We start from the raw sequence: 130,042 nt of genomic DNA, 5'->3' as shown, positions 1-130,042 counted from the left end.
AATGGCATTATATTGAACTCGTATGACCTACAAACATATGAAATAAACAAAGCCAGGACTTCAACAGTGGAGGTATTGTAAAGGCTTGGTGTCAAACAAACAGCCTAATAAAACTGCTGCAGACAGAACTAAACTTTTAATTTCAGCAATCAGCGGGTGGCTCAGAGTTTTGATTGGGCTCCAGCGTAAACAGTATCATACTCTGTGTAGGCAGAGCAAGAGGAGACATGCTGTATACTTTGTTTTGGCTGAGTCTTCCCTCACCTCCAAACAAAGACTGAAACATACTTGACATACATGACTTCACATGATTGACATATACTAGATGTGGTATCCAGTAACCAAACAAATTGAGGTTGCTTGCCATGTTGCTTTTAGGGGACTAATGCACTTCATTTAGGGATATGAAAAAACACAAAAATAAAAAAAACTCTCTGAAATTAAAGAATGTCAGTGGCCATTGAAATACATGTACATCTGGAAAAAAAATACAATAAATACATTTTTTTGTAAAAGCTGACCTATGGATATATGGATTTGTATACAGAGTAAAAACATAAATATAACAGATTTGATACCTTCTCCAATAAATAGTAGTGGTATTTATTTACAATATACACATATCACATAAGTCGACTAGATATTTATTTTTTAAGATATACGCCTTTCATCTGTTTCCACAGTTTTACGAGCAAATCATCCCATTTAACATACATTGCATGCATCAACAAATACAGTATTGGTTTCCTTTTGGAATAAAAATTGTTTCTTCCAGCAGGTTCTCCCACATCAAATGTATCGTCATTCTATGTACAGGTGGTAGAGATGGAGGGGATAGGTGATTGTAAAAAAAGATGTCAACATCAATCAGAGCTTGGGGAGTGAACAGCGGGACAACAACCTATCGAAGGTGACCTCTTGGAAATCTTCTTACCAGGTGGACTGTAGTACCAGGTGGACCACACCAGAACTGTCCCTCTAGAGTGAATTCTCCTCACTGCCCTCCAAATCCAGACTGTTCCTCGGAACACCTGAGAGAGAACCCAAGACAAAAATATCAAGCACAGCCAACACATGCCAAATCAATGCAAAGTACTAAATATCTAAAGTCACTAGAAAATTAATTGAGGTTGTTTATTCATTTCTATACTTAGGCTGTGTTGACAGATCAGGAAAGATAAGGGGACTTACTAGAGCAGTTGCCATAGTGACGCACTCCTATGGAGCGCCCCAGAAAGCAGGTGGCTCTGCGGAGGTGGCAGGCGCTGGGGTAGGTGATGTTGTCATTGCCACAGATAGGCAACTCGGACTTCAGCGGTATTGGGCAGGGGGTCATGCGGCACATGACACAGTGGGCACTGTTAGTCTGGTCCGTCACACAGGTGTGGGTACCCGGGCACACCACGTTGGAGCACGACTCTGGACAGAACATGGACACATATTTGTATCTGATATTGTGTGTAATATTGCTTCAGTAGCACAATGAGTACTTGAAATAACCAAACTGCTGACATATGCAAGATAACTTGTTCGAAGCACAGGTGTCCTCACTTTTGCATTCTCCCTGGTACATGACCTCCAGATCAGGGTGGCCCTTACAGCGGGCCATCAGCAGAGCACACTCATCACGGTAGGACTTCCCATCGCTCCCACACACAGCATGCTTTATGGAGATGTTAGTGCAGTCAGGAGAACACACACACTGAGGACGTCCAACCATCATCTTACACACCTTCCCTGGGCCGCATTTCACACCATCACAGGTCTCTGCCCAACATAGAGTAGAAAGTCAGTATTATTGTCAAAGCGTTAACTTGCATTCAATGTTCTGTCATCAAGTGATCCAGATCATCTGATGCTCAAGATTCATTCTCCACGGAACAGAATAAAATGGATGAAAAATGTTGCCTTCACCGCAGCATGATTCATCCAGCAAAACATTTGCAATAAACACATATTTTGTTTATGGTCATGCTCGAGGATGTCTAGTCTGTAGGAATGTGTCTGAGGTTGTGCCTGTTTCCATGACAGTGGAATGGATCCCTGTAATGGGCTAAGTCTCATAGATGGATGGAGGGGTGTTCGAGCAGACCGAGCCAGTTCAAAGGCCTGTCACTGGGTTTTACAGGCTGACAGATGTGGCAGGAGGAAACGCAGGCTAAACGGACACTAGTAGACTGTCCAAGGCCCAGCCAGGTCAATAGGAAGTCTCCTAGTACTGTAACCCTAAAACAACACAGATACCATCGTCACTTTTCAACAGGCTTCTCGGGACCTGTTTGATCCTGATACAGAGTGATGTTCGGCCCTGATCCCTGAGATCCTGTAAAAAAGCAGGACTTTATTTCCTTTCTCCGCGAGCACTTGCTTTAATATCCTGTTATTCTCCATCTCCAAAGAGGCCAATTCTGCTACCTCTGGGATTCTCACACAAGTATTAGATTTGTCCCCCTCCCTTCCAGGGAATCCAAGCAGTTCTCTTTTTCTGTTATGTTTTGGTCCGGCTTTATTGGCAGCCGGTTATGATTTTATACATTTTCACAAATCAATACAGATAGACAGATAGGCCAGTCATGGAGTTCTAGTCAACACCCAGGAATGCTTTGAACCACTGGAAATCAGTAGCCCCAAGAGGACCCACTGTGGAGGTTCAGTCTGAGTCTGACAGGGAGTGCTACAGTATGATAATAGAACAGCACTTCCCCACAGTATCACATGTTCATTGATGCTTTAGTTTTGTTCTTTCAGTTGGACTAATGATCCAAATAGTGCTCCACATTATGAGGAACAGACGTCTGGGCATGTGGCAGACATTTCTCCTGTGGTAAACAGGAATGTGTTTTTTTTTTCTCTGAGGGGAGGCAAACCAGGCCTGTGTCCCAGCCAGCATTGGGAAATAATTCATGCAGAGTGAATTAGAGGAGGGAGGAGGAGGAAGGTTATTTCCCATTTATTCAATTTTTTCAATGTCATTCACTTGCGCTGCGACTTTGAGGAGATATATTAGTGAACAATTCCATTGTGGTAGACCAGCCTCTCGATGGAGAGATACAAATGCAGCTAAATTATTGAATGTTATAGCTTGTCTTTTATAACTTGTCTGCTTCTCATTCTGGATCACTTGAGTTCATTCACTTATCATTGAAGCGTCATGTTATTAATGAGAACATTTCATTGTTTCCTTATGCTGACATGTCATTCTAATGCTGCTGTTGATTTGGCTCATACCGTTTTGGTAATAAACAGCATGCTGGAATAGACTTAATCTCCATTGAAAGAAAAAAACATGATCCATCATACACTAGTTGGCAGGGATGCTACTGCATTTTGAATCTACGATTCAATTGGTATTTGGTAGCAATTGGTATTTGGCTTCAGCTTTGCTGACACTAATCATCCTCACATGGCTTAAAATAATCATCTATACCCTGACCAGAGATCACATGCACATGTTCAGGTGCCTTAGTTCCTAAAAACAGGAATAAATATCCTTGAGTGAACCTGAATACCTGGCCAAGGCTTCCAATAGTGGGAGCGACTCAAGACAGCTGGACAGAGTTAGATGGAACGCCTGGCCCCGATCCACAGCTAAGTTTTCAAAAAACTTATAAGAGACCTCTGGAAATCAACTTAGCTTGGAAATTCCATTTGGATCAAAGTTATCCCAAGAAGAAGACAGGTGATCTGGTTATGGCCATATGAGCTTCAATTTGGAGCTATACTCAAATGTGGGCCCTAAACTTCTTTGCTTCATTCATTATCAGTTATGTTGCTATGAATTAAATATGATCTATTTCTTATTCATCCAAATAGGCTCCAAGACATCTAAATGAAATGTGGCAGTATGAAAAATGTTTTGAGAGGAACGCAAAGTTAAGGTTTTGGTGCTACATGTGAGCAGCTGTTTCTCATTTCAGATCGGCCACTGCTTCTCAGTGACTACGTTTTCCCCACAATGACAAATGAAGACCTGCACCCAATCTTACATTTCGCCACTTCTTTGTGCGAGGCTGACAACAAGGGGGGACCATATGAAGAAGCTTAAACCAAACCTAACTTGTCTGAAGTACCTTTAGGACACTGCCTGGGATGGTGGCTTGCAATAAAATGGTAAAGCGTCAAGGACTGTGATAGTAGGGAATCATAATCAAAATAAATCAGCATCTACTTTTAGGTCAAATAGTTTGAGAAAAAGCCAAACACCCTCATTGATGATAGGGTTGACTGATGTTGTCATTTTGACACAGTTGGTTCACAGTAGGTCATTGTGGGAACTGTAGTGTGCAGTTACCTTTGCAGAGTTTGCAGGACACGATTCCCAGGAAGCCCAGCAGGCTGACCTCATTGATGGGCAGACTGGTGTTGGACCAGGCCGTGTCTAGACGGCCCCCGGCGCAGCATTCCTCCCTGCTGACCCCACGCATCAGCACCATGTCACAGCGCTGCTCCTGGCTCTGCTGCAGCCAGCACATCCCCGCTGAACACACCACAACAAACACAAAAACACATCTAGTTGGATTTTTTCATACATACTTGACATACATGACATACATGACTTCACATGATTGACATACTTAAAGTAGACATACTTAAGCAATAAGGCCCAAGGAGGTGTGGAATATGGCCAATATACCATGGCTAAGGGCCGTTTTTCTGCACAACGCCGTGGTATATTGGCCATCACAAACCCCAGGCCTCCCAAGTGTGGTCTAAGTGGTCTAAGGCACTGCATCGCAGTGCTAGCTGTGCCACTAGAGATTCTGGGTTTGAGTCCAGGCTCTGTCGCAGCCGGCCATGACTGGGAGACCCATGGGGTGGTGCACAATTGGCCCAGGGTAGTCGGGGTTAGAGGAGGGTTTGGCCGCCAGGGATGTCCTTGTCCTATCGCACACTAGTGACTCCTGTGGTGGGCCGGGCGCAGTGCACGCTGACACGGTCGCCAGGTACACGGTGTTTCCTCCGACACATTGGTGCGGCTGAATTCTGGGTTAAGTGAGCATTGTGTCAAGAACCGTGTTTCGGAGGATGCACGGCTCTCGACATTTTCTCTCCCAATTTCGTACGGGAGTTGCAGCAATGAGACAAGACTGTAACTACCAACTGGATACCACGAAAATGGGGAGAAAAATGGGTGAAAGTAACAAACCCCAAAAATGTTAATATATATTTATCATAAACCCCAGAGGTGCCTTATTGCTATTATAAACTGGTTACCAATGTAATTAGAGCCTTAAAAATAAATGTTTTGTCATACCCATGGTATACGGTCTGATAGCCAATCAACATTCAGTGCTCGAATCAGCCAGTTTATAATTGAATGTATACAATGGCCTCCAGGAAATACAAATAGCCCACTTCAGTTGACTTCAGAGCCAGAGCCCACTTGTACAATATTCAGGACTCTGTCTACTCTACATCAAAGTGGGCTGAATGGACCAGACCAGTCATAGTCAGACCTGGCTGACCTCTCTCTCCACACACAATACAATTTACCAGCATTTAATACACCAATTCAGACAGGAGAATAGAGACCTGCTGTTGCACTGTCATAGAGTTTTGTTTATAGATTTTAGAACTCATCACTTATACATCTCTCATATTGTTTAAAAAATAATAGTAGCCAAAATGAGACATTAAAATTACTTTGGAATCCATAAATGCAGTTCTGTATACTAATTCCAACCAGTGATGAAGTACCTAACTGTATGTAATACATACATTATTATTAAGCTGTAGTAACACCATGTGCACCTGCACTCTGTAAATATAGAATTCTCAGTATCAAGCGAGCAAAACTATGGCTTTAGTTGGTTTGTTTTCATTATACATTGTTTTACTATCAATTTTGAATGATACAAAACTTTGAATAACGTTTAAACATAAACTAATAGTTAGACTATTATTTTTTTAGAAAAACGTTCATAATGAATCATAATGTATAAAACATAATTTATTAGAAAATACATTTGAAAAGCTTTTACTCACCATTTACATGGTAACTTCCAAAGATTTGACACAAAGCAACAAGTGTCACACCGAAAAGAGCAGTCAAAAAGCCCATGGTGACAAGAAAATATAAAGTTCTAAAATAAAAGTTGTGGCAAAACTTGCAAAAAAATGTTTGTCCTTTTGCAAATGGTTTCAAATGTTTTGAACTTGCCAATGGAGAAGTTAGCAGAGTTCTCTCTCTTAAGTGAATGAATGTGTTGTAAGTGATGCTGTTCCCCTCTTTATAGATATTTAGGCCTAACCCACTGAGTTATGCTGCTGGGATAGGCAATGGTCTCAGCCAGTTAAAATGCTGGAACGGACAGTTTTCTACGTGAGACGTCCCCTCACCAGAGTGCAACAGATGTAACTGCACCATGCATCTTCTGATAATGTTATTGTGATTGTAAAGTAGGCATACCACATTTCAAATTGGTTTTGCATCATTTTAAATGATTATATGGAAATAAGTAATACATAATTTTAAATGATTATATGGAAATAAGTAATACATCATTTTAAATGATTATATGGAAATAAGTAATACATCATTTTAAATTATTAAATGGAAATAAGTAATACATCATTTTAAATTATTAAATGGAAATAAGTAATACATCATTTTAAATGATTATATGGAAATAAGTAATACATCATTTAAAATTATTATATGGAAATAAGTAATACATCATTTAAAATTATTATATGGAAATAAGTAATACATCATTTTAAATGATTATATGGAAATAAGTAATACATCATTTTAAATGATTATATGGAAATAAGTAATACATCATTTTAAATTATTATATGGAAATAAGTAATACATCATTTTAAATGATTATATGGAAATAAGTAATACATCATTTTAAATGATTATATGGAAATAAGTAATACATCATTTTAAATTATTATATGGAAATAAGTAATACATCATTTTAAATTATTATATGGAAATAAGTAATACATCATTTTAAATTATTATATGGAAATAAGTAATACATCATTTTTTTCCATATAAATATTTCAAATAATGTAGAACCACTTTAGCACTTTTCAGCTTTCAATTGTGTTACATGGAGATAATTTGCTCTGTGGACAATGTTAGCTATAATCAATAAGAACAATATCACATTTCTGTCTTTTAAAAAATGGTATACCGATAACAGGATATACAGTTCCTTCGGGAAGTATTCAGACCCCTTGACTTTTTCCTAAATTGTTTACGTTACAGCCTTATTCTAAAATGGATTAAATCATGCTGTAGAGATGTTTTTCAGCAACAGGGACTGGGAGACTAGTCAGGATTGAGGCAAGAATGAATGGAGCAAAGTACAGAGAGATCCTTGATGAAAACCTGCTCCAGAGCACTCAGGACCACACAAGTCTCTCAATGTCCTTGAGTGGCCCAGCCACCCAATCGAACATCTCTGGAGAGACTTGAAAATAGCTGTGCAGCAACGCTCCCCATCCAACTTGACAGAGCTTGGGAGGATCTGGAGAGAATGGGAGAAACTCCCCAAATACAGGTGTGCCAAGCTTGTAGCGTCATACCAAAGAAGACTCAAGGCTGTAATCGCTGCCAAATGTGCTTCAACAAAGTGCTGATTAAAGGGTCTGAATATTTATGTAATATTTCAGTTTATATAATGTCATTGAGAAAACAGAAAGGCGTCATAATGTTTTTTTTTCTCTCTCAACGACATCCTTTCTGAATTGAAGGACTTATCAAGTTATTCAAAAGTATCTGTAATCTGCTTACAATATTTCTGCTGGTTAAGTAACTACAGTTAGATTATTTTTTTTGCAATCAAATGACATGTAACTGATTACTTGTGATACATGTAATCAGTTGATCCGTAACGCTGTCTGGCACTCACCGATAGAACCCCTAAGTGAGTATGGCAGAGTGAGCCCCATTTTAGCCACATGTATGCCTCTATCATTCTTCCTGCATCCCTGGATCCCTGGTTGTTTATCAGAGAGCCGTCCTTGTGGTCTACATGGACACATCTGGCTGCTAGTCAATTGATTTCTGTGGAAATGAAATACCTTTCAGCCTCCGCTCCCCCCCCCCCCCCCCCCCCTCCCCCCCGGCTCCTTTCTTTCTCCTGTCCCTTCTCACTGCCTCTGTCTTCTGTGGAGTATGATGTTGCTTGGGAGCCAAAGTTGTGTCAATCTTCCCATCTGTCTGTCTCTGGCATTAATGTAGTCCCTTTGATGGTGGAGAAAATTTAAGTAGCATATGCTGTTGCTGTAAGTTGTGATGAATGATGTTGCCTTCTGTTGCTGTACAGAGACCCTAGGGCACAGCAGGAATGCAGACCCGTCAGAGTGGTGCAGTGGGTGGGCTGGAGCACTGGGTCACTGCAGCAGCTCACATGGTTTGGATCATTGGGCCACACAGATAATGAGGCCAGTGCATGACAACCCAGACTAACCACTTCAAATCTCCATTATTTATGTACTCTATGGTAAAGCAATACTGATGGGACCTTTCAAGTTGGAGAAATGTTGTGAAACAGCATGAAATTAAAGTATGTGTGGAATCTAGGGTTTTCTCAAAGCTAAATAACTAAGGATATATGTTATATCAACCTATCAATCATATATTCTGTCTTCTGTTTGTCTTTTCTCTTTCCATCCATCTGTCTGTCTGTTTACTTGTAGGCTGTGTTGCAATGTGCCACTGTATCATTGGGACCACTTTGCATTTGGTCCAGAAAAATATAATCTACCAGTGCTGCCATCAACTGGTGAGTGTTAACATCACATCCACATAAGAGAAGGCTGAATAAAATCATCATTATAATTTATTAGCATAATCCAATAATGTATTCATGTGGCCTCACCAGCTGATATTGACATGATAGGGCCCTTTCACAGGGCCCTCAATCCTTTGCTCATAGACATGTTTTCATTGAAGTCAACTCACAGAAACAGTCCTGTTTCTACAGAAAAAACTACACATGGTAAAAACTGTTTTTTTTTGTTTTTTTTGTTTTGAGCATATAACCAACCTTAGTAGCAGATTACTGTATGACTTTCATATGGATAATTTAAACCCCTCGGAGGATCACGCCATGTATTCTTATACCACAATTCTTAGCGGTTGAAATATATTTCAGCATGGTGAATTTCTATGGTTTGGTCACAGCGTTTCTAAACCCAGAGGCCAACATCGCGAGGCTTCCGGGAACGCTTGCGAAACAGACCAAACAGACCAGACCGGGGTTTGGGGCTTGATAAGTTAATGAGAGAAAATAAAAAGTATTCCTTAGTTGTTAATTTTCTCGAAATCTGAATGCACAACCTAGATTCAAGACAAGTACTTAAGTAGCTGAACATGTTATTACTCCAACCTCGAGAAAGTGACAAACTGAAACATTTTTATTTTAGTATACAACAACTTTATATCGAAGGAGTGCCTTTGATTTGTTTGAGTTTAGCGCGAGACGACCATCAGACACGATGACGTTTTTATACGCATGCGCTTTGCTAGTCAACGTCGCCATGACATCGCCTACAACTGTGATCGGGGATTTCTATTGGAGAAGCAGTTTTACCCTATCTTCATATTGTACTGTCTTTGGTTTGGAGCATGGAGTGTGTAAACAAGATGGAGGCGTTTCTGACATCCAGCACTTCTACATGGGCAATCGATGATATCGGTCAAGTAGCATACAAGGTAAAGTTGACCTCTTTCAACATACAAAACATGTATGTAACTGCAAATGTTATGAAAAATGACGTGGCGTGAAATAAATGCGTTATTGACATAGCGTTCGTTACGTTATCTAGCAGGTTTGTCGTACATAGATAGCTAGCTAGCTAGTATGTATGCTTGCTAAGCTAGCTAGCTGAATGCTAATAACATTGCTTGATTTGTGGACGTGACTGCGAAGCGTTACAGTAGTGAATAGCTAGCTGGCAAACAGGCTAGCTAGTTATTGTTATTACACAAGAGTTGGCTGCTACAATGAATCGAATCTCAGAAATGTTATTGTGCCCCTGTGTGCCATAGCCTCGCTAGATCTGCTGGTTTGCACTATCCTATCTCACTGATTACTGTATATTACCCATGACCTGCTATTTTTGTTGAATAGATGTGATGTTCATAAGAATATTTAGCATTGCTTGTTGTAATTGGAGCTAGTATTCAAATGTAAATCGTTATGATAGCACATCCATATCATTGGTAGTGTGTATTTGTCATATTCCAAGCATTTGGAAGGTGCCATCTCATGATGTGAATTTCATCAAATTTCTTATGCGATTGTGCATTTGTAATGCAGATCTGAGGATCCCTGCAACGATTCATTGACGCTGGCAGACCAGTTTTGCAGTCTTGGCAAGTACCCCGGATTTATTCGGTACATGGGATGGAGGTAGAAAATTAGATCAGCTAAACATTGTAGAAGAACTCAATGAAAATCATATACCTGATTCACAATTAAGTTGCCCACAACATGACATTCACCAAGAACCAAAGAAAGCTGCAGACATCACAACACTGCAGGTCCCAGGTGTCACAAGGACATGGCTAAGGAGGGAAAAGGCCTATATCATCAGAGAACAAAGAACTAAACCATTCCCTCATACCATAGCCAGACATTGTAATATTGGACAGTACCCAAACCCAGTCCACTCACTTCTCTGCTCAAGCAGTGCTGCATGGTCAGCAGGTTAAGGAGAACATTCTGTAGCCTTTCTGCAGTTGCAGTATCCTGCATTTCAATATTCAGTATTGGAATATTTTTCTTGCAATTTCGTACAGTCCGACCCAGGGCATCCAGAAACAAACAGTACAGTAGTATTAAAGAACAGTCAAGTTGCTGAAGGGGCAACCATGAATGACGAGGACATCCATGAACACATGGACTATTTGGAGAATGACTTGACCATGTGCATGGAAACCTTCATCCACCGCATCGACTCCACTGAAGTCATCTACGAGCCGCGGAGGAAGAAGGCCAAGCTGATTGGGAAGTACCTGATGGGAGACCTGCTGGGGGAGGGCTCCTACGGGAAGGTGAAGGAGATGCTGGACTCTGAGACCCTCTGCAGGAGGGCAGTCAAGATCCTCAAGAAGAAGAAGCTGAGACGCATCCCCAATGGGGAGCAAAATGTAAAAAAGTATGTGGAATGCTTTGCATGGCTTTTCAGTGCTTTTAGTGTTGATCTACAGAATAAGCTAGCTGTGTTGATGGATTTGTTGTTTTGGTGTGTGAATATGCTTCTAATCAGATTATGTACTTCAGGATTTACTCTGAGGAATTACTGAATGTAAAATTAACCTCACTATTGATTGAAGTGGGATGTAAATTGAGCTTTTCAGGACACTAATGTTTATCTCAATAAATCTTGCCTTTGAAAGGCCAGAAGATAAAACAACATGAAGGCTGTTCAAATGATCTTTGCCCTGTGTCTTTTGTTGTGAGTGCTGATGAAAATGCAGTATTATTCCATAGTGCAATTACTCCAGTTTTCCTTTTACCATATATCTAAACACTTTTCTTTCTTTACAGAGAGATTCAGCTGCTACGAAGATTAAGGCACAAGAATATTATCCAGTTGGTTGAAGTTTTGTATAATGAGGAGAAGCAAAAGATATATCCTTTAAAAAAATGTTTTTATTCTTTAGCATGAGTATCTAAACCAAGGGGGGGGCAAAGTACGCCCCACGGTTCCTATCCGGCTCGCTGTGCACTTGAATCCGGCCAACTAGACATTAAATGTACTTTTTTTGTAGAAATGTATATATATATTATTATTTATTTTTATTGACAATTTTGTGGTATCCAATTGGTAGTTACAGACTTGTCCCATCGCTGCAACTCCCTTATGGACTACTCCCTTATGGACGTGTCATACAAGTCGCACTAACGAAGCCTTCAAGCACTGCATAAGATTTGCCCAAGCATAACGTGTGGATAGTGGGTTAGGCTCGTCTATTTTGGGGTGACTTTTTCCTCACATCTGGAGAATGATCTTGTCCCATGGAACAGTTGTCGAGTAAGCTATGCAGATCAACTGTAAAAACAATGCACTGTCCTTCAAAGCTCATGTTGCTGGAATTCAGCGGTATGACCACAAGGTGTCTCTGTTGGCCTCTTGGGGAGAAAAAGGCAAAGTTAAATCAGATGGACTAACTAACTTCACAAGTTTACCTTCTGCCCCCCCAACTCACTGTCTTTGATTGTAATGATCTCTGGCTTGTCCTTAGTCTGCTGCTCTACACCACATAAACACTCAGTAACCTTTATCTCTGACATTAAAACGGTCTCCCCAATACATTTTAGTACAGTTGACACTTAAGATGGCTTTAGCACTTGCTTTTTTAGGACCATGAAGGATTCTGCCAATGTAGGGTCAAGTAAATCCCAATTGGCATTTTAGTGTAATTGTTGAGGTGAGAACATTATTATAGGAACTAATGATCCCCTTTCACGCCTCTCTCCTTCCCACTCTGGCTGAGGATGCTGGCTAGATGAGTGCCTTCTATGCTGGCTAGATAAGTGACCCTGAGGAGTGTGAATACAGAAATGAGTATTGTTTAGACATTAATTTTCACGATTTGTACGCTTGTCATCTTCGGTCCATTCAGGAAGATTAATGTATTCTCAAGGACATTGCATGTTCCCAGACTTGGATCGATTTATATTTTGTGTATCTAGCTAGTTTCATGGATTAGTGACTAGTCAGTCAACCACATATTGATCAGTACTGTAGTAGACATTAGGATTCAAGGTTATTTGTGTAGAATTAATATAGATCCTTTGGTGATGAAGATGTATAGCACGTTTGTTTTGGCGCCTTGCTAAATTACCAGTATGAAACCATTGCCACCTTGTCTCTTTTCCTTGACTCTGCCTACGTATATGGTGATGGAATATTGTGTATGTGGAATGCAGGAGATGTTGGACAGTGTTGATGAGAAAAGGTTTCCAGTCTTTCAAGCTCATGGGTATCTTTCATCTCAATTCAATAGTTCTAGATATGTGGCCTAAAGATATCTGGCCAAACACGAACACCAAACAGTGACATTAATACAGATGTATTGCTATTTTTCCCCAGGTACTTTTGCCAGCTGCTAGATGGCTTGGAATATTTGCACAGCCAAGGAATAGTTCACAAAGATATTAAACCAGGGAATCTACTGCTGACGACGGATGGCGCACTAAGAATCTCCGACCTGGGTGTAGCAGAGGTGAGCCCCTAGTCCTCTGACTGTTTTCCGATATCCACTTTATATTGCAGTTTAATTGGGTTACCTTTATGGGGCCGAATTATTATCTGTGTATTCCTGTTCTCCCTCCCAAGGCGCTGCACCCATTTGCAGAGGACGACACATGTTGTACGAGCCAGGGCTCTCCGGCCTTCCAGCCCCCAGAGATTGCCAACGGCCTGGACACCTTCTCAGGGTTCAAAGTGGACATCTGGTCTGCTGGTGTCACACTGTGAGTGGCCACTCTGACATTAATTGTTTCAGCTGGCATATTTATTTTATGCCTCTTGGGTGAAAAATACAATTTATTGAATTGAACATGCTTTGCTGTCTAATAATGTGATTTGAATTGCAAATTATCAGGGGCGTAACTTTGGTTTTAGAAGTGTGGGTGATATGTGTGTGTATATATATGTTATCCAGTCGGATAAACACTCCAAACAGCCTTCATGACTGCTCGGAGGCGTCCGCATGGTCCTAAACCACACTGTTGCCTTGTTTTTGTGTAAAATTCCAATGATAATACTGGGGGGGACAAAAATGCAATTTTAGAATGTGGCGGGGGGGAAAGTTGCGCCCCTGCAGATTATTCTTCATTAAAGTACTCTTCTTGATTTTGGAATTGTATTTTTTTTTTCCAGTTATAACATAACAACCAGCCTGTACCCTTTCGAAGGTGACAACATCTATAAGCTGTTTGAGAACATTGGGAAGGGAGACTACAGTGTTCCAGAGGAGTGTGGCCCTCTGCTCTCTGGCCTGTTAAGAGGTAAGAGTCTAGACCAGGGCTCTCCAACCTTATTGCTGGAGAACTAACCCTACTCACTCCAACCCTACTCGAGGTCACCTGATTCTAATAATTAGCTGGTGGATAAGCTTAATCAGGTTAGTTAATAGCTGGGGTTGGACTGAACATACAGGAGGGTAACTCCAGGAACAGGGTTCAAGAGCCCTGGTCTAGACTGACTAACACTGCTGCTGGCACTCCCAATATTCTATTTCATGTTATTAAGCCTTATTAGAGATGAAAGCAGTAGTAAGAGTATTTGAGGGATGCCAACGTTGATAAATTATTTCTCAATTATGCTTTTAGATATATATGTCAACAATTATTCCTCCAAATGACCATTCAGTGGATAACATTTTGTGAAAATCCCCCAAATCATGGCGTCTTTTTGTCCCGGTTTCGTGAGGAATCACTCATTACAAGAAGGGTATGGCCACAGAATTATAAATGTTCCTCTTTATTGGAACGCTCAAATGTACTTAGCAGTTAGTAGTGATTCATTCTTGGAGGTTTGACTTTTGGTGATGGCTTTGTGGTGATTGTACCTTCGGTGTCACAACAGTTGTTGTTTTGATGTATCACGAATATGCAGTGTATTGAAAAAAAAAACTCAAATAAAGACGTGTTTGAAGGACAGCCACTCTGTTTTTCTCGATGGAAACGTTCATTATGGTCAAGTGTCTGTTTTCATCGTTGTCAAATAGCCCTGATTTAAACACCGCACAAAAATAAGGACATGATGAAAGGAATAAATGCATCATCAAATTATTACGTAGCTGTCAATAATTTTTATTTATTTTTTTTCTTACAGGAATGCTTGAGTATGACCCTGAGAAGAGGTTCTCAATACAAAACATTAGACAACACAAGTAAGTCATCGTGCTCCCTTTCTAGCTGAAGCAGCAGTTGAACTTACCTCCATACTTGCTGAAGAGAGTGCTCTTAATTGAAATGCAAATTCAATCTGAGATTGGGGGGGGCAGCAGCAGTCGGGTGATGAGCGATGTCCAATCTATTTCTATTCAACATAGGATGATGAATGTAAAGTGCTCGAGGAAACAAGCTGTCACTTTAGTGATTGATTTGTTGTCATTTGCATCTGTGCTCTGCGGAAGGCCAAATTGTATCACTTCGATAATGATGGGAGGAGAAAACAGAACCCACTGCCTCTTTCTTGTATCATGTGGAGGTCTAATGTGAGGCCCATTGTGTTGGAACAGGCTTTTATGGTAATGCAGCTCCTGTTTGTTTACAATACATAGCCTATATCATATAGGCTACTGAACATTACCCACCACAGAAAAACATAATGGCCCATGTGGCTTACAAAGTTACAAGTATGGGCTAGCAAATGTAATTTTAATTTTGAAATGTAATAGGGACTGTTTATGTAATCAGTAGGCTGATGCATATACAGTGCCTTGCGAAAGTATTCGGCCCCCTTGAACTTTGCAACCTTTTGCCACATTTCAGGCTTCAAACATAAAGATATAAAACTGTATTTTTTTGTGAAGAATCAACAACAAGTGGGACACTCATGAAGTGGAACGACATTTATTGGATATTTCAAATCAAAAACTGAAAAATTGGGCGTGCAAAATTATTCAGCCCCTTTACTTTCAGTGCAGCAAACTCTCTCCAGAAGTTCAGTGAGGATCTCTGAATGATCCAATGTTGACCTAAATGACTAATGATGATAAATACAATCCACCTGTGTGTAATCAAGTCTCCGTATAAATGCACCTGCACTGTGATAGTCTCAGAGGTCCGTTAAAAGCGCAGAGAGCATCATGAAGAACAAGGAACACACCAGGCTTAGTTTAAAGCCGGATTTGGATACAAAAAGATTTCCCAAGCTTTAAACATCCCAAGGAGCACTGTGCAAGCGATAATATTGAAATGGAAGGAGTATCAGACCACTGCAAATCTACCAAGACCTGGCCGTCCCTCTAAACTTTCAGCTCACTATCTGAGAATGGAGAAGCCTCAAATCTCGACACTGTCAATCAGAGATGCAGCCAAGAGACATTTCTGACATTGCCCAGTTGCGTGACAGAGGAGTTTTTGGCTTTACGTCCTATGCATGCACAACTACGGGGCCAAGATGTGTAAATGAGATGGAGAAAAACTCGTGGGTTTGACAACCGACGGAGCACCTGCGATGCAAGAGGAAAACGCGACAGGTGAGCTGACAGATCACTGTTGACATTACGAGTCATCTGAATGCAATAAACTTGCAGCAGGGTCGGGATCGTCTGGATGAACTACAGAGATCTACAGCTGAGGTGGGAGACTCTGTCCATAGGACAACAATCAGTTGTATATTGCACAAATCTGGCCTTTATGGAAGAGTGGCAAGAAGAAAGCCATTTCTTAAAGATCCATAAAAAGTGTTGGTTAAAGTTTGCCACAAGCCACCTGGGAGACACACCAAACATGTGGAAGAAGGTGCTCTGGTCAGATGAAACCAAAATTGAACTTTTTGGCAACAATGCAAAACGTTATGTTTGGCGTAAAAGCAACACAGCTGAACACACCATCCCCACTGTCAAACATGGTGGTGGCAGCATCATGGTTTGGGCCTGATTTTCTTCAGCAGGGACAGGGAAGATGGTTAAAATTGATGGGAAGATGGATGGAGCCAAATACAGGACCATTCTGGAAGAACCTGATGTAGTCTGCAAAAGACCTGAGACTGGGATGGAGATTTGTCTTCCAACAAGACAATGATCCAAAACATAAAGCAAAATCTACAATGGAATGGTTCAAAAATAAACATATCCAGGTGTTAGAATGGCCAAGTCAAAGTCCAGACCTGAATCCAATCGAGAATCTGTGGAAAGAACTGAAAACTGCTGTTCACAAATGCTCTCCATCCAACCTCACTGAGCTCGAGCTGTTTTGCAAGGAGGAATGGTAAAAAAATTCAGTCTCTCGATGTGCAAAACTGATAGAGACATACCCCAAGCGACTTACAGCTGTAATCGCAGCAAAAGGTGGCGCTACAAAGTATTAACTTAAGGGGGCTGAATAATTTTGCACGCCCAATTTTTCAGTTTTTGATTTGTTAAAAAAGTTTGAAATATCCAATAAATGTCGTTCCACTTCATGATTGTGTCCCACTTGTTGTTGATTCTTCACAAAAAAATACAGTTTTATATCTTTATGTTTGAAGCCTGAAATGTGGCAAAAGGTCGCAAAGTTCAAGGGGGCCGAATACTTTCGCAAGGCACTGTATATCATAAATATTTCCCCTAATGTTAGAGCCTACCTCTTTCTATTGTTGCTTCATTCCTTCCTCGCTTTCAACAGTTAAATGAAATATGTTTTGTTGTCCTTATCTTCATCATTCTAGTAACATCCTTGAATAACATAGGTTTAGAATTAGACGCAAAAGGCTTTAACTTCTCTTCACAAAGATTGAACGGTTCAGACCGTTAACTGCTACAGACCGCTATTGCGCGTTCGCTCTTCTTTCAAACTACCCATGAGTTCGATTGGCTGCTGTATTTAGCATTCAGGGAACAAGTCTATTGGTATAAGAAATCATGTCCAGCAAGCTATTCCAGTCTAGCTTTTCCTGCATGGGACTCCAACAGCTAAGGAACGTTATTTAAGGAGAGAGGCCAGTGGAACACAGGAGGTTCTGTATTGCGCAAGAGACTGTAAGGCTGTAAGTTAGAAGCTTATTATGCATAACCCATCATTAATTAGACTAATATAAAAGCTGATACTGCATTGAATTTATTATCTGAAAGAGGTAGACTAGGACATCTATATATAAATCTAGATCTGTTTTGGAAGCAATTTGAATGTAGTTGATGGAGAGCGAGGACATGGAGAGAGTGCTTGCGCGTGCAATGATTTAAAGTAAAGATAATCGAGTGATACGCCAGCTGGATGGGTAAATTAGGCACGCATGCTGTCTTTATATTATTGTAACAGGCTATGTTGTAGCAAGTGTAGGCCTACCTGTCACAGGAAGAAAATAAAAAAAGGTTACCGTGATGAGATCATAGATCATATGCCTCCATAGTGAGATGGGCTGTCTGTCCCCACCCTGAGGATTGATTCATCATGCAGAGTTCGTAGCGAAGCTAGATTTAGACATTGCATATCATTTAACAGTTCCATTTCACGCCATGCTTTTCATAAATAATTTACCGGGTTCTCACAGCTATTTTATCCTGGGAGAAGTGAGTGGTTTTGGGAAATAAATATCGATAACCGGGTTCCCGCCATTCAACCTTAGTTACAACCTATTATGCTTCCAACCTTTTGTATGCCTCTATCTAACATCACCAAGAAGTCATGTGGTAGTGAGATCCGTTGCCTTATTTGGTGCTACCTCAGGGCTTCTGATGAGCTGTAGTTAAAAAGGCATCAGTCAGACAGGCAGCATTTCCCTGCCCAGCCAATCTATCGCTCCCTCTCTCTCTCCTAACTTTCCAGTTTTTTTTCCCCCAAGCCCTTAAAAACTCTTGACTACATGGGCTGATGCTCTAGTGAATGCCGGCTGCAGTTACCATGGCAACAGATGACTGAAGCGTATCTGTGTGATGCTAGAGCTCGGGGAGGGAGGGAAAATCACGTATTGTATTCACCGTGGGCGTCTCAAAACTGCTTTAAAATCATATTTCATTTTGGCTCGCTGTATTGGGTGCAAAATGGAATGAGAGAAAAATGATGAAAACAGGTAGTGTAGATACATACACATGCTTGTAATGAACTATGTTGGCCTCCCGAGTGGCGCAGCGGTCTTCGGCACTGCATCGCATTAAATTAACTATGTTTGAGAGTTGGTTTAGATACCTCTAGCATATGCTTTTTCAATATTCAGTTTATTAACTTGGCTTATTCATAGTTTATTAATTTGATAGCAAATGTGTTTTAACTTCATGTTTATTTCACTTCCATGTATGGATTGCACATCATGATAGGATGTAGTGCGTCCCGTGTTGCCTAACCTACCTTAGTGCATGTTAATAGCAATTATTCAAGAGTATGTAATCAATCGCTCCTTCATATGTGGTCCTTCTATGTGTGGCCAAAATAAACCAAGGATAAGGAGACGTAAATAGGAGCTGGAGAAAAATGACAGTATAAATATTTAACCAGGCAAAAGGGCAGATGGGTCTTTAAAATGAATTACCCAGCTCTGTGCAAATATTAACATTAAGGAGAATTACAATGGGTAGCGATACCATGCTGGAGTCAATGCAACTTTAATGTCCCGGCTCCTTAGGGGCCCCCTTCTCGTTAAGTGAAGCAGTTTCACTAGGCTGCTTTATGGAGACTTGACACTTATTATCCTACCCTACACACACACACAACATTATTATCCTACCCTACACACACACACAACATTATTATCCTACCCTACACACACACAACTTATTATCCTACCCTACACACACACACACACACAACTTATTACCCTACCCTACACACACACAACTTATTATCCTACCCTACACACACACACACACACAACTTATTATCCTACCCTACACACACACACACACACAACTTATTATCCTACCCTACACACACACACACACACAACTTATTATCCTACCCTACACACACACACACACACACACAACTTATTATCCTACCCTACACACACACACACACACACACAACTTATTATCCTACCCTACACACACACACACACACACAACTTATTATCCTACACACACACACACACACACACACAACTTATTATCCTACCCTACACACACACACACACACACACACACAACTTATTATCCTACCCTACACACACACACACACACACAACTTATTATCCTACCCTACACACACACACAACTTATTATCCTACCCTACACACACACACACACACACAACTTATTATCCTACCCTACACACACACACACACACACACAACTTATTATCCTACCCTACACACACACACACACACAACTTATTATCCTACCCTACACACACACACACACACAACTTATTATCCTACCCTACACACACACACACACACAACTTATTATCCTACCCTACACACACACACACACACAACTTATTATCCTACCCTACACACACACACACACACACAACTTATTATCCACACCCTACACACACACACACACACAACTTATTATCCTACCCTACACACACACACACACACACAACTTATTATCCTACCCTACACACACACACACACACACACACACACACACACACACACACACACAACTTATTATCCTACCCTACACACACACACACACACACACACAACTTATTATCCTACCCTACACACACACACACACACACACAACTTATTATCCTACCCTACACACACACACACACACACACACAACTTATTATCCTACCCTACACACACACACACACACACACACACAACTTATTATCCTACCCTACACACACACACACACACAACTTATTATCCTACCCTACACACACACACACACACACACACACACACAACTTATTATCCTACCCTACACACACACACACACACACACACACACAACTTATTATCCTACCCTACACACACACACACAACTTATTATCCTACCCTACACACACACACACAACTTATTATCCTACCCTACACACACACACAACTTATTATCCTACCCCACACACACACACAACTTATTATCCTACCCTACACACACACACACACACACACACAACTTATTACACCCTACACACACACACACACACACACACACAACTTATTATCCTACCCTACACACACACACAACTTATTATCCTACCCTACCCACACACACACACACACACACAACTTATTATCCTACCCTACACACACACACACACACACACACACACAACTTATTATCCTACCCTACACACACACACACACACACACACACACACACAACTTATTATCCTACCCTACACACACACACACACACAACTTATTATCCTACCCTACACACACACACACACACACACACACACACAACTTATTATCCTACCCTACACACACACACACACACACACACACACATCCACACACACACACACACACACACAACTTATTATCCTACCCTACCCCACACACACACACACACACACACACACACACAACTTATTATCCTACCCTACACACACACACACACACACACACACACACAACTTATTATCCTACCCTACACACACACACACACACAACTTATTATCCTACCCTACACACACACACACACAACTTATTATCCTACCCTACACACACACACACACACACAACTTATTATCCTACCCTACACACACACACACACACACACAACTTATTATCCTACCCTACACACACACACACACACACAACTTATTATCCTACCCTATCCTACACACACACACACACACACACACACACACAACTTATTATCCTACCCACACACACACACACACACACACACACACACAACTTATTATCCTACCCTACACACACACACACACACACACAACTTATTATCCTACCCTACACACACACACACACACACACACAACTTATTATCCTACCACACACACACACACACACACACACACACACACAACTTATTATCCTACCCTACACACACACACACACACACACACACACAACTTATTATCCTACCCTACACACACACACACACACACACACAACTTATTATCCTACCCACACACACACACACACACACAACTTATTATCCTACCCTACACACACACACACACACACACACAACTTATTATCCTACACTACACACACACACACACACACACACACACACAACTTATTATCCTACCCTACACACACACACACACACACACACAACTTATTATCCTACCCTACACACACACACACACACACACACACACAACTTATTATCCTACACACACACACACACACACACACACACAACTTATTATCCTACCCTACACACACACACAACTTATTATCCTACCCACACACACACACACACACACACACACACAACTTATTATCCTACCCTACACACACACACACACACACACACACACACACAACTTATTATCCTACCCTACACACACACACACACACACACACACACACACAACTTATTATCCTACCCTACACACACACACACACACACACACACACACAACTTATTATCCTACCCTACACACACACACACACACACACACACACACACAACTTATTATCCTACCCACACACACACACACACACACACACACACAACTTATTATCCTACCCTACACACACACACACACACACACACACACAACTTATTATCCTACCCTACACACACACACACACACAACTTATTATCCTACCCTACACACACACACACACACACACACACACACACAACTTATTATCCTACCCTACACACACACACACACACACACACACAACTTATTATCCTACCCTACACACACACACACACACACACACACACAACTTATTATCCTACCCCCTACACACACACACACACACACACACACACAACTTATTATCCTACCCTACACACACACACACACACACACACACACAACTTATTATCCTACCCTACACACACACACACACACACACACACACAACTTATTATCCTACCCTACACACACACACACACACACACACACACAACTTATTATCCTACCCTACACACACACACACACACACACACACACAACTTATTATACCCTACCCACACACACACACACACACACAACTTATTATCCTACCCTACACACACACACACACACACACACACACACACAACTTATTATCCTACCCTACACACACACACACACACACACACACACACACAACTTATTATCCTACCCTACACACACACACACACACACACACACACACAACTTATTATCCTACCCTACACACACACACACACACACACACACACAACTTATTATCCTACCCTACACACACACACACACACACACACACACACACAACTTATTATCCTACCCTACACACACACACACACACACACACACACACAACTTATTATCCTACCCTACACACACACACACACACACACACACACACAACTTATTATCCTACCCTACACACACACACACACACACACACACACACACAACTTATTATCCTACCCTACACACACACACACACACACACACACACACAACTTATTATCCTACCCTACACACACACACACACACACACACACACACACAACTTATTATCCTACCCTACACACACACACACACACACACACACACAACTTATTATCCTACCCTACACACACACACACACACACACACACACAACTTATTATCCTACCCTACACACACACACACACACACACACACACAACTTATTATCCTACCCTACACACACACACACACACACACACACACACACACACACACACACACAACTTATTATCCTACCCTACACACACACACACACACACACACACACACACACACACACACACACACAACTTATTATCCTACCCTACACACACACACACACACACACACACACAACTTATTATCCTACCCTACACACACACACACACACACACACACACAACTTATTATCCTACCCTACACACACACACACACACACACACACACAACTTATTATCCTACCCTACACACACACACACACACACACACACACAACTTATTATCCTACCCTACACACACACACACACACACACACACACACAACTTATTATCCTACCCTACACACACACACAACTTATTATCCTACCCTACACACACACACAACTTATTATCCTACCCTACACACACACACACACACACACACACACAACTTATTATCCTACCCTACACACACACACACACACACACACACACAACTTATTATCCTACCCTACACACACACACACACACACACACACACAACTTATTATCCTACCCTACACACACACACACACACACACACACAACTTATTATCCTACCCTACACACACACACACACACACACAACTTATTATCCTACCCTACACACACACACACACACACACAACTTATTATCCTACCCTACACACACACACACACACACACACAACTTATTATCCTACCCTACACACACACACACACACACACAACTTATTATCCTACCCTACACACACACACACACACACACACACAACTTATTATCCTACCCTACACACACACACACACACACACAACTTATTATCCTACCCTACACACACACACACACACACACAACTTATTATCCTACCCTACACACACACACACACACACACAACTTATTATCCTACCCTACACACACACACACACACAACTTATTATCCTACCCCCACACACACACACACACACACACACACACAACTTATTATCCTACCCTACACACACACACACACACACACAACTTATTATCCTACCCTACACACACACACACACACACACACAACTTATTATCCTACCCTACACACACACACACACACACACACACAACTTATTATCCTACCCTACACACACACACACACACAACTTATTATCCTACCCTACACACACACACACACACACACACAACTTATTATCCTACCCTACACACACACACACACACACACACACACACACACACAACTTATTATCCTACCCCACACACACACACACACACACACACACACACAACTTATTATCCTACCCTACACACACACACACACACACACACACACAACATATTATCCAACCCTACACACACACACACACACACACACACACACAACTTATTATCCTACCCTACACACACACACACACACACACACACACACACACACACACACACACACAACTTTTTATCCTACCCTACACACACACACACACACACAACTTATTATCCTACCCTACACACACACACACACACACACACACACACACACACACACACACACACAACTTATTATCCTACCCTACACACACACACACACACACACACACACAACTTATTATCCTACCCTACACACACACACACACACAACTTATTATCCTACCCTACACACACACACACACACACACACACACAACTTATTATCCTACCCTACACACACACACACACACACAACTTATTATCCTACCCACACACACACACACACACACACACACACACACAACTTATTATCCTACCCTACACACACACACACACACACACACACACACACACACACACAACTTATTATCCTACCCTACACACACACACACACACACACACACACACACACACACAACTTATTATCCGACCCTACACACACACACACACACACACACACACACACACACACACACACACACACACACACACACACAACTTATTATCCTACCCTACACACACACACACACACACAACTTATTATCCTACCCTACACACACACACACACACACACACACACACACAACTTATTATCCTACCCTACACACACACACACACACACACACACACACAACTTATTATCCTACCCTACACACACACACACACACAACTTATTATCCTACCCTACACACACACACACACACACACACACACAACTTATTATCCTACCCTACACACACACACACACACACAACTGATAATCCTACCCAACACACACACACACACACACACACACACACACACACACACACAACTTATTATCCTACCCTACACACACACACACACACACACACACACACACACACACACAACTTATTATCCTACCCTACACACACACACACACACACACACAACTTATTATCCTACCCTACACACACACACACAACTTATTATCCTACCCTACACACACACACACACACACACACACAACTTATTATCCTACCCTACACACACACACACACACACACACAACTTATTATCCTACCCTACACACACACACACACACACACACAACTTATTATCCTACCCTACACACACACACACACACACACACACAACTTATTATCCTACCCTACACACACAACTTATTATCCTACCCTACACACACAACTTATTATCCTACCCTACACACACAACTTATTATCCTACCCTACACACACAACTTATTATCCTACCCTACACACACACACACACAACTTATTATCCTACCCTACACACACACACACACAACTTATTATCCTACCCTACACACACACACACACAACTTATTATCCTACCCTACACACACACACACACAACTTATTATCCTACCCTACACACACACACAACTTATTATCCTACCCTACACACACACACACAACTTATTATCCTACCCTACACACACACACACAACGTATTATCCTACCCTACACACGCCTCTTGCTGTGCTACACATTTCCTTCTCATAGAGTTGATCAGGCTGTTGATTGTGGCCTGTGGAATGTTGTATGGAACATTTCTGTGATCTTTTATTTCAGCTCATGACCCATGGGACCAACACTTTTGCATTTTATATTTTTGTTCAGTATACATATATCAGTTGCTTTAAGTAACTGCTTATTCCATTGGTTAGCCTTCTTTATATAACTAGTGAGCGGAGGTGGAGGAGAATGGCTGCAGCACTTGATCAGCAAATAGCAGTGAGTGGGAGTGTGTCCTGTTATAATCATGGAGAAGATTTTCGACGGAGGTGTAGATTGAACGTAAAAGTTGTACACACAACGTACAGAAAACACACAATCAATCCCACGTCACAATGTACAGAAAACGCATGCACCCACACAAGCACTCATACTGTGCGCACATACACCTACCTCTGTGGCCCCATGGCAAGGCTGTCGTCACTGATGCTCCATGTGTTACAAAACAAAAGGCCAAGGTCTCCACAGGCCTCTCTACCATTACTCACTCCTCTCAGAAAGGAAGCTGCCTGTTACATAGTGTGTTGCTTAGCTCTTCACTATTTCTAGCAATAGGACTAAGGGGACGTGGGACATTTCTGTCTCCTAAAATATGAGCCCTGTCAAGGTGATTCTGCTTCATGACATGCAGGAGATTTAGTGGTGACACATACTGCAGTGCAAATGACAAAGAAATACTTGGTCAGTTGTCATGACACATTGCTCTATTGTTGTGCATTGCGGCTCTGCTTCTGTTGTCCTCAATCCGCACTTATAGTCTTCCCACTTCGGAGAAAATCATGCCTGGCTGCAAAGACTACTTTGTTGTCCTGTATTTACTAGAGCTGGGAATTTCTAGGGACCTCGCCATACGATTGTGATTCGATATTGTGATTTTATTGCGATTTGGTGTTCCAAACATATTGCTCACCATATGTCTGCTGCAGAGAGACGAGGGAACCCCCCACATTACTAGTAGTTAGCCCAATGTGAGGACACTGGAGATTTGGCTTTGAAGCTGGCTTGGGAGTAGGCTTTTCACACTAACAAGTCTCTCTCTATCTCTGTACTGTACTTCAGTACAGTAGTTGAGTATTTGCATGTCAAATTACTGTGATAGTAATGGATGACAGGGAGTGTCTTTTAAAAAAATATATGAAACGCATGAAAGGCCTGTGCTCTTGGGAGAGACCAGCTGTTTCCACCATGCCCCCTAATTAGGAGACCCTAGTGTGTGTGTGTGTGTGTGTGTGTGTGCACGCTATTTGATGTGTAAATGAGTAAGAGAGAACCAGACCTGGCTTCAAATACATTATCGAAGTATTTGTTATTTAAATACTTACTCTATGTATTTGATTATTTTCCAGTAATGTGATGCTGAATCAACTCTGTATTATGAGTATTTTAAAACAATTCTATAAACGGCCTGCTATTTGAAACCATTTTCAAATACTTATTTCCCAATACTTTATTTCAAAACTCTAGGACCAAACCGACCTGGATTTTTATGCAAGGGAGTACACACAATACTCCATAATGACAAAGTGAAAACATGTTTTTTAATTTAAAAAAGACATTTCAAATGTAATGAAAATGAAATACGGAAATATCTAATTGACATAAATATTCACAACACTGAGGCAATGCATGTTAGAATCACCTTTGGCAGCGATTACAGGTGAGTCTTTCTGGGTAAGTCTCTAAGAGCTTTGCACACCTGGATTGTACAATATTTGCACATTCTTCTTTTTAAAATTCTTCAAGCTCTGTCAAGTTGGTTGTTGATCATTGCTAGACAGGCATTTTCAAGTGTGCCATAAAATCGGCTTGAAATTCTAAGTCAAAACTAGAACGTGGAACATTCAACAGTCATCTTGGTAAGCAATTCAAATGTGTAGGATTTGCCCCAAACATAACGCTTTGTATTCAGGATTTTTTTTTTTGCAGTTTTACTTTAGTACCTTATTGCAAACAGGATGCATGTTTTGGAATATCTTTATTCTGTACAGGCTTCCTTCTTTTCACTCTGTCATTTAGGTTAGCATTCTTGAGTAACTACAATGTTGTTGATCCATCCTCAGTTTTCTCCTATCACAGCCATTAAACTCGGTAACTGTTTTAAAGTCACCATTGGCCTCGTGAAATCCCTGGGTGGTTTCCTTCCTCTCCGGCAACTGAGTTAGGAAGGATGCCTGTATCTTTGTAGTGACTGGACGTATTGATACACCATCAATTGTATTTTATAACTTCACCATGCTCAAAGGGATATTCAATGTCTGCTTTTAAAAAGTTTACCCATCTACCAATCGGTGCCTTACTTTGCGAGCCATTTATTGATTTATTTCACCTTTATTTAATCAGGTAGGGTAGTTGAGAACAAGTTCTCATTTACGAGCATTGGAAAACCTCCCTGGTCTTACTGGTTGAAATTCACTGTTCAACTGCGGGACCTTACAATTATCTATATGTGTGGGGAAACGGATGTGGAAGTAATTCAAAAATCATGTTAAACACTATTCTTGCACATGCAACTTAAGCAAAGTTTTACTCCTGAACTTATTTAGGCTTGCCATAACAAAGGGGTTGAATACTTATTGACTTGAGACATTTCCACTTTTCATTTTTAGTTAATTTGTAAAAAAATAAAATAAAAAATAAAAAAACATAATTCCACTTTGACATTATGGGGTTGTGTGTGAGGCCAGTAACGCACAATCTCAATTGAATACATTTTAAATTCCGGTTGTAACACATTTGTTGGGAGAAAAAAGTAAAGGGTTGTTAATACTTTCTAAAGGCACTGTATTGTGATGTTTCCATAAGCAAATCCTCTTGTTTAAAGGGATACTTCGGGATTTTGACAATGAGGTGCTTGCTTTATCTACTTCCCCTGAGTCAGATGTTTGAAGGAAGTTGCTAACAAGCATTAGCGCAATGACTTGAAGCAGATACCCATAGACTTCCAGTCATTGTGCTAACTCTATTTAGCATTGTCTCGGGGAAACTACCTCTAACATACTAGACACAGAGATACACATTTTATCCACAAGTTAATCTGACTCTGGTTAAGTAGATAAAGGGTCTAATGGCTAAAATCCCAAAGTATCCCTTTAAGCAAATAAGGTGTCACTGAGTTTTTTTGCCTTGGGCATCTCGAGCATTATTAAGAATTGGTTCTCAACTGACTCACCTAGCTAAATAAACGGTAAATTAGCTGCACAAACAAAGAATAAGCTTGATGGGTCCAAAATGAAAGGCATATGTCGCCCCAAAAATGAGGTAGGGGCCCACAATCTTTATTTGATCTTATTTTAAGTTTCTGGAATGTTTTATTCTGTAACCAATGTTCTGTGGTTTCAGCTGGGTAAGGAAGAAACACCCTGCAACGGAGCCTCTGGTGCCCATGCCCCCTAGTGCTGATCGGAGGGACGCGTGGCGTAGCATGACCGTACTGCCCTACCTGGAGCACCTGCACGGCTACGCCGACCAGGACGACGAGGATGACGACGAACTCTTCTACGGAGACGGAGAGATCATCTACTCTCAGGGTTTCACTATGACAGGTGAGAGGCGGAGGGATAGAGATAGGTGGAGCGATAGAGAAATGGAGAAGAATCTTTGATTTCTGAACTTTACAGCTGGTAGGCAGATAAGGTACAAACGACATAAATACAGTATGGTATTGTTACAACAGCATTATGGTGGTGGAGGCTTCAAGTAAAGTGTTCCCTGGACAATAGTGTCAACTGTGCATTACATCCATGAGAATATTAAACATCTACAGTTGAAGTCGAGAAGTTTACATACACCAGTTTTTCACAATTCCTGACATCTAATCTTAGATTTTCCAGCTTTTATTTCTTTCATCACATTCCCAGTGGGTCAGAGGTTTACATGCACTCAATTAGTATTTGGTAGCATTGCCTTTAAATTGTTTAATTTGGGTCAAATGTTTTGGGTAGTCTTCCACAAGCTTCCCAAACTAAGTTGGGTGAATTTCCTCCTAACAGAGCTGGTGTAACTGAGTCAGGTTTGTAAGCCCCTTTGCTCGCACACGCTTTTTCAGTTCTGCCCACAAATTTTCTGTAGGACGAGGTCAGGGCTTTGTGATGGCCACTCCAATACCTTGACTAACTTGTCCTTAAGCCATTTTGACACAACTTTGGAAGTATGCTTGGGGTCATTGTCCATTTGGAGGACCCATTTGCAACCAAGCTTTAACTTCCTGACCGATGTCTTGAGATGTTGCTTCAATATATCCACATCATTTCCTTTCTCATGATGCCATCTATTTTGTAAAGAGCAACAGTCCCTCCTGCAGCAAAGCATCCCCACAACATGATGCTGCCACCCCCGTGCTTCACGGTTGGGATGGTGTTCTTCGGCTTGCAAGCCTCTCCCTTTTTCCTCCAAACATAAGGATGGTCATTATGGCCAAACAATTCTATTTTTGTTTCATCAGACCAGAGGACATTTCCCCAAAAAGTACGATCTTTGTCCCCATGTGCAGTTGCAAACCGTAGTCTGGCTTTTTTATGGCGGTTTTGGAGCAGTGGCTTCTTCCTTGCTGAGCAGCCTTTCAGGTTATGTTGATTTATAGGACTTGTTTTTACTGTGGATTTAGATACTTTTGTACCCGTTTCCTCCAGTATCTTCACAAGGTCCTTTGCTGTTGTTCTGGGATTGATTTGCACTTTTCACACCAAAGTACGTTCATCTCTAGGAGACAGAACGCGTCTCCTTCCTGAGCGGTATGATGGCTGCATGGTCCAATGGTGTTTATACTTGCGTACTATTGTTTGTACAGATGAACATGGTACCTTCAGGCATTTGGAAATTGCTCCCAAGGATGAACCAGACTTGTGGAGGTCTACAATGTTTTTTTCCTGAAGTCCTGCTTTCTTGTGATTTTTCCCATAATGTCAAGCAAAGAGGCACTGAGTTTGAAGGTAGGCCTTGAAATACATCCACAGGTACACCTGCAATTGACTCAAATGATGTCATGGCTTTAGAAGCTTCTGATATCCTAATTGACATCATTTTCTTGAATTTTTTTCTTGAAGTTTAAAGGCACAGTCAACTTAGTGTATGTAAATTTCTGACCCACTGGAATTGTAATACATTAAATTATAAGTGAAATAATCTGTCTGTAAACAATTGTTGGAAAAATGACCTGTGTCATGCACAAAGTAGATGTCCTAAGACGAGGGGGGGTGCATATTTGTAAACAACAGCTGGTGCATGAAATCTGAGGAAGTCTAGATTTTGCTCGCCTGAAATAGATTGCTGGCCACGCTACTTGCCTAGAGTTTTCAGTTATACTTTTCGTGGCTGTTTATTTACCACCACAGACAGATGCTGGCACTAAGACCGCACTCAGTCAGCTGTTTAAGGAAATAAGCAAACAGGAAACCACTCACCCAGAGGCGGCGATCCTAGTGGCCCGGAGACTTTAATGCAGGAAAACTTAAATCAGTTCTACCACATTTCTATCAACATGTTAAATGTGCAAGCAGAGGGAAAACAATTCTAGATCACCTGTACTCCACACACAGAGACTCGTACAAAGCTCTCCCTCACCCTCCATTTGGTAAATTCTACCACAACTCTATCCTCCTGGTTCCGGCTTACAAGCAAAAATTAAAGCAGGAAGCACCAGTGACTCGGTCTATAAAAAAGTGGTCAGATGAAGCAGATGCCAAACTACAGGACTGTTTTGTTATCACAGACTGGAACATGTTCTGGGTTTCTTCCGATGGCATTGATGAGTACACCACATCAGTCACTGGCTTTATCAATAAGTGCATCGAGGACGTCGTCCCCACAGTGACTGTATGTACATACCCCAACCAGAAGCCATGGATTACAGGCAACATTCGCACTGAGCTAAAGGGCAGAGCTGTCGCTTTCAAGGTGCGGGACTCTAACCCAGGAGCTTACAAGAAATTCTGCTATGTCCTGCGACGAACCATCAAACAGGCAAAGCGTCAATATAGAGCTAAGATTGAATTGTATTACACCGGCTCCGACACTTGTCTTATGAGGCAGGGCTTGCAAACTATTACAGACTACAAAGGGAAGCACAGCCGCAAGCTGCCTAGTGACATGAGCCTGCCAGACGAGCTAAATCACTAATATGCTCGTTTCAAGGCAAGCAACACTGAGGCATGCATGAGAGCATCAGCTGTTCCTGATGACTGTGTCCACGCTCTCCGTAGCCAACGTGAGTAAGACCTTTTAAACAGGTCAACATACACAAGGCTGCGGGGCCAGATGGATTACCAGGATGTGTGCTCCGGGCATGTGCTGACCAACTGGCAGGTGTCTTCACTGACATTTTAAACATGTCCCTGATTGAGTCTATAATACCAACATGTTTCAAGCAGACCACCATAGTCCCTGTTGTGCCCAAGAACACAAAGTAGCACTCATGTCCGTAGCCATAAAGTGCTTTGAAAGGCTGGTAATGGCTCACATCAACACCATTATCCCAGAAACCCTAGACCCACTCCAATTTGCATACCGCCCAAACAGATCCACAGACGATCTCTATTGCACTCCACACTGCCCTTTCCCACCTGGACAAAAGGAACACCTACATGAGAATGCTATTCATTGACTACAGCTCAGCGTTCAACACCATAGTGCCCTCAAAGCTCATCACTAAGCTAAGGATCCTGGGACTAAACACCTCCCTCTGCAACTGGATCCTGGACTTCCCGACGGGCCGTCCCCAGGTGGTGCGGGTAGGTAGCAACACATCTGCCACGCTGATCCTCAACACTGGAGCCCCCCAGGGGTGCGTGCTCAGTTCCCTCCTGTACTCCCTGTTCACCCACGACTGCATGGCCAGGCACGACTCCAACACCATCATTAAGTTTGCAGACGACACAACAGCCTGATCAACGACAAGACAGCCTATAGGGAGGAGGTCAGAAACCTGGCCGGGTGGTTCCAGAATAACAACCTATTCCTCAACATAACCAAGACTAAAGAGATGATTGTGGACTACAGAAAAAGGAGGACCTCTTTCTCTCTCTGCCACCTTTTGTTCTTGTCACAAATCCACAGACACACACACAGGGGAGGAAGTGGCTTCTCTCCAGCCTGATTTAGTAATTAGTCATCTCTGGGTAGACTAGATGGTAATGGGAGTTGATTGTCTGTGGATTTCGTTCTGTTCTGTCTCCATTTGTTTTTTCCTCGTCCTCCCATTTCTCTTTCATAATAATCTAATGTAACCAGTAGCCAGACGCTTATCTAGTGCAGGAGAGGAGACCGCCAGGTCTGGTGGAGCCAAGGGAATGCTGCTGACATTGTGCACTGCACTACGACCTACTAAGGACCCACACCATGACACAAATGTCAATGTTTTGTGGAGTTATGAAAAAAGTACTATGTAGGTAAGGGGTGAAAACCAAACGGCTACCCGGACTTTCTGCTTAACTGTTCAGCAGTCTTATGGCTTTGGGGTAGAAGCCTTTTTGTACCAGACTTGGCGCTCCGGTACCACTTGCTGTGCAGTAGCAGAGAGAACAGACTGACTTTGACCATTTTTTAGGGCTTCCTCTGACACTGCCTCCTATAGAGGTCCTGGATGGCAGGGAGTTCGGCCCCAGTGATGTACTGGGCCATACGCATTACCCTCTGTAGCACCTTGCGGTCGGATGCCGAGCAGTTGCCATACCAAGCGCTGATGCAGCCATTCAAGATGCTCTTAATGGTGCAGTTGTAGAACTTTTGAGGATTCGAGGGCCCATGACAAATCTTTTCAGCCTCCTGAGGGGGAAGAGGCATTGTCGTGCCCTCTGCGACTGTGTTGGTGTGTTTGGGCCATGATTGGTCCTTAGTGATGTGAACACGGGGGAACTTGAAGCTCTTGATTGTCTCCATTACTTGTCCTGTCGATGTAAATGGGGGTGTGCTTTGCCTTTTGTTTCCTGTAGTCCACAATAAGCAAATTTTGTCTTGCTGGTGTTGAGGGAGAGGTTGTTGTTCTGGCATCACACTGCCAGGTCTCTGACCTCCCTGTAGGCTGTCTCATCATCGTCAGTGATCAGTTCTACTCCCGTTGTGTTGTCAGCAAAGTTAATGATGGTGTTGGAGTCATGTGCGGCCACACAGTCGTGGGCGAACAGGGACTGCAGGAGGGGGCTAAGCACACGGCCCTGAGGTTAGGTGATTGATTGGGTTTGAGGGTCAGCGCTGCGAATGTGTTGTTGCCTAGCCTCAGCATCCTGTCAAATTCTATTATCCAATTGCAGAGGGAGTTTAATCCCAGGGTCCTTAGTAGTGAGCTTGGAGGGCACTATGGTGTTGAACGCTGAGCTGTAGTCAATGAACAGCATTCACATGTAGGTGTTATTTTTGTCCAGGTGGGAATGGGCAGTGTGGCGTACGATAGAGATGGCGTCATCTGTGGATCTGTTGGGTAGGTATGCGAATTCGAGTGGGTCCAGGGTGTCTGGGATGATGGTGTTGATATGGGCCATGACCATCCTTTCAAAGCATTTCATGACTGTAGATGGGATTGCTACAGGTGATTAGTAATTTAGACAGTGTTCTTGGGCACGGGGACTATGGTGGTCTGCTTGAAACATGTAGGTATTACAGACTAGGTCAGGGTTAGGTTGAAAATGTCAAGACACTTGCCAGTTGGTCAGCGCATGCTCGGAGTACACATCCTGGTAATCTGTCTGACCCTGCGGCCTTGTGAATGTTAACTTGTTTAAAGGACTTATTCACATCGGCTATGGAGAGCGTGATCACACAGTCATCCGGAACAGCTGGTGCTCTCATGCATGGTTCAGTGTTGGTTACCTTGAAGCAAGCATAGAAGGCATTTAGTTAGTCTGGTAGGCCTGTGTCACTGGGAAGCTCGCGGCTCTGTTTCCCTTTGTAATCTGGGATAGTTTGCAAGCCCTACCACATCTGACGAGTTTAGTAATCACTGTTTTGATGTCTAGAAGCTCTTTTCGGTCATTTGAAACAATGGGAGATTTTATTTTTTTATTTTATATATATTTTTTAAACCCATCAAAAAAAGAAACGTCCCTTTTTCAGTACCCTGTCCTTTCAAAGATAATTCTTAAAATCCAAGTAACTTCACAGATCTTTATTGTAAAGGGTTTAAACACTGCTTCCCATGCTTGAGAGAGGCTGGACTGAGGGCTTGTAAGCCTGTTGTAAGGCAGGTCCTCACCAGACATCACCGGCAACAACGTCGGTTATGGGCACAAACCCACCGCCACTGGACCAGACAGGACTGACAAAAAGTGCTCTTCACCGACGAGTTGCGGAATTGTCTCACCAGGGGTGATGGTCAGATTTGTGTATCATCGAAGGAATGAGCGTTACACCGAGGCCTGTACTCTGGAGTGGGATCGATTTGGAGGTGGAGGGTCCGTCATGGTCTGGGGCGGTGTGTCACAGCATCATCGGACTGAGCTTGTTGTCATTGCAGGCAATCTCAATGCTGTGTGTTACAGGGAAGACATCCTCCTCCCTCATGTGGTACCCTTCTCGCAGGCTCATCCTGACATGACTTTCCAGCATGACAATGCCACCAGCCATACTGCTTGTTCTGTGCGTGATTTCCTGCAAGACAGGAATGTCAGTGTTCTGCCATGGCCAGTGAAGAGCCTGGATCTCAGGTCTGGGACCTGTTGGATTGGAGGGCTTGGGCTTGGGCTTGGGCTTGGGCTTGGGCTTGGGCTTGAGCCACCCCCCCCCCCCCCCCCCCCCCCAGACATGTCTGTGAACTTGCAGGTGCCTTGGTGGAAGAGTGGGGTAACATATCACAGAAAGAACTGATGAATCTGGTGCAGTCCATGAGGAGGAGATGCACTGCAGTACTTAATGCAGCTGGTGGCCACACCAAATCTCAGCAAAAAAAAATAAACATCCTCTCACCGTCAACTGAATTTATTTTCAGCAAATTGAACATGTTATGTTCATACAAATATTTACACAAAAAAAATAATAAAAGCTCAGTCCGATGACGCTGTAACACACCGCCCCAGACCATGACGGACCCTCCACCTCCAAATCGATGCCACCCCCTCTGTCGCCGTTATTTGATTAGAACAGGGCTCTCCATCCCTGTTCATGGAGAGCAATCCACCTGTAGTTTTATTTTTTTGCTGTTTTAACTATCCCGATTCAGCTTGTCAACCAGGTAATTATTAGGTTCGGATGGGTAGATTAGGGTTTGATCGAAGACCTACAGGATGGTAGCTTTTCGGGTACAGGGTTGGAGAGCCCTGGATTAGATGATCATCCCAGATCTGTCCTCGGGAGGATATTGAATTGTCCCAGGTGTTATCTATATACTGTCGAGTGAGTGAGTCCGTCCATCTCTCCGGAAGAGCTGGTCAGTCTATCTGTAATTGCATCAGCCCAGTGAGTGTGGGCTGGCTGCTACTATGGACCAGTAAGTCACTTTGCCCCGGCTGAGATTAGTGATTGGACAAGGTCATCGCTGAGAGGAGTCTGGAAGAGGAGGGAGCAGATGAAGTTGAGTACCTCATGCTCTGAGAATGTCCATGGACTTGGTTGTTGGGTTCATTTCCACTGTCCTTAGTAGAACTCTTTTTCTCTCTGTCTGTAACTTTCTGTGATGTGCACATATTTTTATGGATTATTGATATATTTACCTTTTGCATTGAGGACATTGGTTTAGCATTGGTCATTTCTCACATTCTAACAGTTTGTCATAGTAATATAGTATAGCAGTAGCTAATGCCTGAAGGTAGACTTATATTTGCTGTCTTGTACAAATGTTGTAACATAAGGTGCTAGAATCGCTCAATAAGTCCTCGCCTACCTCTGCTAATTACTGCATGCTGTTGGTGTCGTGGGTCCGGTTAGAGACACGGTATAGTCATTCTTGGCCCACTGTTAAAGCCCTAGGCACCGGCTGTGATGTAGGATACATTACACACTCTGTATTTCAAGGCTATAGCAACTATGCGTTTCACTCAAAGCGACAGGGATCCAGTATTGAATTAATACAAAAAGGCATATTATATCAAAAGATAAGATGGGAACAGTGAAGATTAGATTGTATGGCATCTAGGAATCTAATCTGAAATCGGATTGTTCCTGATTGTCCCTGTGTTCTGATTTGTTAACTGATAGCAGTACATTTGATAGATGCCGTGATAAGACCACACAGCTATTTGCCTGTTTTTAATGACTCATTCTAGTATGGGTTAGTTTTGGGTTAATGTTTTACTTTTTCCTATTGACTGCAGTGATTCGCCTACCTGAGTCATAATATAGAAGATTGGCCAAATCGCCTCCTCTCTTATAACCACTGTGAAGTTCAAAACACTAAATCAGCCATTCCTAGCCATTCTGTCTTCTTAGAGATAAGAAGGGATGGAAATTGTTTTCATTAGCTTTTTTTTTATTATATTGGTTTTCAAGGAGATTACATTATTTATCTTTCCACAATAGACCTTTATGGGCTTGTTTGAACTGTGGAAATGTTTCCAATCGGTCCATACCCAATTACATGAGGACAGCATGCAGAGAGAGTATCCATCATTCTTTTAATTTTTTTCCTTTCAATTCACTATTTCCTGGCAGTCTTTTATTAAGTGATTTGTCTGCCTTGGCTTCTTGTGCATTGTGTGTTTCCAATTAAAGTTAAGTCAATTTAAACCGGAATTTTGTTTATGTTCAGAGTACATTTTATTCCCTACTCTCCTCTTCAAAGGGAAGCACAAAAATATTATTTGTATTTTTGATTTGATTCACCATTGCTTCCTCTTGGGTGTCCTGTGGAGGATATTTTGCGAAATTATACCCACTACCCTTAAGAGTCCGACCGATATATCGGTTCACCGACATAATCTGCCAATATTGGCCTTTTATTTCCTGTATCGGACGATAAATCCACCGATAACCAATATTTAATAAATAGGATGAAAAAAGGGAATCTTATGCTTATCTGAACACTTGCAGTCATTCTCATGTTATTAATTTCACAATGTAAGAAATCAACATTTGAAGAATATTTATTGGACAATTGCTAGTTTTGGATGGCAATTTATAAGAATTCCGTGTGGAAAACATACACTTTTTAATTTCTCTGACATAAAATAGAATATCAGCAGATATGTCAGTATCGGTAAGTTTGTCCCCCCAAAAATAGGTATCGGACCAGATTATTATTTTATTTTTTTCCCTCACTCATCGGAGTCTGTTGTTTGCTCTCTGCCATGCTGGAGCTGTTTAAATTTGGAAAATAGGGCTTTAAAATAACCAGAATCACAGCGTGGCAATGCCTGTTGGGAGGCTGATTTGCGAGAAAGGGGAACAACCGTGTGAGTGTGTAGGGGAACAACGGTGTCATACAAATTCTAATGAACATTTCTATCTGTCATATAGTAGTAGTCTGTTTTTTTTCTTGCCCCCAGTCTGAGCCTCCTATACTGCACACCACTCACTTCTGTATTTTCTCTCTCTCTCTTTCTCTCTCTATTCCTCTTACGGTTGAAGCATTCTTAAGCAATTTAGGAACTCCTAAAGGATTTGTATGTGTATAGGGATGCGCAGTACATGGTTGCTACTCATTTAGTGCATAGAAACCACCCCAGCAGCACCCACTCATACTGTGCAACAATGCAACCCATTATAGAGGGAGCACAGCTTGACTGCATTAGAGAGGTGAGGTGTTTTAGAGAAAGAGAGGGAGGTGTATGTATGGCCTGGGGTGTATTTGACGTCAAACGTCCTAGTTTGTGACCCCGGCGTCAGCCTTGTGCTCATTTTGTGCATACTCACACACACACACCACCACCACGTATTTCAATTATTTCCGGAAACATAAACACCCCCCTCTCTCCGCTCCCCGGCTCCATGAGCAGCAGTTCAAAATCGCCGATTAGAGAGTAGTGAGTGTTTTAAGTTGCCATGGCAACTAGGTGAGTCATCCTACTGCAGTTCGTTAAGTCACTTGCACTGTATATCCCCCCCCTTCCTCCGCCTCTTTCTCTCCTCCCTCTCTTTATGCTCTGACACTATGATTCTACCTGTTCTTTTGTCACCTTTGCTGTTGTCAGAAAGGGGGTGACAGGCACAGGTCTTCACAGGTTAGCCATTGTTGGAGTAAAGGGGAGGAGAGGTGCTGTGAGGGGGAGGTTAATGAGAGCGAGCCCGGTGTCGCTGTGCTGCCTTTGATTACATATTTATGGCCCAGGCTAATCAGTAAGCCCAGTGTCGACAGCTTCACAGGGGGTTTAGAGGGAGAGCGAGGGCCCAGTCAGACTTCATTTAGCTGGTGTTCAATTACTGAGAGTGCCGGAAGCACTTTGATTTCTGATTGAACAAGTCTAACAATGTGCAGATGTCAATTGTGGTTAATTATGGTGATGATTGTCGTTATGACCGGGGTTTTAGTCATCTTTTGCCTGGTGAACCTGTGTGCATAAATCAGGGTGACTTCATCACCCCATTCATGAAAGGTCATGATTAATGATTATTAATGTCATGTAGTTTGCTTTGAGACAATTTAGTTTTCTTTTCATTTTTCAACTTGTGTGTTTTACTAACCTGTTGCACACTTTATCTTGGTTCCTGGAGCAACATATCACTGAGAGATGTCATGTTCTGCTCTCTATAATGAAGCGAAACCAGTTCAGACAAGAAACTCAAGTATTTGCATCATCTGAGATGGCAGCAAACATTTCTTACCTTATGACAATCTATTTAAGTTGACAAGTTCTGTACAAACATCCTAACTAGGCAATCTGGGAAGAAGGGCCTTGGTCAGGGAGGTGACCAAAAACCGAATGGTCACTCTGACAGAGCTCTAGAGTTCCTCTGTGGAGATGGGAGAACCTTCCAGAAGGACAACCATCTCTGCAGCACTCCACCAATCAGGCCTTTATGGTAGAGTGGCCAGACGGAAGCCACTCTAGAGTAAAAAGAACATGACAGCCCGCTTGGAGTTTGCCAAAAGGCACCTCAAGGACACAGACCATGAGAAACAAGATTCTCTGGTCTGTTGAAATCAAGATTGAACTATTTGGCCTGAATGCCAAGTGTCACGTCTGGAGGAAACCTACGTTAAAGCATGGTGGTGGCAGCATCATGCTGTGGGGGTGTTTTCCAGCAGTAGGGACTGGTATACCAGTCAGGATCGAGAGAAAGATGAACGGAGCAAAGTACAGAGATCCTTGATGAAAACCTGCTCCAAAGCGCTCAGGACCTCAAACTGGGGTGAAGGTTCACCTTCCAACAGGACAACGACCCTAAGCACACAGCCTAGACAATGCAGGAGTGACTTTGGGACAAGTCTCTGAATGTCCTTGAGTGGCCCAGCCAGAGCCTGGACATGAACTCGATCTAATATCTCTGGAGAGACCTGAAAATAGCTGTGCAGCAACGCTCTCCAACCAACTTGACAGTGCTCGAAGAGGATCTGCAGACAAGATTGGGAGGAACTCCTCAAATACAGGTGTGCTAAGCTTGTAGCGTCATACCCAAGAGACTCTAGGCTGTAGTCGCTGCCAAAGTTGCATCAACAAAGTACTGAGTAAAGGGTCTGAATACTTATGTAAATGTGATCTTTCTATCTATACATACAGTTGAGGTTGGAGTCAATTTAAACTCATTTTTCAACCACTCCACCAATTTCTTAACAAACTATAGTTTTGGCAGTTTGGTTAGGACACTTACTTTGTGCATGACACAAGTCATTCTTCCAAAAATGTGTTTAGACAGATTATTTCACTTATAATTCACAGAAAAAAAATGTGTAGACCTTCACAAGTTTGGTTCATCCTTGGGAGCAATTTCCAAACGCCTGAAGGTACCACATTCATCTGTACAAACAATAGTATGCAAGTATAAACACCATGGGACCATGCAGCCGTCATACCGCTCAGGAAGGAGACGCGTTCTGCCTCCTAGAGATGAACGTACATTGGTGTGAAATGTGCCAACCCAGAACAACAGCAAAGGACCTTGTGAAGATGCTGGAGGAAACGGGTACAAAAGTATCTATATCCACAGTAAAACAAGTTCTATATCGACAACCTGAAAGGCCGCTCAGCAAGGAAGAAGCCACTGTGCCAAAACCGCCATAAAAAAGCCAGACTATTGTTTGCAACTGCACATGGGGACAAAGATTGCGCTTTTTGTAGAAATGTCCTCTGGTCTGTTTGGCCATAAGGATCATTGTTATGTTGGGAGGAAAATGGGTGAGGATTGTAAACTGAAGAACATGGGTGAAGCATGGGTGTGGCAGCACCATGTTGTTGGGGTGCTTTTCTGCAGAAGGGACTGGTGAACTTTACAAAATGGATGGCATCATGAGGCAGGAAAATTATGTGAATATATTTTAGACACGTCTCTACATCAACTGCGTGAATCAGGCCTTCATGGTCAAATTTCTGCAAAGAGGCCACTACAAAAAGATACCAATCAGAAGAAGAGGCTTGCGCCAAGAAACGAGCAATAGACGGTAGACCGCTGGAAGCCTTTTTTTTTTTTTTTTTTTTCTGAGTCCGAATTTGCGATTTTTGGTGCCAACCGCTGTCTTTGTGAGACGCAGAGTAGGTGAACGTATGTTCTCTGCATGTGTGGTTCCCACCGTGAAGCATGGAGGAGGTGTGGAGGCGCTTTGCTGGTGACACTCGGTCTGTGATTTTATTTAGAATTCAAGGCACACTTAACCAGCATGTCTACCACAGCATTCTGCAGCGATACGCATCCCTTCTGGTTTGCTCTTAGTGGGATTATCATTTGTTTTTCAATACAAAACCTAGGAGGCTCATGGTTCTCACCCACTTCCATAGATTTACACAATAATTATGACAACTTCTGGAGAAATTACGCCCACCTATCAGAGCACTTGCAGCATGAACTGAAATGTTGTCCACCCAATCAAAGGATCAGATAATTAATATAATACTGAAAGCATAAGCTACAGCTAGCTAGCAATGCAGTGTATAAAATGTGGTGAGTATTTGACTCAGAGAGGTAAAGACAATAGTTGAACAAATTGAATTCCTTACAAAAAATAAGGAAGAAGCAAGAGGGAAATAGAGATTTCATTTCTTTTTCAGTTTCACTTAACGTTACTTAGCTAGCAAATGCAGCTAGGTAGTTTAGCCTACTGAAGGAATCCCTCTGTTTGAGCAGGGTGTATGTTAGCTCACTGGCTTTGACTTTCCAACACAATGTAAGCTTTTTGGTATTACAAATATACTGCCACGAGGCCCGCTGGTGTAACCGCTTACTGACTGTACACTAACGTTGATGTAGGCTGTGTAGCTGTTCGGTTTGGAAAGGTGTTTATTTATTTTATTTATTTTTATGCCTGGTCACATACAGCTGATGTGTTGTCCACACATTAAGAGAAAAGGTGAGAGAAGAGTGCATAGAGTGAATACAACGTGGCTGCTATGATCAGGAGTGTATTCATCCACCGATTCTGTTGAAAAACGTTTCTTAAACGGAAGTAAACAAAACGGGATGAAAATGCCTAAATTTGTCCAATCGAAATTAATTTGCAAGCTAGATGCAGGCAAGATTGTGCAAGGCAGTATATAATGTGTAACTGTCTGTCACTGTGTGACCTCCATATTTCTCTTTCGACCTGGTGTGCGTGCTCCTACGTTGTAAACTTTCATTCATAGGCTCGGTTGTGGCAACCTCATGATGGGTATAGGGAGAATTTGAGTATCTTGTAGTAGCCTAAACCTATCGATGTTACATTGAACTGGGTGAATGGAATATAAATACCAGTCATCCAATATGCTGTAATAGAAATAAGGCCATGCTCATGAAAAAACATTTGTCCTCACTTATCTTAAACGACACTGACCGCCACTGCGTAACATGTGGTAGGCTATGTATTGTATAACAGCTCAATCATTTTTAATTCTGTTTTTTTCTTTCGGGCTTGGGCTCATATATAGGCATATGCATTAGCCCTGATATTCGTATGGGTGTTCTACATGCAATGTCTTAAAGGCCTGTTGAATGAATCATCACCTTAGAAAGCGCTGTCCATTTCATTGTGTTTGGCTTTGAAACAACATCTACAACAACATCTAAAACAACCATGTTTTCCATTCAGATCCAACCTGTTGTTGAACTTCTTTCTTCAAATTGATAATCACAGATGTAACAAAATGTAGCCTAGTGGTGAGTTTAAAAAAAATAAAAAATTTAAGCATGATACTGTTTTGATAAGTGTTTGATGTGATTTTAGATTGCATTTGCATTAACGTCAGAGTGGTTAGAGGGACAATAGAGCCCTGAGTGTCAGGCCATTAGTAACCTGACGTTCATTAGTGAATTGGATAGGCCTACTACCAACACATTCTTGAGTCACGTGGTTTTTGACTGCAGTCATGACTCCCGGTGTGGTGGCAATACTGTCACCGCAACAGCCCTAACTCTACAGAGGGTTTCTCGGACATAGAAGCATAGTCTTGGACTAAAAAACAGGACTGGTGAGAATACTGTTCGTGTCTGGAGGATTTGATTTGGCAAGCGGACCCAAATGTCACTACTTAAGCTAAAGCCCACCTCACCTTAGTTTTGCAAGACTTTTGCAACTTTAGAAGAACTGCATCTTAAATAAAGCAGGCTGTTTTGGGTTTGTGCTGAGTTTCACCCACAGAAGAAATGGCATGAAACGCTTTAGCATTAATTAGTAAATGTATTCTCTTTAGGTGAGATATTTGACATTTTCTGGGATATGTGCAAATGTGCTATTCTTGTCAATGTTTGAATGCAGTGTTTTATTTCTATGCTACATTTGCTAATAAAATTATATTGGGAGCGACCCTGAACAGTCTCTTTTGTAAAAATGCAAACCGCTGAAGAACACAGTAAAAATATGCTTACATTTTAATAAAGGTCTCCCAACAGTTTTTGCCCGTCAACAAACTTTCTTCAAGGCTGCTCAGTGCTCACCTCCCCCATTATCTCGGGTCACTCTGACCTGTTACTAACAGTGTGGAGGAAAAACGTCCTCCTAGACCTAGATACTTATCTGACAATGATTTAAGGGCATTTTTTCATTTCCGCCTAATGGTTTGGGGGGAGTAAGCTGATCCCAGATCTGTGCATAAAGCTGACTTCCACCACGAGTCTAACCTGATGGCTGACAGCGTATGTTTCCCTGAGTCAGCTTAGACCACTGACTTCAACCTCTCTGTGTTCTCTCCCCAGGTCGGGTGCATGAGGATGGGCTGGAGCAGAACGGGCACCAGGGGGGTTGTGTGGGGCCGGGGCTGGGGCTGGGGCTCAGGACCCTATGTGTGAACGGCACGGAGACAGACCAGGACCACTACCCAACCACCAGCAGGACCAGGTCCCGATCAGAACGCCTCTCCTCCTCCTCCTCCTCCAACCCCTCACGCAAAGGAGTGTCCACCTACAGCCGCATCCGCAAGCTGTCCAACTGCAAGCAGCAATGAGGGCAGCCCCTGGACCCCCAGCCCTGAACACATATACTGGACAGGTGAGTAGGAGGAGGCATTGGGGGAGTGTTTAACAGCTGTACAATATGGTGTAGTTTAGACATTGTGGCATCCCTGTGACCTTCAGATGATAATGCTACTAAATCCAAGTAAGATGACATTTTTATCAATTTAACTGAGATGACATACTCCTTTGATCTCCTCCTGAAACCTACAGCTAATTGTATACAAAAAAGCAAATGGAAGTAAGATTCTGGCTACACGTCTGCCTGGTGTAATTACGCATGTGTGCCTTGATTATCTTCCAAGCTGCTCTCAAGGTTAAAAAAAACACAGGCCTGAGGAGTCTAATTATGGAGCCGAACAGTAGAGTGGCGTCTCCAGGGAGGGAGAGGAAGGCTCGGTTATTGGAGAGGCAGGATTGGGCTGGTTGACGCAGCGTATGGTGCTAGGGACGGGGTTGGGTTGGAAGAGCCCTGACTGACGCTGATGCTCTCCTCTGTATGGATGGAGAGCAGGAGTGTGTGGGCGGACTGCGTGGGAGGGAGATGCAGCATAATCTGCTTTCTAGGCTTCTCTCTTCCCATTTTCCCCCCTCTCTCTGTGTTCCCCCCGAGGCAGCTGCTCATTCATGTGGGTTCCCCTCTTTCTCCCTCCGTCTCTCTCTCTCTCTCTCTCTCTCTCTCTCTCTCCCGATGAGTCATTGCTGAGTACGGGCTCTGACTCTTTAACAAACTCCCCCTGCCTCACATTCCTCTTTCTGAAGGAAAAATGAAGGATCCCATCATGCACTCCTTCCTGGTTAACAGGTTCATACAAATGCATTGCAACCGTCACACATCTCCTGAGCCAATAGGGGATTCTGATGCTAATTTGAAGAATATCCCTTCCTAACAAACATGTTTCGTGCTATATGCAACACATTTAACATATTTGTTAAAATATTTATATAATACAGTACCCCTGGGAAATGATTTTATTGGCATATTTAGTACTGTATGAAATTGAAGATGACATAATTTCCCACTCACTGCGAATGGCCACAGAGGCTTACAGCACCAACTGAGTGGAGAAGCAATGCAGAATACTATCCATACAATCTTGGTTCCATTGTTCTTTTAGACTGTAATACTATGTGAATCCTCCATTATTTAGACTAATACTATATGAATCCTCCATTATTTAGACTGTAATACTATGTGAGTCCTTCATTATTTAGACTGTAATGCTATGTGAGTCCTCCATTATTTAGACTGTAATACTATGCGAGTCCTCCATTATTTAGACTGTAATAATATGTGAGTCCTGCATTATTTAGACTGTAATACTATGTGAATCCTCCATTATTTAGACTGTAATACTATGTGAGTCCTCCATTATTTAGACTGTAATACTATGTGAGTCCTCCATTATTTAGACTGTAATACTATGTGAGTCCTCCATTATTTAGACTGTAATACTATGCGAGTCCTCCATTATTTAGACTGTAATACTATGCGAGTCCTCCATTATTTAGACTGTAATACTATGTGAGTCCTGCATTATTTAGACTGTAATAATATGCGAGTCCTCCATTATTTAGACTGTAATACTATGTGAGTCCTCCATTATTTAGACTGTAATACTATGTGAGTCCTCCATTATTTAGACTGTAATACTATGTGAGTCCTCCATTATTTAGACTGTAATACTATGTGCGTCCTCCATTATTTAGACTGTAATACTATGTGAGTCCTCCATTATTTAGACTAATACTATATGAATCCTCCATTATTTAGACTGTAATACTATGTGAATCCTCCATTATTTAGACTAATACTATATGAATCCTCCATTATTTAGACTGTAATACTATGTGAGTCCTGCATTATTTAGACTGTAATACTATATGAATCCTCTATTATTCAGTCATCTTTAACTGTATTGTGCAAATGTTTAATTGAGGGGTGCTGATAACTCATTGAGTAATACTGTAAATGATTGTAGCTAATTGTCGGTTTTTGATTCCCTCAGGTTTGTGTTCTCTATTTTCCGTCTCCCTGACGTTTGGGTGATGAATGTTTTGACAGCCTGGTCTGCAGCATGCAATAACAGGACATGATGCACTACAGTGGTTTATTTCACTAGTTATTTTCTGTCTGACAACGTGATGATGTAAGTGAAGCTCCGGAGAGAAATGGAGAAGAGGCTAGGACTTACCCCCTTCTGCAGATCATACTGGGAATCCCACCCCTCACTGTATGAATGTAGCTCGTTTTAGACTACTACACTGTTTCTCCTACAGTTACTCTGTATTAAAGCGCACATTGTGATGTGTATTGAATGACATGGGTCATTTCAATAAACTACAATATTTGTAACGGTAATAAGTATGATCATTTAATAAGAAATGCATTAACGGCATATGCAGGCTAAAGAAAAGGGAACTATAGACAAGCCAAGGATGCATAACTATTCGAGAATGTCTTTGCTTTAGATTTTTTTTTGCATCTTTAGTTTTGTTTTGGTGTTTTAGTCCCCAAAATGGGTTTTTAATTATTATTTATATAAAATGCACCCCAACCTCACCAGCTGTTTGTTCTGTGATTTTTCTCTTTATTTGTGGCTGTATTATAAATAAATGTATCTTGTCAATCAAACAATAGGCAGTGTGAAACTTTATGACCGACTCGTCCCCAGGCTCAATGGTTAGGTTCTGAGAGCGAGCCAGTTGATAAACTGACATTTCACTGAGATTTATCAGTTCTGTCACTAATTTTGTTCGGTTTTTCTAAGAAGCGGTAGATCTGTTCTATGTGTGCTATTCCTATGCTTCCCGTTAGTTTCCTTTCTGCGTCTTTTACTTTCGGTTTTGTACACCAGCTGAAAACACTATTTGGTACAATTATTGATTCTCTACGCTATACTTGCTTGTTTTGTCACATATCTCAAATTAGGCGAACTATTATAATTTTTGCAACCAGGAAATTACCATTTCTGCATAGTGTATCTTTGAAGGAACATCCTGTATTTGCTCATGCTAGTGTGCTGCTGCAGTCAAACCTGCAGGTTTCTCTGGCACTACAACGCTATACTGCAGATTGCTTCACCTTGACTTTGATGTATTATTCTGATTGGTGTATTGGCTGGTGGGAGGGTTGGCTGCAGCCTACTTTGATAAGATGATATGTGGCTCCTGCTGTGATGGGCTTGTTTTAGTGGAGCTGGCCTTGCCACTATTGATCTGGATTGTCAAACCTTGTACTGAACTGGACCATCCCTGAGAGTGATGTTCACACAGACCAAAAAGGCTACCCCTACCCCAACACTGCATCTTTTATAAATCCAAGGGCAAAAGCGAACAGAAGTCATAGCTTTGCTGCAGGTTGGTAAATAAATCCACAGGGTATTAGTGGGTGATCATAGCAATATTGGAGTAAAGCTATTGGGGAATGCTGGCATTTTTTATTCTGCCATATTTGCTGATGTAGTTCTTATGGAGGTTGAGACTGCTGTCCTACTTTCACTCTGCTTTGCAATCGATTGGGAACCCTAATCACTGTGAAGTCATTCATTGATGTGCATGGGTTCTGGTGCATTAACAGCTCCACACACTGTCAGACCCTCAACACCTGAAATGAACAACACATGGGATGGAGAAGAGGGAGGATAGTGTTGCAGTCCCCTTGTCTTCCTCTTCTTCCCACTCTTTTTGCTTTTGAGTACCATTAAAAGTAAAAATGAGACAACCATTAATGCCTTATTCATTTATTTACTTATTGGAAAATCCCCAAATAACGGTTTAATTGTTTGGTCCCTCAAGGCTCATATAGTTCTGGGTCAACAAATCAGTTATTTATAAAGCTCTACGTAACTAGTTTGAGAAATATAGCAGTTATAACAAGCAGGAATACAGAAATAGATTGTATATTTTTGTCTTTCATGGAAATAAAACTCAATTGTAGATTATCAGTTAGCATGGCATGACTCCTAAACAAAGGTAGATTCTAAGGAACATAAAACCTCTTAAGTACCAGTGCTGATTTAAATGTCTGTTCTGTCGACCGACGACCATGGAATCATTCATTTGGTGCAGTAGTTCTGAGAAATCATGAATATATGTACTAAAACGGTTAATTATCATGCAAACCTATGCACAGTAATGCGTCAATGCATTGGACAGGCTACTTGTGTACAAAACGTCTTTCACCACAGTGCCCCCAGTTACGTCTACGCCTAATAAATGAGACTACACTAGTTCCATTGTGCTTGTATACACAACAAAGTTACTCTTTGTACAAATGCACTAATTTATTTGCGCCTCTAGTCTTTTTCATTAAGTTGGTGTTGTCACCCCCTTGCTAAGTCCAGAAATGATGCACCATTCCTCTCATTACTGACAAGAATGCTGAGTAACCAGTAACCTCAAAGGCATCTGATCTTGTTTGTTCCCAAGGCGACTGGCGAAAGAATCCGTCTCATTCCTTGACGTTCTAAACGCCTCCATAAAGGCACCTGGTAATGACACAAAATGGTGCTGAGACATGTGAAGCCCCTGGGTTTCCTTCCCATGGTGACATAATGTGCACTGTCTAATGTCTGGGCTATGTGAAGTAGGTGAGGGAAAGGAAGGATATCACTAGCCTCCACGCTAGAAGACCAATTCAAGCCCTCTCACCAGCTTTGATCTTGGCCATTGTTCCCCTAATGAGTTAAGGTACCTTCTGCCTGTGAGTCCACTCAGCTATAACAAGGAGCTATCTGATGTCCCTATTAGAGGAAACACATCTGATTCACCGGGGCTGTGAAGTAGCACGGTCACACCCAAAAGGAGGGAAATGAAAGCTAGAAATATCTCCCTCTTTTCCATTTACGGCAATTTCTCTATCTTAATTGTGTTACACCCTCAGCAAGAGACCAGGCAGAGTGGACTTCAACTACGGGAGGGGGACTCCCCTTGTTTTTGATCAAATATTCCTGCTGATTGTGGGATGTAGGAGAAGCAGACTCCCAGCCACTACACAGTTAAGTGCAAAATAGTTTCCAAGGTAATTCTGGAACGGGCATGCCATTCCTTGCCTTCTTTTGGCACATAAGACATAATCTGATAATGGGGTTACACTTGAATGGCATTGGGTTGCAAAGTCCACACAGAGGATGTCAAAGGAGAAGGTGTGGAATTTGCTCCAAATAACGGACAAGAAGAGCAGTCCTTATAGCCCAGAGGGATGCGCTGCTGCGTTATCAACTTTCACAGGCGAAGGAGGGGAAAGAAAAGAAAGTGAGCAAACAAATAAAGCCTGTTTGGTAAACCCATGCACAAGAAAGTATGCCTTTATGAATAAATTCAATAAACGCAAATGTCTGCGAGGGCAACATCAGCCCCATTCAAAGCCTTCATTTAAACCTTTACAGCTATAGACCAGCACTAACCAACACTGTCGTGGAGGAGGCCAAGGGAGCCTTGCCTTTGATGTGTGATTCTAACAGCAGGGGTTGGAACAAAGGAACAACATTTTTCAAGGAACAGAAACGGAACCTGGAATGAAAGTGATCCTTACTGTTCCAGAACAGACCAGTTATTTTTCAAAGCTTTGGAACCGATTAATAACGTTATGTTACATTCCAGGCATTTGTTTTTAGTCCCACAACAAAACGCCTATGCAAAGCCCTCACTCAAACTTATTCCAGTGTCTGCCTGCAAGCTGAACATCTTTGTGTGTGTGTGAGAGAGAGAGAGACACCTGCTCCTTTCCAAAGCATAGGCTCCTGTACTGAGGTTACAAGCTTGATTCAGAAGTCAGGAGCCCTTTTTAATTAGCTAGAAAATAATGGATTAACTTTTTCAATGCTAGTTACGGATACTATAGGCTTAGTTATCATGTTTCATGTCGAATTTATTAACTACAAAATATGTTTTTAATTATGGTGTGACTCTGCACACACTAACTAGCTGGCTTGCTCGAAGGACATTCAACGTTCCTCCATAGAAGCCGCTCCGTAGGTATAATTCTGTGGACCGAATTCAGATAATGCATGTCGTCATAAGATGCCCATCACTTCAACCCTCTCGCTCTCTCCAACCGCAAAATTTCTGTTGCATCTTGCACCATAGGCTACACTTGCCTGTCCATCACGCATGTAAACAACTAGTTTGCCTGCTCTGTCTGCGCTCATTTAATGAGCTAAATGTAAAGAAATGTAATACATAATTTGACAGGTTAAAAAAGGAACAATATAAACCAGTTCTTTTTTGGGGGTTCTAAACTCTTGCTGGTCGGAACAGTGGAACAAAATGAAAGATTTGCGGTTCTGTTCAAAACTAAACGATTGGACAAAATGTTTTAGTTCCAACCCCTGGTTCAGTAACACTTGAGATGCCTCCATTAGCTAACAAGGTATTTTTGGCACAGAAATGACCTGTCATTTAAGTTGTTCTAACCCTGGCCTCCAATATGCCAGTTACTACAGTCACAACCAGCTGTGAAATGTAAAACAAGCATAGACAAACAACAAATACAAAGAACAACATGTCCTAACAACCATCACTTTTCTGGAAAGCAGTAAGACATTTTTTTTTATGGAAACATGAGGCCAGACATTAAGCAACAAGGATACTTGATGAAGAATATTCTCTGATCCAGTGTGGATATGACGAGGCGGTCCTAATATGGATACTGCAATTTATTTGGTGTCCAAATTAGGACAGCATCTTCATACCCATTTAATGATCGTTTATGAGAAGAAAAAAAATGAATTTTCAAATTCCTCTGTTTCTGTTCCTAGTACCATAGATTCAGATTAAATTACATCACATTACAATTAAACAGTCTTGGCTGGCCTATCAGTCAAGACTGGCCTATTACGCCCAGATAAACTTTGTATCCAGATCTTGAGATGATTTCAAGGCTAATAGCACCTAGTTTCACAGTGGATAGACTAGTGCAGAGAGCATACTGGCTCTTTACATCATCACTTCTCTAAGAGGAGAAAGGAATCACAGCAGTAAGAGACACTATGGTACTGTAAATACTATCTAGGGGTGTATTCTTTAAATAGCCTACATGATACTGTATAGTGTAGCCTGTTTTCTTGTTACTGGTCTGGGACCAGCTAATTCAGACAGACAGAGAAATTATAGTTACCCGGCGTAGACTGAAATCAAATGAAACGCAAAAGATCAGGGAGGAGTGGAGGAGGACTGGAGACATGCTACTACACTGGGCTGTGGTCGGGGGAGGTGTGAACGACCTTCACCATACACTCTGTCACCACCACTGTGTCCTTGGTCCGTTGCAGGCCTGTGTACAGCCGCTCATCCAGAGTGGCGCACAGCTTGTCCGTCAGCTCGGCTGTGATGGTCTGTCGGCTGTTGCCCGTGTCAGGAGGCTGGGGGGGCTCGTAAGGGGCCTCAGGGGGGTGTACCGCCTGCCTAGTGTTTTCCTGGGGGTTGGGCTGCTCCCCTAGCAGGCCCTCTCCAACCGGAACAGTGGGAGGGGAACAGGATGCCCTCCCTTCCAGGTCTCTAATGGTCACGGTGCTGCTGCCACAGCTACTGCTGGGACTCGCTCTCCTCCTGTCTCCTTCCTCCACCTCTCCTGCCCCGCCTGCCACCACCTCGGCCTTTGGCATCTGGGGGGTACTGGGGGCCCCCTCGCTGCCCTCCTCATCAGGCGCACTGACGATGCGTGGCAGTGTGCTGTGGAAGCCTGTGTCCAGAGGGTAGTTGACGCTATCGCCTCGTCGCAGGGGGGTCCGCTGCCTCTCAAAGGAGTGGTACTGGTAGCGAACGCCCGGGTCACTGTACTGCTTGTTGCGCTGCCACTGTTTGCGGAGGTGGATGCGCGAGCGATGTTTCCTCGGTGACTCCTGCTGGTCGAACTGGGGGTCGTGGCGGAGGAACTCATGGAAAAGTGCGTCAGTTTTCTTGTCGATGCTGTAGTCGCGGCGGTGTAATGATAAGGGTGGGTGGGAGTGCGGCTGTGCCTCTCGTGGAGTGAACATCTGCCCATACGGAGACCAGCCCAGGGGAGACCTGGACGTTTCTATTGCGATGCCGCCCGTCGCCCCCACCAGCATCTCCTCGCCTGGCTCTTCCTCAAAGATGCGGGCTTCGAAGCTCTCGCCAACTGTGCCAGTGTGCCCTGCACTGGTGAAGTAGTGCCTCTTCTCCAGGGCCGTCCTGTCTATACTGCCACTACTGCCAAACAGTCTTAGCTCCTCTGGCGCCCGTGATGGAGCCTCTATAGACGTATAGCCACTGTCCATCTGCATGAGCTTACGATTGCCTGACTCCCCGTCACTGACCCTCTCTGACTCCACACTGTCCTGCTTCCCCCCTTTCTTCTTCTCTTCCTTCTCCTCTCCCATCCCATCATCCACGGGCAGCTCTACATCCCCTTCGGGTTCATCCCCGATGTCCTGGGAGGGGTTACTGGGCAGTTCACCCCTCTCGGTCCGGCCCCCCAGGGAACTGACACTGTCGGCGTCGCTGCGAACAGAGTCCCTGTCGTTGTTGATCTGGTCTGAGGAGCCGTACTGCTCTAGAGAGGCCCGGAGCGTCCAGATGTCTCTGTACAAGGCCTGGTGGTCTGAGGCCAAGCTCTCCTGTCTACAGTCCCCCAGGCTCGCTGCCTCGTCCTGGGACTCCGGGGACAGGCCGATCAACCCCGCTACTTGGCCCCTGCTGCAGCTGGGCTCCACCACCACCTCCACCTCTAACCTGCATTGACACACACGTACAAAGACGCACACACACACGTACACACACAGTATAACAGTCAGTCACAGAGCGCCCATGCACAGATCTGATGTCTGATGTTTGAGTATGTTTGCAGCCACTGTGATTACAAGTGATCACCATGACTTCTTAAGGTTGTAGGATGTTTTCCACAAACCACTGAACTGCAATGCACAAATGTCATGTATTAGAGAGAAGAATTTCCCTACATTGTGATTTTACTGGTCCCAGTTAGTTATCCATTAGAAGCATGACTTATGGCTTGCATAATGTTAGCAACTATGCATGTTCAGGAATCAACATGAATACTTTCAGCTTCCAGCACTGTAGAAGAAACAAATATGGATTGGCTTTGATTATTACTTATTTTTATTCAGTATATTTTTATTCAGAATATAAATACATATTTGTATTCCTTAAAATCCATCACAGCTCTGCGTCCACAGTAACTTCAAGTAAGGGGGTCACTAATGGAAAATCTTAATTGCATACTGCTTGGGTCCCCTCGCGAGGAGAGGAGAGAGGATGCGAGGAGTTGGCAGTTGAGATTCTCCCATTGACCCCAAAAACTATTCCTGTCCATGACATCATCACTCTGCATCAGCGATGGAATGGGCTGGCTTGTTAAGCAGCTGTGGGTAAAAGTTCCCTGTAGGCACAGATCTAGGATCAGCTTACTCTCCTCAAATCCTAACCGTGACAGGTAAAACATACACAAAACTATCCATAATACTGTTAGTTACCGTATTGATGACTGAGGCAAAGCGGTGAGGTGGAAGGATGGCGAGGGAATTAAAGATACCTGCCGAGGGAGGGTGGTGGCTTGGGGGAGAGGAGGCGGGCGGAGGGGCTGGGGTGGTAGGTGACGTCTTGGGTGCGGGCGATGTACTGGATGAGGTCCATGTGGTGGGCGTCGTTATCCTCCTGGTCCATGCTCTCGCTGGCGGCGCGCTGGCGCTGGAACTGCCTCCTCTTAGGGGACCCTGACACGCAGGACGAAGCAGGTCAAACATTAGTCCAAGGCCACAGAGAGACATGGGATGTCGGTACCAACATTCACCATGGTATATCAAGTTTCACGTTGTATTAGGTGTATGAACGGGATACACATGGTAAACACCATCCAACGAAATGCTTACTTGCAGGTTCCTTCAATAATAAGAAATAATAAAAGATAAGAATGCGAACATAATGTAAATGGCTCAGTAGAATAGAAAACATTTTAGCATAAGTATAATACAGGAAGGCACAAGTTATAGTCCAATATTTACATGCGTTTTGGGGGACTGGGGGGGGGGGGGGCAAGTGTTTAAATTGTGCAGTATTTAGCAATCATAATAAGAGTCTGGTAGCAACAGTTGTGCTGTGTGTAGCATGAATACATTGCCTTCAGAACATACTCATACCCCCGGACTTATTCCACATTTTCTTATGTTACAACCTGAATTCAAAATGGATTAAATATATTTTTTTTACTCATCTACACACAAACCCGATAATGACAAAGTGAAAACTTGTTTTTGACATTCTTGCACATTTATTGACAATGAAATACAGAAATATCTTTATGGGTAAGTCTCTCAGAGCTTTGCACACCTGGATTGTACAAAATTTGCCCATTATTCTTTTCAAAATTCTTCAAACTGTCAAATTGACCACTCAGGAACATTCACTGTCTTCTTGGTAAGCAACTCTAGTGTAGATTTGGCCTTGTGTTTGAGGTTATTGTTCTGCTGAAAGGTGAAATAATCTCCCAGTGCAAGGTGGAAAGCCAACTGAACAAGGTTTTCCTCTAGGATTTTGCCTGTGTTAAGCTACGTGTATCCTGAAAAACTCCCCAGTCCTTAAAGATTACAAGCATACCCATAACATGATGAAGCCACTAGTATCCTTGAAAATATGGAGAGTGGGACTAAGTAATGTGTTGTATTGAATTTGCCCCAAACATATACAGTGGGGCAAAAAAGTATTTAGTCAGCCACCAATTGTGCAAGTTCTCCCACTTAAAAAGATGAGAGAGGCCTGTAATTTTTATCATAGGTACACTTCAACTATGACAGACAAAATGAGAGAAAAAAAATCCAGAAAATCACATTGTAGGATTTTTTAATGAATTTATTTGCAAGTTATGGTGGAAAATAAGTATTTGGTCAATAACAAAAGTTTATCTCAATACTTTGTTATATACCCTTTGTTGGCAATGACAGAGGTCAAACGTTTTCTGTAAGTCTTCACAAGGTTTTCACACTCTGTTGCTGGTATTTTGGCCCATTCCTCCATGCAGATCTCTTCTAGAGCAGTGATGTTTTGGGGCTGTTGCTGGGCAACACGGACTTTCAACTCCCTCCAAAGATTTTCTATGGGGTTGAGATCTGGAGACTGGCTAGGCCACTCCAGAACCTTGAAATGCTTCATACGAAGCCACTCCTTCATTGCCCGAGCGGTGTGTTTGGGATCATTGTCATGCTGAAAGACCCAGCCACGTTTCATCTTCAATGCCTATGCTGATGGAAGGAGGTTTTCACTCAAAATCTCACGATACATGGCCCCATTCATTCTTTCCTTTACACGGATCAGTCGTCCTGGTCCCTTTGCAGAAAAACAGCCCCAAAGCATGATGTTTCCACCCCCATGCTTCACAGTAGGTATGGTGTTCTTTGGATGCAACTCAGCATTCTTTGTCCTCCAAACACAACGAGTTGAGTTTTTACCAAAAAGTTATATTTTGGTTTCATCTGAACATATGACATTCTCCCAATCTTCTTCTGGACCATCCAAATGCTCTTTAGCAAACTTCAGACGGGCCCGGACATGTACTGGCTTAAGCAGGGGGACACGTCTGGCACTGCAGGATTTGAGTCCCTGGCGGCGTAGTGTGTTACTGATGGTAGGCTTTGTTACTTTGGTCCCAGCTCTCTGCAGGTCATTCACTCGATCCCCCCGTGTGGTTCTGGGATTTTTGCTCACCGTTCTTGTGATCATTTTGACCCCACGGGGTGAGATCTTACGTGGAGCCCCAGATCGAGGGAGATTATCAGTGGTCTTGTATGTCTTCCATTTCCTAATAATTGCTCCCACAGTTGATTTCTTCAAACCAAGCTGCTTACCTATTGCAGATTCAGTCTTCCCAGCCTGGTGCAGGTCTACTATTTTTTTTCTTGTGTCCTTTGACATCTCTTCGGCCTCTCTCATCTTTTTAAGTGGGAGAACTTGCACAATTGGTGGCTGACTAAATACTTTTTTGCCCCACTATAGGTGAGCTACAAATGTATTGGGGACAGTGACACATTTGTTGTTTTGGTTCTCTACTCCAGCACTTTGGATTTGATATGATACAATGACTAGAGGTTAAAGTGCAGACTGACAGCTTTAATTTAAGGGTATTTTCATCCATATTGGGTGAACCGTTTAAAAATGATAGCACTGTTTGTACATAGACCCCATATTTTAGAGGACCAAAATGTTTTTTTATTTTTATTAACTTATGTGTATTTAAAGTAGTCAAAATCGTAGTATTTGGTACCATATTCCTAGCATTCAATGATTACATTAAGCTTGTAACTCTAAAAACTTGTTGGATGCAATAGAAATTAAAATGGTAAATAATGTAGTGTCAATTTTATTGTAAATGAGAATAGAATATCTTTCTAAACACTTCCACATTAATGTGGATGCTACCATGATTACGCATAGTCCTGAATGAATCGTGAATAATGATGAGTGACAAAGTTAGATGCACAAATATCCTACCCCCCCAGAGATGCTAACCTCCCCTATTATTGTAATGGTGAGAGGTTAGCATCTCTTATCTGCTTATGTACTGTACCAGTCAGCTGAAGAGATAGCAGCAGGCATTGAGATACACTACATGACCCAAAGTATGTGGACACCTGCTCGTCAAACATCTCATTCCAAAATCATGGGCATTAGTAGGAAGTTGGGAAGGCTTTCCACTAGATGTTGGAACATTGCTGCAAGGATTTGCTTCCCTTCAGCCACAAGAGCATTAGTGATGTTGGGCAATTAGGCCTGGCTCGCAGTCGGCGTTCTAATTCAGCCCAAAGGTGTTTGATTGTGTTAAGGTCAGGGCTCTGTGCAGGCCAGTCAAATTCTTCCACACCGATCTTGACAAACCATTTCTGTATGGACCTCACTTTGTGCACTGGGGCATTGTCATGCTGAAACAGGAAAGGGCCTTCCCCAAACTGTTGCCACAAAGTTGGAAGCACAGAATCATCGACAATGTCATTGTATGCTGTAGCGTTAAGATTTCCCTTCACTGGAACTTAAGGGCCTAGTCCAAAACATGAAAAACAGCCTCAGACTATTATTCCTCCTCCACCATACTCTACAGTTGGCACTATGCATTGGGGCAGGTAGCAGTTCATTCGTTAGACTGCCAGATGGTGAAGCGTGATTTATCACTCCAGAGAAAGCGTATCCACTGCTCCAGAGTACAATGGTGGTGAGCTTAACACCACTCCAGCTGGCATTGCGCATGGTGATCTTAGGCTTGTGTGCGGTTGATTGGCCATGGAAAACAATTTCACAAAGCTCCCGCTAAACGCTTCAACGGCCCCGTTCTGGGAGCTTGTGTGGCCTACAACTTTGCGGCTGAGCCGTTGTTGCTCCTAGATGTTTCCACTTCACAATAATAGCACTTACAGTTGATTGGGGCAGCACTAGCAGTGCAGAAATTTGACAAACTGACATGTTGGAAAGGTGGCATCCTATAACAGTGCTAAGTTGGAAGTCACTGATCTCTTCAGTAAAGCCATTCTACTGCCAATGTTTGTCTATGAAGATTGCATGGCTTTGTGCACATTTTTATATACCTGTCAGCAACGGGTGTGATTGAAATAGCCAAATCCACTAATTTGAAGGAGTGTCCACACACTTTTGTATATATAGTCTATTTGGGGGGTGTTAGTCCTGTGTGCTCTGTTAGCTGTGTGTAGGGGGAGCAGGAGAGGGAGCAGCATTTGTGTGTTTGTGAGGAAAGCTGTGGGGAGGCTTCAGTTAGGCTCACAATGCCTTGGAAGAGAAGAGTCCTGCGTCATAAAGCCATCTGTCAGAGGGTGTGTATGTGTGTGTGTGTATGTGTGTGTGTGGTGTACACAACGCGCCTTGGCAGTTAAGTGAAGCCTCTTGCAGTTGAACCTCATTCTTAAGAAGCATTGTCTTTAAAATAGAATTTGTACACTAAATTTGAGTACAAATAATAATTTTAATGAGGCCGATGCTCCATCCATCATTCTGTACATACAGTAAGCCTGAAACATACTATACATAAATATTAATAAGTCTGTTCTACCTCTGGTGTCCAGACTAGAAGCCCGCTGGCTGCTGTCCAGCTTCCACTTCTTGATCTTGAAGTATGGGCTGGCCCCCTCTAGGCTGGCATGGCGCCTCAGCTTGGTGAAGAACTGCAGGACCGGGCCCTGCCCCACTCCCGCGCTAGGGGACGCACCCGTCACAGACGTCACCGAAGCCCCATCACTCAAAGACGGACTGCCCCCATTCCTGGAGCCAGAAACCATCACCTCAATCTGTGGGAGAGAGAGGGAAAGGGGAAACCTAGTCAGTTGCACAACTGAATGTATTCAACCCAACCCCTCTGAATCAGAGAGGTGCGGGGGGCTGCCTTAAATCGACATCCACGTCAAGGAAGGGATGAACAGCCAGGAGCGATGAAGAGATGTGGGGAGCAGTGGTGTCTGTAATCTTCCCCGAACAAGGCCTTTCCAGAGCCTCTCCCTTGTTTACCCATCATCCTCCACCACTGTGGATGCACATGCTTTACTCCTCCTCTATTGGTTCAGAGGCTTCATGATGACCTCTAGGCTCCAACGTTTCCAGACCAATTAATACTTGTGATTAGCGGCTAACTGTCTTCCATAGTTAAATTAGGATTTTAATTTAAACGTAATCCAACCCAATAATACGGTCATTCAATATTCGGCCCTACCATACGTACAGTGTCTTCAGAAAGTATTCATACCCCTTGACTTATTCCACATTTTGGTGTGTTACAGCCTTGAATTCAAATGGATTAAATTTGATTTTTTTGTACCCCTCTACACACTATAATGACAAAGTGAAAACATATTTTAGGAATTGTTTGCAAATGTATTTAAAATTCATTAAGTAATACTAATTTACGTAAGTATTCACACCCGAGTCAATACTTTGAAGAAGCACCTATGGCAGCGATTAGAGATGTGAGTCTTTCTGGGTAAGTCTCTAAGAGCTATCCACACCTGGATTGTGTAACATTGTTCAAAATTCTGAAGGTCTATGAAATTGGTTGTTGATCATTGCTTGACAACCATTTTCAGGTCTTGCCATAGATTTTCAAGTAGATTTATTTTTGACAAAACTGTGACTTTGCCACTCAGGAACCTTCACTGTCTTCTTGGTATGCAACTCCAGGGTAGATTTGGCCTTGTGTTTTAGGTTATTGTCCTAAAAGGTGAATTCATCTCCCAGTGTCTGGTGCAAAGCAGACTGAAGCAGGTTTTCCTCCGTAATTTTGCCTGTGCTTAGTTCCATTCCATTGATTTTTTTATCCTGAAAAACCCCCCAGTTTTTAACGAATACAAGCATACCCATAACATGATAACACTGCTATGCTTGAAAATATGGAGAGTTTTACGAAGTAATGTGTTGTATTGGATTAGCCCCAAACTTAACACTGTATTCAGGCCAAGAAGTGAATTGCTTTGCTACATTTTTTGCAGTAATACTTTAGTGCCTTGTTGCAAACAGGATGTATGTTTTGGAATATTTTTATTCTGTACAGGCTTCCTTCTTTCTTTAAGTCAGACCCTTTTCCAGTACATGACACACTGACCTCACACACAGATGTGCGCAACTCTTTGCGGCAGTAAGAAAGCCATAGCCATCTGCGCCCATAGCCTAGATTTACGTATTTTTAATTCTGAACAATATAACTTTTTTAGGGTTCTCATAAACTTACAATTATGTTTTTATTCCAGCTTGTACAGTCACTAAGATTATGCACTACCGGTCAAAAGTTTTGAACTACTCATTCAAGGGTTTTTCTTTATTTTTACGATTTTCTTCATTGTAGAATAATAGTGAAGACATCAAAACTACGAAAAAAAAACACATATGGAATCATGTAGTAACCAAAAAAAGTGTTAAACAAATCCAAATATCCTCCATTTGCCTTGATGACAGCTCTGCACACTCTTGCCATTCTCTCAACCAGCTTCACCTGGAATGCTTTTCCAACAGTCTTGAAGGAGTTCCCACATATGCTGAGCACTTGTTGTTTGCTTTTCCTTCACTCTGCGGTCCGACTCATCCCAAACCATCTCAATTGGGTTGAGGTCGGGGATTGTGGAGGCCAGGTCATCTGATGCAGCACTCCATCACTCTCCTTCTTTGTAAAATAGCCCTTACACAGCCTGGAGGTGTTTTGGGTCATTGTCCTGAAAAACAAATGATCGTCCCACTAAGCGCAAACCAGATGGGATGGTGTATTTATGCAGAATGCTGTGGTAGCCATGCAGGTTAAATGTGCCTTGAATTCTAAATAAATCACATACAATATTACCAGCAAAGCACCCCCACACCATAACATCTGCTCCATGCTTTACGGTGGGAAAAACACATGCGGAGACCATCCTTTCACACATACCGTGTCTCACGAAGACACGACGGTTGGAACCAAAAATCTCCAAATTGGACTCATCCGACCAAGGACAGATTTCCTCCGGTCTAATATCCATTTCTCGTGTATCTTGGCTCAAGCAAGTCTTTTCTTATTATTGGTGTCCTTCAGTAGTGTTTTTTTGCAGCAATTTGAAGGACAGATTCACACAGTCTACTCTGAACCGTTTATGTTGAGATGTGTCTGTTACTTGAACTCTGTGAAGCATTTACTTGGGCTGCAATTTCTGAGGCTAGTAACTCTAATGAACTTATCTTCTGCAGCAGAGGTAACTCTGGGTCTTCCATTCCTGTGGCGGTCCTCATGAGAGCCAGTTTCGTCATAGCGCTTGATTTAAATTTTCCGTACTGACTGACCTTCATGTCTTAAAGTAATGATGCTGTCGTTTCTCTTTGCTTATTTGAGCTGCTCTTACCATAATATAGACTTGGTCTTTTGCCAAATAGGGCTATCTTCTGTATACCATCCCTACCTTGTCACAAGACAACTGATTGGCTCAAACGCATTAAGAAGGAAAGAAATTTGACAAATTAACTTTTAAGAAGGCACCCACCCCTGTTAATTGAAATGCATTCCAGGTGATTACCTCATGAAGCTGGTTGAGAGAATGCCAAGAGTGTGCAAACCTGTCATCAAGGAAAAGGGTGGTTATTGGAAGAATCTCAAATAGAAAATATATTTGGATTTTTTTTTGAACACTTTTTTGGTTACTACAGGATTCCATATGTGTTATTTCATAGTTTTGATGTCTTCACTATTATTCTACAATGTAGAAAATAGTAAAAATAAGAAACTTTGAATGAGTAGGTGTTCTAAAACTTTTGACCAGCAGTGTATTTGATTGTGATCTTTGCAAAATAACTATTTTGGATGCAGCTGTTGTTAGCTAGAATGCTAACTCTCATTGATATAGGATGTAGCAAAAGCTAGGCAAAGAGACATTTTACTGGTTGAAGTTGATGTGTTTTTAAGAATAATGCAGTTGACTTGATGATGACAAACATTATATGAAGCAGAACATTCATACCAGCCTTACAATCCAATTATAATCCAAAAGTTGTTGCTTATGACTGCACATCACACATGTAAATAGAGACCTATAATGAACTCCCTCTTGTTCTGCCATCAACTTAAGCGCATCACCCTCGTGTGGCAATGTTTACAAACACAGAAAGGGTCTATTAGGTTAGTATTGTGGGGTAACTACAATGTTGTTGATTCATTCTCAGTTTTCTCCTATCACAGCCATTCCACTTTGTAACTGTTTAAAGTCACCATTGGCCCCATGGTGAAATCCCTGAGCAGTTTCCTTCCTCTTCGGTAACTGAGTTAGGAAGGACGACTGTATCTTTGTAGTGACTGGGTGTATTGATACACCATCCAAAGTGTAATTAATAACTTCAATGTTCAAAGGGATATTCAATGTTGGCTTTATTTATATTTACCCAAACACCAATAGGTGCCCTTCTTAGCGAGGCATTGGAAAACCTCCCTGGTCTTTGTGGTTGAATCTGTGTTTGAATTCACTGATAAACTGAGGGACCTCACAGATAATTGTAGGTTTGGCGTACATAGATGAGGTAGTCATTAAACACTATTACACTAAGTCAGTCCAAGCAACTTATTATGTGACTTTTTACTCCTGAACTTATTTAGGCGTTGAATAGTTTTTTTTATTTATTTTTTTAAATCAATAAATCAAATTCCACTGACATTATGGGGTATTGTGTGTAGGCCGGTGATAAAAAATATATTTTTAATACATTTCAAATTTAGGCTGTAACACAACAAAATGTGTCAAGGGGGTGAACACTTTCTGAAGGCACTGTAGATATACCCTGTGATACCCTGTGACCCTATGTGATGATGAGGGAATAACTGATTCGCTTAACGTAGTGTTTAATAGTGTAGATAACATTTGATTGATTGGTTCGGTGGGATGACTGATTGATAGATAGATAGATAGGGGGAAAGTGACTCACGCTGCTGCTGCAGAGCTCCTTGGGTCCCGGGACCAGGTAACTCTCACTGAAGCTGGAGTCCACCACCGAGTTGAGGGTGTCCCCAGGGAGGGCTGAGCTGGGGCTGACACTCAGACTGGTCAACGCTGTCTGGGGTAGGGGCTGCAGGGCACACAGTGCCGGCTATGCACATAATGATTGAGAAACCTCAGTTAAAGGCAAAATCAATGTATATGTCTCATTGGAAAGAGGAGGCAGAATGATCCATAGGCTGTATCTGATAGAGCTGAAACACACTGTGGGACCCACATTGATGGATGGCCTAATTGGTCAAGTCATGACTAATGATGTATCAATGCTAATAGCAGCACGGCTGTCACCTGGAAGATGGAAAGGCTGGACTTGGCGGCGGGGCGAGTCGTCATGGCGATGCTGATCTCTGATGACTCACACTCGTGGATGGTGACGATCTTGAGGGCCAGGGGCGGGATGTGGAGGTGTGTGAGTCGCGCATTCTTCAGGTGGTGGAAGTCACCCTCAGTCAACGTGTACCTGAGGTGGAACACAGTTGAGAAACAGTTCAGAGAGTTCAAGGCTGATGCAATATAAATGCTACTGTGCAATCCCCTGCAAGGAATCTTCTTCTATCCTCGTCCTCGGGAGCCACAAGGAGTGAAGTATTTTGTTCTCAGCTATCACTACACCTGATGAGATCGTTTCCTTTGTTGGAAGTTTTTAGTACTGGGCTGGAAAAAAAGCTTGCACACACTGTAGGTTCCTGGGACCAGAATCTCTAAACTTAATTTGCATATCAGAATGAGGTGGGGCTCATGCAAAGAACCCAGACAGTCAGAAAGAGAGAGCACACAGAGCTTAGTTACCATTTCAGAGCATCAGTCCCTATAATTATCCTGTAATAAAACCATCCATAAAAACACTTTTAAAACTGCCTTTATAATGTATTACACAGTTGTCTCCATAATGTCTTCCAATGTAACAAACTATGCGGCAATCTTCTCACAGATTTTTAAAACAAACACTTTATTGCCAAGGCAGTCATTGTCTTGTAGCGCAGAATATGAGCATATTCAGCGTGGTCTAGTGCGGGGGAGTGAGTGGGCGTCTGGATCTGTCTGACCTGCGGCCTTTATCCAGGGCCTTCCTGCCGTGGTTGAAGAGCGCCGCCTCGTTGAAGGAGACCCGGCGGCCGCCCTGGGTGCCCGTGGACAGGAAGCGCTCCGTCTCCATGTCCATGTGGGAGCTGGCGGCCGACAGGCAGTCTGACTCGTCGACCCGGATGGTGATCTCTGCTGGGGGAGAGTGGGGTGTATAAAGGGAGAGGTAAAGGTCTGGTGGAAGAACAGCACCACAGCCTCATTTACTACTTGTCTTGTCATGCAAATGTGTCTATGTCTAGTATTTTATGTATTCTAAATGGAGCTGTGCTTGTTCTAATATATTCAGAGATATAACAGATCTGATAGTGTAGTAAATGTATTTTTTATTAGGGACAGTGCCTTCAGAAAGTATTCACACCCCTTGACTTTTTCTTCAATTTGTTGTTACAGCCTGAATTTAAAATGGTTTTAATTTAGATGTTTTGTGTCACTGGCTTATACACAATACTCCATAACGTCAAAGTGGAGTTATGTTTTTAGAAATGTTTACAAATTAAATAATTAAAGCTAAAATGTATTGAGTCAATAAGTATTCAACCCTTTTGTTATGGCAAGCCTAAATACACAGAACAAAAACATAAACGCAACATGTAAAGTGTTGGTCCCATGATTCATGAGCTGAAATAAAAGATCCCAGAAATGTTCCATACGCACAAAAAGCTTAATTCTCTAAAATGTTGTGCACAAATTTGTTTACATCCCTGTTAGTGAGCATTTCTCCTTCGCCAAGATAATTCATCCACCTGACAGGTGTGGCATATCAAAAATCTGATTAAACAACATGCTCATTACACAGGTGCACCTTGTGCGGGGGACAATAAAAGTCCACTCTAAAATGTACAGTTGTGTTACACAACACAATACCACAGACGTCTCAAGTTTTGAGAGAGTGTGCAATTGGCTTGCTGACTGCTGGAATGTCCACCAGAGTTGTGGCCAGAAAATGGAATGTTCATTTCTCTACCATAAGTCGCCTCCAACGTCGTTTTAGAGAATTTGGCAGTACGACCAACTGGCCTCACAACCGCAGACCAAGTGTATGACGTTTTGTTGCGAGCGGTTTGGTCATGTCAACATTGTGAACAGAGTTCCCCATGGTGGCAGTGGGGTTATGGTATGGGCAGGCATAAGCTACATACAATGAACACAATTGCATTTTATCAATGGCAATTTGAATGCACAGAGATACCATGACGAGATCCTGAGGCCCATTGTCATGCCATTCATCCGCCGCCATCATCTCAAGTTTCAGCATGATAATGCACAGCTCCATGTCCCAAGGATCTGAACCCAAATCCTGGAAGTTGAAAATGTCCCAGTTCTTCCAAGGCTTGCATACTCACCAGACATATTTGGGATGCTCTGGTTCGATATGTACGACAGCGTGTTCCCGCCCAATATAAAGCAGCATTGCAAAGTCATTGAAGAAGATTGGGACAACATTCCACAATCAACCGCCTGATCAACGCTCTGCGAAGGAGATGTCAGGCTGCATGAGGTAAATGGTGGTCACACCAGATACGGACTGGTTTTCTGATCCACGCCCCTACCTTTCTTTTAAAGGTACAGTTGAAGTTGGAAGTTTACATACACCTTAGCCAAATAGATTTAAACTCAGTTTCTCACAATTCCTGACATTTAATCCGAGTAAAAATTCCATGTCTTAGGTCAGTTAGGGTCACTACTTTATTTTAAGAATGTGAAATGTCAAAATAATAGTAGAGATAATTATTTATTTCAGCTTTTATTTCTTTCATTGCATTCCCAGTGGGTCATAAGTTTACATACACTCAATTAGTATTTGGTAGCATTACCTTTAAATTGTTTAACTTCGGTCAAATGTTTCAGGTAGCCTTCCACAAGCTTCCCACAATAAATTGGGTGAATTTTGGCCCATTCCCCCTGACAGAGCTGGTGTAATTGAGTCAGGTTTGTAGGCTGGTGTTCTTCAGCTTACGAGCTTCACACTTTTTCCTCCAAACATAACAATGGTTATTAAGGCCAAACAGTTCTATTTTTGTTTCATCAGACCAGAGGACATTTCTCAAAAAAGTGCAATCTTTGTCCCCATGTGCAGTTGCAAACCGTAGTCTGGCTTTTTTATGGTGGTTTTGGAGCAGTGGCTTCTTCCTTGCTGAGCGGCCTTTCAGGTTATGTCGATATAGGACATGTTTTACTGTGGATATAGATACTTTTGTACCTGTTTCCTCCAGCATCTTCACAAGGTCCTTTGCTGTTGTCCTGGGATTGATTTGCACTTTTCACACCAAAGTACGTTCATCTCTAGGAGACAGAACACGTCTCCTTCCTGAGCGATATGACGGCTGCTTGGTCCCATGGTATTTATACTTGCGTACTATTGTTTGTACAGATAAACGTGTTACCTTCAGGCGCTTTGAAAACGTGCCCAAGGATGAACCAGACTTGTGGAGGTCTACAATTTTTTTCTGAGGTCTTGGCTGATTTCTTTTGATTTTCCCCTGATGTCAAGCAAAGAGGCACTGAGTTTGAAGGTAGGCCTTGAAATACATCCACAGGTACACCTCCAATTGTCAATTAGCTGATCAGAAGCTTCTAAAGCCATGACATAATTTTCTGGAATTTTTCCAAGCGGTTTAAAGGCACAGTCAACTTAGTGTATGTAAACTTCTGACCCACTGGAATTGTGATACAGTGAAGTGAAATAATCTGTCTGTAAACAATTGTTGGAAAAATGACTTGTGTCATGCACAAAGTAGATTTCCGAACCGACTTTCCAAAACTATAGTTTGTTAACAAGACATTTGTGGGGTGGTTGAAAAACAAGTTTTAATGACTCCAACCTAAGTGTATGTAAACTTTCGACTTCAACTGTATCGGTGACCAACAGATGTATATCTGTATTCCCAGTCATGTGAAATCCATAGATTAGGGCCTAATGAATGTACTTCAATTGACTGATTTTCTAATATGAACTGTAACTCAGTAAAATCTTTTCAATTGTTGCATTTATATTTTTGTTCAGTATAGATATCAGTGGGGCCATGGAAATCTACTCTAGTGGCATGATTTTTTAAAGACTACCTCATCTTTGTACCCCACACATACAATTATCTGTAAAGTTCCTCAGTCGAGCAGTGCATTTCAAAAACAGATTCAACCACAAAGACCTGGGAGGTTTTCCAATGCCTGGCAAAGAAGGGCATTGGTAGATGGGGTATAAATAAAAAAGTCAGATATTGAATATCCCCTTGAGCATGGGGAAGTTATTCATTGCACTTTGAATCAATATACCCAGTCCCTACAAAGATACAGGCGTTTTTTCTAACTTAGTTGTTGGAGAGGAAAGAAACCGCTTTATGATTTCACCATGAGGCCAACGGTGATTTTAAAACAGTTACAGAGTTTAATGGCTGTGATAGGAGAAAAATTAGGATGGGTCAACAACGTTGTAGTTACTCCACATTAGTAAGCTTAAATGACAGAGTGAAAAGAAGGAAGCAGAATAAAAATATTCCAAAACATGCATCCTGTTTGCAATAAGGTACTAAGTAAAACAATAACCTAAAACCCAATGCCAAATATACACTGGAGTTGCTACCAAGACAACACTGAATGTTACTGAGTGGCCTAGCTAGTCAGAACTTGACTTAAATCAGCTTGAAAATCTATGGCAAGCCATTCTCAAGGCTGTCTAGCAATGGCAGAGCTTGAAGAATTTTTAAAAGAATGTGCAAATATTGTATACTGAACAAAAATAAACACAATTTCAAAAGATTTTACTGAGTTACAGTTCATATAAGGAAATCAGTCAATTTAAATAAATGAATTAGGCCCTAATCTATGGATTTCACATGACTGGTGCAGCCACTTGGCAGCCAGATCCTACCACTCATGAGTCAGGTCCAGCCAATCAGAATGAGTTTTTCCCCAGAAAAGGGCTTTAATAAAGACAGAAATCTTCCTCAGCACCCTACCTCCCCCTCCTCAAGTGAAGAAACTGGATGTGGAGGCCCCGGGCTGGCGTGGTTGCATGTGGTCTGTGGTTGTGAGGCCGGTTGGATGTACTGCCAAATTCTCTACAAAATGTATTTTATTTTATTTTAATTTCAGCTCATGAAAAATGGGACCAACAGTTTACATGTTGCGTTTACATGTTTGTTCAGTATACAATCCAGGTGTGCAAAGTTCTTAGAGATTTACCCCCAAAAGACTGACAGCTGTAATGTGATTCTAACATGTATTGACTCAGGGGGTTGAATACTTATGTAATCAAGACTCTTTATATTAGCTTTTTATTTATAATATATATTTTTTATAAATGTTCAAATTTTTCTTCCACTTTGACATTACAGATTATTTTGTGTAGATCGTTTACAAAACTGACATTTAAAGCCATTTTAATCCCAATTCGTAACACAACAAAATGTGATAAAAGGGGTGGGAATACTTTCTGAAGGCACTTTAAAACTTTGTCTCACTTAATGAATGTAATGTGTTACTGAATTATCACACCCAGCAGAGAGCGGAGATCCTCAGAAAACCCACATCTAAATGTTTGTATTTACACAACATGATTACGTATCAGAGGAGCATGACCTTTTATCCCTGTTCTTGGGATAAAACATGGCAGCTAGCTGCCGAAACAGTGACTTTAAAGAAATGATTTGCATCGGAGCAAAAGTTTATATTTTATTCGGCTGCTATACATTCTTTTCCCAAGTGCGGAAGAATGATAAACATGGTTTTGACTCTCCCTCACTCACCATGGACTGGTTGAGACGCCTCAGTGTAGGTCGTGTTGGTTTTCTCAGGGTCGTCGCTGGCACTGCAGCACAGAGGAGCAGATCAATGCACAGACATTATTACAACTGATGTCTATGGCTGTGTCTCAAATCATACGCTAGTCTCTATTTAGTGCAGTACTTTTGACCTACAGTGCCTTGCGAAAGTATTCGGCCCCCTTGAACTTTGCGACCTTTTGCCACATTTCAGGCTTCAAACATAAAGATATAAAACTGTCTTTTTTTGTGAAGAATCAACAACAAGTGGGACACAATCATGAAGTGGAACGACATTTATTGGATATTTCAAACTTTTTTAACAAATCAAAAACTGAAAAATTGGGCGTGCAAAATTATTCAGCCCCCTTAAATTAATACTTTGTAGCACCACCTTTTGCTGCGATTACAGCTGTAAGTCGTTTGGGGTATGTCTCTATCAGTTTTGCACATCGAGAGACTGACATTTTTTCCCATTCCTCCTTGCAAAACAGCTCGAGCTCAGTGAGGTTGGATGGAGAGCATTTGCGAACAGCAGTTTTCAGTTCTTTCCACAGATTCTCGATTGGATTCAGGTCTGGACTTTGACTTGGCCATTCTAACACCTGGATATGTTTATTTTTGAACCATTCCATTGTAGATTTTGCTTTATGTTTTGGATCATTGTCTTGTTGGAAGACAAATCTCCGTCCCAGTCTCAGGTCTTTTGCAGACTCCATCAGGTTTTCTTCCAGAATGGTCCTGTATTTGGCTCCATCCATCCTCCCATCAATTTTAACCATCTTCCCTGTCCCTGCTGAAGAAAAGCAGGCCCAAACCATGATGCTGCCACCACCATGTTTGACAGTGGGGATGGTGTATTCAGCTGTGTTGCTTTTACGCCAAACATAACGTTTTGCATTGTTGCCAAAAAGTTCAATTTTGGTTTCATCTGACCAGAGCACCTTCTTCCACATGTTTGGTGTGTCTCCCAGGTGTCTTGTGGCAAACTTTAAACAACACTTTTTATGGATATCTTTAAGAAATGGCTTTCTTCTTGCCACTCTTCCATAAAGGCCAGATTTGTGCAATATACGACTGATTGTTGTCCTATGGACAGAGTCTCCCACCTCAGCTGTAGATCTCTGCAGTTCATCCAGAGTGATCATGGGCCTCTTGGCTGCATCTCTGATCAGTCTTCTCCTTGTATAAGCTGAAGGTTTAGAGGGACGGCCAGGTCTTGGTAGATTTGCAGTGGTCTGATACTCCTTCCATTTCAATATTATCGCTTGCACAGTGCTCCTTGGGATGTTTAAAGCTTGGGAAATCTTTTTGTATCCAAATCCGGCTTTATACTTCTTCACAACAGTATCTCGGACCTGCCTGGTGTGTTCCTTGTTCTTCATGATGCTCTCTGCGCTTTTAACGGACCTCTGAGACTATCACAGTGCAGGTGCATTTATACGGAGACTTGATTACACACAGGTGGATTGTATTTATCATCATTAGTCATTTAGGTCAACATTGGATCATTCAGAGATCCTCACTGAACTTCTGGAGAGAGTTTGCTGCACTGAAAGTAAAGGGGCTGAATAATTTTGCACGCCCAATTTTTCAGTTTTTGATTTGTTAAAAAAGTTTGAAATATCCAATAAATGTCATTCCACTTCATGATTGTCTCCCACTTGTTGTTGATTCTTCACAAAAAAATACAGTTTTATATCTTTATGTTTGAAGCCTGAAATGTGGCAAAAGGTCGCAAAGTTCAAGGGGGCCGAATACTTTCGCAAGGCACTGTATATAGGGAATAAGGTGTGATTTGAGATGTTTCCTATGCATTTAGAACTTTAGGCCTCTACCTCAGCCAATACCACGAGCCCGTCCTCCCCAATTAAGGTGCACCAACCTCCTGTGATGTGTTTTCTACTAATAAATATTACTAGATTAAATCTATGATCTGCAGTGCTAATGATTTATGATCTGCAGTTCTAATCATATACATTTCTCTAAGGGGAGGAATTGTTTATTCCCTATATTATTGCTAATTGCCCTGAATGCACTGTGTTTTTGACCCCCCCACCACAGCCTTATACTGGAGCAGTAGAGCAACGGAGGTCTCTTCCCTGTCAGTGCATCTGCGGTTCCTTTGTGCTATATTATCTGTGAGAGAATGACTTGAGGGATTTCTCTGTCCGCCCGGCTCTGTGCTTTCATTTCCTCTGTGCGCTCTGCCTGCGGTGTGTGTGTGTTTCACAGGGCTGCAGCCACAGCTTATAGCAGTGTGAGACGCAAGATGAATCACCGCCGATGGCTGCTATGAAATCTCATTACACTCATCATTTGTACCAGTCAGCACTACTCTACCCTGGCCAGCCTGCAGCTGCCTCTATATGTGCTGCTGTATACAGAAAGGACAGGCGCATGGTAATGGAATAAACATGGCTTTCTATTCAAATATTTGGATGGTCTCCATCTCACTCAGACATACATAGCTACATCACTAAACCATGCAGACTAGTGGTCTGACCTGTTATAGCTGCGGTCTCCATCACAGCAGCGTCTGGAGACAATCAGGATGACAGATAGCAGGACCAGTGTTCCCCCTAGGAAGATGGACAGGAGCACCAGCAGTAGGACGTAACCATTCTGTTTACCAGGCTCAAATGGGACCCCCTGGAGAAACAGTGGAGAGGATGAGGGACACCTGGGTGCACAGGTGTGCTGATTGTTCTGGGGTTGAGGCTAAGTGCATGACTAAGTTCCCGAGAGGAATGGGTGTTTACTGAGAGACAGGGACCACTGAGGCTGTGTGTGTAGGGTAGAGTGGAGAAGAAGGGAAAAAAATAACTGTCTTTCTCACATGAACATCAAAGCCCAGAGTATAGCTACTTGTAGCAGGGCCTCCTGGCTAATTGCTACCCTGATCTCTGTATGATCAGGCTATTCATGTGAGACAAGGCAGCAGGAAGCCTAAATTGAAGAAAAAAAAAAAAAAAAAACACTACACTTTCCTCAGCAACAGTTCTTCTTAATTGCTTTTACTTGTTAGAGAGCAATTATTAAGCTCTACATACAGTACCAGTCAGAAGTTTGGACACACCTACTCATTCAAGGGTTTCTTTATTTTTACTATTTTCTACATTGTACAATAATATTAAATACATATGGAATCATGTAGTAACCAAAAAAAAAAAAAAAAAAAAAAAAAAGTGTTAAATCAAAAATATTTTCTACTTGAGATGCTTCAAATTAGCCAGCTTTTGCCTTGGATGACAGCTTTGCACACTCTGGTCATTCTATCAACCAGCTTCACGAGGTAGTCACCTGGAATGCATTTCAATTTACAGGAGTGCCTTGTTAAAATGAATTTGTGTAATGTCTTTCCTTCTTAATGCGTTTGAGCCAATCAGTTGTGTTGTGACAAGGCAGGGTTGGTATACAGAAGATAGCTGTAATGAAGACACTGAGACAAGAAGCAGATGAAACGTTTAATAAAACAAACATGGAACCAGACAACATAGTAGTGTCTTTGCATAAACACAGGATCAATACTGACTGGGGAAGGAACCTAAGGGTGTGCCAGATATAGGAGAGGTAAGTGAGGTAACGGAGTCCAGGTGTGCCTCATGATGTACAAGTGTGTGTAATGATGGATCCCAGGACCGGTGGTTAGTATACCGGTGACGCCGGAGGGGAGGAGCAGACAAGTCAGTACCCCGGCGCGCGGCTCCAGCCGCAGGATGACGCCGACCAAAGGGATGGCCCCGAGTACGAGGAGCGGGCCAGTCCAGGCGGTAAAGATGGTATTCACGGATGGTGTTGGGATCCAGAATGTCCTCCACCAGGAATCCAACACCGCTCCTCTGGGCTATACCCCTCACAGTCCACCAGGTACTGAAGCCGACCCTCACAACAGTCGGGAGCCTATTAGAGATCTGACGGCATAGGCCAGACCCCCCTCGGTGTCCAGCTAGGGGACCAGGAACCACCAGCCTGAAAAGGGAGACATGAAAAACAGTGAGATACGGTAGTCACTGCAAAGCTGTAACCTGTACGTCACCTCGTTGATCCTCCAGAGAACCTTGAACGGCCCCACAAACCGGGGCCTCAGCTTCTTGCAGGGCAGGCGAAGTGGGAGTGTTTGAGCAATAGGTGAAAAGTCCCTTCAGTAGACGGAAGGCCTTGTTGGCTGCTGGGCTCCACACCAACCTACAGGGCCCACCCTTGAGGAGAGGCGACTGGCCTGAAGTTCCTGATGAAATGGAGGTAAAAGTTGGCAAACCCCAAAAACCGTTGTAACCCCTTTATGGTGGTTGGAACTGGCCATGACCTGACATCTACCTATTTGTCATCCATCCTCACTTCCTGTGGGCTGATTTTGTAGCCTAAGAAGGAGACAGCCTTCTGATGAAATTGGCACTTCTCAGCCTTGAAGAACAGGTGGTTAGCCAGGAGATGTTCCAGGACTGCTCGAACGTTAGTGATGTGATCCTCCAGGGTAGCCTAGTAGACCAGGATGTAATCGATATACACAACCACCTGGCGACCGACCATGTCCCTGAACACCTCATTAATGAATGTATGGAACACTGACGGAGCATTAGCTAAACCAAATAGCATAGTGACCAGACATCGTGCTAAATGCAGTCTTCTACTCATCCCCCTCCTGGAACCAGATGAAATTGTATGCACACCTCAGTTCCAGTTTGGTAATGAACCTGGCCTCGCGGAGCTGTTCAATGGCTGCCGGCACTAACGGGAGAGGTTAAGGTACTTTGCGGCGATTGCGTTGATTCCTATGTACTCAATACATGGGCGTAACCTTCAATTTTTTTGGGCCACGAAGAAGAAACCAGCCAACACAGGAGAAGTGGACGTGCGGATGAAACCTTGTTGGAGCGCCTCTTGGATGTAATCATTCATAGCCTGGTCTCAACCACTGACAGAGGGTAAATGCATCTGTGCAGAGGCACAGACCCTGCCAGCAGGTTGATGGCACAGTGCCAGGGGATGATGAGGAGAAAGACAGGTGGCGCCGGTCTTGGAGTATACCTCGCGCAGGTCCTGGTATACCTCCGGGATATTGGGCTGAAGGGAAACCACAGGACTTTCAACTGAGATGGAACCACATGGGATGGGGAAGCAGGTCCTCTGGCATTCGGGTGACCAGTCTGATTCTCATCCTCGACCATGAGATGGTGAGGTTATGGCGTTAAAGCCATAATGTTAAGATGATGTTGAGAGGAGGCAAGGGTCTGGTCAAGGCACCGGAATCCACGAACGCTGTAGACAGTACATGAGGGACAGTCAACAAGTGTTATGGACACCAAAAAGAGAGTTTAGTAGAAAGTGATGAAGATGGAATACTCACTCCTGTCCTATGAGGTGGAAGATCACGTGACCATCCCTCTGCTCTTGTGGATCCCGGATTAGCAAGTGCAGGACACCGCTGCAACTGGTGCCCTCCTTGACCACAATACAGCCCCCGTCTGCATCGTTCAGCCGCAGGGAGGTGTGAGACCCCTACCTCCATGGGTTCAGGCTCTGATCCAGTGTTCTCTGATGAGTGTGTCCAAAGAGGTCGTCATCTCGACAGGCCAATTCCGTCTGGACCTCCTCGCACAGACCTCTTTGGAATAGCATATGAAGCACCGGCTCGTTCCATCTGCTGGATGCTGCTACTGTCCGGAAGGTGAGCATGTACTCGGCAGCCGTCTGGTCCCCCTGCCGTAATTGGAATAAGCACTCACCCCTCTCTCTGCCCTTCGGGGGATGCTCGAAGATGCATTTGAACAGAGCCATGAACCCCTCATATTAATCTAGCTCGTCCTCTCTCCCAGGCAGCCATGGCCCATTCCAAAACCCACCCAGTCAGAGAAATAACCGTGGCAATCTTGGACCTCTAGGTGGTGGGGCTCCCCTTTAGTGCAAGAAGAGGGAGCACTGAAGTAGAACGCCACAGCATTTAGATGGGGTGCTGTCATGTTTATCCGGGGAGGGACAAACGGGTATCACTGACCTGAGTGGGTTGCTGAATGGGCTGTTGTGCTGGCGCAACTGTTTGTAGAGTATCCTCCACTAGTTGACGGCAATGTATGTTCGAGACTGAAGAAACTCTCCCATAGCCGTCCCCAGTTGTGCCAGCTGGTCCTGGTGTTGACGTAGAAGGTATCCCTGCTGGTTTGGACTAAGTCCATATTATGGCAAGAACCACTTAAACAAGTGAAGAGAAACGACAGTCCATCACTTTAAGACATGAACATTTCAAGAACTTTGGAAGTTCTCAAGTGCAGTCACAAAAGCCATCAAGCGTTGTAATGAAACTTTCATGAGGACCGCCACAGGAAAGGAAGACCCAGAGTTACCTCTGCTGCAGAGGATAAGTTCATTAGAGTTACCAGCCTCAGATAATTGGCAATTAACTGCACCGCAGATTGCAGCCCAAATAAATGCTACAGAGTTCAAGTAACAGACATCAACATCAACTATTCAGAGAAGACTGCGTGAATCAGCCCTTCATGGTCAAATTGCTGCAAAGAAACCACTAGTAAAGGACAATAATAATAATAATAATAATAAGAGACTTGCTTGGTCCAAGAAACACGAGCAATGGACATTAGACCGGTGTAAATCTGTCCTTTGGTCTGATAACCTCAAATTTGAACTTTTTGGTTCCAATCGCAATGTCTTTGTGAGACAGAGTAGGTGAACAGATGATCTCCGCATTTGTGGTTCCCACCATGAAGCATGGAGGAGGTGGTGTAATGGTGCTTTGCTGGTGACACGGTCAGTGATTTTATTATTTTTTTTAAATTCAAGGCACACTTAACCAGCATGGCTACCACAGCAGTCTGCAGCAATACGCCATCCCATCTGGCTTAGTTGGACTATCATTTGTTTTTCAACAGGACAATGACCCAAAACACACCTCCAGGCTGTGTAAAGGATATTTGACCAAGGATGGTGATGGAGTGCTGCATCAGATGACCTGGCCGCCACAATCACCCAACCTCAACCTAATTGAGATGGTTGGGATGAGTTGGACCACAGAGTAAAGGAAAAGCAGCCAACAAGTGCTCAGCATGTGGGAACTCCTTCAAGACTGTTGGAAATGCATTCCAGGTGACTACCTCATGAAGCTGGTTGAGAGAATGCCAAGAATGTGCAAAGCTGTCAAGGCAAAAGGGTGGCTACTTAAGATTCTGAAATATTATTTTGACTTGTTTAATATTTTGCTTACTACATGATTCCATGTGTTATTTCATAGTTTTGCTGTCTTCATTATTATTCTACAATGTAAAAAATAAAGAAAACCACTTGAATGAGTAGGTGAGTCCAAACTTTTGACTGGTACTGTACTTCTGCCTATTGTGTAAGACCAGGTATGGTAAGGGTGATCAAAACTCTAGTAGCTTTCAGATGTTAAAAACAGACAATGCTATGAGAAATACAAACAATCCACTGTGCAGATGCATTACCTTACCAATTACAACATGCAGGTTGACGCCATTGATTTACACCCACTGGTTTGTGCACAGTGAATCTATAAATGCCACAGAGCAATTTATCAATTGTGGCCTGTGCTATTAACCTGTCTGCACCTAAGACAGGAAAAGGTGCTCTGATGGTGGCGCTGGAGCTGACTGAATACAACAGGGAGGAGATTTTAGGCTGGCTGTTCAACGCATAGTTTAGGTTTGACCAAAAAGGTCATTCTGAAGGAGGTTGGACTTCCATATGATAGAAATGGGTCTACCTAAAAGCTTTACAAAGAGGTAGGAGCTTCCTTTCAGACAGTAAACCTTCACCCCGCCAACAGCATGTCAAGGCACTTTGGCTCTAGAGAAGCTGTGTGTGGCTAATTGAAAAAGCATCAGACAACCAGAAAGTCCCTTTTGATAGACTACTATCCAAACAAAAGCCTTAGAAACGCTCCAGCTAGTTTACTCAGAAACAAACTTTTGGGACTTCCTTCATCCATTGCATTGTTAGATGCAAACCGCTCAAGGGCAGCAGTACAACTGTTGTACAAAGGCATGCTGCTATTGCAAGCATGTTTAATACCAGTCACAAAGGCTACAGTCCATGCAGTAACCAAGGTTAAAAACTGTAGTCTGTACCATAAACTCAGTAATATTCATGTTACCCCAGTGTTGACTACTGACATCAGAAAATAATTTCTCTAAGGAGGAATTAAATTTAAGATTAGATCAGGGATTTAATCATTTCAGACCCAGCCCAGGATGTTCCCTCTATCAGCCATTCAGGCAGAATAGAGGAAGAACAGTCAGCTCTGTCAGTTAGCAGAAAACCCACACAGAAGGGGCTCTGGCAGTGACTTACGGTTGAGTTCTCGGTGAGGTTGTTCCAGACGGTAGACTCATTGCTCATGGTCCAGGCAAGCGTGAGCGTCCCCCTGAGACAACCAACAGGAAGTTAGGCAGCTGTTGGAATAGACACCACAAAACACCAGTTATATCTGAGAGATCTACTGTAAATATATCTGCAGACATATGTCCCTCTAAAATAATTGAGGAATATGCAGAAAAACAAAAACAGAATGACAAAGGCCTGTAACATAATTATACTGTGGGCCACCTTTATCAACCGGCTGCATATGAAAGTGGCATTGAATCTGAACAAATACACTTCAGAACATATACCAACACAGTGGCAAGAAAAAGTATGTGAACCCTTTGGGATGACCTGGCTTTCTGCATAAATTGGTCATACAATTTGATCTGATCTTCAATAGACAAAACGGTCTGCTTAAACTAATAAACAAGTATACATTTTCATGTCTTTATTGAACACACCGTGTAAACCTTCAGTATAGGGTGGAAAAATTATGTGAACCGTAGGATTTAATAACTGGTTGACCCTCCTTTGGAAGCAATAGCCTCAACCAAACATGTTCTGTAGTTGTGGATCAGACCTGCACAACGGTCAGGAGGAATTTTGGACCATTCCTCTTTACAAAACCGTTTCAGTTCAGCAATATTCTTGTGATGTCTGGTGTGAAGCACTCGAGGTCATGCAACTGCATCTCAAATCAGGTTGAGGTCAGGATTCTGACTAGGCCACTATTTTCTTCTGTTGAAGCCATTCTGGTTGTTGATTTACTTCTGTGTTTTGGGTCGTGTCCTGTTGCATCACCCAACTTCTGTTGAGCTTCAATTGGCGGACAGATAGCTTTATATTCTCCTGCAAAATGTCTTGATAAACTTGGGAATTCATTTTCCGTCATGAAGCTGTCCAGGCCCTGAGGAAGCAAAGCAGCCCCAAACCATGATGCTCCCTCCACCATACTTTACAGTTGGGATGAGTTGTTGATGTTGGTGTGCTGTGCCTTTTTTTCTCCATAGTGTTGTGTGTTCCTTCCAAACAACTCAACTTTTGTTTAATCTGTCCTCAGAATATTTTGCCAGTAGCGCTGTGGAATATCTAGGTGCTCTTTTGCAAACTTCAGACGTGCAGCAATGTTTTTTTTGGACAGCAGTGGCTTCATCCATGGTGTCCTCCCATGAACACCATTCTTGTTTATTGTTTTGCATATCATAGACTCACAGATGTTAGCATGTTCCAGAGATTTCTGTAAGTCTTTAGCTGACACTCTAGGATTCTTCTTAACCTCATTGTGCACTCTGCGCTGTGCTCTTGTCTCATCTTTGCAGGATGGCCACTCCTAGGGAGAGTAGCAACAGTGCTGAACTTTCTCCATTTATAGACAATTTGTCTTACTGTGGACTGATGAACATCAAGGCTTTTAGAGATATTTTTGTAACCTTTTCCAGCTTTATGAAAGTCAACAATTCTTAATCTTAAATCTTTTGTTTGAGCCATGATTCACATCAGGCAATGCTTCTTGTGAATAGCAAACTCCAATTGTGTGTTTTTTTACAGGTCCGGGCAGCTCTAACCAACATCTCCAATCTCGTCTCATTGATTGGACTCCAGGTTAGCTGACTCTTGATTCCAATTAGCTTTTGGAGAAGTCATTAGCCTAGGGGGTTGACATACTTTTTCCACCATACACTGTGAATGTTTAAAATTATGTATTCAATATGGACAAGGAAAATGCAATCATTTGTGTGTTATTAGTTTAAGCACACTGTGTTTGTCGATTGTTGTGACTTTGATGAAGGTCAGATTAAATTTTATGACCAATTTATGCAGAAATTCATGGCAATTCCAAACAGTTCACATACTTTGTATGTACATACAGTGGCAAGACAACTTCAAATATAAATAAAACCCAGCAAACTGGGAATATTCCCAAGATATTATCGAACATTACTATTAAGTTCTCATTAGGGTTTGAGCTAACATTAGGATGATAACAACCCATAAACATTAAAATAATTTTTTTTTTTTAAATCACCAAATATTTAATATCAAAGAAAATGTTTGGAATTAAAATTTCCTTGGGATTCTCTAACATTCACAAAAATGTTGTTCATAACATTTGTAAAAAAACACCACAGAACATTGTCCTAAGGATCGTAAGGCACTACAGAGGGTAGCGGGTATGGCCCAGTACCTCACTGGGTCCAAGCTTCCTTCAATCCAGGACCTACAGTGCCTTGCGAAAGTATTCGGCCCTCTTGAACTTTGCGACCTTTTGCCACATTTCAGGCTTCAAACATAAAGATATAAAACTGTATTTTTTTGTGAAGAATCAACAACAAGTGGGACACAATCATGAAGTGGAACAACATTTATTGGATATTTCAAACTTTTTTAATAAATCAAAAACTGAAAAATTGGGCGTGCAAAATTATTCAGCCCCCTTAAGTTAATACTTTGTAGCGCCACCTTTTGCTGCGATTACAGCTGTAAGTCGCTTGGGGTATGTCTCTATCAGTTTTGCACATCGAGAGACTGAATTTTTTTACCATTCCTCCTTGCAAAACAGCTCGAGCTCAGTGAGGTTGGATGGAGAATATTTGTGAACAGCAGTTTTCAGTTCTTTCCACAGATTCTCGATTGGATTCAGGTCTGGACTTTGACTTGGCCATTCTAACACCTGGATATGTTTATTTTTGAACCATTCCATTGTAGATTTTGCTTTATGTTTTGGATCATTGTCTTGTTGGAAGACAAATCTCCGTCCCAGTCTCAGGTCTTTTGCAGACTACATCAGGTTCTTCCAGAATGGTCCTGTATTTGGCTCCATCCATCTTCCCATCAATTTTAACCATCTTCCCTGTCCCTGCTGAAGAAAAGCAGGCCCAAACCAGGATGCTGCCACCACCATGTTTGACAGTGGGGATGGTGTGTTCAGCTGTGTTGCTTTTACGCCAAACATAACGTTTTGCATTGTTGCCAAAAAGTTCAATTTTGGTTTCATCTGACCAGAGCACCTTCTTCCACATGTTTGGTGTGTCTCCCAGGTGGCTTGTGGCAAACTTTAAACAACACTTTTTATGGATATCTTTAAGAAATGGCTTTCTTGCCACTCTTCCATAAAGGCCAGATTTGTGCAATATACGACTGATTGTTGTCCTATGGACAGAGTCTCCCACCTCAGCTGTAGATCTCTGCAGTTCATCCAGAGTGATCATGGGCCTCTTGGCTGCATCTCTGATCCGTCTTCTCCTTGTATGAGCTGAAAGTTTAGAGGGACGGCCAGGTCTTGGTAGATTTGCAGTGGTCTGATACTCCTTCCATTTCAATATTATCGCTTGCACAGTGCTCCTTGGGATGTTTAAAGCTTGGGAAATCTTTTTGTATCCAAATCCGGCTTTAAACTTCTTCACAACAGTATCTCGGACCTGCCTGGTGTGTTCCTTGTTCTTCATGATGCTCTCTGCGCTTTTAACGGACCTCTGAGACTATCACAGTGCAGGTGCATTTATACGGAGACTTGATTACACACAGGTGGATTGTATTTATCATCATTAGTCATTTAGGTCAACATTGGATAATTCAGAGATCCTCACTGAACTTCTGGAGAGAGTTTGCTGCACTGAAAGTAAAGGGGCTGAATAATTTTGCACGCCCAATTTTTCAGTTTTTGATTTGTTAAAAAAGTTTGAAATATCCAATAAATGTCGTTCCACTTCATGATTGTGTCCCACTTGTTGTTGATTCTTCACAAAAAAAATACAGTTTTATATCTTTATGTTTGAAGCCTGAAATGTGGCAAAAGGTCGCAAAGTTCAAGGGGGCCGAATACTTTCGCAAGGCACTGTATTTAATAGGCAGTATCAGAGGAAATACTTAAAAAAAATAAAAATATTGTCCGAGACTCCAGTCACCCAAGTCATTGACTGTTCTCTCTGCTACCACACGGCAAGCGGTACCGGAGCACCAAGTCAAGGACCAAAGGCTCCTTAACAGCTTCTACCCCCAAGCCATAAGACTGCTGAACAATTAATCAAATGGCCACCAGACTATTACATTGACCCCCCCCTCCATTTGTTTTGTACACTGCTGCTACTCTATTTATTATCTATGCCTAGTCACTTCACCCCTACCTACATGTACAAATTACCTCTAACCTGTACCCCCGCATACTGACTCAGTAACACAATAACAGGGGGTACCTTCTACAGCCGGGCACCAGAGGGTAATAGGGATTTTCTTTCTTTACTCTGACAAACTTTACCAGTTGAATGTATACATAACACAATATATTGTATTGCAAGTTAATTATTTTTTAAATATGCAAATGAGGCAAACTGGCCTTAAATATGCATTAATTTGCATATTACGATAATCATTTTTCAACACTGGTTCAAGGCAGAATGTTTGTTTTATTATGATAAGACACTCAATGGTCAGACTTTTACATATCAGTATATAAAAATACTGTCATTTCATGGCATTATTTTTTATTTTTTTATTTAAAAAAAACACTTGATTGAAGGATGCATATTTTGCATATAAAATGACACTTAAAATCAAGACAACACAAGATATAAAAAAAGCCTCTGTAAATATATGACTATAAGACATAAGAACCCATGTGTGGAATAATGTGAATGCACATCCTTTGAAGCCTGAGAAATGAATTGGGGTACATGTCATTTTTAGAAAATGGCTGATAAGGATATGCTAATGCAATTAAAATGTACTTATCTATAAATAAGAGTTAATTAATGTGACAACTTCTAAACATCAAATATACCTTTACCTACATTTGTTTCAAGCAACAGAGCATATGCTTTGAATACTGGTCTGTTGGGCAGTTTTGGGCAAATTCTCATATCACTTTACTCAATGTCACATACAAGGATTTTGTATGGCTGTTGAAATGTGCAGAACATTAAATCAGCTATGCCTGCCCCATATGTAAGGCCCTCTTTGAGTTGTTGCTGGTGCAGCTTTACTCTCTTGACTGTGTCATGGGACCTGCGCCTACGCTTGGCACACTCCATTGAAGAAAAGTCAGCTCTCGCAACATGCCTTGCATCCTCCTCTCTGATTGCTTCCAGTGTCACCAATGTGCTGTCAAGCCACAATTTGTTCATCACATTTGATATAGCAGTGGCTCCCTCATTGAACGTGGTTACTGCCATACTGCCTGCTCCGTCAATGTGGCTTTTGCCCTCAGACAGTTTTGGGGCATCGCAACCATATTACAGAGTTCAGACAACCATTTGCATTCTGGGTTCCTCCATGCTACATTCTTTTGAGGACGTTATCATTTGACATCCTATGATATACAGGTACCATTTTCTGTGCAACCTCTTTAAAAAAATGTATGGCCTCCAAGGTTTTTGTGACAGGGTGGATCTTCACCATTTTCTATGGCTCGCTGGTACCAGCACCAATCATAAAGCCCTTTTAATATCAGCCGATGTCACAAAGTGCTATACAGAAACCCAGCCTAAAACCCCAAACAGCAAGCAATGCAAATGTCGAAGCACGGTGGCTAGGAAAAACTCCCTAGAATGGAAGGAACCTAAGAAGAAACCAGGTTCTGAGGGGTCCTCTCCTGGCTGTGCCGGGTGGAGATAACAGAACATGGCCAAGCTGTTCAAACGTTCATAGACGACCAGTAGGGTCAAATAATAATAATCACAGTGGTTGTAGAGGGTGCAACAGGTTAGCACCTCAGGAATAAATGTCAGTTGGCTTTTCATAGCCGATCATTCAGAGTTAGAGACAGCAGGTGCGGTAGACAGCGAGAGAGTCAAAAACAGCAGGTCCGGGACAAGGTAGCACATTCGGTGAACAGGTCACACCTATCCCGTAGTTGGAAGGGAATCCTCTCGTGCCAAGTGCCATCAAAGGATACATTAAGGTCTATGATGGCATCCTCATCCAACAACTCTGCTATGTCTGGGTCTATATCTGCATATGCTCTTCTAATTGCAGCACTCTCCATCGACTGTAGCCCTCTCTGAATCTAAAGAGGGGGGATAAAGTACTTATGTCTGTCGACATCAGTCATAACTGCGGAACGAAATATCAGCATATCACCCAATGTTAATATTAGCATATATTTACTTTATGTAAAGAGTTTTTTTTTCTCACTAATCACATTAGCCTACAGTGTCATAGGGCTGTATGTGTAATGTGACACTAATTGTATACAGTGGGGCAAAAAAGTATTTAGTCAGCCACCAATTGTGCAAGTTCTCCCACTTAAAAAGATGAGGCCTGTAATTTTCATCATAGGCACACTTCAACTATGACAGACAAAATAAGAAAGAAAAATCCAGAAAATCACATTGTAGGATTTTTTATGAATTTATTTGCAAGTTATGGTGGAAAATAAGTATTTGGTCAATAACAAAAGTTTCTCAATACTTTGTTATATACCCTTTGTTTGCTATGACAGAGGTCAAACGTTTTCTGTAAGTCTTCACAAGGTTCACACACACTGTTGCTGGTATTTTGGCCCATTCCTCCATGCAGATCTCTTCTAGAGCAGTGATGTTTTGGGGCTGTTTCTGGGCAACACGGACTTTCAACTCCCTCCAAAGATTTTCTATGGGCTTGAGATCTGGAGACTGGCTAGGCCACTCCAGGACCTTGAAATGCTTCATATGAAGCCACTCCGTTGCCCGGGCGGTGTGTTTGGGATCATTGTCATGCTGAAAGATCCAGCCACGTTTCATCTTCAATGCCCTTGCTGATGGAAGGAGGTTTTCACTCAAATTCTCACGATACACGGCCCCATTCATTCTTTCCTTTACATGGATCCCTTTGCAGAAAAACAGCCCCAAAGCATGATGTTTCCACCCCCATGCTTCACAGTAGGTATGGTGTTCTTTGGATGCAACTCAGCATTCTTTGTCTTCCAAACACGACAAGTTGAGTTTTTACCAAAAAGTTATATTTTGGTTTCATCTGACCATATGACATTCTCCCAATCTTCTTCCCGATCATCCAAATGCTCTCTAGCAAACTTCAGACGGGCCTGGACACGTACTGGCTTAAGCAGGGGGACACGTCTGGCACTGCAGGATTTGAGTCCCTGGCGGCGTAGTGTGTTACTGATGGTAGGCTTTGTTACTTTGGTCCCAGCTCTCTGCAGGTCATTCACTTGTTCACGGGGTTCCCACCGGGTGAGATCTTGCGTGGAGCCCCAGATCGAGGGAGATTATCAGTGGTCTTGTACGTCTTCCATTTCCTAATAATTGCTCCCACAGTTGATTTCTTCAAACCAAGCTGCTTACCTATTGCAAATTCAGTCTTCCCAGCCTGGTGCAGGTCTACAATTTTGTTTGGAGTGTGACTGTTTGAGGTTGTGGACAGGTGTCTTTTATACTGATAACAAGTTCAAACAGGTGTCATTAATACAGGTAACGAGTGGAGGACAGAGGAGCCTCTTAAAGAAGTTACAGGTCTGAGAGCCAGAAATCTTGCTTGTTTGTAGGTGACCAAATACTTATTTTCCACCATAATTTGCAAATAAATTCATTAAAAATCTTACAATGTGATTTTCTGGAATTTTTTTTCTCATTTTGTCAATCATAGTTGAAATGTACCTATGATGAAAATTACAGGCCTCATCTTTTTAAGTGGGAGAACTTGCACAATTCGACTAAATACTTCTTTGCTCCACTGTAGGTCTGTTTTCCTATCACTCTGTTTTGTTAACTTTGAAAACATTTGTTGGAGCAAAGGAAATAAACATTATTTATACACAGCAAGTCACCTGACAATAATGGGCTATTCCCCCTTTTTATTTATGTGTCACTCTGGTCATTTCTCAGATATAAGCAGAGACTCAAGGAAGGAATCCCTAGGACTTTGCTCATTTTCTTTAGATCTGCATAACCAAGTCCAAGTTCGTGAGCTAGAAGAACCATCCTCACATTTATATCAAATGCCACATCTCCCCTGGAGCACTCCCGCAGCCTGGAGGAAGTGTAAACACTCATTCATCACGATCACCTCATTCTATCATGACGGAATCCCTGGTTGGTGAAGTCTATGGTGATTTTCAGTCCAGTGTTTAGACACTTATGGCAAATCAAATCATATCATGTTGTTTTATTTCGGACGTGGGAAAAAAATAAAAATAAATGGCTTTTTAAAGGGGTTGATCAGCTTTAATATAGCAGATAGATTGTTGCTTCCATCAATGTAAATTGTCTGCATCATTTCCATTCCCCATATATTTTGGGGGTAAATACACACATTTTAAAATATACCTTTATTATTCCCCGCAAACCCTACCAGCCCTCCCCCAATTGGAATAAACTAATAAACAATAACACTTAGGCTTCTACCTATAGTTTATACATATTATACACATTTTACAGACACAATAGTTATATTTTGTTTGTTTTTAGTACTTCCTCTATTTCTGATGTCCATCCAGTTTGATTTCTATCTGTGCTATTTCACAACATTTCTGAACCTATATACACATTTTACAGACCCCGTATGTTTTACATTTGTTCTCTTGTTGTTATTAGTCCCAACCTTCAGCTTCATTCAACCCCTGCCATATAATTTTTCAACTGTGCTGTGATGCTTCACAAAAATACTGACCCTTTGTTCTCATAGCTTCTACAGATTGTAAATTTAATAATAATAATAATTTTAAATAAATAATAATTTTAAGAATTTAAGTTTTGAATCCGGCATTGTTTTGCGTGTCAGTTCATAAACCATGGAATCGGTAGGTTGAAAATGTCTTCAACTATTTTGCAAATTATAATGACACAGCTGTCAATATTTGTCCTTAAATGAAATTGGTATATGTTTTTACTTTACTACTTGCCTCTTCCAATTGTGGTAATACTGCAATTAGTTGGTTGCAATTTTGGCTAGTGCAGACATTTCCATATGTCTATGTTAACTGCATGTGTGACCATTTACAAAAATTATACTTTTTTTATATTTATCATCAAAATGAAAAGTTAATTTAAAAAAAATCTATTAGTATATTTGAGTTTAACCACAATATTTGTTCTGTCTTCTGAAATTGCAACCAACTTTAAGGCTTGTTAAGATATTTTAAAACATTTGGAGATTGTTTTCAAATAACCAAAAGTGAGCAGTTGTAATCTGAATAAAGGGAAACGGACCATTCTTGAACATGGGGTGAGACATTCCTACCAATTTACTAGAGAACCAGTTTGGATTTAAGTATAACTTTTGTATGACTGAAGCCTTTAGTGAGAGGTCTAATGCTTTAATATTTAATAATTTCTGCCCTCTGAATTCTTATACAAAACAGGCCCTTCTAATTTTGTCTGGCTTGCCATTCCAAATAAAATGGAATATTTTGGGATCATATCATTTAAAAAGCAGGTCACTAGGTGTAGGCAAAACCATAAGCAAATAGGTACACTGTGATATGACTAAAGAGTTCAAATCAGGGTGATTTTTCCACAAATAGACAGGTATTTTCCTTTCCATGGTAGCAAGATTTCTTTCTGGATTTGTATACCGATTATGTCCACATCCTCGTCAGACCATTTTATTGGTAAACTACATGGTAATGCAAAAAGTTGAATTTTTTAGTGATCCAATACGTAATATAGTACACTTAGAATTTGGTTTCAATCCAGAGAGGTTAGCAAAAATAATCTAGATCCTCTATGAGGCTGTGGAGGGATTAAAATGGTGGTTTTAAAAGAAAACATGAATCAGCATACGACACCTTTGTTTTTAAGCCACGGATTTCTAATCCCTTAAAATGTAGATCCAACAATAATATTAACAACTAACATTTCGATGGCAATAATAAATAGATATGCAGATAGTGGACAACCTTGTTTTACTCCTCCTGACAGTTTAAAAAAAAACTGAGACGTAGCCATTATTTACTAAACAAAAAAAAAGAAAAAAAAAAGAAGAAGAAACATCCCTTTTTCAGGACCCTGTCTTTCAAAGATAATTGGTAAAAATCCAAATAACGTCACAGATCTTCAACACTATTTCCTCCCCAGAAATGTCTGAACTTGCCTTGATGGAAGTGGCAAATCTTTTTTTAATTTTTTTTATTTTACCCCTTTTTCACCCCAATTTCGTGGTATCCAATTGTTGTAGTACCTACTATCTTGTCTCATCGCTACAACTCCCGTACGGGCTCGGGAGAGACCAAGGTTGAAAGTCACGCGTCCTCCGATACACAACCCAACCAAGCCGCACTGCTTCTTAACACAGCACGCATCCAACCCGGAAGCCAGCCGCACCAATGCGCCGGAGGAAACACCGTGCACCTGGCCACCTTGGTTAGCGCACACTGAGACAAGGACACCCCTACCGACCAAGCCCTACCGACCTCCCGGTCGCGGCCGGTTACGACAGAGCCTGGGCGCAAACCCAGGAACTCTGATGGCACAGCTGGCGCTGCAGTACAGCGCCCTTAACCACTGCGCCACCCGGGAGGCCCTGAACTGGAACTTTTGAAGTCCAGGAGGAGTAGATGCACTGCCGTACTTAATGCAGCTGGTACTGACACTAACTTCTGAATTCCCCCCCCCCCCCCCCTCTTTGTTCAGGTACACATTATTCAATTTCTGTTAGTCACAAGTCTGTAACTTGTTCAGTTTATGTCTCAGTTGTTGAATCTTATGTTCATACAAATAGACATGTTAATTAAGTTTGCTGAAAATAAACAGTTGTCAGTGAGAGGAGGTTTCTTTTGTTGCTTTATTTTACACCTAGGGTTACTATACATAGCTTTAACCCATTTTATAAAGACATTCTCCAAATTGAAATATTCTAGGCATTTATATATAAACTCCAGTCGTACTTTATCAAAATACTTTTCAAAATCAGCTATGAAAACCAGGCCTGGTTTCCCCAATATTTCTTAGTATTCTATCGTTTCCAGTACTCGTCTTATCTCCAATGTATCGTCCATGCAAAAATCCTGTCTGATGAGGATGAATATCTGACAATACCTTTTTAAATTCTATGCGCCAAGCATTTAGCTGGACTCTTTGCATCACAACACTGAAGTGTAAGAGGCCTCCAATATTTCAAATGGACTGGATCTTTACACACACACACACACACACACCACACACGGTTTCAGTAATAATGAAAATCAGACCTTGTTACGTGTCCGATAAACACTCCTATATAAAACAGGCTAATAATGGTCCTCTGAGTATATATATATATATATATAAAAAAAAGTTTGGTATACTTCCACTGGTATGCCAGCCAGCACTGGAGTTCTCAGCCTTTTTTGGTAGCATCTGTTAAAGATGTGAAAGAATTTGGTGTATTTTTTCCCATATGCCATCCAATTTGCTTTTATTTATATATATAAATAATTACACTGGATCTCTTGAATAAGTTCCTCCATTTATTTTTCCTCTAACTTATTCTGTGCCTCTATTGCTATCTAACTGTACTGTTAGTCCTTCAACTTCCTTTGTTAATATGGACTCTTGATCTAAATTGCTTTTGTTTTATAGATGAGTACTGAATTGCATGGCCTCTAAAGGCCCATTTAAAAAGTGTCCCATAACATAGGTACAGCAGATCCCCTTATTGTATGTTGGAAAAAGTCAGTTATAAAATCTACTGTCCTAGTTATAATATCATCATATCAGCTTTGATTAAATTTCCAACATCCTCGCCCACGTGGAAATTCTGTAAGAGTAATATATATGGCAATTATATGATGATCCGACTGTATTCTGTCCCCCATCAACACTAACTTTTGGTGCCGGAGAGAATGACATAAGAAAGTAATCAAGATGACTAGCTTGATTAAGCCTCCGCCACATCTATCTCAGTAGGTCAGAGTATTTAAGCTTCTATATATCCACTAACTCCAATTTATCCAGGACATTCATGATATCCTTAAGTACCTGAGGGTGATAGTGTGATTTCCTTTACGGTCCATAGAGGTATTGAAATCCCCCATCATAATAAGAGGATCATTATTTGGACAGTATAGGTTAATAAGCCATATCTGTTTATTGTCCAATCACATATATATTTTTTTATCCATCTACCTTGATCTGTTTGGACAATTTGCACATTTGGAGCAAAATTACTGTTAATATCATCACCCCTTTTAAATGTCTTTGCCCATGGGAGAAAAATACTTCACCCCCCCCCCCCAGTCCTTTCTCCACAAACATCATCTAAAATTGTTGAATGAGTTCTGTAAACAATAGATAATATATTCCTTCTATTTTAGCCAGGTAAATACTGATAGTCTTTTCTTATCATCTGCTAAGCCATTACCATTATAACTGGCTATACTTAATCTCACACTTACCATAGAGACAAGTTTAATTCTATTTATCAAAATATACAGTTGAAGTCAGAAGTTCACATGAACTAGTTAATGACGCCAACCTAAGTGTTTCAACCACTCCACAAATCTCTTATTAACAAACTATAGTTTTGGCAAGTCGGTTAGGACATCTACTTTGCGCATGACACAAGTAGTTTTTCCAACAATTGTTTACAGACAGTTCATTTCACGATCACAATTCCAGTGGGTCTGAAGTTAACATACACTACTAAGTTGATTGTGCCTTTAAACAGCTTGGAAAATTCCAGAAAAGAATGTCATGGCTTTAGAAGCTTGTGATTGACTCAAATGACGTCAATTAGCCTATTGGAGGTGTACCTGTGGATGTATTTCAAGGCCTACCTTCCAACTCAGTGCCTCTTTGCTTGACATCAGGGGAAAATCAAAAGAAATCAGCCAAGACCTCAGAATTTTTTTGTAGACCTCCACAAGTCTGGTTCATCCTTGGGAGCAATTTCCAAACGCCTGAAGGTACCACGTTCATCTGTACAAACAATAGTACGCAAGTATAAACACAATGGGACCACGCAGCCGTCATACTGCTCAGGAAGGAGACACAGTCTGTCTCCTAGAGATGAACGTACTTTGGTGCGAAAAGAGCAAAGGACCTTGTGAAGATGCTGGAGGAAACAGGTACAAAATTATCTATATCCACAGTAAAACGAGTCCTATAAATCAGGTGGAGCAGTGGTTAAGGGCACTGTACTGCAGCGCCAGCTGTGCCATCAGAGACTCTGGGTTCGCGCCCAGGCTCTGTCGTAACCGGCCGCGACCGGGAGGTCCGTGGGGTGACGCACAATTGGCCTAGCGTCGTCCGGGTTAGGGAGGGCTTGGCCGGTAGGGATGTCCTTGTCTCATCGCGCAACAGCGACTCCTGTGGCGGGCCGGGCGCAGTGCGTGCTAACCAAGGTTGCCAGGTGCACAGTGTTTCTTCCGACACATTGGTGCGGCTGGCTTCCGGGTTGGATGCGCGCTGTGTTAAGAAGCAGTGCGGCTTGGTTGGGTTGTGTATCGGAGGACGCGTGACTTTCAACCTTTGTCTCTCCCGAGCCCTACGGGAGTTGTAGCGATGAGACAAAACAATTGAATACCACAAAATTGTGGAGAAACAGGGGTAAAATTTAAAAAACAGACTACGGTTTGCAACTGCACATGTGGACAAATATTGTACTTTTTGGAGAAATGTCCTCTGGTCTGATGAAACAAAAATAGAATTGTTTGGCCACAATGACCATCCTTATGTTTGGAGAAAAAAGGGGGAGGCTTGCAAGCCGAAGAACACCATCCCACACGTGAAGCACAAGTGTGGCAGAATCATGTTGTGGGGGTGCTTTGCTGCAAGAGGGACTGGTGCACTTCAAAGTAGATGAGTGAGGAAAAAAAATTGCATATATTGAAGCAACATCTCAAGACATCATCCAGGAAATCAAAACTTGGTCACAAATGGGTCTTCCAAATGGACAATGACCATACTTCCAAAGTTGTGGCAAAATGGCTGAAGGACAACAAAGTCAAGGTATTGGAGTGGCCATCAAAGCCCTGACCTCAATCCTATAGAAAATGTGTGGGCAGAACTGAAAAAGCGTGTGCGTGCAAGGAGGCCTACAAACCTGACTCAGTTACACCAGCTCTGTCAGGAGGAATGGGACAAAATTCAACCAACTTATTGTGGGAAGCTACCTGAAACATTTGACCCAAGTTTAAATTGTTTAAGGCAATGCTACCAAATACTAATTGAGTGCATGTAAACTTCTGACCCACTGGGAATGTGATGAAAGAAATAAATGAATCACTATTATTCTGACATTTCACATTCGTTAAATAAAGTGGTGATCCTAACTGACCTAAGACAAGGAATTGTTACTAGGATTAAATGTCAGGAATTTTGAAAAACTGAGTTTAAATGTATTTGGCTAAGGTGTATGTAAACTTCCAACTTCAACTGTATATATATATATATATATATATATTTTAACTTGTCATGTACACTCACTGTTCTCACAACATTTTGGGAACTTTAAAATAAATAAATAATAAAATGTGTGCCATTAACATTTTCCACTCTAATACCATCATTGTATAATCATCAACACAACTAGAGTTTTTTTTATATTTAAATGTTTTATTCTGAAAAATGTTTCATTACAACTTTTAGGGGAAATGATCTTACACCTTCCCTACACCTTTTGGTTTGCTGGGATGACTACAAGTCAACATCTCCAGACATGAAAGACTGGCAAGAAGCAGAACCAAAACTAGCATCGGTCTGCCGAATTGCGATAGAGTCACCAGCCAGGCAGCCTAGCTTCAATGCGTAAATCATCCTTCCATCCTCCCACCTCAGCCCCCTCAAAGAGGCTCTGCCATCACATTACTAAGAGACAGCTTTGGTGGTCCAACAGCTGAGGTCCAATGCATTCCCTCATACAAAACAAATCATAGCCAGTCATTATTCTGCTGCAGCTCACACACACACACAGCATGGCAGCAACACTCTTTGCCTGGCACAGCACCTATTCTTCCTCCCCCTCCCCCAGCACTGGTGCCTTTGCTACAGGGGAGATGCCTGTCGGAGTGACTTACCCTGATGGAGGGCTGTGTGCAGCAGCTATGGATGTGAGTCTCTCCCTTCTCAGCTTCCTTGCTGCATGCTCAGCCTGTCTGCCCACCCACCTGGCTGGCCAGCCTCCTCAGGGCTGTAGTAACCTCTCCGTATAGGCTTGCCTGGGCTCTGACCAGCAGCTCAGTTGCTTAGGAAGCAACAAGGCACTGCCAAATCATATACACTGCTGCTAGCAAAACAATACGTTGCATTCTAATTTTTATTTATTTTAAGCCAAGGAAACAGACATTTCCCAATGTGTTACTTGTTGTGTATTAGGGATGTATCATTTGCACCTCCGTACTTAAGGTAGTTGTATAGGCAGAGCATCATGGGTAATATGTGTTGAGATGAGCACGTTCAAGATAAATGTTTGAACTGATTCCGGTCTCGTCATTATGGACTTGTTATAAAGATGTGGTTGAAGATATCCCTCTAGTGGTGTGGGGGCTGTGCTTTGGCAAAGTGGGTGGGGTTATATCCTGCCTGTTTGGCCCTGTCCGGGGGTGTCAACGGATGGGGCCACAGTGTCTCCTGACCCCTCCGGTCTCAGCCTCCAGTATTTATGCTGCAGTAGTTAATGTCGGGGGGCTAGGGTCAGTCTGTTATATCTGGAGTATTATTTCTCCTGTCTTATCCGGTGTCTTGTAAGTATGCTCTCTCCAATTGTCTCTTTCGCTCTCTCAGAGGACCTGAGCCCTAGGACCATGCCTCAGGACTACCTGGCATGATGACTCGTTGTCCCCAGTCCACCTGGCCGTGCTGCTGCTCCAGTTTCAACTGTTCTGCCTGCGGCTATGGAACCCTGACCTGTTCACTATTATTTGACCATGCTGGTCATTTATGAACATTTTAACATCTTGGCCATGTTCTGTTATAATCTCCACCTCGCACAACCAGAAGAGGACTGGCTACCCCTCATAGCCTGGTTCCTCTCAAGGTTTCGGCCTTTCTAGGGAGTTTTTCCTAGCCACCGTGCTTCTGCACCTGCATTGCTTGCTGTTTGGGGTTTTAGGCTGGGTTTCTGTATAGCACTTTGAGATATCAGCTGATGTAAGAAGGGCTATATAAATACATTTGGTTATGAAACCCACGAGACATAAAATATTGATGATGAGTAAGTCTGAACCTACAGAAACTATTCTGTCCAGAAGAGGTCAGTTTTTAGAAGTTTAAACACATTTCCCTTGGTACAGTCTAGGCTAATGTTAGCTCAGTGTATTGCTAGCAGAGGCAAATGCATAGTCGAACTAGCTAAGAGGGAGTTAGCGTCGCCATGGATGGCAGAAACAGATTTGAGATGGACGTTGGAGCGAGAAAACGTGATTAAAGGGAGGATATTTAGTTCAACTGTGAAGACGAACTTGAAAAAAAAAAAGACAATCAGGAGCCTATTGAGAAACTAAAAATGTCTGGAATGGTTGGAAATATTGGACAGTTTGCTGAAAGTATACAGAACGGTTGTTCTTGCAAATAACATTGATGAGGACAAAAATTGGGCCTACATTCAATTTACTTCGCAGCCTGCTACAGCCAGGCACTTTTTTACTAAAACCACTAGTTATTACACAAAGGTTTAGGTGCCACAGAAGAAATCAGAAAGTAGGAGAATCAGGGACAATGTTTGCTGTGGCATAAAAAAAATATATATAAAAAATGTAAAACAAAAAAAGAGTACTGGGAGTTTAATGATGTTCTAAATGACACCATCAGAGACCAACTAGTATGTGGGCTACGGAGCGAAACTACACAAAAGAGACTATTGACTGAAAGTAATCTGATTTTGGCAAAGGCAATTGAAGTCAGTGTGGCTATGGAAGAGACTCAGCATTAGAGATCAGGATAAGTGCACAGTTGCAACTGAAAAGCAGAAAAGGGAAATCAAGGCACATGCTTCCGCTGTGGCAAAGCAGGACATCAGGCTCGTTTAAGTACATGGATTGCTGAGCCAGTGGTAAAAAAGGTAAAAAATTAAGAATGAAAGTCACACACTAATTATGCTGCCAAACATTTGATGGGTATAGCAACCAATGTTTTGGCACACAGTGCCTTCTCACTTGAAGGCACCAAAACACTGGTTTCTATGCCCATTAAATGTCTGGCAGCATAATTGGTGTGAAACTTTTTCTTATCATAAATTATTCTGTTAGTCAGCACCTCTACAAACATTTTTTGGGTGTGGGTCAGCGTATGCCTTTCACTAGCCTCTGGTAAGGGCCACATCAAACAAGCCTGCAGAAACAAAAAGAGATCAGAGAAAGCATCAGACTGAAAACAAGACATTCCAACGAAAGAAACATAAGAGCAAGAGAACACAGAAGGAATCCAATGAGGAAGTCACACTGAAAATACTTACTGTTGCTGGGGAGGGGGAGGGGGGGGGGGGGCATGGCTGTCGCTCTTGCGAGGTGCTTGCTAGTGCGTATGGATTGTCTGACATGAGATACAGCTGCTCCTGTGTCAGTCTACAAAAAGACACTGAAACACCTTCCACTTCAGCCAGCACACATTGTGTTAAGGACTTACACAGGTGAAACCGTTGCTTTGAGCAGCCTCTCTGAGGCCTCAGTTCAGTTAAACAGAAACGCTGCCACTCTACGTGATGGAAGGAGACTATCCATCACTACTGGGTTGTTTGCAGTTAGATCACACTGGACTGGCAATCAGTGTGTACAATGACCGATGGAGACACAGGCCTATCCACCATCTTAAAGAAACATGGAGAGGTATTTAATGGAGGACTCTGTATCATGAAATACATTACAGTGAAGCTCAGCATTAAGCCAAACGGAAAATCAAAGTTTCTGAAAACATGACCTGTACTTTATGCTATCAGACCAAAAGTCGAGACGGACTTGGACACTTTAGTCAAGAACAAAGTACTGAAGCCGGTCAGCGTGAGTGAATGGGCTAACCTCATTGTACCAGTCCTAAAGGAGGATGTAGGAATCAGGATATGTGGAGACTTCCAAGTCAGATAACCCGGTGTAGTGAGCTAAGCAGTATCCATTACACATATATGACCTTTTCACAGTTTTAGCTGGGGGTCAAAAGTTCGAAATCGACCTCTGCCAAACCTACTTACAGATGCACATGGATGAAAAGTCAAAAGGAGCTGCTGACCGTCAAGACACACAAGGGGCTCTTTAGGTATTGTCGTCTACCATTTGGAATCACTAGTGCGTCAGTGCTGTTCCAGAGGGTGACCATATCTTGAGTGGATTGCCGGGAGTACAATGCTACCTGGATGACATCCTCATTACTGGAAAGGATGAGAACCATCTCCAGAACTTGGAATCTTCCTTAAAGAGATTGAAGGACTATGAGTTCGTAAGAACAAATGTGCATTCTTCCAATCGGTTCAATACCTCGGTCACATCAGGTGTGATGGGACTTCACAAGGCTCCATCCAAAGTCAAGGCTATCTTGGATGCCCCAGCTCCTCAGATACTTTATCCTGAGCTTGGCAACAAAGCAGAAGTCACTGCATCAGTTGCTTTGTCAGGACAAAACATGAAAATAGACAGAACAATGTGAGGAAGCATTCGTCAAAAAAGCAAGGAAATACTCCTGAAAACTGAGTTACTGACACACGTCGACAAGTCATTGCCCATCCAACTAGCTTGAGATGCTAGTCCCTAGGTTGTGGGAGCAGTCGTCCCATATCATGCCTTCAGATAAAAAGAAGCTGACTGCTTTCACATCAAGGACATTAAAGAAAGCAGAAACTACACAGCTGAAACGGGAATCCCTAGGCATCATTTTTTGGAGTGGATTTCATCAGTATCTGTAAGGGAGGATGTTCAGCTACACTCCTTTGCATTCTGCTTGCAGAATGTGGGCTTTGTTCTTGTCAGCACACACATGACATCAAGTACCGTAAGGCAGAACTGCATTACAACACAGATTGACTCTCCAGGTTACCACTACATGTGGTCAAACCGGAGTCACATCTACCTCAGACAAGTGGAAAACGCACCCGTCACTTCAACACAAGTGCAGAGAAACACCAGAAATCACCCGGTGTTATCTGAAGGGATGGACATCAAAAGTAAAGCCACAGGTGATGCTCCAGAACTGAACCCTTACCAGGAGAACTGAGCTGTCAGTACAGTCTGGTTGTCTGCTGTGGGAGAGGAGTCACCATTCTGCCGTCGGTGAGGAAACCAGTGTTGCAATAGCTAAACTGTGGAATGGTTTGCATGAAGGAAATTGCACAAAGCTACTTCTGGTGGCCTGGATTGGATGGAAGCATTGAGGAGAAAGCAAAAACATGTACCTCGTGTCAGAAGGTTCACAAAGTACCTCAACTTGCATCTCTTCATCCATGGGATTGGCCGGAGGAGGCGTGGCATCACATAAGTGAATTTCGCAGGTCCATTCAAAGATAAAATGTTTCTCATGGATGCTCATAGCAAAATGGCCAGAGTTTGCCATGAGGTCTACTACTGCTGAGAAGACCAGCAAGAAGCTTGTAGAAGAAGTGTTTAGTCGGTTGAGAACCCCACGCCAACTCATTAGCGACAAAACAGACCAGAGCTAGTCCCCCAAGAAATTGCCACATTTCTACAGGTGAATGGTGTACAGCACATCCCCCCCCCCCCCCAGCTTCCTGCTATCCTAAAGGATCACCCCACATGCAACCACCAAAGCTTTGTCTGCATCACTACACATGGAGAGCTATGCACAAGCTTTGACTTACTCAAACCTCCGAACATAAAGGATACAGTGCGACAGCAGCAGGAGAGTCAATTCAAAAGTCATGAACTAAGCGCAAAAGTCAGGGTTTTGAATCCTGGAGAAACGCTCTTAGCTAAGAACTACCTCAAAGGACCAAAGTGGGTTCCTGCTACAGTCATCTGGAAAAGGCACACAGATCAGTTACTATTGAGTAAAGCAACGCCGACAGAAACACTATTTGGGAGTGGTCCAGAAATGTTACTGGGTGACACCCTGACCCAGCAGTCAACACCTAGGGGCTCACAGTCACGTTCTTAAGACACTGACTAAGTCACACAAGCGTGTGATAAGACTAACACAGATTTTTATTTCACCTTTATTTAACCAGGTAAGCTAGTTGAGAACAAGTTCTCATTTAGAACTGCGACCTGTCCAATAAAAAGCAAAGCAGTGCGACATAAACAACAGCGTTACACATGGAATAAACAATACTGTACAGTCAATAACACAATAGAAAAAGAAAGTCTATATACAATGTGTGCAAATGGCATAAGGAGGTAAGGCAATAAATAGGCCATAGTAGTGAAGTAATTATAATTTAGCAAATTAACACTGGAGTGATAGATGAGCAGATGGTGATGTGCAAGTAGAAATACTGGTGTGCAAAAGCAGAAAAGTAAATAAAAACAATATGGGGATGAGGTAGGTAGATTGGGTGGGATATTTACAGATGGGCTATGTACAGCTGCAGCGATCGGTTAGCTGATGTTTAAAGTTAGTGAGGGAAGTATATGTCTCCAGCTTCAACGATTTTTGCAATTCGTTCCAGTCATTGGCAGGAGAGAACTGGAAGGAAAAGCGGCCAACAGAGATGTTGGCTTTGGGGATGACCAGTGAAATATACCTGCTGGAACGCATGCTATGGGTGGGTGTTGTTATCGTGACTAGTGAGCTGAGATGAGGCGGAGATTTACCTAGCATAGACTTATAGATGACCTGGAGCCAGTGAGTCTGGCGACTAATATGTAGTGAGGGCCAGCCAACTAGAGCATACAGATCGCAGTGGTGGGTGGTATTAGGGGCTTTGGTGACAAAATGGATGGCACTGTGATAGCAAATTGGATGCAGTCTGAGTAGAGTACTGGAAGCTATTTTGTAAATGACGTTGCCGAAGTCGAGGATCGGTAGGATAGTCAGTTTTACGAGGACATGTTTGGCGGCATGAGTGAAGGAGGCTTTGATGCGAAATAGGAAGCCAATTCTAGATTTAATTTTGGATTGGAGGGGTTTACACCTATGTCCTCACCCCAGTCCAAAGACATGGTTGTTGGGAGTCAGGTTGACCGCTGTTACGCTACCAGAGATTGGTGGGTACCTAGATGCTTGAACTTGTAAAACAGACTCTCTCAACAGTTAATGTAGGAGGGGAGGAGGTGTTGTGTATTAGGGTTGTGCCATTTGCACCTACACACTTACTGTAGTTCTAGACACAGCACATCATGTGTTGTAATGAGTACTTTCTAGATAAATGGTTTAACTGATTCCTGTCTCATCATTATTTAATCATTGTAAAGATGTGGTTATGAAACCCAGGGTCGTCATGCACCCCAAAAATGTAAGGGGCACAAAAAGCTTCTGGATCCGCACTTGAGACAGCGTTTTTCACCACAACCATAATAAATAAATATATATATACACACTCACAGAAGAATAGTGTTTCATCCCTCCAATAGCATTTCAGACACTTGTAGAACCAATGCCAAGGTGCATTGAAGCTGATCTGGCTACCTGGGCGGCAGGTAGCTGAGAGGTCAAGAGTGTTGGGACAGTAACTGAAAGGTTGCTGGTTCAAATCCCTGAGCCAACTAGGGTAGAAATTTGTCACTGTGCCCTTGAGCAACACACTTAACCCTAAATGCGCTAGATAAGTGTCTACTAAAATGTAAGACACTTTGTTAGTATTTCCTTTATTTAGTAAGACAAGCCATCTACTCTAATTTGATTGATAGCCAGAAATGTCTTCTTGTTAATTAGTTATGAGGTTGGGAACATATCTGGGCTAGCTAAAAGCAACTTCATAAACTTGCTAGTTGGCAAGTATATGTAACAGGACAAATCTGGGGGGGGGCACACACGTCCCTGTGCCCCCTATGGGCATGACGCCCCTGATGAAACCCACAAGAGATAGTCTCACAAGCAAGAACTGTAACATCACTCAAGCTGGCTTTTATAGGCAATACAATAAAGATTATAATAAGAAAGCCTCAGTCAATGTATGTTGTATTTCCATGGTACTGTAGGATTCCTACAAATTTCCCCTCCCCATATTAAGATGCATTAGACTACAGTAACTCTCAAAGTGTGAAGCAAACCCCATGAATGTTTACTGTAATTTAAGTAGCTTACTGTAAAACCATGCATGCAAATAAGCCACCCATCATGTACAGTTCACCACATGTCTGAATGCTGTTACATGCATAATGATGAATCATGTCTGATTTTACAAGGTGACTGTTCAGTTGACTGCTACTGTAAGTCAGTAGGAAAACAAAATTACAGCCTTTTCTTGCTCTTTGAATCCGCTGCATTCCTCATTAACATGGCTATGGCAATAGACCTTCGAAAATACTTTGAATTCAAAATGTTTGCCTTTGTTGCTATAAAAAGCACCTCACTTCTTAATGGGTTGTCTCTGTATGGATCCATCTCATGCTATTTCATTTGTACAGTCCAAGACGTTGGGATGAATTTGCTGTGATCAACAGAAAGGTGTAGCGCTCGCTCCAAATAATAGCCTGTTCTAGAAGAACGCGTATCGGTGCGTGCCTCATGTTCCACAGGCTCTTCAATTTCGTTAAGGGTGTTAAGGAGCGCCTGCTCTAGAAGCGACTATTCCAATTACATTGATTTCCTTCCATTTACACAAATACATAATTATAGAAAAGCTTTCCTTACACTGCAAACTGTTTCCATCCTTTCCATACGGACTATCTGCAATATCTGCAGACTTAGGCTGGTATTCAATGTGCAACCGAAAAGCTACGGGTTGATGTTCCTCACAAACATGCATGTGCAAAAGAAACTGAAATGCCACTCACCTAATTACAATTCAGGTGATCCATGTATTGAGACGTACAGTAGGCAGAAGCCAATAGCGCCAAACCTTCGCAGAACACTGTAATGTTGCTTTAACAGCTAAAACTATTTATGAATGAAACCCTATGCTTAAGACACACCCACCACCAGTCAAGTACGCACCACGTGACGTAAGTGATTGACGAGCAGGCGGAGGCGCGTGCTGAAGATCATCAGCATCCCCCCTTCAATTCAAGTATTTGGGGGTGATGTTATGAATAGGCTTCTGGTGGAACATAATGAAAATGGGTCACCTAAATTCATATTATGTTTGGAATGAAGAATCGGTTCATTAATTAATTGAAGAGGTATATACAGATTGACAAGATGAAAAGTGAAAAGGTCTTCTGGATGATAAGGTTATGTTCTGAACATTCTTATGTAGTAGACTACTTTAATGCAGGCCATTTGAGCACCCATGGTGGGTAGGCCTGCTTGCAGCTCTATATTATTTACTAACATCTGGTAAGACAGATCAGTAGGCTATCACAAGCTAACTTATGATTTTCTTTAACAAGGCAAGTCAGTTAAAAACAAATAATTTACAATGAAGGCCTACCAAAAGGCAAAAGTCCTCCTGCAGGAGCGAGGCCTGGGATTAAAAATAAAACAAATGAAATATATAGGTCAAAACCCACATCACGACAAGAGACAACACAATACTACATAAAGAGAGACCTAAGACGACATCGTAACATGGCAGCAACACATGACAACACAACATGGTAGCAGCACAAAACAGGGTACAGACAACATCACAAAGGGCAAGGAGGTAAAGACAACAATACATCACGCAAAAAGCCACAACTGTCAGTAAGTGTCCATGGTTGAGTCGTTGAATGAAGAGACTGAGGTAAAACTGTCCAGTTTGAGTGCTTGTTGCAGCTCGTTCCAGTCGCTAGCTGCAGCGAACTGAAAAGACGAGCGACCCAAGGATGTGTGTGCTTTGGGGACCTTTAACAGAATGTGACTGGCAGAACGGGTGTTGTATGTGAAGGACGACGGCTGCAGTAAATATCTTAGATAGGAGGGAGTGAGGCCTAAGAGGGTTTTATAAATCAGCATCAACCACCTTGATGGGTCAACCAACACCTGATGATCGATCAAGGATGAAAAGTCTAAGCGGAATCCTTGGGACGTCACCCCACTGAAGTTGACATTTGTTGCTGATTTATTCAACCCTCTTAGGCCTCACTCCCCCCTATCTGAGATAGGTTAGGGTGAGGATAGGGTTAGGGTGAGGATAGCACTAAACAACAGCTGATCATTTTTTTTACATTCTAACAGTGCCACACTCTGGCAGTAAAGTATGAGATGTTTCACACGACCATAAATAAGCATATACTTATTCTGGTTATTTACAATAGCAGAATATACACAAAATATAACTTATTTAATTTTAAAGATTTTAAACGACACACTGATTTCAGATGAAACACTTAATTTTTTGATTGAATGCGTCGCTTCTGGAAAATAACTACATTTCCCTTCATGCTTTGAGCACTCATAAGGAATTGTGGGTAGGTTACCAACGTCCTTGTCCTATCAGGCGCACACTGTTTGACTGACTTCACACAAGGGCTAGGGGATCCTTTCGTTTCGGGTTGAACCTGAATTAGATTTATTCCACAAAAATGATGGCAGCAAGGTTTCTCCGTCGCTCTATTCCTGTATTGAGGCAAGCAAGATGTTACGCCGACGCACCCTCAGGCTCTTCCCAGATGTCCTTCACATTTGCGTCGCCAACGCAGGTAAGCGAATCCGGGGTTGGCAAGGCTTTTGGGCCTACTAACGTAATAAGTTGTCTAGATCGCTAGCTCCTTCTCATTTTAATAGGCATTATGAAAACCCTATTCACTTTGCTAGTTATTCATGTAAATATTACCAAAATGTACCTATATGCTTAGGCGTGGTTAGTTAGCTTGAACCTGTCACCAGTCTTAGTTGGCTTGAACTTGTCACCAGTCTGGTGCACATAATTGTAAAAAGGGACGGTCGAGCATGGATTTTCCAACCAAGCCTACAAAGCTAGCCACTTTGACAGTCCTACTGTCAGTGTTGCCACTTGCTAGCTTTCAATTGTTAACTACTTTAGCTAGCTAACAAAAATGTTTGGTCACAGGGCCTTGCAGTTTCTGTCATTCTGTCACCTTGAGAATAGAAAGGGAATACTATTCAATAGTTATTCAATCAGAAAGTCACGTTATTACTAACTCGTTGGCTAAGTATTCAGTCTTGTGCGGACTGCACCTTTTTAGCCACACGTATAGCTATTCTGCAAGCAATGTATAATTGAACCGTACACTTTGCGTCTGACAGTACGCTATTTGCTAGCTTCGTTGGATACATAATGTCGTACCTAGCTAACTACGTAACTCAACAGTCAACTCTAAAGATGAATTGAAGAGCGAAGTATGCACTTGCTATTTAACCTCTGTCAGGCAGTAATAGCATATTAACATCATAACTATCTTCAATGCACCAGGACCTCAAAGTGGAGTAACATAACACCACAGTAAACATGCATATACTTCATTAGAAAAAACAATCTAGTACTGCATGCACAGATTGTGTATATTTCCACAGAGAATATTGAAACATCCCACTTCAATTCTCATCTGAAAGGTGATAACAGTCAAGTACAGTAATGTCTGCTTATGTTTCTCCTTCTCCCAGGTGTACTTCAAGGAGGCCAGTGTGAAACAGGTTGATGTGCCCACACTGACTGGTGCTTTTGGTATCCTCCCTGCTCACGTCCCCACGCTGCAGGTCCTCAGGCCTGGCGTGGTCACAGTGTTCAACGATGATGGCTCCGCAGCTAAATTCTTTGGTAAGATGTGGCTTGATCATGTAGATGGAATAGTGGGCGGGTCTCATGACCTCTGTCGTACCTGACGTGAGAGAGGATCCTGGTTCAGAATTGCCCAATCCCAAATCAACCCCTAAGCCTTTCCCCTAACCTCTAGGTCCTTGCCTAGGCTACATCTAAAATGGTTGGTGTTGGATCGGTGTAGCAACATTGTGAAAATACCACTTTATAATCATCCTTTATGAAATGGTAGGACAGTGTCTGACCTCTGATATTTATGTGAAAAGGGACTTCAGTGGTGTCACCTTCAAGAACTGTATTTGATTCACTATGGCTAGATATTTACCCTGGCAGCCATATTGTATCAGGAAATGTGGAAATACCAGTAGTGGGCCTATATGTAATTTGGACGATACTAAACTCTGGTTACTAAAAGCAATCGTTTCAAAGTGAATTAACTTAATGTAAAATGTATCAAATGGGGACAATACTTGCACATGCTTTCAATGTTGAAATTCCTATTAATAGATTGCAAGGGTCAGTTCCATATCAATATCTTGACACTAATATGGACTATCCAGCAGGGGTCAGCCCTGTCTCGATTTGTGGGGATAATGATGACTGACTGTGTCCTAGACTGAGAGATCTCACTTTTTAGTGTAACACTCAAATTGTAGGCTACTTCCCTGATTTTGAAATCAACTAAAACAAAATGGCTGCACTGAACTTTATTAATTAACTTCAATAGTGTAGTCCTACTGCTGGGTGGAACAGGGAGGTATGTATATTCACAGATGCTGTGTATGTTTTGCAGTGAGCAGCGGGTCAATCACAGTGAACGCAGACTCCTCAGTGCAGCTGCTGGCTGAGGAGGCCTTCCCCTTGGACCAGCTGGATGTGGCTGTAAGTATCACCAACTCCTATAGACCGATGTAGTATTTCTATGGTAATGGGTGGGGAACTCTGGTCCTTGAGAACCACAGGGTGAGCAGGCTTGTGCCATCAACACACCCTGACTCTAGTTATCAACTAGGCTAATCATAGTAGCTAGTTGGAGTGTGATTCGTTTTACCAGGTGTGTTAGAGCTGGTCAGGAAGACTGGCATAGGGATGACCTCTGTTTTCTAATGCTTCAATTGTGGAAAAATAATTCCGGTTCATGTTCATTAATGGCTGTCCATCAGAAATAAAATCTTTGCCTAGCCTTAACTGGATGCCTACCCAATTTAAGAACTGCCCATCCCCGACATTCGTTTTAAGCCATTCTCTAGATTAGGCTTACAGGAAGACTCACATGATTGGGAAAGCCAGGCTAGAGAGGTGTTATTGGCAGGCTCATTGAGCCCATGCAGAGCCAGTCAGTCATTGATTGATTGAAACCCAACAGGAACCCTTTGCCAATCCCAGTGCCCTTTATAAAGACGATAACTGTGTACAGCTCTCCTCAGTCAGACCTTTGTAAAGCTATGAAGTAAACCTTCCATGAAATGTCCAAATCCCTTCCTCAACATTAGTGTACTGCACAGCATTGGCCCAAATGTCAGTCAAAACATGTCAGTGTGTATGAAATGTCCCCAAGGCCATGTTGTTCATTCACATCCACATCAGCCAATTACACACGTTCATCATAGAGGTGCTCGTTCTCTCTCTTTGACCCCGCCCAAGGAGGGCACACACTGTCAACTTGACTCCATAGAAATAGATGATTTCCCCCCCCCCCCCCCCACCTGTGAGATAAAAATGCACAGGAGGCCCTGCTGTTAATAAGGCAGGACAGGTCAGTCACTGTTGAGTTATAACAGATGTGTCAAGTCCCCGCTGGGAGACCTTTAACTAATGTTTGGCATTTCTATGCTGTAAACACTACTGTGACAAATGGGCTTTTCACAGGAAAGAGGCAACGTGAATTTGCTATGCTAGTCTCTCTCTTCCCAGATATGCTCCCTGACCTACTTTTAACATAAACTGGTATATTGGAATGAGTTCATGTGTCTGCCTGGAAGAATCATAAAGCTCAATAGGCTATGCCCCCCTTATGTTTTTGCCCCAATGAGCCATAACTGTATAGGTTTCTTTAGCTGGAGCATCGCTGAAGTGTCTCCCCTGACAATACCTACACTGGTCTGGCTGCCTAGCTCTGACCCCTGTCTAAAACATGATTTGCCTCAATTGGTTATTCAGTCAAATGTGAGAAATATAAAGACAGTGTTTGTACTGTGCTAGCATATTTAGTGTGCATGATATCTAACACATTGCATCATAGTACACACATGGAGAAACTGTTATTGTATTGACGTGTATCTGACGCCTCTCTTAGGCTGCCAAGGCCAACCTGGAGAAGGCCCAGTCTGAGATGGCATCAGCGTCTGACGAGGCTGCCAGGGCTGAGGTCCAGATCAACATAGACGCCAACGAAGCCATCGTCAAAGCTCTGGAATAGACCATGGGACTGGTCTCTGTGGTAAGTGCTGCAGACATGTATCTTTGTGGTGGAAAAGTGAAGAGTATATGAGTCTCGCGTCCTAGACCTTGTTGGAGTACCTTTTAAAATGCATTCCACCCATGATCATTTACTTCTTGCCGCTATCACCGATGCGTATTTCTAAAGTATTACCTGCTGTTCACACTTGCTGAGATAATCCACCACCTAGCTCCCAGTGACGGGTCATTTTTAATAAAAGGAGGAGACCTGACGGGAGACACAGCGACTTAAAGGTCGGCGACTAGCGCAACAGCCAATCGGGAGGGCAGCTCTTGCTGGCAAGCTTTGATATTGGCTAGCAACAAATGATTGACATTATGCATTGATCCACCCACCAGGGGGATCACAACGACTTGATCGCTGATTATCTTGGCAAGTGTCCATCCAGAGGTAGCTTTCAAAAAGGGTTGTTAGCACACTCAATGTTATTTCTAGATTACTTGTGAAAATATTTATTTAAAGCCTGCGTACTTACCCTAATCGTATTTTCTTTGTTCTAGATGTCGTGTTGGTATAACAGAAATGAAAATTCTCCAACTTTGTTTCCCTGCCCCGTGAAGTCAGTAACTGCAAGATCTCATGCTTGCTTTGTACAGTGGAATGAAATTACCAATAAATTTCTTTGGATTTACCTGCCAGTCATTTTCTGTCTTTATGTCCCTCTTATGTCAGATTCAGTGAGTGGCATTGTGAGCCCATTATTATAAGGGGAAAGTGAACGAACATTCTGTGTACAATGTGTTGCGCCTGTATTTTGTTATGGAGCTTGTTGCAGTTCTCATTTCCGCCACTTTGTGGCAGTGTTTTCACAAACCATGGTAGGCCAGTCACAGCAGGTCTGTCCCTTTGTGGTGAGACAACCACTTCAACCAAGGGTAGCTATTATAATCACATTTTGGTTCAGTTATGTTGTGATTTATCATGCCTTATAATTAAATGATTAAAGGCACTGAATGTTATTTTTGTCAAATATTGAATTTGGTCTGCATGCTAATTTCATCGTTGGACATTTTGTCAGGTGGTTCGCGTAGGTGTTACTCAATGACTGGGGGGTGGGTGTTGGCCGCTTTTAAAGGTCTCCATTACTCCCTCTTTGTCCCTAGGCGTGAGCATGTTTATACTGTGAGTCAATATGGTGACCTCAGGTTTCCGTGGCGCTGCCAGGAAAGTTGCCCGTTTGAAACAGACTGCAGTGGCATTGAAGAAAATGCCTCTGTGTTCATGTTAACGTGAGCACTCCAGAGCTCTAATCATGTGTGGACTGGGTGCTTTCAGAGTTCCAACCACAACCGGTTTTCTGAATGTCACAACTCTAGCCAGGCCCCATTTTACTAGTGAGCAAGCTTCTGTTAAAAGAATGGCCCCTTGCACTTTTTTATTTTTTACATTAACTCTGTCATAGCCAAATTTGGACCCATGACGGAACTGTCAATTGTTTTTAAAGCCTGCTTGTTAAAATTGGTATTTAATGAGGTGCTGGCTTGTCACATCGAGGTTTCTACCTTGTCAGCAAACTCCTTACAGTGTGCTGGCCAAAGGCAGGGGTATGTCCATAGACTAGACAGTGGAAAATGTGGATCAGTTTCTGCAGGCAGACGCAGGAAAATAACATGACATTTTATTAGGTTATTCCATGCTAAGTGTTATGAAGAGGACAGTCATGTGATTCACAATAGTGGAAACTCCAGGATATATTTTTTTTAAAGCTTCCACATCCTGTCTCCTTCCTAATCTGCCACTCTCACTGAGTCTTGTTCCAGCTGCACAGCCCCTGGGCCTAAAGGCAGAAGAGAACAGAGCAGAACCGCTCTGAACAGGCCAGGACCCGGAAGGAGATGAAACAATCCTGTCAGACACGTTTATTCAAGCTTATTATCAGTATGTAGAAACCTGATATTGATCCAGTTTAGTCCCCTTAAAACACCCCGTTTATAGAAGGCTGAAGCAGAAAATGTCCATGTGCTTCATCAGCATGTGGGGTGTTTGTAAATCAAACTGTGCAGGCTTACTCACATACTGGATGTGAGGTCCAAAGAATGGGTTGTGATCAATTGACACTCTACGTACTAGTTTCTAAGCAGTGACTCCAGTTGGCGACGCTGTGGATTGAGAAGTCATCTAGAGGGGGATGCCACTTTCGGGAATTGCAGTTACTGTACAAATGACAGGGACGGGGAGGCCATTTGGGGGGTTGTCCTGTGGCATTAGAATGAGATCCCTGAGGAAGCTGTAACTGAATCAAGTGAAGGCAGAGAACAGGGACACAGTGTTCCTATTGAGCACTTAAATGGCTCAACCATGTCACAATAACATGACTCCATAGGCTAGTTGAATGCTTTCTGACCACTAATCAGTCCCCCTCTGCTGCACCAGTCTTACTCAACTGCTATTAGAGTCTACGCTGAAAGAGTTTCTTATCGCGGTTAACCCAGAACTAAAATCTTGCGTCATTTGGTCAGATATCTACGCTACCGTTTATGTTTACTAGTCTGTCCCCATTCATTTTTACGTATCTATTAACTTCAGCCCTAAAACATCTCACAAGTGTCTTCGCTATAAATGGCTCTCACTGGATACTTGTTTGTAACACCTATTCATTGCCTGTATTCCAATGTAGTTGTAAGGCTCAATGTACATATTCATGTACAATTACCAGTGATTTTTTTTTTGTATCCTATGTGGCCTCCTTCACACAGTGGTCTACTTGACATTTCCCTCTTGTTATTAATATTACTTCCAGCCCTTCACTGTAGGAAGGTAGCTTATTATGGAAAATAACATAACGTGTGTAATTATGTAACAAATGAATAAGTACGTTTTAGAAGTGTGTAATTTGGAGAAGTTTTAAGTATCAGTGGTGAAAGTGTTTGCTTGTGGCAGGTGGTCCTTTTTGAGATGGTATTGGGAGCGTGCTGTGTGAGAGGAAATGAAAGGCCTTTGAGCATTGGTAAAATTAGAGGGTTGGGAAATCAAAAAGGTATGTTAAATAAAATGTCTTTAGGATAGTTGCTAAAGTATATCTGAATTACACACACACACACGTCACCAACAGCGAAATCATCAACCACCAATTAGATCGGTATTCAGACACACACAAAAACAACAGAATTCAATCCAGGTTGTTTGTCTGTGTAGTGTGTGCTAAAGCTAGCAGACACCTGTACAGCCTGGGGCAAAGTCAAGCTTGGCTGTGCACTGAGAGGCAGCAGAGGGCTAAACTGATTGAAGTACCTGACCTTTTGGTGGTTCTGTGTAAAGAGGGGGCCTGCAGACTCTCAGTCAGCTGTCAGATACTGCATCCAGGCTGGGAGTGGGAGTTGAGGCCTGACTCTGGCGCCCACACCACTGACCCATTTCTCTTCTTCTCACAAACAGCCAGCCAGTGGACCAGCTAGGTAACGTTTCCACAAATAGTAGTGTGGGGCATTTCGGAGAAAGTCGCCAATCCGCAACAAACATCCTGCTGCTGGCTTGAGTTAATCAGCTTTGTGGCTAGGAGCAAATGGTCTTCACTCCACACAGAGAGATGCATCTCCCCGCGCTCCATTTGGCAAATCTTACCATAATTATATCCTCTATCCAACTGATTCCTGTTTATAAGCAAACACTACGTACATACCCCAACCAGAAGCCATTGATTACAGGCAACATCCGCATCAAGCTCAAGACTAGAGCTGCCGCTTTTAAGGAGCGGGACACTAATCCGGACGCCTATACGAAATCCCGCTATGCCCTCAGACAAACCATCACACAAGCAAAGCGTCAATACAGGATTAAGATGGAATCCTACTACACCGGCTCTGACGATCGTCTGATGTGTCAGGGCTTGAAAACTATTACGGACTACAAAGGGAAACAGACGTGAGCTGCCCAGTGACGTGAGGCTAGTAGACGAGCTAAATGCCTTTTATGCTCGCTTCAAGGTAATCAACACTGAAGCATGCATGAGAGCACCAGCTGTTCTGGATGACTGTGTGATAACGCTCTCGGTAGCCGATGTGAGCAAGACCTTTAAACAGGTCAACATTCACAAAGATGTGGGGCCAGATGGATTACCAGGACGTGTACTCAAAGCATGCGCCAACCAACTGGCAAGTGTCTTCACTGACATTTTCAACCTCTCTGAAATACATACATGTTTCAAGCAGACCACCATAGTCCCTGTGCCCAAGGAAGCGAAGGTAACCTGCCTAAATGATTACCGCCCGTAGCACTCACATCGGGAGCCATGAAGTGCTTTGAAAAGCTGGTTATGGCTCACATCAACAGCATTCTCCCGGATACTACAGCTCAGCGTTCAACACCATAGTGCCCACGAAGCTCATCACTAAGCTAAAAACCCTGGGACTAAACAATTCCCCCTGCAACTGGATCCTGGACTTCCTGACGGGCCGCCCCTCAGGTGGAAAGGGTAGGCAACAACATGTCTGCCACGCTTAAACTCAACCCTGGGGCCCCTCAGGGGTGTGTACTTAGTCCCCTCATGTACTCCCTGTTCACCCACGACTGTGTGGCCAAATACGACTCCAACACCATCATTAAGTTTGCTGACGACACAACAGTGGTAGGCCTGATCACCGACAACGATGAGACAGCCTATTAGGAGTAATTCAGAGAACTTGCAGTGTGGTACCAGGACAACAACCTCAATGTGAGCAAGACAAAGGAGCTGATTGTGGACAACAGGAAAAGGCGGGCCGAACAGGCCCCCATTAACACCAACAGGGCTGTAGTGGAGCGGGTCGACAGTTTCAAGTTCCTTGGTGTACACATCACCAACGATCTATCGTGGTCCAAACACACCAAGACAGTTGACTGTTCTCTCTGCTACCGCACAGCAAGCAGTACCGGAGCGCCAAGTCTAGGACTAAAAGGCTCCTTAACAGCTTCTACCCCCAAGCCATAAGAACAATTAATCAAATGCCCACCAGACTATTACCCCTCCATTTGTTTTGTAAGCTGCTGCTACTCACTGTTTATTATCTATGCATCGTCACTTCCCACCTACCTACATGTACAAATGACCTCTAACCTGTACCCCCTGTATATAGCCTCGTTATAGTTATGTTATTGTGTTTATTTTTATTATTTTTGACTTCATTTTTTTTGGTAAATATTTTCTTAACTCTTCTTGAACTGCACTTTTGGTTAAGGGCTTGTAAAGTAAGCATTTCACGGTAAGGTCTACACTTGTTGTATTCGGCGCATTTGACAAAGTTTTATTTGATGTCAGGTAATCATAATCAGGTAATCATTGTGTGTATTCCTGAGAGAGAGCATTTTAGAGTTTTTGCTATGGTTTAATATCTGTATCTAATACCATGTGAAGACACACAGAGCACCCCAGCATTCCTTTGTTCTGTGCTGTTTAACGCTGCCTGTCCACTTCCTAGAGAGAGCCGAGGTGGGACGCATTTTGTCTGAAATGTGCTGCATGTTTGCATGCAATGAGCTCTGAGTCATCGCCTTGGGCTTTCTTCAAGGAAATCCTTACATTTTTCACACCTTTGATCCTCATTCAGTTGTGCGTTCATGCCAGCATAAAAAAAAACATCTTCCTCACAACTTGATTTTACAGATACTGCTAGAGTGTTCCAATTAAAAGACATCCGTTTCTTCCCCTCTCTGCCTGAGGTTGTGCAAAATCAAAATGGTGGGGCTAGTCGTGACTGCCTTGGCTGGGATCAATGTGTAAAATATCCCTGGCTCTCCCTGGGGCTGCTAACAATGCTGTTTGTGGCACTGTGGCATTCCAACAGTAGGGTAGGACAGAAGGGGAGCGATGAGTGGATTGCCAGGGTGAGGCTGTGGGCACAGGGGTCTGTAAATGCATTAACCCCCTCCACTTTCTAACACTGTTGTGTGATTCACTAGGTAATTGGGGGAGAGCTCATCGAGGCAAGCATGTTCTTTCAGAAAGCCTATGTGCTGTACATTTAGATTGAGTCAGATAGTCTGGTAGACAATAACTTTGCAGCAGCGCTGAAAAGATCATAACAGTGCCCCAATGTTGTTCATTTGACAAGCCATTCATGTTAATTTGGCCATTGACCTAACTATGTTGGGAGAGAGAGGGGATTTTGAGATGAGCGAACATTTTCATATTTTTGTATGTCCTAGTGACCTTTTTATATCATCCTGTGATCACTTACAGTCAATTCTACATGTCATTCACAGCATGTTGCTACAATAATACTGCATGGCGGGCCGGCCGGATGGGAGGGCCTCTTCTGGTGACAGCTGTGGATGACAGTGCTAGCATGTAGATCCTGGCCAAGCCATTCACTTTGCTCTTACCAAACAAGGGGCTAGGGCCTTTTGGCTGGCACCATCTTTTGAGTTAGTCGTGTTTTGGCTGTGGAACTTCCCTGTGAGATGTCCATCAGAGGGATCTGGGATGGGATGGTCTTTGTTTTCCTGCCCGGTGGGAATTTAAAGAAGACTTGTGTACACACATTCTCCTGTTCTGATTGGTCCCTCTCTCCATAACACAGAGCACCACCAATGAATGTATTTGTTTTACACACACAAAGGTGTGTGTGACACACACACATATACACACAGACAACTAGAACTCTTAAGAGGGTCAAGTGTTGTCTCAGACATGTCAGGGTACTTCTAATAGCCTGGTATGTCCAGATAAGTATAATGTGGTCTTATGAGTGTAAGGACCTGTTATTGGAGGAATAGAGTCAAAGGGTTCAGAACGGAGAGTAGAGGAACACCTTTGTGAGTATCTCCTTTCTTTTTTTCTGCCCTTTGAGTTGTTTGGAAACTTTTGACAAGCACTGAAGTTCAGAGGACGTTAATTTAGAATGTACCCGCATTGCAAGGTCTGTCAAAGTGACTCACACCACCCCTCCCCCCATCCCCCCCTCATTTTGGCTAGCTAACTGTCCCTCTTCTCTCCCTGTATGACTGAGTGCTCAGTGGTTTCCTAATCACATGACTCTCCTCTGAAGCACTTGGAAAATATGCCATTGAGCTAGTTTCCACCGAGGACAACAAAGGCAGGCAGGCATAACTCCTTTAACACGCTTAGATCAGCTCTGGCAGGGCCCAGATTTCAGAGCTGTCCTCCTCATGCCTGCACGCAATCTCCCCCTGACACCTTCCAGTCTGGGGGACGGTGGAGCTGGCACCAATGTCTGCTCCGGAGGCCAGGCCCATTGATCAAATTCTGTCAGGTGGCTGTGGCCCAGCGCTAAGGGACCAGAGGAATGCAGTTATCACAGTTGTCCCCTCGGACTCACCGTGCTGATTGGCCAGTGACACTTTGGGGGACTCGATGACAAAAACAACAATGACAGGTTCACCCAGGGGTTTGGCACTGTCTGAATTGATATCACAGTGAACCCCTTTAAACTGCAGAACTCCCGATAGATAGACACCTGTAGATTAATATAGGCCATGACTATCCCTGTCTAGAGGGGTAATGTTCCATAGAAGTTTCCACTGATATCCATCCTGGCTCCTGCGTCACCGTCCTCCTCCCTGATTCTCCTCCCTACGTCAGCCCACTTTGGATTTTCCACCCTCTTCATGGTCTTGATGACGACGTTCAATGCTAATCCCTGCATATTATGGCCTGTGCCCTAGTGACCTCAGTTGCCAGACCAAACAGGGCTACAGGGACGGCTATGGTTCAATCTGACCGTAACCATTGCAGCTATCTGTTTGTCAGACGACATTGTATTGCAGTGGTTGTGTGTGTGTTTAGCCACGGCCAGGGTGGTCAGGAATCCCCAGAATTCCGTCATTGATCTGTGCGTCACGTGCATTTCCAAAAGCACAGTGGTCAGGCAAGGACTCCCTCCAACTAGAATCTCAGGGGATTTTCCCGAAATGTTCGGAAAAGGACTGAGACTGGAGATGTTTAAAGTGAAGTGGTGTACTTATCTCTCTGGTGGTAGCTATCTCTCTGGTGGTAGCTATCTCTCTGGTGGCAGCTTTGCATCCATTAAGAATACTGTGAGGCCAGGAGTATTCCACATTGTCCAGGGGTCTGACCTCCCCTACCAAGTATTTTGTTTAAATAACTGATTTGGCTAAACTTTGCCGTGCACGATAAACACATCCTTAACAAGCAGTTAATGTCAGGTATATCAACTGGACAGTAAAAATAGACACGTCTGACTAATTAACTGTGAAGTTATAGTTGGCTGACTGGCTGTATCGAGTAACGTCAACAGAAACAATATTCAACATGACTAAATCAAATCAAATTGTATTTGTCACATGCGCCAAATACAACAGGAGTAGTAGACCTTACCGAAAGCCCTTAACCAACAATGCAGTTCAAGAAATAGAGTTGAGAAAATATTTCCTAAATAAACTAAAGTAAACATTTAAAATTAAAAGTAACACAATAAAATAACAATAACGAGGCTATATACAGGGGGTACTGGTACTGAGTCAATGTGTGGGGGTACAGGTTAGTCGAGGTCATTTGTATGTGTAGGTAGGGGTGAAGTGACTATGCATAGATAATGAACAGCGAGTAGCAGCAGTGTAAAAACAAATGGGGGGCGGGGTCAATGTAAATAGTCTGGGTGGCCATTTTATTAATTATTCAGCAGGTTTATGGCTTGGGGGTAGAAGCTGTTAAGGAGACTTTTGGACCCTGACTTGGTGCTCCAGTACCGTTTGCTGTGCGGTAGCAGAGACAACAGTCTATGACTTGGATGACTGGAGTCTTCAAAAAATAAATTGGGCCTTCCTCTGACACTGCTGTGCTTAGTCTGAAGTATTATCATTACCCAGGGTGTTTTTCTAGACTATAATAGACAATGCGAGGATATTGTGCAACTTCAGATCTGTTGATCTAAATTATTCCCAGAATAATACAATCCTTGAAATAAAAAATTTGTTTGGTGTGGAGAATTTCTCCCCCACACATTTGAGAGCCACGAGGTGATCAAATTCCTTTTCAGTTGGCTGCTTTTGAACTCAAGTGTCTCCTTTGATCTCTCAAGTCTCTCCTACATTAGTCATATACTTCTGTAGATATACTGTAGAGGAGACGGTCAATTTGAAGTTGCTGCTCTGACTCACTACTGATTGATGTAATGTAATCTATCCAGAATAAATGCTTCAACTGCAGATGGATATCATTGTCAGTAGATTGGTATAAAAACATGCCTTCGTAGAAATGACGGATTGAGATCATTTCAGTCATCAGTTTGTGCAATGTAGTTGTGACCAACTGGGGAAGTCAAGGGGGGGGTGGGGGGGGAGATAGCTACATTTGATTTGCATTCATTTGTCCTGCTCGTGACAATTCTTGGAACACCTGACTTCAGTCTGCAGTCTAGAGTACAATGAACCCTCAGCTATAGATTTACAGCCCACACTATGCTGTTATCAGAGCGAGAGAAAGAGGAGCTGGCAGAGGGAGAGAGAAAAGCGGCCGGGGCTGAGCCAGTAGGAGAGGGGAATGAATGACGTCACCAGTGATGATAGTGCTATTTTAAGCGTGCAATAGGGAGAAGGCCGCAGCCAGCGATCGCTACTCTCCTGACATCAGAAATGAAATCAGGCTCTCTGACTGATAATGACCTTTTGTGTCAATGATTAGAGAACCGAGAGAGGAAGAAAGAGGGAGATAGGGATAGAGATGGTGAAAGAGAGAGCGAGAGTCAGAGGAAGAGAGAGAGAGAAATAAAGAGACCGCATGGAGAAAAAAAGGTGGTAGAGGGGGTTTGCCAGTACAGTGCTGATTAGATTAGACCAGCTCGTCATCCAGCATTAAGCCCAGGATACACAGGGATTAGTGGCCAAGGGATTCTGCAGAGTCCTGGCATGTGGGTGTGGATGTGTTCATAAGTGTGTGGGAGGAGAGTGAGTGGGTGGTTTCTCAACTTGTTTGGACCGAGAAAGGAAATGGCTGCATCTGGTACTGATCATTGTGTACAGTACACAGTATCATTGCTTTGTTCCTTTTGAAAACACACCAGGAACATGGCAGCCTTTATTATGTCACTGACATCTGGACAGATGTACAACTGATGGGATTCATATTCATAAGGGCAGTCTCTAAGATTTTCCAGAAGAAATTAGTCCAAGAAGTTCATTCCTCAGTGCCAAGCTATCCCCTTCTGCTCTGCCGGGCACTTCCCTCCCATTCTGAGTCCATGAAGTCACGTTTAACCTTTTCCAGTCCACGCTTTGTCCCTCTGATACACTGCCTCTAGCTCCCAAACAAACAAATTGAGTTAACACCCTCCCGGCGTGACCAACTTCACCGCTATAAAGGTTCTTATCGTGCTTGGCTTGTATCTGGTGGGTTGATTAAATTAGGTTATTTAGCACATTGAGGCGAGTTCCAGGGTGAGTCTTATTGTGGGGCCTTTCAACACCATAAAAGGCTGCAATTATCAGGTCCACTTTGTGGGGGTGTTAAGTTTACACCATTTACATCCGGCTGTGCTCTGTAAGTAGCTGCCAGGACATTGGGATGGAGGGGTGAGGTCCCACTGAGGAGTCAGTCGAGGTGTCTGATTATTCGCCTCACGAACTGGGATGTGTTTTGAAATGAGAATGAGAAACGATCTGATCGAAACAACTGTTTGGTTAACAAAGATTATTTAAAAAAAGCCTCTCTTACCAGCCTGGTTGCCAGCTTTATGAGTCATTTCCTGATGTTTGTCCAATGATACAGCAAAGTAGCAGCAGTACAGTACATACTGTATGAAACAGTTTGAATTTCAGTCAGAGGTCTTAGTCATTGATGATGAGGTAAATTATGTATAATTTTAGTGAATAGGAGTTAGCCATAGTTGACAATACAGCCTGGAGGGCCTGGCTCATAGCTGCACCCTTATCTTCCTGTTTGACTCAACCCTACCTATAGACACTGTTTCAGGTGTAAGATATAGTCAAATGACTGAACATTTGATTGACCAATCATTTACGAATGGTCCCTTGGATTACTTACACTGTACACAATGTACATTTATCCGGCTATAACTGCCAGTTAGGAATGTGTTGACCAAGAAACTGTGTGATGACACATCAAATGTTGTGCAATGGCAGTTGGAAGATGGAAAAACAACATGATAGGATATCCTATAACTGCATAGCCATACTGTAAGTTGTATGTAGTAAATGTGAGCCTGATTTGTGAAATGTTTGGCCTTTATCCATAATGCCTTGGGGTCCTATCCAATAAAAAGAGACGACCAGGTTTGTGGTTCAAAGTTAAGCTCACTGGTGAGAGAGTATACATGTACAGTCGTGGCCAAAAGTTTTGAGAATGACACAAATATTAATTTCCACAAGGTTTGCTACTTCAGTGTCTTTAGATATTTTTGTCAGATGTTACTATGGAATACTGAAGTATAATTACAAGCATTTCATAAGTGTCAAAGGCTTTTATTGACAATTACTTGAAGTTGATGCAAAGAGTCAATATTTGCAGTGTTGACCCTTCTTTTTCAAGACCTCTGCAATCCGCCCTGGCATGCTGTCAATTAACTTCTGGGCCACATCCTGACTGATGGCAGCCCATTCTTGCATAATCAATGCTTGGAGTTTGTCAGAATTTGTGGGGTTTTGTTTGTCCACCTGCCTCTTGAGGATTGACCACAAGTTCTCAATGGGATTAAGGTCTGGGGAATTTCCTGGCCATGGACCCAAAATATTGATGTTTTGTTCCCCGAGCCACTTACTTATCATTTTTTTCTTATGTCAAGGTGCTGGAAAAGGCATGGTTCGTCACCAAACTGTTCCTGGATGGTTGGGAGAAGTTGCTCTCGGAGGATGTGTTGGTACCATTCTCTATTCATGGCTGTGTTCTTAGGCAAAATTGTGAGTGAGCCCACTCCCTTTGCTGAGAAGCAACCCCACACATGAATGGTCTCAGGATGCTTTACTGTTGGCATGACACAGGACTGATGGTAGCGCTCACCTTGTCTTCTCCGGACAAACTTTTTTTCCGGATGCCCCAAACAATCAGAAATGGGATTCAGCAGAGAAAATGACTTTACCCCAGTCCTCAGCAGTCCAATCCCTGTACCTTTTGCAGAATATCAGTCTTTCCCTAATGTTTTTCCTGGAGAGAAGTGGCTTCTTTGCTGCCCCTCTTGACACCAGGCCATCCTCCAAAAGTCTTCGCCTCACTGTGCATGCAGATGCACTCACACCTGCCTGCTGCCATTCCTGAGCAAGCTCTGTACTGGTGTTGCCCCGATCCCACAGCTGAATAAACTTTAGGAGACGGTCCTGGAGCTTGCTGGACTTTCTTGGGTGTCCTGAAGCCTTCTTCACAACAATTGAACCGCTCTCCTTGAAGTACTTGATGAGCCGATAAATTATTGATTTAGGTGCAATCTTACTGGCAGCAATATCCTTGCCTGTGAAGCCCTTTTTGTGCAAAGCAATGATGACGGCACGTGTTTCCACCCTCCTTTTGAAGCTTCCAGTCTGTTATTCGAACTCAATCAGCATGACAGCGTGATCTCCAGACTTGTCCTCGTCAACACTCACACCAGTGTTAACGAGAGAATCACTGACATGATGTCAGCTGGTCCTTTTGTGGCAGGGCTGAAATGTAGTGGAAATGTGTTTTGGGGATTCAGTTCATTTGCATGGCAAAGAGGGACTTTGAAATAAATTTCAATTCATCTGATCACTCTTCATAACATTCTGGAGTATATGCAAATTGCCATCATACAAACTGAGGCAGCAGATTTTGTGAATATTTAAATTTGTGTCATTCTCAAAACCTTGCCACGATTGTATAATGTACACATGGATTTTTTTGTTGGATGGATTTGTAGAGTACACAACACACATGGTGTCGATTACTTATTCAGAAAACCATGTTTGACGGAGTAGTCTAACCATTTAAAAGAATAATGTATACATTCAATAACCTAGTTGGCAAGTTTGACACTTTTTCAATCTCATGCTCTGCGCTATAATCTGTAAGAACCACGGATGTGTCATCAGTCGTCTGTTACTGTTACCTGAGAACCGCTCCAATTCAAAGCTCCTCCTGGTGCAGGTGTGGGATCAGAGCCTTGACTATACTCCACCTGAGCCCCTCCAGCCTTAATACTTAACAGGCTCTCTATCTTCATATGGGCCTGGGGATCAGACAACAGGTTGGAGTGGTGAGTGGGAGCTTTCCTAGAAGTTCACTCCATTTCTTCTAAGAGTTGGAATGATCTGCCATGAGATATTTGATCTGAATACCAATATTCTGCCCTCAGGTATACAGGTGCACTTCTGGCTTATTCCGTTTGAAATAATTAAAGTCTTTGACTCACCGTTGAACTCCCAGATTGGTTTACTTTCCACACTGTAAATCTTTAAGGCTCACTCATCTGGGTCTGTTCTTCCACTTCCTGTCTTGTCATACAGTTTCATTAGGTCGTGGCAGGTGTGTACCACTGCCTTGCCGTGTGATTCAGGAGAATATCATCGCTTGAGAACAACAAGCTGTGAACCGACTGAATCTGGCTTCTCTCGCTCTCATTTGTTTGTCTCTGAAGCCGGGGGCGGCCCGCTGGTGACTTTGATAGACTGAAATGCTGCTCACCCACACACACACGTTCACACTGTCACACACTCCCACGCACATACACTCATCACACACTGTCTGTCACACACACATCTGAGATCCGATGTGAAATGTTTACGATCCACCCACACCACTCCATGCATGCTCTCTTGTCAAGAAACTCTTTCCTGTCCAGAAGTATGTGAGAAGTCACCATATAGTAAATACTGTATATGTCTGTTAATAGGCCTACACATGCTTATCCTACCATAGACTATCTGTATGGCTGTGTTGCTCTGATCTTATAATCCATATAATAATGTTGGCAAAGGGTCATGGCACAGCCGTAAGAGATAAGGTAGAATGAAATTAAAATATATCACTCCCTCTGAAAAAATGCCCGCTTCTCAGCCAATAAAATGTTTTGCCTCCTGAGTGTAGGACAGGCTGTTTGTCTGATTATGAAAACCTGTTTCTTACTGTCCTGCAAACACTGTGTACAACCAGCATATAGATGGGTAGCCTATAGCCTCAGATCTTCAATAGGATCAATGTTTCTCCATTATGTGTGTGTCTGTGTCTGTGTGTACTGTGCATTCGGAAAGTATTCAGACCCCTTGACTTTTTTCGCATTTTGTTACGTTACAGCCTTATTCTAAAATGTATTCAATTATTTTTTCCCCCTCATCAATCTACACACAATACCTCATAATAAAAAAAGTAATACGTTTTTTTTTTGTTTACAAATGTAGAAAAATACATTACAATGATATATTTTACATTATAAGGACTGAACGCTAAGGCTACCAAGTTTGCTAAGACAAAGAGATACAATTTCAATTAGCACTGACGTGAAGCGAGAGGTGTTGAAACCTTTAAGCCCAACAAATGGCAGGCTACCCTACCCAAATCCAGAGGCCTTAAAGCCCCCTCCTCTTGTTCAGAGACTGGCATTTTCTACAAGAAATCTACCTCCAGAAATAAAATCTTCTCCCAGGTGGGTGTGACACCTACTTCCGTTGCCTGCTGCACTGCTGCTTGGATTCCACCTGGCGATCTGTTCACCGTCTGCCCTGGTTGTCTCCCCCTATCTGGTACAGGTATCACCACCACACTCCCCCCTCTCTCCCAAGCTTTCGCTCGCTTTCAGCACACAGGCACTTTTGGTGCGAGTTACTCTGAACTCACAATGGCTAGCCTCAAGTCATTATATATTATATATTGCTATTTGCCTCATGACTCCTGCATGCTTTGTTGACTACAAACTTTCTTTACCCAACCGTGGGACAGACTATGTTTGTTTTCACACTCGGGACTCTGACTCTCTATTGGTTACACATACTTTTGGCCTCCCATCCCAATCTAACCACCTCTCGCTGGCTTTGTATTCATGTTAACTGATGAAACTGCTGTACAATATGATCTTGTTGCCATCTGATGCACATTCAGTTGTCATAAATCAACACTGCAGAGCTCTCCCTGTACTATGCTGTGCCTTGATTGTATTACTCTTGATGATATCTGGAAATGTGCATGTACACCCTGGCCCATCTACTGTTGCTAGCCCCAATTCTGACTTATGCTCTCATATCTGCTCCACTGATTTCTGCTCTCGTAAAAGCCTGGGTTTTCTGCCCGTTAACACTAGAAGCTTATTACCTGAAATGGATCAATTGAAAGTGTGGGTTCACAGCTCCAATCCAGATGTGTTGGTCATTACTGAGACGTGGTTAAGGAAGAGAGTTTTGAATACTGAGGTTAACCTTTCTAGTTATAACCTTTTTCAGCAAGACAGATCTTCCAAAGGTGGGGGAGTGGCAATCTTTACCAAGGATCACCTCAGTGCTCGGTTGTCCATACCAACTCTGAGACAGGATTGTGTCGATGCACAGATCTGGGGAAGGGTGCCTAAAAATGTCTTCAGCATTGATGGTCTCCAGTGGCCTCCATCATTCTTAAATGGAATAAGTTTGGAACCACCAAGACTCTTCCTAGAGCTGGTTGCCCAGCAAATCTGAGCAATTGGGGGAGAAGGGCCTTGGTCAGGGAGGTAACCAAGAAGCCGATGGTCATGATGGTCACTCTGACAGAGCTCCAGTTCCTATGTGGAGATGGGAAAACCTTCCAGAAGGACAACCATTTCTGCAGCGCTCCACCAATCAGGCCTTTGTGGTAGAGTGGCCAGACAGAAGCCACTCCTTGGTAAAAGGCAAGGAGTGGCTTCCTAGAGGAACTCTGGAGCTCTGTCAGAGTGACCATCGGGTTCTTGGTCACCTGCCTGACCAAGGCCCTTCTCCCCCAATTGCTCAGTTTGTTGTGGCACAGATCTGGGGAAGCGTACCAAAAAGGGTACCAAAAAAATCAGGGGAGAAGGGCCTTGGTCAGGGAGGTGACCAAGAACCGATGGTCACTCTGAAAGAGTTCCAGAGTTCCTCTGTGGAGATGGGAGAACCTTCCAGAAGGACAACCATCTCTGCAGCACTACACCAATCAGGCATTTATGGTAGAGTGGCCAAATGGAAGTAAAAGGCACATGACAGCCCACTTAGAGTTTGCCAAAAGCCACATGAAGGACTCTCAGACCATGTTAAATAAGATTCTCTGGTCTGATGAAACCAAGTTTGAACTCTTTGACCTGAATGCTAAGCGTCACGTCTGGAGGAAAACTGTCACCATCCCTATGATGAAGCATGGTGGTGGCAGCATCATGCTGTGGGGATGTTTTTCAGTGGCAGGGACTGCGAGACTAGTCAGGATCGAGAGAAAGATGAACAGGGCAAAGTACAGGTGTGCCAAACTTGTAGCGTCATACCCAAAAAGACTAGAGGCTATAATCGCTGCCAAAAGTGCTTCAACAAAGTACTGAGTAAAGGGTCTGAATACTTACAGTAACAGTCAAAAGTTTGGACACACCTACTCATTAATTTAAAATAAAATTGTTTGACTATTTTCTACATTGTAGAATAATAGTGAAGACATCAAAACTATGAAATAACACACATGGAATCATGTAGTAACCAAAAAAGGGTTAAAAAAACAAATCCAAATATATTTTATTTTTGAGATTCTTCAATGTAGCTACACTTTGCACACCCTAGGTATTTTCTCAACTAGCTTCATAAGGTATGCTTTTCCAACAGTCTTGAAGGAGTTCCCACATATGCTGAGCACTTGTTGGCTGCTTTTCCTTCACTCTGCGGTCCAACTCATCCCAAACCATCTCGATTGGGTTGAGGTCGGATGATTGTGGAGGCCAGGTCATCTGATGGAGCACTCCATCACTCTCCTTCTTGGTCAAATAGGTCATTGTCGAAATGATAGTCCCACTAAGCGCAAACCAGATGGGATGGCATATTGCTTCAGAATGCTGTGGTAGTCATTCTGGTTAAGTGTGCTTTGAATTCTAAATAAATCACAGACAGTGTCACCAGCAAAGCACCCCCACACCATCACACCTCCTCCTCCATGCTTCACTGTGGGAACCACACATGCAGAGATCATCCGTTCACCTACTCTGCATCTCACAAAGACACGGCGGTTGGAACCAAATATCTCAAATTTGGACTCATCAGGACAGATTTACACCGGTCTAATGTCCATTGCTCATTTCTTGGCCCAAGCAAGTAACTCTAATGAACTTATACTCTGCAGCAGAGGTAAATCTGGTTCTTCCTTTCCTATGGCAGTCCTCATGAGAACCAGTTTCATCATAGCGCTTGATGGTTTTTGCAACTGCACTTGACGAAACGTTAAAATTTAATGAAAAGTTTGAAATGCCATGAACCAAGAGGTTGTGAGCGCATGTTGAAAAATAACTACTCTATAAATGAAGATGCATAACGTAATAATGTATGTCAACCTGTGTCATATGTAAATTGAAAACATTGTAGGTTAAATGCAATATTTGTGTTGGACAGCCTTTTTAATATTAAGTTAAGATGGCCAAATCATAATTTATAGTTAAATGAACATACACTACATGACCAAAAGTATGTGGACACCCGCTTGTCGAACATCTCATTCCAAAATCATGGGCATTAACATGGATTTGGTTTCCCCTTTGCTGCTATAATAGCCTCCACTCTTATGGGAAGGTTGCTTCCATTCAGCCTCAAGAGCATTAGTGAGGTCAGGCACTGATGTTGGTTGATTAGGTCTGGCTCATAGTTGGCGTTTCAATTCACCCCAAAGGTGTTCGATGGGGTTGAGGTCAGGGCTCTGTGCAGGCCAGTCAAGTTCTTCCACACCGATTTCGACAAACCATTTCTGTATGGACCTAGCTTTCTGAATGGGGGCATTGTCATGCTGAAACAGCAAAGTGCCTTCCCCAAACTGTTGCTACAAAGTTGGAAGCACAGAATTGCCTGAATGTAATTGTATGCTGTAGCGTTAAGATTTCCCTTCACTGGAACTAAGGGGCCGAACCATGATAAACAGCGCCAGACCATTATTCCTCCTCCTCAAAACTTTACAGTTGGCACTATACATTGGGGCAGGTAGCGTTCTCCTGACATCTGCCAAACCCAGATTCATCCGTCGGACTACCAGATGGTGAGGCGTGATTCATCACTCCAGAGAATGTGCTTGCTCTGCTCCAGAGTCCAATGGCGGCGACTTTACAGCGCTTGGCATTGTGCATGGTGATCTTAGCCCTGTATACAGCTGCTCGGCCATGGAAACCCATTTCATGAAGGTCCCGATTAACAGTTCTTGTGCTGACGTTGCTTCCAGAGGCAGTTTGGAACTCGTTAGTGAGTGTAGCTACCGAGGACAGACAATTTTTACACGCTACTCGCTTCAGCACTCGGCAGTCCCGTTCTGTGAGCTTGTATGGCGTACCACTTCATGGCTGAGCCGTTATTGCTCCTAGACATTCCACTTCACAATAACAGCTCTTACAGTTACTCTTACACTTACAGTACTCTTACTGGGGCAGCTCTATCAGGGCAGGGCAGCTCTATCAGGGCAGAAATTACTTGTTGGAAAGGTGACTTGTTGGAAAGGTGAAATCCTTAAAGTTAGTGAGGGAGATATAAGTCTCCAACTTCAGTGATTTTTGCAATTTTTTCCAGTCATTGGCAGCAGAGAACTGGAAGGAAAGGTGGCCAAAGGAGGTGTTGGCTTTGGGGATGACCAGTGAGATATACCTGTTGTAGTGCATGCTACGAGTGGGTGTTGCTATGGTGACCAGTAAGCTGAGATAAGGCGATACCTAGCAAAGACTTATAGATGACCTGGAGCCAGTGGGTTTGGCAACAAATATGTAGCGAGGACCAGCACACGAGAGCATACAGGTCGCAGTGGTGGGTAGTATATGGGGCTTTGGTGACAAAACGGATGGCACTGTGATAGACTGCATCCAATTTGCTGAGCAGAGTGTTGGAGGCTATTTTGTAAATGACATCGCCGAAGACAAGGACTGGTAGGATAGTCAGTTTTACGAGGGTAAGTTTGGCAGCATGAGTGAAGGAGGCTTTGATGCGAAATAGGAAGCTGATTCTAACTTTGGATTGGATATGCTTAATGTGAGTCTGGAAGGAGAGTTTACAGTCTAGCCAGACACATAGGTATTTATAGTCCACATATTCTAGGACAGAACCGTCCAGAATAGTGATGCTAGTTGGGCGGACGTGCGGGCAGCGATCGGTGGAAGAGCATGCATTTCGTTTTACCAGCATTTAAGAGCAGCTGGAGGCCACGGAAGGAGTGTTGTATGGTGTTGAAGCTCCTTTGGAGGTTTGTTAACACAGTGTCCAAAGAAGGGCCAGATTTATACAGAATGGTATCGTCTGCATAGAGGTGGATCAAAGAATCACCCGCAGCAAGAGCGACATCATTAATATATACAGAGAAAAGAGTTGGCCCGATGAATTGAACCCTGTGGCATCCCCATAGAGACTGTCAGAGGTCCGGACAACAGGCCCTCCGATTTGACACTGAACTCTATCTGAGAAGTAGTTAGTGAACCAGGCGAGGCAGTCATTTGAGAAACCAAGGCTGTTGAGTCTGCCGATAAGAATGCGGTGATTGACATTGTCGAAAGTCTTGGCCAGGTCGATGAAGACGGCTGCACAGTACTGTCTTTTATTGATGGCGGTTATGATATCATTTAAGACCTTGAGCGTGACTGACGTGCACCCGTGACCAGCTCGGAAACCAGATTGCATAGCAGAGAATGTACGGTGGGATTCGAAATGGTCGGTGATCTGTTTGTTCACTTGGCTTTCGAAGACTAGAAAGGCAGGGCAGGATGGATATAGGTCTGTAAATGTTTGGGTCTAGAATGTCTCCCCCTTTGGAGAGAGGGATGACCATGGCCGCTTTCCAATCTTTAGGAATCTCAGACAATACGAGAGGTTGAACAGACTAGTAATAAGGGTTGCAACAATGGCGGCGGATAACTTTAGAAAGAGAGGGTCCAGATTATCTAGCCCAGCTGATTCGTAGGGAACCAGATTCAGCTGTCTGGATTTGAGTGAAAGAGAAGCGGGGGGGGGGGGGGGGGGGGGGGGGGGGCTTGGGCCAGTTGCTGTGGGGGGTGCAGAGCTATTGCCCGGTGTTGGTGTAGCCAGGTGGAAAGCATGGCCAGCCATAGAGAAATGCTTATTGAAATTGAATTGTCGATTATCAAGGATTTATCAGTTGTGAAAACGTTTACTAGTATCAGTGCAGTGGGCAGCTGGGAGGTGGTACTCTTATTCTCCATGGACTTTACAGTGTCCCAAAACTTTTTGGAATAAGTGCTGCAGGATGAAAATTTAGGTTTGAAAAAGCTAGCCTTTGCTTTCCTAACTGACTGTGTTTCGGTTCCTGACTTCCCTGAAAAGTTGCATATTGCGGGGACCAATCGATGCTAGTGCAGTACGCCACAGTGTGTTTTTGTGCTGGTCAAGGGCAGTCAAATCTGGAGTGAAGCAAGGGCTATATCTGTTCTTAGTTCAATTTTTTTTTAAAGGGACATGCTTATTTAAGATGGTAAGGAAAGCACTTTTAAAGAACAACCAGGCATTCTCTACAGATGGGATGAGGTCAATATCCTTCCAGGATACCCGGGCCAGGTCGATTAGAAAGGCCTGCTCGCAGAAGTGTTTTAGAGAGTGATGAGGGGTGATCATTTGACCGCAGACCCATAACGGACGCAGGCAATGAGGCAGTGGTCGCTGAGCTCCTGGTTGAAAACAGCAGAGGTGTATTCAGAGGGCAAGTTGGTCAGCATGATATCTATGAGGGTGCCCATGTTTACGGATTTGGGGCTGTACCTGGTAGGTTCTTTGATAATTTGTGTGAGATTGAGGGCATCTATCTTAGATTGTAGGATGGCCGGGGTGTTAAGCATATCCCAATTTAGGTCACCTAACAGTACGAACTCTGACAATAGATTGGGGCAATCAATTCACATATGGTGTCCAGGGCACAGCTGGGGGGGGGGTCTATAACAAGCGGCAACAGTGAGGGACCTTTTTCTGGAGAGATGGATCTTTAAAAGTAGAAGCTCGAACTGTTTGGGCATAGACCTGGATAGTATGACAGAACTCTGCAGGCTATCTCTATAGTAGATTGCAATTCCGCCCTCTTTAGCAGTTGTCTTGATGGAAAATGTAATTGGGGATGGAAATTTCAGAATTTTTGGTGGCCTTCCTAAGCCAGGATTCAGACGGCTAGGACATAAGGGTTGGCGGAGTCTGCTAAAGCAGTGAATGAAGCAAACTTAGGGAGGAGGCTTCTGACGTTAACATGCATGAACCCAAGGCTTTTACGGTTTCAGAAGTCAGCAAATGAGAGTGCCTGGGGGGACACAGGGCCTGGGTTAACCTCTACATCACCAGAGGAACAGAGGAGGAGTAGGATGAGGGTACGGCTAAAGGCTATAAGAACTGGTTGTCTAGTGCTTTGGAAACAGAGAATAAAAGGAGCACATTTCTGGGCGTGGTAGGATAGATTCAAGGCATAATGTACAGACAAGGGTATGGTAGGGTGTGACTACAGTGGGGGTAAACCTAGGCATTGAGTGACGATGAGAGAGGTTGCATCTCTGGAGGCATCAGTTAAGCTAGGTGCGGTCTAAGCATGTTTGGGGGGGTGGGACAAGGGGATATCTGAGGCATGTTGAGCAGGACTAGGGGCTCCGCAGTAAAATAAAACAATGAGAGCTGCCCTAAACAACAGTATACAAGGCATATTGACATTAGAGAGAGGCATAAAGCAATCACAGGTGTTGAGACCGCAAACTCGGTCTCAACCTTTAAGTCTTTACTGAAGACTCATCTCTTCAGTAGGTCATATGATTGAGTGTAGTCTGGCCCAGGAGTGGGAAGGTGAACGGAAAGGCTCTGGAGCAACGAACCGCCCTTGCTGTCTCTGCCTGGCCGGTTCCCCTCTTTCCACTGGGATTCTCTGCCTCTAACCCTATTACAGGGGCTGAGTCACTGGCTTACTGGGGCTCTTTTATACCGTCCCTAGGAGGGGTGCGTCACTTGAGTGGGTTGAGTCACTGATGTGATCTTCCTGTCTGGGTTGGCGCCCCCCCTTGGGTTGTGCCGTGGCGGAGAACTTTGTGGGCTATACTCGGCCATGTCTCAGGATGATAAGTTGGTGGTTGAAGATATCCCTCTAGTGGTGTTGGGCTGTGCTTTGGCTAAGTGGGTGGGGTTATATCCTTCCTGTTTGGCCCTGTCCGGGGGTGTCCTCGGATGGGGCCACAGTGTCTCCTGACCCCTCCTGTCTCAGCCTCCAGTATTTATGCTGCAGTAGTTTATGTGTCGGAGGGCTCGGGTCAGTTTGTTATATCTGGAGTACTTCTCCTGTCCTATTCGGTGTCCTGTGTGAATTTAAGTGTGCTCTCTCGAATTCTCTCTTTCTCTCTTTCTTTCTCTCTCTCGGAGGACCTGAGCCCTAGGACCATGTCTCAGGACTACCTGACATGATGACTCCTTGCTGTCCCCAGTCCACCTGGCCGTGCTGCTGCTCCAGTTTCAACTGTTCTGCCTTATTATTATTGGACCATACTGGTCATTTATGAACATTTGAACATCTTGGCCATGTTCTGTTATAATCTCCACCCGGCACAGCCAGAAGAGGACTGGCCACCCCACATAGTCTGGTTTCTTCCTAGGTTTTGGCCTTTCTAGGGAGTTTTTCCTAGCCACCGTGCTCCTACACCTGCATTGCTTGCTATTTGGGGTTTTAGGCTGGGTTTCTGTACAGCACTTTGAGATATCTGCTGATGTACGAAGGGCTATATAAATACATTTGATTTGATTTGATGATTTTGACCGATTATGATTTTTCAACGCCGATACCGATTACTGGAGGACCAAAAAAAGTAAATACCGATTAATCGGACAATTTCAAAATATATATATTTGTAATAATGACAATTACAACAATACTGAATGAACACTTATTTTAACTTAATACAATACATCAATATAGCCTCAATTTGGTTTAAATAATGCAAAAACAAAGTGTTGGAGAAGAAAGTAAAAGTGCAATATGTGCCATGTAAAAAAGCTAACGTTTAAGTTCCTTGCTCAGAACATGAGAACATATGAAAGCTGGTGGTTCCTTTTAACAGGAGTCTCCAATATTCCCAGGTAAGAAGTTTTAGGTTGTAGTTATTATAGGAATTTTAGGACAATTTCTCTCTATACGATTTGTTTTTCATATACCTTTGACTATTGGATGTTCTTATAGGCACTTTAGTATTGCCAGTGTAACAGTATAGCTTCCGTCCCTCTCCTCGCCCCTACCTGGGCTCGAACCAGGAACACATCGACAACAGCCACCCTCGAAGCAGCGTTACCCATCGCTCCACAAAAGCCGCGGCCCTTGCAGAGCAAGGGGAACAACCACTACAAGTCTCAGAGCGAGTGACGTTTGAAATGCTATTAGCGCGCACCCCGCTAACTAGCTAGCCATTTCACATCCGTTACACCAGCCTAATCTCGGGAGTTGATAGGCTTGAAGTCATAAACAGCTCAGTGCTTGAAGCACAGCGACGAGCTGCTGGCAAAACGCACTAAAGTGCTGTTTGAATGAATGCTTACGAGCCTGCTGGTGCCTACCATCGCTCAGTCAGACTGCTCTATCAAATCATAGACTTAGTTATAGCATATTAACACACATAAATACGAGCCTTAGGTCATTAATATGGTCGAATCCGGAAACTATCATCTCGAAGACAAGACGTTTATTCTTTCAGTGAAATACTGAACTGTTCCGTATTTAATCTAAGGGGTGGCATCCATAAGTCTAAATATTCCTGTTACATTGCACAACCTTCAATGTTATGTCGTAATTACGTAAAATTCTGACAAATTAGGTGGCCCAAACTGTTGCATATACACTGACTAAGTGCAATGAACGCAAGAGAAGTGACACAATTTCACCTGGTTAATATTGCCTGCTAACCTGGATTTCTTTTAGCAAAATATGCAGGTTTAAAAATCTATACTTCTGTGTATTGATTTCAAGAAAGGCATTGATGTTTATGGTTAGGTACAGTCGTGCAACGATTGTGCTTTCTTCGCAAATGCGCTTTTGTTAAATCATCCCCCATTTGGCGAAGTTGGCTGTCTATGTTAGGAAGAAATAGTCTTCACAGAGTTCGCAAGGAGCCAGGTTAGCAGGCAATATTAACTAAATATGCAGGTTTAAAAATATATACTTGTGTATTGATTTTAAGAAAGGCATTGATGTTTATGGTTAGGTACACATTGGAGCAAGACAATCCTTTTTCGCGAATACGCACCGCATCGATTATATGCAACACAGGAAATGCTAGATAAACTAGTGATTATGATTGATTGATTGATTGTTTTTTATAAGATAAGTTTAATGCTAGCTAGCAACTTACCTTGGCTTCTTACTGCAATCGTGTAACAGGCAGTCTCCTCGTGGAGTGCAATGTAAAGCAGGTGGTTAGAGCGTTGGACTAGTTAACCGTAAGGTTGCAAGATTGAATCCCGAGCTGACAAGGTAAAAATCTGTCGTTCTGCCCCTGAACAAGGCAGTTAACCCACCGTTCCTAGACC

The 130,042-nt window shown here is 42.7% G+C and overlaps 4 protein-coding genes across 5 annotated transcripts in view; 2 read left to right on the top strand and 2 right to left on the bottom strand.

The window, feature by feature from the left end:
* Window positions 1–6,201, bottom strand: part of LOC139410145 (follistatin-like 3 (secreted glycoprotein)) — a 6,647-nt gene extending 446 nt beyond the window's left edge. The window contains exons 1-5 of the mRNA XM_071155588.1: window positions 5,986–6,201; window positions 4,292–4,477; window positions 1,552–1,767; window positions 1,192–1,419; window positions 1–1,031 (exon numbers count right to left, since the gene is read on the bottom strand). The exon at window positions 1–1,031 is cut by the window's left edge and continues 446 nt beyond it. Of these exons, the coding sequence (XP_071011689.1) occupies window positions 979–1,031; window positions 1,192–1,419; window positions 1,552–1,767; window positions 4,292–4,477; window positions 5,986–6,061 (759 nt within the window). The 5' untranslated portion in view covers window positions 6,062–6,201 and the 3' untranslated portion in view covers window positions 1–978. The remainder of the gene's footprint in view (window positions 1,032–1,191; window positions 1,420–1,551; window positions 1,768–4,291; window positions 4,478–5,985) is intronic.
* Window positions 6,202–9,539: 3,338 nt separating this feature from the next.
* LOC139409152 (serine/threonine-protein kinase STK11-like) lies at window positions 9,540–48,530 on the top strand. Of its 2 annotated transcripts, none has more exons than XM_071153917.1 (11): window positions 9,540–9,676; window positions 10,284–11,124; window positions 11,517–11,600; window positions 12,866–12,955; window positions 13,066–13,198; window positions 13,312–13,448; window positions 13,858–13,985; window positions 14,815–14,872; window positions 29,715–29,917; window positions 44,553–44,844; window positions 46,817–48,530. In XM_071153917.1, exons 2-10 carry the CDS (start codon window positions 10,838–10,840, stop codon window positions 44,798–44,800), a joined length of 1,368 nt encoding a protein of 455 aa, XP_071010018.1. In that variant the 5' UTR covers window positions 9,540–9,676; window positions 10,284–10,837; the 3' UTR covers window positions 44,801–44,844; window positions 46,817–48,530. The 2 variants fall into 2 exon arrangements, with proteins under 2 accessions (XP_071010018.1, XP_071010019.1); XM_071153918.1 differs by having other exon boundaries at window positions 9,570–9,676; window positions 12,866–12,931; window positions 46,817–47,442.
* A 3,467-nt stretch (window positions 48,531–51,997) lies between these two features.
* LOC139410144 (voltage-dependent calcium channel beta subunit-associated regulatory protein-like) lies at window positions 51,998–77,490 on the bottom strand. The gene is made up of 9 exons (XM_071155587.1): window positions 77,443–77,490; window positions 71,627–71,772; window positions 69,106–69,167; window positions 64,321–64,492; window positions 63,563–63,734; window positions 63,204–63,365; window positions 58,837–59,071; window positions 54,325–54,505; window positions 51,998–53,504 (listed from the first exon to the last, which is right to left on the bottom strand). The coding sequence occupies exons 1-9, from the start codon at window positions 77,488–77,490 to the stop codon at window positions 51,998–52,000; spliced, it is 2,685 nt and encodes an 894-aa protein (XP_071011688.1).
* Window positions 77,491–101,707: 24,217 nt separating this feature from the next.
* On the top strand, window positions 101,708–106,143 carry LOC139409151 (ATP synthase F1 subunit delta). The gene is made up of 5 exons (XM_071153916.1): window positions 101,708–101,965; window positions 102,891–103,044; window positions 103,838–103,926; window positions 105,341–105,484; window positions 106,006–106,143. The coding sequence occupies exons 1-4, from the start codon at window positions 101,849–101,851 to the stop codon at window positions 105,461–105,463; spliced, it is 483 nt and encodes a 160-aa protein (XP_071010017.1). The 5' UTR covers window positions 101,708–101,848; the 3' UTR covers window positions 105,464–105,484; window positions 106,006–106,143.
* Window positions 106,144–130,042: the final 23,899 nt, after the last annotated feature.

The sequence above is a fragment of the Oncorhynchus clarkii genome, chromosome 5 (assembly GCF_045791955.1).
Source record: "Oncorhynchus clarkii lewisi isolate Uvic-CL-2024 chromosome 5, UVic_Ocla_1.0, whole genome shotgun sequence".
Lineage (NCBI taxonomy): Eukaryota > Metazoa > Chordata > Actinopteri > Salmoniformes > Salmonidae > Oncorhynchus > Oncorhynchus clarkii.
The sequence above is the reverse complement of the archived record's forward strand: the minus strand, read 5'-3'. Positions and strand labels throughout refer to the sequence as shown.

Bases quoted from the DNA above. Each gene is read 5' to 3' on its own strand.
- LOC139409152 (XM_071153917.1), top strand. From the start codon at position 10,838: ATGAATGACGAGGACATCCATGAACACATGGACTATTTGGAGAATGAC. The intron at 11,601-12,865 runs ATATCCTTTAAA...GACTCTGCCTAC, and splicing joins AATGAGGAGAAGCAAAAGAT to GTATATGGTGATGGAATATT. The intron at 14,873-29,714 runs GTAAGTCATCGT...CTGTGGTTTCAG, and splicing joins CAAAACATTAGACAACACAA to CTGGGTAAGGAAGAAACACC.
- LOC139410144 (XM_071155587.1), bottom strand. From the start codon at position 77,490: ATGAGCAATGAGTCTACCGTCTGGAACAACCTCACCGAGAACTCAACC. The intron at 69,168-71,626 runs GTCAGACCACTA...TCTGTGCTGCAG, and splicing joins GGAGACCGCAGCTATAACAG to TGCCAGCGACGACCCTGAGA. The intron at 63,735-64,320 runs GTCAGACAGATC...GTTCCACCTCAG, and splicing joins GCCCTGGATAAAGGCCGCAG to GTACACGTTGACTGAGGGTG.
- LOC139409151 (XM_071153916.1), top strand. From the start codon at position 101,849: ATGATGGCAGCAAGGTTTCTCCGTCGCTCTATTCCTGTATTGAGGCAA. The intron at 101,966-102,890 runs GTAAGCGAATCC...TCCTTCTCCCAG, and splicing joins CATTTGCGTCGCCAACGCAG to GTGTACTTCAAGGAGGCCAG. The intron at 103,927-105,340 runs GTAAGTATCACC...CGCCTCTCTTAG, and splicing joins TGGACCAGCTGGATGTGGCT to GCTGCCAAGGCCAACCTGGA.